The sequence below is a fragment of the Ammospiza nelsoni genome, chromosome 2 (genome assembly GCF_027579445.1).
Source record: "Ammospiza nelsoni isolate bAmmNel1 chromosome 2, bAmmNel1.pri, whole genome shotgun sequence".
Taxonomy (NCBI): Eukaryota; Metazoa; Chordata; class Aves; order Passeriformes; family Passerellidae; genus Ammospiza; species Ammospiza nelsoni.
Window position 1 is genome coordinate 20,419,960 of NC_080634.1, and position 141,549 is coordinate 20,561,508.

The 141,549-nt window shown below is 40.5% G+C and overlaps 3 protein-coding genes across 10 annotated transcripts; all 3 read left to right on the forward strand.

Annotated features, from left to right (window-relative positions):
- Positions 1 to 22,578: 22,578 nt before the first annotated feature.
- Positions 22,579 to 86,443, forward strand: PHLDB2 (pleckstrin homology like domain family B member 2). 7 transcript variants are annotated; one of them, XM_059493036.1, is made up of 19 exons: positions 22,579 to 22,632; positions 32,196 to 32,305; positions 36,340 to 37,688; positions 46,500 to 46,883; positions 49,130 to 49,279; positions 50,136 to 50,273; positions 58,892 to 59,020; positions 62,588 to 62,743; positions 63,496 to 63,606; positions 64,344 to 64,433; positions 67,591 to 67,734; positions 69,312 to 69,452; positions 70,037 to 70,136; positions 76,111 to 76,318; positions 78,085 to 78,175; positions 78,599 to 78,745; positions 81,056 to 81,275; positions 83,723 to 83,808; positions 84,502 to 86,443. In XM_059493036.1, the coding sequence occupies exons 2-19, from the start codon at positions 32,257 to 32,259 to the stop codon at positions 84,640 to 84,642; spliced, it is 3,834 nt and encodes a 1,277-aa protein (XP_059349019.1). In that variant the 5' UTR covers positions 22,579 to 22,632; positions 32,196 to 32,256; the 3' UTR covers positions 84,643 to 86,443. The 7 variants fall into 7 exon arrangements, with proteins under 7 accessions (XP_059349019.1, XP_059349054.1, XP_059349047.1 ...); XM_059493044.1 differs by lacking the exon at positions 22,579 to 22,632 and adding an exon at positions 22,692 to 24,715; XM_059493050.1 differs by lacking the exon at positions 22,579 to 22,632 and adding an exon at positions 23,529 to 23,551.
- A 4,269-nt stretch (positions 86,444 to 90,712) lies between these two features.
- Positions 90,713 to 97,965, forward strand: ABHD10 (abhydrolase domain containing 10, depalmitoylase). Its single transcript, XM_059465895.1, has 4 exons — positions 90,713 to 91,086; positions 91,913 to 92,024; positions 92,961 to 93,098; positions 94,118 to 97,965. Exons 1-4 carry the CDS (start codon positions 91,022 to 91,024, stop codon positions 94,457 to 94,459), a joined length of 657 nt encoding a protein of 218 aa, XP_059321878.1. The 5' UTR covers positions 90,713 to 91,021; the 3' UTR covers positions 94,460 to 97,965.
- Positions 97,966 to 107,223: 9,258 nt separating this feature from the next.
- Positions 107,224 to 118,548, forward strand: TAGLN3 (transgelin 3). Of its 2 annotated transcripts, none has more exons than XM_059467054.1 (6): positions 107,224 to 107,241; positions 108,106 to 108,215; positions 108,632 to 108,813; positions 109,668 to 109,842; positions 114,358 to 114,460; positions 117,982 to 118,548. In XM_059467054.1, the coding sequence occupies exons 3-6, from the start codon at positions 108,634 to 108,636 to the stop codon at positions 118,121 to 118,123; spliced, it is 600 nt and encodes a 199-aa protein (XP_059323037.1). In that variant the 5' UTR covers positions 107,224 to 107,241; positions 108,106 to 108,215; positions 108,632 to 108,633; the 3' UTR covers positions 118,124 to 118,548. The 2 variants fall into 2 exon arrangements, with proteins under 2 accessions (XP_059323037.1, XP_059323036.1); XM_059467053.1 differs by lacking the exon at positions 107,224 to 107,241 and adding an exon at positions 107,909 to 107,948.
- The last annotated feature ends 23,001 nt before the right edge of the window (positions 118,549 to 141,549 follow it).

Genomic DNA, 141,549 nt, shown 5'->3' on the forward strand with positions numbered 1-141,549 from the left:
GCTACCCCCCGCCCCCCTTCTCCTTCTTGGCTCTCTCTCTCTCTCTCCTGTGGGTGGCAGGCCGATGTCTCTCAGTGCTCCTCCATCCTGCAGAGGCCTTCACCTCCCTTCTCTGTCCAAGGCCCGGCCTACCTCACCCGGCCGCATGGCCTCCCCTCCCCAGCCCAGCTGCAGCAGCCAGTCAGGGGAGGCCTGAACCTTTCACTGACCAGAACCCCAGAGAGAGTTTTCCAGGGAGTTCTCTGCGTTTTACCCCTCCATGTTCTCAGAGGTGTATCCATGTCCCCAGTGGCCACACCAGGTGCCAATATTCAAATCTGAGCACCCATTGGTTTGACCACAGCATCCCAAGGAACTCACTTCCTTTTCAAACCAGGACGCATGGTGACTTTTGGCAGTCTTTTTCACAGAATCAGTTAGAGAACCGTTTAGGTGGGAAAAGACCTCTGAGAAAGAGTCCAAGCTTTGGCTGAGCACCACCACATGAACTAGATCCTGGCACTAAATTTTTGTAGATTTTTCTTTTTTTTTTTTCAAATCTAGATTTTCTTGTATATCACAGATCAAAACCTAAGTGAAGTGTAGCAAGACTTCAAAAATATTAGTTTTTCCAGATGTGGCATGTGAGCAAAAGACGTTAAAAGAAAAAGCCTTTGGCTTTTTACCAAAATGTCAATGATATTTACGATGAATTAAAATAAATTTTGTTAGTTGCCAAAAACTAAATAGGAAAAAGAAAGCATTTGCAGCTATTGAAAATTATTCTGACTTCTTTCCATTACACTGGATGACAAGGTCTAAATTCCCTACTCCGACTGATGCAGATCTATAATAATTCTTCCAAAAGCAACGCATAGCTCAAATTTATGTATTTACAGGCCATTGAATGGAATATTGCCCAGGTAACTTCTGCAACTTTGATAAAGATTCCAGTTTTCTCAAATAAATCACCTCAGATTAAACTTTTAAAATGTTTGCATAGGTCTTAAAATGTATATTTATATTTTCATAACTTCAAACTGAAAGTACAGAGCATTCTGATTGTGTAAAATAAAGCCATGTTTTAATTGATACTGATTACATCCTGTTAAAGTATTTTAGAAATGTAATAATAAGTGGAACTATGTACTTAAGGAAAAGCTGCTTATTTAGAGTTATATGGATGTGTAATATACTGTGAATTAAATTTTAAGTCTGGTTGCAGGAATTGAGAATTAGGACTGATAACCAACCTTAAAATGGCAATAGTGAAATTTCATTTTGCATTAATCTCTGAAAGGACGACCTGCTAGTTAAAAACAGAATACTGGATGTCTGTCCCCTTAGAATCCTTACAATGGTTCCTAGAAAATGTGAGTTATTTGCTTCAAATACCCATGTTAATACTTTACCAAGCTTCACAGGCCCAGCAGGATACACCTTGAGCTCACCTGCTGAGATAAAAGCTAACATTTGAAATTCCCCTAAACCTTGTCACTCAGCCAAACTGCAGGTCCTGTGCCCATGTCAGTGTTTCCCTGGGCCTTGGGGCCATCCTTCCTGGCAGAATCCCTGCTGGGTGCCTTGCCTTTTGGCACAGCTGCCTGGGTGCCACATGACAATGTGACAATGCTCTTGTCCAAATGGTTCCTGCTTAGAGATAACAAAAATCACAGAGGTTGGCTGCTAGAGACACTGATGGAGAACTCCATCCTTCTGAAATGCAACAGTAACAGGCTCTGAATGAGCTAGGTAGTAAAAATGATATTAATTTGTCTTCTAAAAAATTTCAATGGTTTGATTTTTTTTCCAACAGAATGCATTTGCTGTCCACCAAGAAGAGCACACAAAGCTAACTTGTTGGTCCTTGTGCTCTTGTCTATTTGGCCTAAAATGGTTTAGCAAATTTGATCTGTATTTGTACATTTGGTTTGAATAAATTTCTCACTATATTGTGCTAATACTTTTCTCTTGCTAATACTGAATAATAAAATAATTTTATTTATGTATCAAATTTCATTAAATAGGAGTGTAGAGCATGCTCTTGGATTAAATTATTAAATATAATGTATAAGTGATAAAATTAGCAGAGTGTATATATATATTTAAATATAGTATTTATTGTATACTAAACAAGAAAAGAACACTTCTGCCATTATTAATACAGAGAATAAAATCAGAAAACAGAAGAAAAAAGGATATAAGGCTAGGTTTTTAAATATTAGTTTAAGTTAATGATTAAACACCCAAATATCTGTAAGATAGGTGGGAGAAGAAACTAAGCGATGACAAATTAGTGGCTGATGTAGTCTTAAGACTTAGAATCTGAGGTCCTGGCTCCCAAAACTCATTTTTGGAAGGAACAAGTTGGGCCCTTCAGTGAAGCTGTGCTGGTTTCACAGGGTCCTACTGGCATGAAGCCTTCTGGAAATGTTTCCTGCTTTGGTGCCATTTGGGTGTCTGTTATTCTTAATTGGGTTTTCACAACACTTTGGTGTTTTGCAGAAATTTGAGAATAAAAAGCAAATACGTCATCTTTTGGTTTTTCTCCACTTGATTTTTTTTTTTAATAGAAACCAAAAGAGCCTGCTTTTCAGTTTTAGCTATGGAAGAAACTGGACTTCTCTAAGGGACAAAACAGGATAGCATGAGAAATGGCATGTTTTAGAACTTGTGTGTTTTACACTAGATGAAGATGACAGATATCACCTGTTTTCATATAGAAGCTTCTTTTAGCTAGCGCTGCCCTTCTTTCAGCATGGGCTTTGCCCTTATGCAGCAATTAACTGAGTAAAATTAATTAATTTAAAAGGCATTGTTTGTATTAAGGCCAGAGGACAGTTTTTCACCTGGATCTTCAAAGAGTCTTTGCTCTGAGCAATCGATCTCTTTCTTCTTCTTTATATTCAATCCAATGTCCATTCCATTTACCTCGCTGTCTCATTCAGATACTGAAACACATAGTGTTCTTGTTTACCTTGGGCTGTAATTATGTATCTCTGTGGGGATTTTTCCCCCCACCCACACAGGAAACAAAAGACACGGTGTGCTTTTAAGGGCAGGAAAGTAGCTTTAAATATCCTGATGGAAGAGCTGCGAGGTTTCTTCCTTCCTTTATTTATTTATTTATTAAAAGGTATAATTTTCTTGAAGACTTTCCAAATTTGTGCCTTTGTGAAACGTTTATTTTAGAGTCCCTTTCTGAGTCTAGAAATGAAGCTTCTTCTAACAACATAAGCAGGACTTCCTTTTCTTGCCTCATCCCCCTACCTTCCTGGGGCCTTAAAACGGGCATTTTTCCTCTAGAATAAATAACCAAAATAGATATATAAACCCACTGTAGAACTCAGTCTGTTTACAGCTGAAACCCAACTGTTATTTTGCAGCTGGTCTCTGTAGTTTATGTTGAAGCACACAAAAAGTTGTCTTCTCTGAGATCTTTGTATTACATGTCAGTTCATTTAAAATGAGAAATCAACCTTCCTCCTGACCTTCTTAATGCAAATTCTACAATCAATAGGTACATAGAGGCTCAGTACTTTGTGAACACTTAAAAGGTATTCACCATGTACACTTTCTTAATTGGAAGTTGCACCAGAGGTAGGAGCTGGTGTCAGGGCTGGATGCAGCTCTAGCAGCCATCAAGGTGATGAAGCAGAGGAAGGTGGCCAATGTGACTGTGTGCTAAAATAAAAAGACAAAGAAAAAGTTCTACGTAATTAACATTATTCTTGCTGTACTAAGATATGCTGATTTGCTTTTTTGCATTTTTGAGGTGGGGGAAGAGAGACAGAGACAAGAGTTACAAATTAATCTGTGCAGGACCTTCTGTGGGTGAGTTCAGGACAGAGCTAGCATCTTCATTTTGTAACAGACTGTAGTTTCTAAGCTAGAGGTCATGGTCATAAAAGGTTCATGATCCTAGAGGTGATGTTATGTGCCTAGAAGCATTAATAAGAAATGTATTTACAGAGCAAAAACTTTTGGAAGCAGCCCTCTCTTTTTGCCAGTGCTCCATTTAGGTTCCTGACCACAAGAAAGCAAAGAATGCAGACAACTGGAAAATTATGTTGCTGTTCCAGTTCAGGTGGTGTTGTCAGAATATACAAGACCTAACAAAATTACAGTAGTTTTACCCTTTAATTTGAACAGATGCAAGTTGAAGTTACTAGTAGATCTACATCATCACTTTGGTTCAACCCTGAGTCATGTGGATTATTTCATTCTGCTATACTCATTTTTGATGAACCACTTTGCTCCCTTGTTTTGCTTTGTTTTGTGAGGGTGGGTTAAACAAATGCTAATTCCTCAGTGAAATATTTCTCCCCTGTTGGAACTTGAATGGGATATTACAGAGTGCAAGATCAGAAACCACCCTTCACACAGTAGCTGTGCCAGAAATGGCTCACCAGGAAAGCAGATTGCCGAGGCATGAGTAATGTGAATGAGAGGGGCAGGGGGTGGCTTTTCAAGAGGGACTTATATTTTGATGTTTCTTGTCTTGTGATATTTATCTAATTTTATTTTTTTTTTGCACTGAATCAAGTTGGATGTCACATCTTTCTTTAATCCAAGCTGGTAAAATTCTCAGCTCTTGCTTGAGCACACTGTCATTTCTGCTTTTCATTAAGGTTATTTAATTATTTCATGCCATGGAAAAAGAGGTTATTCACATCATAGCTTTCCTGGTTGTGAGGAGCAGATGGGACCTCTAGCACTATCTACCTGACTGCCAGAGCAAGTCCAGGACCAGATCATGACTCTGGATTTTCTTAGGAACCCGCGTGCTCAGGTGCCTGCAAGGCCAAACAGGTAGAAGAGCAGAATCACAGCACCCATCTCACCCCGCCGAGGAGGAGGCTCAGGGCACTGTGAAAGTGTGAGTCATCTGTGCAACTACAGAGTGCAGCTGCTACAGCACCATGGAAAAGCACTAAACTGAAGCTTGAAAACTAGAGGAAGGGACAAACTCAGTGTAGAAAGAAACTGTAAGTTAGTTGAAGGGGTGCCAAGAGGATTTAAATACAGATTTCTAAGATTTTCTTGTGACTTCTATCCTTTAATGAAGAGAAGCATTTTTCTCAGGATAGGGAACAAGATGCAGCTATGTGTATAGTCAAAGTAGGCTCGACCATGGTTGTTAATGCAAATGGAGAATGGATTTTTTTTTTCAAGGCACTATATTTAAAACACAGTTTAGAGTATGGAGAAAAATACCATTCTTGCCCAGCGCTGATCTTCCCTTTGAATTTTACCTACATTTAAATCTATTTTGTTTCTCTCCTAGAAATCCAATTCTCCCCAAAGCAGACTATGTATTTATCAGACTGCACTCCTCTTGGAAACATCTGCTTACCTTTGTGCTTACATTCCCCTGCTTTTGCATTTGATCTGAGCCCCTGACAACTGAAAATATTTAAAGAAGAAAAACTAAACCATGATGAATGTGAAAGGCATCTGCACAAAAACACAAGCCTTCTTTCTTCTGTCTCAATTCAAATATATTAAAAGGCTTGTATAGGCTATAAAAGTAAACATGGCTACTCATTCCCTCTATGCTGTTTTGCACCAGTTTTGAAGGTCCTTGAAACTGTTTTGGTGTCCTTATTCTTTACCTAATAAAGATCCCTAAGTAAAATTTCTGTCTGTTTCTAAGCTCAGCAACTACGTGGTCACATCTCTCTGTATCATTTTTCCTGTGAACTTTCTATTCCTTCTCCTTTACTTGGAATAAAATCAAGCATTCTGTTAATGGCCAGAAGCCTGCACTGAGAGGGCCATACCACAGCTCATCTGGGCTTGTGGATGCAATAGGTGAAATACTATCAGTCTTCTGGAACGGTGATGACTATCTGTAAAGTCACTTTCCTATAATAGAACTTAGTTTAAGAGCAGGAAAAGCATTGGTCTCCTTCATGACTTCTCAAGATGTGTTTTTGCCACATAAAGTCAACTGGCTATAAGCCATGGACCCAGCTTGTCTTCAAAGTGTGCCTGGCTCTTCCTTCACAAGCTAAATACTCTAGAGAGCTGCCAAACTGGGGAGATTATTTTGTCTCATTTTCTGGCAAGCTGCGACTGCATGTACCACTTCATTTATATGCTAATTGAGGCCAGGCCTCCAAATAGGCTCCATACAATATCAGTGTGACTTGGCTCTGACTGTATGGTTATTCTGCCTTCAGCGGCCTCCGTGTGTGCTCTGATCTGGACAGGGTTTAATATGTCTTCATCAATGAAGTCCTGGGTCCTGACCCCGGCTTTTGGAGAGTGACAGCCTAACTTGAGGAGTCATTCACACTGAGGATTACCACGTCTCTGTGAAGGTGAGCTCATGCCACTTCTTGACCGCAGCTCTACACTTTTCAGGTCTGAGGAGATGTTGATGTTTCTTGGGTCAGCTGGTGTAATAAGAGGTTGCAGAGGGCACAGCTAATTATGGGGACAACGTGTTGACAAGCCGGCTAAGTTGAACAGCCGGTTTTGTTGTCTCCTCTTAAGCATTGCAAAAGCTCACTCTCTCCCAGACTGCCCATTGTCGAAGCATAGTAAATATCCATGCTCTGTCAGCCATCCCTTGAGGAGCACAGTATTGTTATAGAAAGAGCAGATACAAATATGTGCATTCAAGGCTATTTAAAAATATATACATTCAGGGTTCCATTTGTTAGGATGTTATGAATTCCAAAAGTCAAACATGGACTATTCAGTAAGTGGACATATGGCTTATGCTGAATATTTTAGAATGAATATCACTGAGAGTCTCTCAACTTAGCTTGTGAAATGTACATACCTTTTCAGAGAGGAATATTAGTACTTCATGCTTTAAGGAAGAGATGTGGCACGTACTTTGCCATTAACCCCGGAGATCAAGGATTCACACTAAGTTCTGAAATTTCTATGTGATATAATTTCCACAATTTTTAAAACTTTCTTTTAGAAACATATTGAGGTGTGTTTTTAGAATCTCATTAAAAGAGAACGGAGTGCTTGAAAGTTAGAAAATTCCCAGCTATCAGTCACCTGTGTGATTCCTCTGTGGGTCTTCTCTGCAGCACATGCCATTTTGGAGAACAGCAGAATAGGAACGTGAAATTGCAACATGTCTAACTTTTATAAACGGAGGGCTTGGGCTGCATTTCCAAGTCCTGGTCCAAGTGTCCAAAATGGGGCTACTAGCCATACTGTACTGGAGAGAGCAAACAACCCAGGAAAGGGGCTGTTGACAAGAACAAAAATGTGCCAAAAATTCCTGTGCTCTCCCATGCTCACAACTTTGAAATGAGGGATTATCTGAAATCAAGATTCATGGCCTGGGCTCAGGCGCTTGCATTATCACCTGGGGGATTTGCTGTTCTCTTCAGAGTTGTGTGCCCATCTCTCATCCAGTAAGCAGAAGAATCAGTTCAGCATGAGCTTCCTCCCCTTCCTGAGGCAACTCAAACTTACACCTCCTGTGCAGGACAATTGGCTTTTCCAGTTAAATAATTGACACACAGAGGCTCTTCACCTCACCTGTGGATGTGAACTCATGATTTTGCCAGAAAAAGGAGACTGATCAAGCCACAGAGCAAAAAGCTAGAGGTAGCATGACTGCTCTGCCTAGTGATGAGGCAATTTCCTGGGATGGAGCAGTTATGGGATCGGGTACTTCCCAGAAGTATCTGAAGTGTTTTTGCAATCTGCTTGTAATTCATCAGGTAAAACTTCCATGGGATTTCCAAAGCCTGCCCATGCATTCACTTTTCTTTGTTCCTATGAACAGCTTGTTCACAGCAGCATGTTGCCTCTAGGTTATGACCTGTTGGTTGACAAAATAGGTGCCAGGTGAGGCTCCTGCCAGGGCATGACTCCCAGACTGGAGAATTCCAAGGAGGTGGCTCATTTATTTCCATGACACTGTGCTCCTTTGTGCGGTCCATGGAGCAGGTCCTGGCAAGCAGCATTGAAGCAAGTCTCTGTTTAAAGTGGAAAAGCTCCAAAGCTGATAAATTTCCTCTGTCAAATGGGTCAGAGAAAGGACATCACTGCTCTAGCCCAGGCTGGTGTCATTAGGTATACAAGGGTTCTTCCTTAGCCTTGGAAGTGGTCCAACATAGAGCTGAGCTGTGCTAAAGGGGATGATCACAAAGGGCAGGATCAGGGTGGAGGATCTGCAGCATTGCAGGGAAGAGAGCTTGCTGCAGAGATGCACACAGAGCACCATCCTGTGCTTTGTGAAGCTCTGCAAGGGGCAGCAGTCTTTGTTCCATCAGGTGTCGGCTTTTGCCCAGGAAGCAAAGGCAGTAAAGAAACCCGAAGAAGTTGGGAAGAGAAAAAAGTTGGTACATTTGGCTTCTAGAAGACTTGTATCTGAAGAATCATCGAAAAGTCTGAAACACCCTATGAGCAGTGGAATTTTAAAGGTTTCTGCCCAAACCCCATTGCTACCAGTGCTGCAGTTCTGTTACTGTTGGAGTAAAATGGTTGCTCCTCAGCAGTATTGGAAATTTGGAATTTGTTTATTCAAAGCTGGAGTGAAAAGAGAACAGTCTGAAATGTTCTTTTTTACACATATATTTTTCTTGTTAACTCAGTTGCACTAACGTTTGCTTTTGGATGCTAATGGGATGTTTTAATTCCTGAATATTTGTTTTGTGGTACCAGGCACTGACCTGATACAGGATCCCACTTAAAAGTTCTGCCCAAGTTGGACCAGAAGTTTTTACTCCAGACCCACTAAGATAAACAAAGCAAGAACTTGAATGTGGGTGTCCCAATGTCAAGAGCTTTCCAGAGAATGAAGCCAGCTTCTACTCATTGCCATAAAAGACAGTTTTGACTGAAAGGTAAAAATCTCTTTATTCTGGCTGTGCTGTATCTTACCACATTAAGGCTAGCTGACAATACAGGTTAGTTTTGAAATGTGTAGAGTTGCGTTTCACAAAGTTATGAATCTACAGTTAAGACAAAATCCAGATCTTTCAGCAAAGAGAACAGCCTGTTGGCATACTTAACTGGAAAATAGATTTAGCTGGGGATAGGAAAATGATTTATAAAGCAAGAGGTAGAGTGGAACAGGCCATTTTTTCATAGTACTCAGAGTCTAGTTTTGTAAAAAAAAAGGGAGCCACTGCATTTACATAAGAGGTTTCACTACTGTAGGAATGTAGAGGAAGATTGTCTGTAGCTCTAGAAGTTCCCTGAGAAGAGATCTGTGTATCTGAGCAAACTTGTAATCCGTGGTTAGTGTCCTGCTGAGTATTTCTGAGGGACATAAACACAGTGGCTTGCCTGGGAACTAAAAATGCCTATCTTGTGATGCTGGCACTTGCTGAGGGTAGTGGGTGTAACAACCACCGTTCATTTGAATCAACTGCGGAGTGCAATTAGGCTTTAAAGAATAGATAGCGGAAACACCCCAAAAATAAGGGTATGTACAAAGCTGTTTAAAAAATGTTGTGTAGGTGGAGGGTTTGACAACAGGCTGAATTAACATGCAGGTGCCAGAATGCTGTTCATGTGGAAGACAAACCAGAAAGACAACAGGGCAGCATGCAGAAAAAACTCACAGCCAAATAAATACTTTCTCTCTGACTGAATAAAAGCTGAGTTTTCAGAAGTCAGGCACCCGGAGCTTCAGGAAGGGTAGGTGTTATCTCTTCTGAAGTACTCACTGATATGTGAGAACTTGTGTTTAATGAGTTGCTCGGAAATCAGGAGGCTTTGTATCAGAAAAATGCAGTACCAGATTCCAACTCTTGTCCACCTGCAAGAGATAAGTTATGCAAAAGTATTAGATGGCAATGCTCTGATAGATCTCCTCATTATTGCAGTGGCAAAGAAGTGGGTATCTCAGCTTTTAACTGTAGTTAAGCAAGTGAACCTTTTATTTGGAATGCAACTCAGATTCCAGTGTGGAAAATATAAATTATCATCAATTAGAAGGAAAAGGCCAGGTCAGAACAAAACACAAACCAGACCCACCTAGCCTAAATCAATTCTACTGGAGCTTTCCACATAGCAATATTTACTTGTTACAGTGTTGAACTAGCAAAGTGAGAGCTGCACTTGGAGGTTTGCTTTTTTTTTCTTTACTGTACAGTCAACATGATCACAGTTCAGTTTTACTCTTTGATTACTAGAGTGTCCAGCACGGTCTCTCCCTTGAATGAACTTTTCTTGGTTATTCACCTGCCTCCCTGCCTAGAAGGTTTTTTGCGCAGTGTTTGTTTTGTTGACTAGATGTAGCATGTGAATGGGTTGTCTGCTGTGACAGAAAGGTTGTCCCTTGTGTCTTTATTTGAAAAAACAAGGCTTTTGACAATTCTATTTATATGCCTGATCTCAAGAGATTTCTAATATTATGAGTTTTTGAGACAAAGTTCAAGACTTTCTGAACTGTGCCTTTCACAGATAGTTCCTCTGGTTTGAAAGTGTCTGCAAGCTCCACGCAATTTCCCCTGCAACCCAGTCTGACTTTTATTAAAGCACTGTCTGCATCTGCCTTTCATTAGTCCCACGAATGATCACTAAGTGTAGATTTAGATTCTTCTTATACTGACACTGAAGAAAATGAAAAGCAAATGGTTTCAAGATAGGACTGAAGCAAGGTTGCACATGATCCTGCTGCATTCTTCTGAACTCCAGCTAGCTCTCTGGTGATGTACTGGCAGGAGTACTGGCTTTTTTGAGCTTTCCAGAATGCATTACCCACAGTTCAACATCTAGACATTCTTTCATGTGCATTAAATAAGTTTTTAGTCAATTTTCATAGTGAGAATACAAAGGCAATTATTTATTTCTCTTAAAATAGTGAGCAGTGTGAGGTATGATACACTGTACATGGAATAAGCCACCACGGTTATCCAATCCAATGCCTCACAAGCACAGGGGTCAGACTCAGAAGGCCTACAAATCACCCATTCTGCATACACCACAAGCCACAAAACCCTCCCCAGTGCTCTGTATCAGCTTGAAGTTATACAGCATAACCATTCAAAGACACAGATTGTTGTTTGCCACAGTTGCAATCATGGCAATCCAGCAGCTCTTATCACATACTACAAGAGGATAGCAAAGAAATCTAAGGCATTTTCAACATCCTAAGCACCAAACACCCTGAAGACCTCTAAATGAAAATGCACAAAGCAATATACCCCACTCCTTAAGTCCTACTTTTGCACTCTGTTGGTATGACACATGCTCAGTATAGGACTTGTACCTTGCACTTGAGCATGCATGTAAGTAAACACAATCCACAGGGAGCTTCCAAAAACTACTTTTCTGTCTTCACAGCATGATTGTGGTATGTCTTCTTGCCTCTCCAGAGCCAGAGGAGAGGTGGCACCTCTCTTCCCAAGCACTTCCAAGGCCTGTCAGCAAGTCACCCAAGGCTCAACAGCCTTGGACACAATTCAGCCCAGAGGCTAAAGGCTTTTTGGTCTCTGATCACTGGAAAAAATGAAAAGCTCTGCTCTGTCTTTGAGGGGAAGAAAGTTTTGAGTCTCAACCATCTGAGCAAACATCTTCTGGGACTCAGAAGATTGCTGCTCAAATGCAGAACTTTCTTTCCTTCTCTTGTCCTGCTGGTGACTTTTATTTCCACGAATAATTAGGTGTGAATTGCCAGGAATATTTCTTCTCTTATGCAGAGCCACCTTCTGCAATTTCAGGAACAGCTGTGTGTGTTTAATATCACTATATCTGGATGCTTCTACTAGAGCCACTGCGCCCTGCTCTCTGTATATGTGTGGAAGAAATGCAGAGTACTCCCACTTGCTTTTCTCCCCCTCTCAGAGCAAAACATCAAATACAGTAACCAAAACATATGTGCTACACAGTACCCTACAGAAAGTATGTATGTACATATGTTTTCAAAATTATGTTTGGCTTGAATTTTGAGATTTAATCCAGTTTACATCTTCACTTACCCAAAACAGTTGTATCGACCTTCATTTAAAAAATGGAAACAGCAGCTCCGCTAGGGACCAGAAAATTGATTCTATAAAGCTAGTTCCAAATGAAATGGTTCAGAAAAAAAAATAAAATCTGAGAGCAGTACTCTTCTGGTAGCAGGTAGATGAGAGCTTTGCTTCACATGGAGGCTATGCTTGAACTCTGGGCATCCAAACAGATCAGCAACATGACATTTGTTTCTCACAGGAAAATCCTTTCCCTAGGGTACAGACAGGAAATCCAAAACGAGAGGAGGTAAATACCAAAGGATCACTGAGGAAAGGGGAGGAGAAAGAACAAAAAGCACAGTGTTCACTTGTGTCCACTAAAGAAAGGCTCAGGAAAGAAAACTGCATGAGAAATAAGTGCTTATTTTGATATTAAATGAAGTGCTATGATTGCAGGATGAACCACTTCCATACTCCAAAGCTGTAGTTCAGATCAGTGCACAGCCCAGTGAAATCTTTATTTACTGTGTTGTTTCCTCAAAAATCATTGAATTCCCTTGGGAGGAAAAAATAAATCAAAATTCACCTTATTCAACTAAAGCATGAGAGAGACTCTTAAGTTTGTTCACAGCATTTGTTTTTCTGAATGCTGCCCACCATGAATGAGCAACTTTTGTGAAGATCTTGACCCTTTTGTGTTAGAAATTCTGGTGCAAACTCAAGTGATCCAGTAGTGGGTGACTCGGGGACCTTTTGCTGACCCTACTGTGTCTAGGCTCACACAGCCTGTCAAGCTGCTTCCCTCTGAGTGCAGGGTGCTCTGTTTCAGATGTAATGAGGGCTGGGAGGCACAGGAGCTGGCCCACTGAGCCTTGCAGTCACTTCTTGAACCCAGTGACGGGAGCTTTGTTTTGCTGTCGCATCAGCCTCCCCCAGAGCTCAGCGCACAAACGCCAGGCAGCAGTCGGTGGGGAACTGAGAGCTCAGCGCTGAAACACAAGGAACAGAGCAAGGATAATTCACCTTGGGAGGAAGGGCAATGCAAGGCTCTTCTGTGTGGAGCTGCTGAGGTGCTCCATGACAGGGATCCTGTAAACAGGGGCTCTGAAAAGGACATTTTTCACACTGGAATTGCTGACTTGATGTTTTTGTCAGCTGGATCTTTGGGCTTCTTGCCAGCCCAGAAAAAGCTAACAAAGGCCATTTCTGCTGTTGCATATGATTAAGGAAGAAGAAAAGAAGGAAGAAAATAAATGAGGGACTGTACTACTTTTAAAAGAGAAACATTTTTTTCAAAGAAGTAAAAATATAAAGTTAGGACAGCTTTGAAACTGAGACTACAATCCTACTGTGGTAAAAACTTAGAAAAGATTAAGACTCTGATGGAATTGTTTGAACTGGATTTGTTAATGAAAGGTAAATTTATTTTGAAGTGTTATTTTCACTTACTCAACATTTTTTCATTCATTCATTTTTTCACTCAGTTTCCTATGTTCTTTGGAGAGTTCATACTGTCTTAGTGTTTATCAGGATTGCATGTGCTTTCCAATAAAGAAATAGGATACTCATATATCCCTATTTTTCAAACTTCCATTTCAGTTTCTTAGCCACTGAAATGCTGTCCGACTGTGATCAAGGCTGGTGAGCATATGGTTAAATATGCCATGACTTAGGTTATGAGCACCCTGAAATGGTGCTCATAGCCCCTGGTCATGGCATATTTAACAAAAGTTGAGCTCTCAGATAACCGGTCCCAAACAAATTCCAGTACAGCTACATTTTCTCTTCCTGAGCTTTGACCAGATACAAGTGGCACCATTTCATTGCCAAATTCTATCCAACTTCTACAAAAAAATTGAGAGGTGAAAACAACATTTTAAATAGGGAAGTATAACTAACTGTTCCTGTCCTTTCTCTGTATAAACTATTATCAAGACTTTGAAGTTCTGCCAGCTTGTTTCCATTACAAGGAAAACCTGATACCAGCTGGAATTTTTGGACTACAGAGAGAGCAATGGCAATAGTCCCATTGACTTAAAAACTATGCATAACATCCTGGGGTTTAGGAGCACAAAATAAAAAAAACTGGAAACAATTTTCTTTTTAGAGGTCTCTGCCTTTTCAACACCCTAAGCAGCTTCATCTGTTAAAACGTCTTTCTAATGTGATATCCACAGGAACTTTTCTCATTCCCTCGTTTTCCAGGCCTTCATTCCTCGTCTCTCCTGCCCATCAGTACTTCAGACTATCAAATGTTCCAGCCCTGTGCTTATCTGCCCCTTGAGAAGCCTCACTGCTCACATAGCATAACTTCATATTTCGGTTGTTAGCTTCTGGGGTTTCTCAGGCATCACTGCTCCTGAGAGTCCTCCAGTTTGCCTAATGCAAGCCTGGGACTGATGAAAAGGGTGACTTAACACTTTCAGCCTAACAGCTGGCTGCAGTTAGGAACATAAAAAACAGCTGCCATGTTCTGTTGATTGCATGCATCAGCGGGCAGGTAAAGCTTTATAATCAATATAATCTGTGGTAAAGGTCCTTCCTTGTATACACACACAACATATAGCCCTGCTTCGTCTGCAAAACAGCATTCAGTTTCAGCATGCGTACTGTATGAAGGTTTCTTTGCTTCAATGTAAAAAATCTTCTACAATATGTCATGATTGGAGCCACATGGTGTGTAAGAAACAGGTGAAGCAACAAGCATTGAAAGAAGAAAACAGCCATTATTTTAAAAAGTCAAGATAAAGGATTACGTTTGTGGACATCACTCTCCAAACAATTATTAACAGAATAGTCAAGCCTGAGAGATATGCTGCTAACAGTTCTGTGCTGTATGTTGTCTACAGCCAGGACTGCTACAGGACAGTTTTCTCTCACATATATTTTGAGTGTTCACAATCTACTGGTTTTGTGATGATTTTTTCATCTCCCTCAAAAAGATTTATTTAAATGTCTCTATTGTGTGATTCTCAAATTCACTAATGCCCTTTGCAAAGTGGTGGCTGGAGCACATCCCAAGTAAATATTTGTTGAAATGCTTATTAGGAAGACAATTTTCTTGGATGTTTTCTCTTTCCATGAATATTCATATTAGAAATGTTAATAGAAATAAGAGACAATTTGCAAAATTTGTTGATATTTCTAGAGTAGTGGAAAAGAATGCTTTAACTGGGGCATTTACAAATGCATGCCTCCTTTTCATTTTGCCTTTTGCTTGACATCTGGTTTGTTTTTATAACCAAAAAAACCCTATGCAGTTGTATGTTCCTATGGCAAGTAAAAGCCAAAGCAGTCATCCAGCTGTTAAAATTAGTGTTAGATCCGAATTTTTCTATGGATTTCCCACTGCATGGCAGGAAATCAGCTTTCATTGCAGCTTCCCCTCCTCCTCATCCAGCCCCCTGTTAGATTAATACCAGAAGCATGAAGTAATGTTTAACAGAAAGTTGTTGCTTTTAGCTCTGGGAAAACTTGGCAGCCTCTCTAGAAATGAAGGGGGAGGGGGAACCTGAAGCCTCCGTTAACTATAGAGGAGATTGGAGGCATAAATATACATTTTTCTCCCATTAAAATTCTGAAGTTTAAAAAAATGCAATAATGACAAACTGTTTCTAAGTCTAATGAGGAACTGCTGTCATTCCTCTTCTCTCTTTATGTATTAATCGCCCAGCTCCTATGGGCTACTTTTGGGTCACCATTTCATATTGCTTAGTAATTTATGTCCTGTTGGCAAAGCGTATCACTGACATAGTGCATTTCTCTTTTTGTTTAAAATGGGTTTCTAGTTTACAGGATGGTCTGAGGAGCTTGCAACCTAAAAGAAGGTTGTTGCTCACCAACACTGAAATGCCTCCCCTTGAGTGCTTTAAGGTTTCAGTAGTACAAAGAAATAAAAAAAAAAAGGAACATGTAGACAAGGCATTATGACAAAGAAGCCAGACTACCCCCAGCTTCCTATCTCAGATTTTACAGTGGTCTTTAAACTACAGTATAAAATTAGAATTTATTTAAACAATGTGCTAAATATTGTCATATGTTAATTTCCTATGATACTGTGGGATCAGCAAGCATATTTTATTGCTTCCTGCAGGTCTAATCCTACATCAGTCAGTGGGAATTTCATGGGAAATGTGTGATGTCATGGCCACAGCAGTGCAACCCAGAGCAAAGAGCATATATGGGGCTCTGTGGAAAAGGGGTGCCCGAGCTCCAGGAGCAGCATGGCAGGACAGGGACAGGCGTTCTGTGGGGACCAGTGTAGACAAGGACATGTGCATAAGACAGCAGACTTTTCATGGCTCAGCTCCTGTAAAGCAGCATTTTCAAACTACTCATATTCCCAAAATATCTGTGTTTATTTGCTTTTCAGTTTACCTTGTACCATTAGCTGGTGTGCTGACATTTAAAGCTTTGGCTTCTGGTTAAAGAGCAGAGTTCCCACTGACCACCGGCTGGGCAGATGGAGAGATGCAGAGTTCTGAATCTGAAGTACCCAAGTGCTTTACTTTATTTACACTAAGCTCAGGTACCAAAAGCTCTTCCAGCAGTTTGCAGCCTGCACAAAGAGCCCTCCCACAGTTTCATCCCTTGCCCAGCGTGCCAGAACCCAGTCCTGTTACTGGCCTGTGACAGGCCCTGTGAGGCAGGTGGCACATCCAACAGCAGGCACAGGGAACAGTGTTACCTGTAGGATGGCTGGGCATGGTCCTCCACTATTCCCCAGGGTAACTCAAACTTGGGCTGACACAAGGAGGAAAGGGAAGAACAGAATACAGAATAATCTGGCACAGGGCATATATATCCTGGCCTCAGGAGCCAGGCTTGCACAGCACCCATCTCTTAAAAACCTGCGGGGAAGCGCTGGACAATGTTCCCCTTTCCCTTGCTTATTCTGTTTGGAATATATTGCATTCTGTAACATTCTCCACTATCCCGATATACTTTTAGGGTTGAAGGGGGCGCAAGTGCAGTGGAAAAGCCATGTGGTGGTGGCTTGTCGTTTGACTTCTATTTTGATTTAGGCTGATTTTACTTTGGGTATTAGCACATCTTCAGGATGTTTGTCTTTGGGTTTAGCATATTTTGTCTAAGCATTTCAGGCATACTTAAGTAAGGGCTGTGCAGGGAGAGAATTGTTATAATTTACATTTTTTAGATGCTTTTAATCCTGCTTCTGCTAGGAGAAAAAAATCCAGAAATCTGAGGCTAAAATCTATCTCTGCATCTTATTCTGCCTCTACCAGTGTGAGAAAGTAGTAGCAATACTGTGTCATCCTTTGTGCTGCAAATGGGACATAATTCTACATTTGGGGGCCATCTGCTGAAAAGAAAACCTCTACAACCCTTCTGAATGCACATATAAAAACTTGTCAGCAAAAACAGCTTCATGAATAAGTTGTGGGAATATATTTTATCTAAACTTTATTAGACAAAGCTTTTTCCTTTACAAAAGCCCAAATGTCTCCAAACAGAATGAAAGAAGCTTTGGCAACCATCTTTCTTTTTGGTACAAACACATTGTTTCACCTCTTTTGACTCCATATTAATTAATTTAATTTCACTTGAAGGGAAAGAATACTTTTTTGCAGGAGGAAGAAAACAAATGAGAATTTATTTCAGCCCAAAGAGATCCATCTTTACACAGATTAACTGTGAAATTAAAGTAGTAACTTTGGTTCTTCTGTTCCATACCATGTCCCCACTGAGATTTCTTCTGTAACCTTGGGCAAATAGCTTAAATTGCTTTAGAGTTCATCTCACTTCCTACTAAAGGAAGTACTGTCCTACTGACACGACCCACAGTACTGTTATATATGCATCCAGATTTGATAAAGAGAGCTCAAAGGAGAATAGAAAACTTCCCTGGCTTGGAATCAGAAGGAAATTATAAGGTACCAAACTTCGGTGCATGTAAGGACTTATGAATCAGCTTATTGCTTGCTGGGTAAAAGATAAGACTAGAAGGGGAATGAAGGCAACTATGGAATGAAGGTACCATTGTATCCAACCACTGAGTACAAAACTATTATCTGTCCTAATCTGTGACTATAATTGTAAACCAGTGTAGCTACAGAATTTGCACCATGTCTTGTGCCAACTGCTTTCCTACTGCTTTGGCATCTATGAGGAGCACTGGCCAAGGTTTTGCTAGTGCTTGTAGTTTTCACTGTGTTTTCTCACAGATCGTGTATTCAAAATGTACTTGTGTACAGGAAAAAACACTTTACTAGTACTGCAGAGAGCTTAGCAGAGCTGGCTGATGAAGCCCTAAGCCACCCTCACTGACCAGTGCACACACTGATTCTAGGAAAGGGAAGCAATTAATCAGCTGTGAAGACAGAGAACCATACACAAGCTAATAGGGGAGTGCTCTTGTGATTTGAAGCAATGTCCATACTGTGGTAGCAAAAATTCTTTTGATTACTAAAATACCCTATTTAATGAAGAAAAAGCGTGCTCTTTTATTGCATTAAATGGTCAAGTTGCTTAATAAAAATAGTTACCTCTCCGACAAATCTTGTCTTGTTTATATCTTTAGGCCATTATGGATGCAACACTGCTGCTACTTAAATGAGTCATTATGAGTTGTGCAATTATAGAGAGATTTTTTTAAGGTAACTACTGATTATTTACAGAAAATTAACTGTCTAAATTAGTCTTCCTTTAATGGTAGTTCTGCAACAGAGTTATACTGTGGGCTGGGCAGTCAGCATAAAGGAAAAGCAAACCTCCCAAATGTATTGTAAATCTAGACAAAAACTCACAGGAGTGCAACAAAACCCATGTACCAGACATGTCCCTTAAGCTCTGAATTCAACTGCAAAAGCAGCCAGGGCCTGATGATTCAGAAAACGTAAAAAATATAATCGCTTTTTTTGCCTTGCAATTACAACCTAGTTAATTATGTACAACTGTGCAAAGGAAGAGTGTAAGGAAATTCCTTTCTTGAGACTTCCAGCAATTGACTTGTGCCCTGAAGCATAAGATTTGATTACTCATGTAACTTATTTTCCCCAGGGAGTTTCTTCTTGATAGCTCTTGTGTGATAGTTCAAGAAATTTCCAGGACAAGTCAAAAGAACACTCCACTGGTTGAACCCCAACTTATTTTATTACTGATATACATTTCTATTGAGTGCTAAATTAAGACCTTTTTAGATTTTTAACTAGGATGACCAGTGTAAGTGCAGGTTGTGATTTTTTTTTTCCACCAGAATGGTACTGATGAATGCAGTCATCCTCCACACTGCTTTTTGATTTTGCAGATTCCCAACAAGCCTTAAAAATCAAGATTCTTTCATAACCTAGAATCCAGCCTGCTACACTGCCTCAAAATGTCATTGAGGAAGTTACAGCAGAGGAATGACTGCTTACTTTGAAGTTGCACCCAAAGTTCTGCTTTTCAAGCTATAGACAGGTGGTTTAAAATGCTCTGGTTACATCCTGGAAAACTGAATCCTTATGACTTCAATTGTTGTAACAGGTTTGTTCAAAAAGTGTGCAACTTAATAATCCATTGGTGTGTTGGTGATGCTGGTTTAAGAAACAAAGGTTCAGTCTGAAGCACAGCTGCTCAGATCTAGCTGCTTCTGTTCTCATCAATCACTCTAATACAAGTAATTTCTGGACCTTTTTCAAAAGACATAGACGTGTTGGGAAGGAATAGCTTTCACCTGCATCATTTTCTTGATCTGGTTTTAATAAATAATTGCATCACCCCACCAAAGAATGTAACAAATCATAGACTATGAATCCAGATGAGTAGTTAAGGCACAAAATGGAAGACACCAGGCCAGTTTTGCCACCAAAGAAAAGGCTGGGTATAGCAGCACCCAGTCATCAATGGGAAGCTTTATCTCAAGCAGCTTTGTCTGACTGGGAATGGCCTCTCCTCCTGCAAGTAACAAAAGGCTGAACCAACTCCCAGCTGTGGGCTCTGGCTCATTTGGCAGAAATGCAGTCTTGTCCACACCTGATGTGGGTAAAATCTGTGAAGGTAAGGGACCAGGTAATGCAGAGGTTGTGACTGCGGGTGCCTGCTCAGAGATTACTTCAGTTCTGAAGCAGCTGAAGTGATTTCACCTGTTTTACAGAAGCATGGCATTGAAGGATGGTAACAAAATGGCATTTTATTACCATTTGCAGTGCTCCTGATTAAAGCATGCTTTTTGTAAACATTTCCACATTCAATTTCTACTTATATGGATTACCATGGAAACCAAACTTTTATCGGGCATGCTTGCATACTGAAGGGTGGAGAATTTTAAAAGCCTCTGTGATATGCAGTACCATTGATGTTGAAGTATAATTGCCATGAAAACTGTTAATGCTAGCTAGATAGACTGTTGAACCCATCTATGACTCGTAGCTCTCAAGCAAGTTTCCATATACTTTTTCCTGACTTCTTTTGCTCCAACAAGAGTTTTCAGCTCTTTAGTTTATGGAGGTTCTCTTGTTTCCTAATTTTTAAGTATTTTCTACAAATAAAATGTAAGATGGAGTTTTTGTTGTTGTTTTATATTGCCAGACTCTTGCCTGTTGAACTTTACAACTTACCAAGTTATTTCAGAACCTCAGCTATGGCTGAGTACTTATTATTATTTTGAGTACTTATTATTATTTTAGAAATAAGTCCTATTCTGTATTTGTATTTCTTTTGCTGAAAATAAACAGATCACACTGATTAAGGCAAAGTTTTCACAGCACACAGGTAGCAGGGGAAACATATGGTCTACCTTACCCGGCTTTGCTGCCTCCACACCTACTGGGTAGGAACTAAGTGAAGGAATATTTCAGCTGATATATCACAAGTCCTTCAGAGTAACAGTTTGACCGGAAGCGCAAAGTTGCAGCTTTCCATACTTCTAGGCTTCACGGTTCCTAGGGAGATTTTTGCAGACTATTACTTACAGTTTTTTCCCACTTAAAAGGAAAAGGAAGATCATGTGAGATGACGGGAAGGCTGGCTGCTTTTGGTTCTGTCTGTGGCAGGATTAAAAGCAATTTTCAGTTCTACCAACTGTGAGCATGCCTGTAACTGCATTTATTACACACATATGCCTTTGTTTTTTAAGTGCCTTGCTTGCTCAGCGAACAAAACAGAAGAGCCAGGTTCAATGCTAGTGGAAAATGAAACACTGGGATATTTGTAGAGGCATCACAGAAGAGACCATTTAGGTTCTGGCCTTTTAGAGTAATTAGTCTCAATGCTTGTCTTTTTATAGTAAACCAGAGGGGACACTAGGACAGTCAAGGGCATATTTTTTAAAATATTCTCTAGTATTGTGGGTATCACTATGTAGATTTCAGGTACTAATGAGTTATTACCAAGTTTATATTGTAGTGAAGTTATGGTTCTAGCCAAGTAAAATATCTCCTGGAATACATAAGGCGGGAAGTGTATCACAGCAAGCTCGTGGTACACCGGAACAGGCAGCGGCAGTGGCTTACCCGGCTGAGTGCTGGGTGAGCTTTGACCCATCCTGCCGGACCCCTGCACAGCAGGTAAGTGCTGCTATCCCCGAATTCCCTCTTTGGGAAACAAATGGGGAAAGGTAAAGTGACGAGGTCACACAGCATGAAACAAGATCTCTGTGCAGGATACTCTGGCTCACTGCCCTGAGTCCTCCAGGCTGGCTCGCATCTCTCGCCGCCGGGGTTTCCTTACCAAGCCTGACACTGCACAGGCGCTCGGAAAGCAAAGCTTGGTTATACGCCCTGGGCTGCCAGCACCTAGTGATCCCGGGCGAGGGACGACCCCTCCCCGGAGGCTTTATCCCCTTTTCTTTCCCCTTTGCAACAGCTCCAAGCCCGCAGGATGCTGCCTCTGCCACTGAGCAGTCTCCTGAGCCAGGACTCCTGAAGGTGGGTCCTGGCACCTCCAGCCGCTTGCCAAACACGGGACGGGCCAGACGCGCTGCTCTTGCAAACACCTTTTGCCGAGCTGGTGCTGGTGTGAAAATCCCTCCAGCAAGGACCGGCCAGTCTCACCAGCCCGTTCCCTGCTTTGGAAACAGCAAAGAGCTGGTGGTGGCAGCTACATCCTTCAGTGATGCATGGGGATTGGACAGGGGTCTTTTGGGAGCCCCGTGTGTGTGTATACACACGAGGGTGTCTATGTATTACACACATACTTTCATGGGTGTGTTTTTCTCAGGTAAGAGAAAATCTTCAATTTCAGGACCCCTCAGGCAGAAGCAACAGCAGGGTGTGATCCCGGGCTGGGTGAGTAGCAGGGTCGCCCCAGTCAGGGAACGGAGGCAACCCGGCTCCGCTCCGGGATCGGGAGAGCGGAGGGCAGACCCCTCTGAAACACGGCTTTCCCGGGGATGAGGAGGAGGAAGATGAGGTGGAGGGCAGGCGCAGGTAAAGCGCGCCCCAGGCACGGAAAACGGGGCCCGCGCCCTGCCAGTGCCGCCCTGTTTGCTCAGCTAATCTCGCGGGCAGGAAATTGCCAGGCGACTCATATTTATGGATCGTGAAGAGCTCCACGGTGGCCCCTCCGGGGACATCCCTGTGCCCGTTTCCCGTTCTCGTCCGCCCACCCCCTGCTCCGTCCCTTTCCCCCCCATCGCGGCTGCCCTTTGCCCGCCCCGCTCCCGCGACCCTGGCCTGAGGGGAGGGAACCATTCAGCCCGCGGGGGTGCTCCGGCCCCGCCGGGGGGCGGGCGCTGCGGCAGGGGGCGGCTCCCGGGGGCGGCGGCGCTCCTGCAGCCGGGCGGGCGGCGGAGAGCGGGATGTGTTGGGAGCGGCGGCGGGAGGCGGCGGTGAGTGCGGGGGAAGCGCTGTCCCGCGGGGTGGGTGACGCCCTCTCGGGCCGCCAGGATGGAAGGAGGCGGCGGGGCCCCGCGGGGATGGGGAGAGGGTCCCTCTCGGATACGCAGGAGCCTGGGCTGACGCCGGCTCAGCTGCTTGCAGCCGTCTCCGTTTTTTGGGCTACTTTTAAGGCAGTTTGTGCCACCATCACCCCCATCCACTCCCCCGCCTCCCGTCCCTTCGCACGTCTGACGGGTGAGGGCGGTGGAGTCTCCCCTTGCCGCCCGGCTCTGCAGGGACCCCGCAGCTGATAGAGACGGGGCTCCCTTCCTCCTTAGCCCTTTCGTCGCCAGACGCTTCTCCCTCTTTGTCCGGGTGTTTCCCCCGGTTCTGCCGCGTCCCCGCTGGCGAACAAAGCCTCTGTTCCGGGGGCGCCGGGGACGTCCGTCCGAGGTCCGAGGAAGCAAGGGAGGAACGGCGGGGCTTGGCTTTGCTTGGTTGGGTTTTCCATCGTAAATAATCTACCTGGTGGAGGGGAAGACGTGGGACAAGGCTCTTTGTCCGCGATCCTTTGTTCGGCTGGTGGTCTATAAGGGCTCCTGCGGCTGTGCGAGGGCTGCCGTGCCGGCGGGCATGGGTTCCCGGCGATGAGCCGGCGATGGGTGCCGTCTCGGCGTCGCTGGAGTTTAGCGACAGGAACCCGGCGTTACGGCGGATCGGCTTGCGGACGGAAATCGGGGGTTTGGGCTCCATCTCCCCTGATAGATTCAGAGCTCCTAAGTTCCCCCTCGTGTAGCCCTGTCTGCAGCCAGGTGGGATTCGGCGGCACCCGGAGCCCCGCGCTCGGTGATGAGTTCAGCTTGGAGATCAGTGCTTTTCTTGGGAAGATATCTGCCCACGATCAGAGGGAGCAGCGGGTTGAAAACTACGGTCTCCGCTCCTTCTCCTGCCCCAAAGCTGCTGAGGAATTTTACCCATGTCCAGAAGTGTAAATAGACTATCTGCGCTTACATAAAGACTCAAGAGATGGCTTTCTGCTCCTGCCACTGAGCGCTTTCTTGATCTCACACACATGGCTTTTGTCACCAGTTCCTTTTTCCCCCAAATGCTTATCTTGTCAACCTGTCATCTTGTCTCTGTGCCTTGACTCTGCACGTGCCCGAATCCTCTGTGTCTGCATCTTTAGGGCATCTGGGTGAACATGTTGCCAGTCAGAACATGGAGAATATTTCATTTTTGTGCCACACCTTCACTCTCTTTTGGAGGAAGAGGGACACAACAACAACCTTTTTTGCAGATTTTCGTGTTTAGTGAACTTTCTGGTTTTTGCATTCTCCATATTCTTGTGGATAATGTTCTCAAAAATAAGTTATTAACATGGGAAAGGATCAGAGATGGGAGGAAGTAAGGCATGATAGAATGGAATTGCAAAGGGTGAATGAAGATGGGCTTGCTTTCCCACAGCAGAAGGAAGCAGTGTAGTAAAGAAAGGAGATTAAGTGATGAGAAGATGGGAGAGCTCACTGAGATAAGTTAAAGGAAGAAGGAGGGTTAACTCATCTCAGTTAGCTACCTTTGCTGTCATGGGGAGGGGTAGTCTGAACTAACCGGGTTACAGAAAAAGAGATGCTTTTAGGGCTGTCAAGTAGTGACATCCTACCCTTTCTATATAGTTCATTTTACACAGTTCCTTTAACACACCAGTAATTTATTCTGCTTCCATTTTGACAAATGCTAAATCAGCTCATTAGTGTGTCTGTTTTTACAGAGGAAATGGAAATCTTTGCCATCAGCCAGGGCAGGAAGAGTGGCCATTTTTTTTCCATATCAGTTACTGTCTATGCTTATCAGATACAATTATCAACCATATCCTTGGAAGTAGTCAAAGGCATCATTTGACTATTGTTGAGAAGCAACAAAGCCCATCATGAAAAATTTAAAAGTATTTTGGGTTTAGATAGGAAGTGGAGATTGGGTGAAGTAAAGGTAGCTGATCCATCTTGAGGCTGGAGTTGGATAAGAAGGACGGAAGATATTTAAGATCTTTTTTGTCTTTTGCACTTGAAGATCCAGAGAAAAGCTGAATTAATCAAAGTAGGTATGGGCAAGTGCTGGTGATTGTTAATGAAGAGATTAATGCTGTGTTCACTGTGTATTACTTCTATTTTAATTTGTTAAAATGAATGGTTAAATCTGGTGTGTAATAACTGCCAGCAAGGCAAACAGTGTTTTCCACTGAATTAAACAAGCAGCTATAAAATTATGTTCTGGGTGTTTTGAGCAGGTGCTGTTCATTTAGGATTTGTTTTAGACTGGTAGAGCACATCCAAGATGCCACAGAAATCCAAGGGGATTTTTCCCCTGTAGAAAGAAGGTCCTCCAGAGACTACAGTGTAGAGTGAACTGTGTAAATATGACCAAGATTGAGGTTTTTTTTCTTGCTCGGGTCTTGTGCAGGTGGGGTCAGTTTTTAAGTGAACCACTTCGTTTAACTTCCTTTGTTATATAGTAAATTGTGTAACTGCAGGTGTAGCACCTCTGTGCCTCACCTGAGGGAGCACCGTCCTGGGACCTGCTGATAAATGCTGCCCCGTGTTGGCACAGGCAGACCCATGGCTGGGCAGCACAGCAGCCACAGCGGTGCCATTCAAGCTGTCACTGCCATGGTGGGGTTTGCCAAGCATGTGTGATGAGAAGCATTTAGTCTGGGGGCATGCTTGCTGCCCTGAGACTGCTGGGAAATGAAGAAGCGTTAAAGAGCTAGAGGGGACATTTGGAAATATGGGGCAAACATCCCGGGAAGGAGACAAATTGAGGAGAAAAGGATGAGCAAAACAGGAGAGACAGAAGCTGTCAGAGTAAATGGGCACTAGAGAGAGCTGATTAACGGAAGGAAGTGGCAGTGAAAGAAATCAGCACAGAGGAAAGCAGATCACGGGCAAAGGTTGCCTGAGAGTGGGAAAATGCAATAGATGGGAGAAAAATGGAGAAAAAAGAATAAGGGTGGATGAAGCTGTTTTGATTAGTTTTTCTATCTGCTTAGATTTTCTGGGCCTTACCTACCTGTTCTCATTGTATTTGTCAGGGGTGCCCTAGGGGCAAATTTGTCATGTCAAATAGGGTGGGAACAGAGAAACTTCTCTTTAAGGTCTTTCTGCTCTTGTACAGACAGAAATTCTGCTCCTGCTTGATATTAATTTGGATACATAATTGTTTTGCACTCAGTACCCTTCCTGAAATTTTAGATTAAGAAAATCTGTTTTATTGAGCTTCAGGAATGAGAAATTGGTCTAGAGTTTAAATGTATTTATTTGTACACCAGCTATGTTGTTTGGTTTGGGTTTTCTTAGTCTGCACAGTAAGCAGTCGCAGCCCAACAGCAGAGCTTTCGATTTGCCATCTCTGTGTGAAACTTTAAAGTTTCAGGTTTGCAAATCTTTTAAGCATATTCAACTTTTCAATAGCAAAGGAGTTAATGAAATAGCATCAGAATGATACCAGGGAGCTTGTCACTACTGTCATGACATGATACAGTCATTGGGTCAGATAACTGACTCTGGAACTTAACTACCAGAAAGGTAGTACCAAAATAGAAAAGATGAGTATGGTTGGAGTTTGGCTTGTCCTCTGTCAATCATATCTTTCTGCATGATGAAAGGAGTTCAGTTTTAGCAGAAATTTCTTCTAGTATGTTTCTACCTGTCTGGGGCTTTTGTTCCAGCAGAAAAGGATTAACCCTCCTTCTTCCTTTAATTTATCTCAGTGAGCTACTCCAGATGAAACGGTGGTTAGTGTGACTCTAAGGTAAGGAGGGGCAGTGATGTCTACTAAAGTAATGCTGTTTGAGTAGGTGGTCTAATATCTTGTCTTACCAAATGCATGTGAATTAGTTTAGATTCATTGAAATCAGTGCTTTGACAGTTTCAGTTTCAGGTAAGAGTAGCTATGTTATGGCACAAAAGTTAGAAAGCTTCAGCATTTTCCCCAGCATTTTTATTTGTGTCTCATATGTCAATGGCTCTGCCCTCAGTTTGTAGTCACCTAGCCATAATGTTTACATGGTAATGAATGTTTTAATTTTTGATGCATATTTAAAATTGTCAGCTGTCATGACCTGATTAAAATTATTATGTCCATCAATTGGAAAGAGCAATTGATGGGCAATGCCTGCAACATCAATCTGTTTCAAATAGGAGAGAATCATGTTATAACAATAAGGATAATTAAAAATGTCATATTTAAGTGCAATTTTTGGAGTAGTCATGTGGGTTGTTACAGTAAAACATATGTGGTTTATGAGTGGGATAATGTTACTCAGGTGTTTCCTGTTGCACTATTTTATTTCTTCTTCTTCTCCAGTATCAACATGATAATTTCTCAGAGAAAGAGGTAAGCCATAAGAGCGACTTCCTCTGCCACTCCCTTTTCCACATCGGAAACCTGCAGGGTTGAAAGGGAGTGACTTAGTCAAATATGATTCACAGATATTTGATTTTTAATTCCTTTAGTTTTGCTGAAGGTGCCAAGCTGTGAGTTTTAGGAACTAAAACAATCTGCCTATAAGCAGGCCTTATGGTCACTTGCATGCAAAGACCTATGTGTTGCAGGATTTATATCTTGAAAAGACAGGGACTGAACAGATTTCAGGACTATGCTGGCACGAAGTTAGGTGTAGTTTGGGGTCTAGTGTATTATGTTGTGGGGTAGGAGGAGGAGGAGGAAATTGAGAAGGATGTTTAGGGCAACCTTTAGATCACAGCCTTGCTGAGTTGTCCAGTTTTTGGCAGAGATGACTTTGCTGTCTCATAAAGATGTGTCCATTCATGGGTACAGAGTCTCCACCAAATTATGCAGGTGCCTTTCTGTGAATATATTGTTTTAGTATGACAGTGGGCTTGAGGAAAGGTGAATTTCCACGTAAGTGTTTCAGAGGTAAACAGTAGATTCCAGTGAGTTTTACTTTGCCATTGAGCCTATCAAGACTTTTATTTGTAAATAAGCAGAATAAATCAGGAATAAAACCAAGTTTGATTTAATCAGGAATAAAACCAGGTTTGATTTAATCAGGAGTAAGTACATTGTCCTCAGATTACACAGGGAAGAGGTAAATGAGCTTGGTGATGGAACAGTCTGTTTATGCACGTAGGCGTGCTATACTGTGGGAAAATGAAATCTCCAGATGCTGAAGCCATCAGCACTCATTCACCAAATTTTGTTCAGAGTGTGAAAATTCAAGAGGCCTTCTTGCTTCTAAAACAATGTGTCTTTCATTGGAATAGTTGAAACAGACCCTAATCATTTGAAGATCTTGCGCAGAACAAATGAAACTCTAATGATGTGCAGGCAGTGCCAGTGATGGGCTTTTGTCCCCACCCTGATTCAGTTGGGGTTTCATCTGTTTTCCAAGAGTGGCAATACACTGCTGTAGGAGTTTCTGAATAGAAATGTCAGAGATAGTAGAAGTGCCAAGAGCTGCAGGGAGATGCTGTTAATGTTCAGTGAGAAACTGAAAATGAAAAAACAATGGAGAGCAAAAAAGCCTTAAAAGATAGATGGCCAAGTTTGAGAATTTGCTTTAGAGCTGTTTATTATCAGTCACAGAAGGGCATTGATGATGTCTGTGGCACTGCAGCCCTCTTGATTGGTAACATAAGAGCAAAGGGGTGCCAGAGCAGACTCTGCTAAAGGGAGGTAGGTAGCCCAGGCAGAAGTAAAGAATAGGTGAGAAGCTTATGTGCTGGGAAAACTTCTCCCTAAATCTATGGATGAAATACTGGGAAGTGCTGGGTATACAGGTAGTGTACTTGTGGCTTGGTTGAACTGCAGCTTTTGGCCCCTACAATAAAGTGTCCTCGTTTTGGCTGGGGTACAGTTCATTTCTTCCTGCTAGCTGCTACAGCATTGTGTTTTGGATTTAGTATGAGAATAATGTTGATAACACACTGGTGTTTTCAGTTGTTGCTATGTAGTGTTTCTGTTGAGTCAAGGACTGTTCAACTCATGCCACACCAGTGAGGAGGCTGAGGGGGCATGGGAAGTTCATAGCTGGGACAGCTGGCCCAAGGGATATCCCACATCCTGTGGCATCATAATCAGCATATAAAGCTGGGATGAGAAGGGTTTCCTAGGGGTTCAGTTCCTTATTTTGCTTTGCTTTGTACATGACTTTTGCTTTATATATCAAACTGTCATTATTTTAATACATGTTTTCACTCTTATGATTCTCTCCCCCATCCTGGGTGGGTATAAGCAAGCTGGGCTTAAACCACTGCACAAGGGAAAGGAGTTTTTACTGTAAAGCCACCCAGTGTTATAATATCTTAAAATTGGAATCCTTTGTTTGACTCTCTGCTTGAGTTGTGAATCATTGTTTCTTCTGGTTGTTAGTGAAACAAAACTTAATTTGGCCTGGGCACTGTAGAGATGAAACATGATTGGTAATGCTGTATACATTCACTTCAGATGACTTTATAAATCCCAGATGAAATAATTTTGCTTCATTCCAGACAAGGCAGAGCGTGGCATGTGCTCTGTTACAAGAGTCAGCCTTGCTGGAGGCCCTGCATAACCTTATCTAGAAGAGTATGATTTCATGAGAGTAGATATACTGTGGAGTTTGAGCTATTTGTTACATTAGCTCATTAATTCACTCATTGTTTCTTGGTTTTGCTCACAGTGGAAAGTTTTTAAAAAAGTTCTTTTCTCCTTCAAATCCAATTATTACTAAGTGATGACTTCTCTGATCTCTCATCCTCTAGGGAAGGAGATGTGTTAAAAAATACAGACGTTAGAATGGTAGGTGCTACTGCCTAACTCGTGTCCCCAACAAACTTCTCCTGTCAAAAAGCAGACTGAGTTAACATTCAGGCAATGCAGTCAAACCTCCACTCAACACTCACTGCAACTGGCTCAGCAATAGAGGCAAGAAAGGCTCTTTTGCAAGGTTTTATTCCAGCAGAGTAATACAGTCGCTGAAGGGAAACCCGACGGGAAAGAGAGCGAACCACATGGAGCAGGCAGCTTATCAAGGGGAAGGGGTGGGGGGCAGAGCTAAGGGCTGGGCAGATGGGACTGACCCGCCCCTCCGTCAGGGGAAGTGGGATGGCCCCCAGGGATGCCAGGCCAGTCAGGGGACGGGGGAAGGAGTAACCAGAGGAAGTTGTGACACAAAAGGTCCGGATGCGAGTCAGTTTTTCCCCTGCAGGAGGACTAACTCTTAAGGTGAGTGGTTACTGATGTTTCTAGAGCTGAGGGCTTGGGGTTTGACCAAGGGGAGGGAGTTTGTGGGATGCTATAATGTGTGATGAGTTCTCAAACATGAAATGAAACCATATAAATATTTAACCTTATAAAAGGTTATTAGAAAACCCAAGTATTCACCAAACTGAATAAAAGATTGTATTTTTAATTGCATAGAAAGCCTTCCCTTTGAGATGTGCTCTCCTTAATCAGCATATAAAGCTGGGAGAGTTTGTCACATTGATTAAGTGGTAGCTGTCATCTCACAAGATAGGAAGGATGAGGTTTTTGGTGGTTTTTACCACCATAAATCACAGGACTTTAATCAGAGATATGGGAAATGCAATGAATCTTCCTGGTTTTTTAACCAACCCTTTGTTCTGTCTTCTAATTCCAAGTTTTCCCAGTTTCATTTTTCTCTTCAATGATACGGTGACATCTTTGTTGCAGACATCTGTGAAATGTTGAGTGTCACTAGTTTTCTGTGTTAAGTTGAACATGGCCTGAAAAACTAAATTTTTGGTTCTTTTCTGGGGACCTCTGGGCACAAAGTGCAGTATTTTTGATAGAGATAACACAAGCAATATGCCAAGGTGTCAACATAGTGGCAGTATTAACTGGATTTGTGTCGTGATCCTTCAGACAAGTGGGAGAGCCACTGTCACCTCTTGCTGGGGTCAGCTGCCTGTGGCTGCAGCTGTGCTTGGGGTCCAGGGGCAGTCCCCAGCCCCGCTCCAGCAAAGCTGGGTGCCTGGGATGCTGTGCAGGCTTTGAGTTTGGAGGATCTGTGGCAAGCTGGAAAGAGCTAGCAAAGGGGTCTGTCAATGGATTGGAAGACAAATGAGGTAAAAATGATGGTAAATGTCTCATGTCAATAGAATAACCTTCTGAGGATGAAACTTGGGTTGTAAAGCTCTCTGCTGGCCAGGTTCTTCCCCATCAGCTGCTCTGGAGAATTTCGGTCCTGTTGTGCTGGAAAGCGTGGACATGTGGGTGACTCCCTTCAGGAGCTGCAGTGCTCTGGGGGGCTTCCTGTTCTCTGGTTCCTTGGACAGTAGTGCCATTTTCAGGGAACAGTGGATTATGTGATGTTAAAGGAACCTGCATCTTGCTGTGAGGGGCAGAATATGCACAGTGGGGTTAAAACTTTCCTTAGGACTGAGAAATGACCTCTATAGAGAAAGAAAAAGCACTGCAAAGTGAGGCCAGCACAGGGGGATTCCTGATGAACAGAGGGAAAGGTCAGGCCTCTCTTGGGAGAGCAGCTTGTGGGGAGCAGGAGAGGCAAAAGGCAGAGGTCAGAGAGAAGGAGCCTCCCTCCGCAAGGATCAGCAGCCAGCTCCCTTCTCCCAGGCCTGTCTTCCCAAGAGAATAACATGAAAAAGCATGGCACAGAAAGTCTGTGCACCACAGACCTGCAACCTTGGCGCTGTGATGACTGCAGTTAATTAAATAGGTGGCTTGTCTCTAGACAGCCCAGACATCTGTCTCCATTCTTTACTTGTTTTTCTGACACATTTATATTTGCTTGTCCAGAGCTAAGCCCAGAGGACTTACAGATGGTCATCATTAATTTTGTCACTTGATGCAATTAAATGTTTTTTTTCTCAACCTTTTAAAAACAGATGTGTATAAAAAATAAATAAATCTGTTAATAAGCAACTCACTAGAGGTCTTCTATTTGGATTTAGATTTAATTTTAATTTTTAGTGGCTGGGATTCAATTTTGGCATTTCTTTTAAACCAAATCTCTCTTGTAGCCATATCAATTTTTAAATTTGATCTTAAATAAACTTTTAAGTTTCCCTTTGCATCCCTAGTCTGGCTTCTTTGGAAACTCAAAAATCATTACATACCAACACATTTTCTTTGTTTTGTATGGGTTTATTCATGATTGCAGGATGCTGGTGTTGTGTGGGCTGAACTTGGGCTATGGGCTTTCCAAATAACGTCTTCAGCAGCAAAGTGAAAACTTGTTAGTGATTTCTTAAGGAAGCCACAGTATTACAGACAAAACTCAAGAGGTGTGATTAGTAACTGCCTGTACAGAGTCAGGATCATAGATAATGGCTTGTTATGAAAAGTAATTATATATACTTTTAAAAGCATAAACCAGCTGCAGACAGGTTTTGGCACTTTTTTTTTTCACAGTCACCATATTAAATGTGAACTGTCCTTTCTAAATATCTTTCAACATATTTCTCTTTGAGTTGTCTCTGGAAATTTTACCGTAAGAAAAGCTAATTGTGTTCTATATTATGCACTTGAAAAATGTTCCCAGGATACACTTCTTAACAGAATGCTATTTTTTTTTCCTTTTTTACTTTATTTGCAGGTCAAAATTTATCTGTTTCACTCAAATTAGTGTCATTTTAACCATACAATAGAAGAGAAATATGATGCCAAACAGAAGTAACCTCTCCTCCTTCCAGAATGTTGGATCAGGTAATCAATTAAACTGAAGTTTATTTGTAATGCACTGAGATCTTTCAGAATTTCTAATTTACTTTGGTCCTTTAATTCTCTTGACACATGGATAAGATCAGTGCTCTGTTCTTATTCCATGTCTAACTCCATTTACCAGGCAGAACTAGGCACAGCTGGATATGCTACAGGCAGGCAACCCTCCCCCATCACTTTAATGCCTGTCTGTAATAGATATCAGTGACTCCCTGCTAAACAACTCAGGAAAGGAAGAAAAGGAATGAGAGAGGGAAAATAAAAATTAAAAAAAAAAAAAAAGAAAAAATTTCCTTCTGTAGCTCCAGGCAGCAAATACTTTGCTAAACAGAGGACCCTTGTGCTGAGCATGAAAACTGGGTCTGACCTGGATGCAGGATGGGTTCAGGACACGTCACAAGCTGAAGCTCCCATCCTCAGTCTCTATAGATGCATGCCAAGACAGCATAGCCAGGATGTGTAACACATCCTGGCATATTCATCAAGTTTCTACTCAAACATTACCCTAAAGATAAACAAAACAAACAAGATATGGTTGGTGGGAAGCAGCTATGTTTTACTTGAACGTGTGCTGTTGTCCAGTTGGGATTTAACTGTGTGACTGCGGGTTCTGTGGCACTGGAAGCAAAAAGAACTGGCATAAGGGATAGTAGAGAAAAGCTCAACTGGAGTGGCTACATGAAGGTATTGTGACCTTTTCTTACTGTACTTGCTTGGATTTCAAGTACAATGAACCCTTCACTGCTTCACTGTGGTGAACAGGCATGAAAGTTTCCATGAGCAAACTTGTTTTTTGGCTAAAGCATTCAGTCTTTGAAGGATTAAATGTGTCCTACTGCTGTTGCAAGGGAGTAATGAACAATTATTAATATCCTATTAATATGTCTGCCAAGCTATTTATAGAGGAGCCAGTGAAATTTCTGCAAAAATATTTGAACTTAGCTGTGTTAGTTAAGGTTTGGACAGTAAAATTTTCATATGAAATTAGATTTCAGTTTTAAGAGAGATTTGGAAGAGGCGAGGAGAAAGAGAGACTGAGATGGAAATTAGGGTCCATTCCACAATGAAAGGTTAAGTATAAAAGGCATATAAATTGTGTTTTACATCTGGGCTCTTAAATAAAGTGTACATCTTTTTCCATAAAACACCACTAATACCATGAATACTTGATTTATCCAGATGATGTTTTCTTGTCCTGTGAAGAGTTCTTTTGAATTTGGGTCACATTTATCCTTTTGTTCATTTGAAATTCATCATTGCTGTTATCAAAATTTATGAAAATAGCAAAAAAATGCCAAGTAAAATATTGCAATATAAGAAATGGCAGTTTCTGTGCTCAAGGTGGTGATGGTGTGATGGAGAACTCTGTGAGCTCTCTGGTTCAAAGGCAGCTTCAATAGTTGTATCATCATAATGAGTGTGTTAAAATTATAAATATAGTATAAATCCCATAATTACAGCCAGCATAAAATATTAAATTCTGTGTAGTGGTAGACTTGAGGTTTAGTTTTGAAGATGGAAGTTAATGCTTTTGGCCGCTACGAGAGCTTGTAATTAACAACAGCTTAACCGGGTCCACTGTGGTCAAGAAGGTGTCATATTTTACTTTGAGTTTTGTGTTTGTGTTCCCTAATGCTGGCTCCTTTTATCTTCTGCCTACTCTATTCCATTAGTAGTGATGGTTACCTTTGTTCTCAAACTCATGGCTTTTTTCCTTAATAACCGAGGAGAAGCTGTTGTTGCATGCCTGGTGGTGCAGGGGAGGCCTGGGCAGCAGAGCACTGCTGATGCCCTGGACAGTGGTGAATTCCAAAGCATTGTGTCTCATCAGCAAGGAAGGTCCCAGAAACCCCTGTGAAGAACCCATTGCCACCTTCCACAAGATCTGAACCTAGTGATTCTCAATGAAACCAGGTCATATGAGCTCTGGTGGCGGACAGGAGTCCCAAATTCTTTCTCTTAGTTCATGTAATTGCATGAAGCAGTACTTGGACTAAAGTACTGCCTCTGAGGACGCTAAGGGCACTTTACACATTAGTTTTTCCCTCTGAGGACAAGCTGAAATTCAATTTCTCATGAGGAAGCTGAAGTCATAGCTGAAATGTGACTGAGCCAAGAGTAAATCCCAGATTTGACCCTTATTTTCAGAAACTCTTGCTGGCACTTCAGTAACTGACACTCAGGAGTGCTTTATGAGTTGCAGGTGTAGACTAGCACAAACCAGGAGCTGCTGTGAATATTAATGATGTCATTTCTACATCAGCTGAGGTCTAAGTGCAAATCTGCTGGGGGTCCAGTTTATCTCCTGCAGTAACTGGCACTGTCAGGAGCTGAATTCTTTTCTTTGCTTTTGGCAAAGTGGAGCTCAGAACTATATGCTAGAGCTTGATACATTGTTGAACAATAACATCCAGCAGAGCGAAGGCTTTTTTGGTCTGTGCTCTCTTCCTGAGTATAAATTAGATTTTTGCAAAATCATTAGGATCTGGAACCTTTCCCTCAGCAGTATTTTTAATAGTCATGTGGTTTTGTTGTTTTGAATTAAGTCATGCAACCTAGCATTCTGCTTCCTTAAGGTTGTCTTTTAACCAAAGTGTTCTTTGCAGAGGTAGTTGCAGCCTTATATTTTTAGAGCAATAAGCTGAAACACCTTGAAAAATGTGACTTGATTTTGTACTTTCCCATTAAGCTTTGCAGGACCATCCACTAAGCAAAAAGATAACAAATTCCTACTGAGCTTTAAATTGAGCTCGCTAGTTTGTTTGGGCTCAGATGCTCTAGCTGCCCAGATTAAAGGGAGAGGTGATCCACAGCAGTGTCTTATGTCTTTGGTCCTGGGAGACCTGAATTGGATTATTTACTCTGCTGTCTGCGTTGTATATTTTCCCTGTGCCTCCGTTCCTCAGCTGTAAAACATCGGGGCAATAATTCTTCCTTACTTCATGGGTATCTCAAGAGGCTCAGGAATATAAAGGCTGAGCCACAGGCTCCTGCAAAGGATTGGACAGCGAAGATAGAGTCTAGCCTCTCTCCAATTGTGTTGCTGATTTTTGTATGGTTTTGTGCCTCTACCCCTTCTTTTTCAGTCTCCCATCTTTTGCGGAAACACATGGGAAAACTGTGCATCTCCTCCTTTGCTTAGTGATCTGAGACACATTTACTACGAGCACAGTTGTTGGGGAGGATGAAACAAGAAAGCCTTATAAATATGACTGCCTGGCAAAAGATTTTGAGAATATAGAAACTATAAGTGAGATTGAAATAAAAGAGATCCCTTAGTTGTAGTTGAACAACGGGAAAACAATGATGTGACCAGCTGAATGTAATCCCCCCTGGAGGAAACAATTCCCTCTACAAGCAGGCAGGCCTAAGAGTGAGAGCAGGCCTTGCAGCTTGGCAGATAGGGCCCAAAGAGTAAGATTTAGGCTTTAAAATGTAACACAGTATGGTAATGTAGTGATTCTTATAGGTTGTATAGAAATGTTATAGGATATGCATGCTGTAGTAGATTAGTTAATGAGAATCTGAATATTCAACACTGAACATGACTTATTGTATTGTAATGAGAACTTCGTCTCTTTTCCGCTCTCTTAGCTCTCTTATCTCTCTTCTCTCTTATCTCTCTTTGCTTTGTCTCTGCTCTCGTTCTTCTTCGCGCTCTTTTGTCTCTTTGTCTTCTCCTCTACACTTCTTCACCCCCTCCTTTCTACATGCTCTCCACTCTTAACCCTTTGCCTTTAACTCTCTTACACTTTAAGCCTCTCTTCTCTCGGGCCTGCTCTGAGCTGCGGCTGGCAGCTCCCAGCAGGGCCCTTCACCCACGCCCTTTGCAATAAATTGCAAGTTATACGACTTGGCTTCAAAGAGATCTCGTCTCCGTCCGTCCCAACCATGCGACCCCCCGCAACTTCTACACACAGTAATTATTGCAAAAAATGTTGACATTATTTTGCAGGCATGCGCATGCAAGAGGCTATTTACTTGCTAATTTTTTTTTCCTCGTTTGGTCTTCTTTACAGATTCCAGCAAGATTATGGCAGACTATAGCCACTCACAGAACCAGATGGAATTACAAAATGCTAATTTGGGAAAGGGTTCTGTGGCAAATTCCCCTGAAAGTAGTCTCCAAGATATTACGGAAAACCTCAACACAAGGAAATATTCATCAACTCTTAAATTTAAAACAAATGGGGACTATGCTGGCTCTTATTTAACCCTTTCACAACCTATGCCAATTAAGCCTAATCCTTCCACCAGTGTTAAAAATATGCACTCTATTAACAAAATTCAAGGAGGGAAGCAGTTCCCCTGTGAAAGCCCATATCTTCCAGATAAAAGCATCTCTGCAAAGCATTTGAGTTCTATATCAGGCATGTCTCCATCCCTCAGTGGGTATAGTTCTGGAAGGGCAGATTTTGACATTTATGCCAGCAGAGAAAATGAAAAATCCCTTGGACACATGGAAAAGTTTCACTACTCAAAGTACAGTCAGAGAAATAAATCTTATGACAACATCTACTTCCCAGGAATGCTGGAATCTAAGAAGATCTCAGGCTCTCTGCTGACTATGTGGAATGGAAGCTCGGGGAATGAGCTGATGCTTTCACCTGGTAGCAATTCTGGGGCAGCCAGCATGCCTTCCAGCCCAAAGCAAGGCAGGAGGATGAATGCTGAAAACAGTCTGGCCCTTCACATAAAACCAGTGAAGTACAAGGATGAGCTGATGGAAACTCTGGGTTCACGGCCAAGGAAATACTCTGGTGGATCTCTAAGTCATATGGGAATGTACAGTCGTTCCCTACCCAGACTTTATAAATCAACAGAAAACCAGCTGGTGCCATTAAGTTTGCCCCCCAGAAGCTCTCTGGGTAATAGTAAAAGGAAAAAACTTGGAGAAAAAGATCTACCTCAGAATGCTTTTGATGCTGATAATTACCTGAATTTTTCTTCTTGCAGCTCAGGGGTTTCACCACATGTAAACTCTGTCTCCAGGAGTAATCCTTATGTCAGTTCAACTCTCAGTGTTCCTGCAAGCCCTCGTATTGCTAAAAAAATGCTTTTAGCACCTTCTTCCCCATATCTCCCTGATGATTTTGACAGACTTGGACTCTCAGGAACAAGTCCCTGTAGTTCTTTCTCCCCAGTGGATTTTGACAGGTCATTCTCTGTCCGGAGAAACCTTTCCACCAGTTCCATGGAACTTGATGACCCAGATCTGGAAAGTTACAGACAGATGCCAAATTCTGTGCAAACATCCATGCGTGAGCGGAAGAACAGCATTAGCTCGATTTCAGGAAGGGAAGACCTCATGGACTATCACAGGAGGCAGAGAGAAGAGCGACTTCGGGAGCAGGAGATGGAACGGCTGGTAATTTTTTCTCTTCCTCTTAATTATCTGTGATACTTAACATTTGCAAAACACCCATCCCAGGTCTAGCCATCAGGAAGGTACAGCAAAGAATAAGCTGCTCTGTTTTGAAATTCAAATGCAGCCCGCTCCAGACACCTTGTTTATTATCACAGTCCACGAAGCTGACACTTACAAAGCATGCTGCTTGGATAGACAGTACCATTCAGCCACCCTGGAAAAATGCTGGAACCCATGTAAATTGTGTTCAGTTATCCTGCGGGCTGTGTTAAAATGTCTGTATACATAAAACCCAAAAACTACATTGCAGGGATCCTGCAGGACTTTTTGTTTTAGATGATGGCACTGTTTTGTGATAAGTGGGCAAAGAAGAAGAGATTCTGCTCAGCCTTGTGTGCTGCAGAGTCAGGTGTACATTGGTGTGGGCTAAACGGCCATCAGCAGTTTTCTCTTCTTAGTTTTCATTTTTTTCTTTCTGAACATGTTCATTAAAATAGAGGCCTCCTTGCTTCTCCCCCTCCCAAGATGGAGAGTAGCAGAGGGGAGCAGTTTCTCTCCTTGTCTCAGTCAGTGTAAAGCAGTGCATACTGCCTCAGCTTGGGATTATCTAGATAGTAAAATATAATTTATGTTTACTGAAACAACTTGTGTGTAGGAAAAATAAAAAGGTCTCCAGAACCTACAGAGGTATTTGAAACAGTTTTGTATTGAAACTGTCTCTAGAAGAACACATAACAGTTCCTCCAAAGGGTTTTCGAAGTGGCTTTGGGACTCTCTGACCCTATTAACATGTGTTCATATTTTATCATCCACATAGAAGCAGAGGTCATTAGATGGGCCGCTTGGTATTCCTGAGTCTTAAATTTGAGACCCTAATGTTACATTTGTGTGCCTTAATTCACATCTTATGAATTTGAGCAAAATGGCAATAGGATTCTCTTGAACCTGTCTAGTTTGCATACAGACAGCAAGCCTGCAGGAAAAGTCACTTTCTGGGCAGGGTGGAGGTGAAAAGCCATGGGGAAGATGGATGCAGGGGTAGTGGGAATCTGGGAGAAGGAGATGCCTGTCAATGACACTAGCAATGACCTGGTGCCTATGCAGGGCCACAGTTCCCATCTTGAACCACACGAGGGAGCAGGTTTAGGCTAAAGAACTGTAACCCAGTGAGATGTCTCCCCTTCCCCCATCTCACCTATGTCCTTGATGCAAGCTGGTGAGGAGCCTATTATGCAGACAGAAGTCTGCCTTTTCCTCCCCATTCCACTGATCACTGTAGTTTGTAAGATAACCACTGTTGTTTGCAAGATGTGAAAAAGTCTTTTCCTGCTCAAAGACTGGAGTGTTGAGGCTCAGGTGTGAGAGGCAGGCAGGCACTGCCCCCTCCCCACTCCATGAGTGTCAGAGCAAGTCCACCCGTGCTCTGCTTTGCTCCCCAAAACCTCTGCTGGCTCCCCTTGAAGCTGCAGCTTCTCAGGAGCAGGGACTGAGCTCCCCAGGGCAAGAAGGACTGGCTGTGAGTGAAATGGCTGGGGGGCTTAGGACAAAGGTTTTGGGAAACATGTTTCTCCCTCTTCTTGCTGCCTTTGTGCTGCCAACCCTCTGCTCCTTTCAGTAATCTTCTCCCATCCTGGTGTGTTGTGTGTGCAGTGGTGATTGCTTCTTTGCTTCTTATCAGAAGGTTTTGCAGGCAGTCATGCTGTAAAACCTGAGATAATCAGTCATAAAAGCAACGTATTTGTATTTCAAAGAGAACAGCCCTTCTTTTTTTTTTTGTTTTAATTATTATTTGTGTTGAGGGATGAAAGATACTGGGTTGTTTCAATATTCAGTGATGCTGATAATCATTCTGGTTTTATATTTGGATGAAATGGCTACATTCCCACCCCTCAGTATTTCGTCTTGCTCACCAAGACTTCCTTCAAGTCCCAATTCTTCAAAAAGAGAATTTTCTTACTGTTTTTCCAAAGCTTTTGAAAATAAGATGATGTTCTGTGTGTTGCATATTTGAGCATGAAGGATTTTCCTCCTGCTTGAGGTCATCTTATACTCAAGATCCCATATCTGCTCCATTCTCTATTTACTAGAGCTATCTGATAGAAGAGCGAAATATCAGGACAGTGCATCCTTCCACTGGTTTGAGAGTCTGAAAAATGCCATAAGCAGATTTGTAGATCTCTGAGAAGCAGAAAGATATATATTAAAAAAATCCACACATCAGTTCTTTGTATATTAGAGTCTGTCCTGTTCTGGTGTTATTTTACTTTGTCCTTCTGTATGGATCTCTGTCCAAGGATAGTCAAGGATCTGTCCAAGCAGGGTCTTGATATATCCAGCCAGAGCTTCCAAAGAACAGTTTTGTTTGCCATTGTGTACTGACATGGGCAAAGGATCCATGTCTGCTCAGGTCTCTCTTTTTTTATGGGGTTGGGGAAGGTACGAATAAAAAACCCCAACTAAAGAAGCACTCATGGATATCAAAACTCTGTGCTCTGAGCTTGCAGTACTATGTAAAAGCCCAGGCTGAGTAGCTGGTAGGTAAATGGCAGGGGAAATGTAGTCTCACTGTGCACAAGTGTTAGGATTTTCCCTACTGGGTTTTTGAAGCACAGTAGGGAGAACAAAAATGTAGGAATACTCCAATAAATCCATCAGAAAAAATAACACTCTTTTTTAGAGGACTAGACTGCCCTGTGGCCCACATAAGAAGTGGAGACTGTCTTTCTTTGCACCAGCACTGCCTCTGTAGCTATTCTGCTGGCACAGAGTGGCTTGAAAGTATGCTAATTGATAGCTGATATTCACTTCCGGATTTTTTTTGGTAGTAAAATCCCTGCACTCATTGCAATTTGACCTAGTATCTGCCCTTGAACTCTTCTGTTTACTTTCACTTGTTTACTTTTTCTTTTCCATATAAATTATTCTATTTACTTGTTTTTAGTTTGCTTTTAAGTGTCAGAGGCTCTTCTGGAAGTTTGCATTTAGAGCTGCTGCTGCAGCCTGCATACGAAAACAAATTATCTGCCGTCATTGCCCAAATAAATAACCAGAGATTAAAAAAAAGAAAAAGAAAAAGTAGAAATAGTAAAAATATGCAGGTTGGTTTTTCTTTAATTATTTAAAAGTCCAAGTTTTAATTTGTTTCTGTGCACCAAATATAAAAGACACGTAAGTAGTTGTGTAGGATTTGGTGGTTTTCCATATCTGTTTCTTTAGATCTGCTGTCTGTGGCTGGATTCACATAAATTGGCTGAAGACTGGTGCCCCTTCTGCTTCGCCAGCCTGTTCCTTTGTGGCTTGAAGAGCCGGGGAAGCTGGCATTCCGAGTCCTGCCATCCCCGCTGGTGCTGGTGCTGGGGGCTGATGGGCTGTGGGAGCAGGTGGGGCAGCCACAGCTGCTCCTGGCACGGGCAGCAGGGTCACAACCTGCTTCTGCTTCCTCTGCAGCCCAGCTGACCGGACATTGTGTCCCACCATGGGATGTTTATACGAGCTGTACACAAGTAGAAGTTGGAGTAGCTATTGCTGACACTAGCCCAGGAGCCTTATAAACAAGGAGAAAGTTACTGCTGTGATCTAATAATGTTCCATGTGATTCAGTTAGCTTTTTTTTTTTAAATTATTATTATTACTATTTAAAGAGGAAATCTCACTCTTTTTTTTTTTTCCCTGAGATGAAAGCCCAGTTGTAGCTGCTGGAACTATAAGGGGCTCTTTTTCTTCAGCTGATATGGGGCTTGGGAGTGGAACTGCACAGGCAACATAGTTTAGTAGATATTAAGGGTCATCTGTTTTCTTTGATAGCTACTTGTTTAAATAGCACTAAAGTTTTCAGTACTGGTTTTTAGGCAGTACAGTGTATTTCCTCTAGATGGTGGTAGGTACCTAAAAATTAGATGTGCAGTAGGTTCATGATGCCTTCCATTGCCCAGCTGTCCATAGGAATCTGTGAACATACATAAACATTGTTAATGAAGTTTTAGTAGACCCAGGATTTGTACTGGGAGAGGTTTGAAGTTATCAGTGCTTGAATGAGCAGTAATAAAATTCAAGGGGCTTATTCCATAGTCCACTTTGTCACAGTCAGAAGAGCACTGAATTTCATTAGTGTATTCAGAAGTAGGGAATAATACAGAATATCACTATGCCTGGTTTGCATTGATGCCTTGCAATTTAGTAAGATGTTCTTATGCAAAGGGAAAATGAAACTGTTTTGTGGTTTTTAAGATGGTACTGTTTTAAAATCATGGTTAATGGAGCTTATGTAAATCTTCATATGGTTTGTGGAAAACCTCATATACATGTTTTATAAATCTATATTGGCACTGTGTCTTTCTATAGACCCTTAAAGCATAAAGTACCCAAGCTGTATGTAAAACTGTAAGTGATTAGCTCTTAAAGGAGTCCGAGCCAAGTAGACAAAGGTAGCTTCAAGGTAATTTTTCCCACCACTAGTATTTGACAGTCTCTATAGTTTTACAGAATAGCTACTTAATATGATTTAGTTTTGTAGTTGAATAAGTGCTGTATAATAGGATAAAACCCCCTGCAGAATATAACTAATATTGATGACTCCATAACTTTCCAGGAACATTCAGTTTCAATTGTGTTGTAAAACATTTCTGTGGGGTCTTTAATAAGCCAAAATCTGGATTACATATGCCTAATTTTTGCAGCTATATGTATTATGTAAATTAACACTCAGGTCCAGGAAGAAATCAATTACAGGAGACCTGTTCTCATTTACAGAACGTAAGTACTGCTCTGTAACTCTGGTCTTCAGGCTTCTGCCCTCAGTGTGGTTCGAAAAGGAGCATCTGCATAGGTACTATAGTGACAAAAGGGATGAACAATGCTGTTATTTTGGCAGCCAGTGGCATTCCCTCAGGAGCAGAACACATGCCTTGGGTACAAGAGCTAATTCTTGGAAAGTCATCTGCTCAGCTCTTCCCTGCAGGCTGTCTCTGCTCTGTGCCACTGCTCTCTCCTGCTTTTACCAGTCCGTTTCTCCTGTGCCTGATCTGGGAAGGAAAGGACGAGGCACACCTGCTCCTCTGCTGTGACCTGGGCCTCTCCACACTGCTCTTCTGTGCAGGTGTCTCTGCTGTCACAGCTGCCTCTGAGAGTGGGACATGAAACACACGTCCTGCTTCTGAAAGCTGTGCTACTGCTGGTAACTTTGGAGCTGAAGCACTAGCTATAGCAAAACAAGGACTGGCAGTGAGAAAACAAACTAATCTGGAGTGAGAAAATGGTGCAAACTGCAGGGAAGGGAAAGAACACTTGCAAATTGTTCTCAGTCCCAGTTCAAGTTTATCATTGAAATAAGCTCCTCAGAAATGTGGCACAGAAGGAGAAAAGCTTTCTCCAGCCTCTCCTTCATGAGGTAGTGAATGTACATGTGAGAAAGAAAGTTTGGGGATTTTCTGCAGCTGTCTTCTCCAGTCTTTCTGCCTCTCTCCCCACCATCCTTTTTTACTAGCTCCTGTTCCCAGCTTTTGCTGAGAAAGTGGTGGTCTGTCTGAGCAACTGTAGGAAAATTTTTCTTTGGCAGCTGAAAAGTGCAACAGCTTCTCCCTTTCCCAGGCAAAGGGAACCTGGCTGCATGGACTAGCCATACTTCATGTTAGTCTTTGTCACAAGGGATAGACTACATATGTATTTTTAATGAAATTTGAGGTTATCTAGTTCCTAGTAGCACTTACCTGAAAAGCTTCCTGTTTGCCACAGCCAATTAACAGAGGCTTGCCTTGATATCCAGATATCAGGCACTTCTACACATTTGTAAAATTCATAAATGTGATATGTAGCAGATGAACAAATCTAGGAATCACCACATGGTTGCTGTTAAAAAAGTGGGATATTTATCTTTGCTGTTTTGGAATTTTTTTTACAGGGTACCAGGGATGTCTCTTAATGTCATTGATAATCAATAGCAGAAGAAGTTTATTAGCTCCTTATCCTTGTCCCTCAGCACTTAAATTTGCAGCCAACCATAGGTGATATGTAGCTTTCTCAAAGCCAGGAATAGTGAAGCTGCTCAGGCAGAAACGGCACAAGACTTGTTACCCCTTTTTGTAGTGGGCAAGAGAATTACACAGAAATGTTTAAATGTTAAAAGAAAATAAACAGAGATGTTTAAATCAGTTAGAAAAGACATTTTATAGGGAAACACACTGACCAGCTTACAAGGCTTGATTCAACATTCCCCCCTCCCACCAGAGCCAATTTTAAATCCATTTCCTGCTCTTGACGTACCGATGTTTTTTCCCCTCTGCTGTGTTCAGTGTTGCAAATAACTTGTGTGGTATCTCTTGCAAAATTATTGACTGGATTTTCCATATCCTACTCATTCGGTGTTCTTCATTGCAAGGGTGCTTTCCTAGCTTGCTTCTTCACTGAGAAATTAATTCTGGAAACAGTGACATGCAGGTGTGCTGGAACTGGAACGAGCTGGCTGAGATGAAATGATGAGAATAGGGTGTATAAAATAACCACAGAGCTTCCTGTCCATAAGCCTCTCAGCACATGTCAAAATAGAAGTGAGAAATACCAGTATTTCTGTAATGTGTCTGAAAGCTCATCAGGAATTTTTTGAAGACTGGTTTTCCTGCAATTTTTAAGCTTCTTCTGAGCAACTGAGACTTGACAAGGGGGTGGGGGGGGTGGGGGCGGGGGGAAGAATTCCTTTTTTCCTGACTGCTGGCAAATGGCTGGTTTGCTGCCAGAGCCCCTCACCTGAGCACTTAGGCTGGAATGAGCAGTGGCCTGCTTTGAAATTTGCTGTTTCCTATTATTGCCCAAGGGATGGAAGCTTGGCATGGGGTAACCCGATACAGCCTGTTTTTGCAGGAGGGATGGGACCTCCCTTATATCCTGATGTCCATGGTTCCTGTCTAATAATCATCTATAATCATTACGACAGGCCTGATGCCGTCACAACGGGAGAGCTGCATAATTACTGACTGTCCCAGCCAGCACTTGCACAGGGCTTTAGGAATTGGGTTGCCTGGCCAAACTCTTAGTAAGAGGGAGGATAGTGGTGTTGGAAGGGTAAGAGGCTTATAGGGTCTGGCAGTAGTTGCCTGGAGGGAAGAAGGCTTTGGAGAGTTGTAATTATGTCGACCATTTGGGGTTGAAGGATGTCTGAAAATCTGCTATTAATGGAATAGCAGAGGACCTATTTAATGGAAAACAGAAGTTTTCAGTTGCTGCTCTGCGCTCCGTTATTTCAGCAGCTCATCTCGATACAGGAGGATTCTGAGGAAAGCTGCAGTGGGAATCTGGGAATAAGCCCCCCAAAGGCAAGAGCGCTGTCTTGTTTGGGTAGTGCTTGGAAAGGGGTGGGTTCAGACAGGTTCTCCTGCTCAGAGGTCTGAATTGCAGGTGATGTGGATGTGTGGTGCATACAGCCAGGTGATCTCTCAGTAGCCCTGGGGTTACTTGGGGTGCATGTAACCAGTGTTGCATTTTCATACAACGTAGCGGCTTGCTGCAGGAAAAGTTGAGGCAGTGCGTTGCGTGCCTTGTTTTGCTTGATCCTCGTTATCACTTGCTGTTGGGCATAGGAAGTGTTGGGGCTGGCAGAAGTAGCTGCTGTGCAAATTCTGCTTGCAAATGTAGTGCCAGGTAGAGCTGGGAAAGCAAGTCTGTCTGTGGTGGTTCCTGGGGATGGAGGGTGAGTACGTTGCTTTTTTGGCTATCTTTTTAAATACTACTGTAGAAGGATTTCTTAGAAATCAGAAATTAGATCATTAGTGCAGATACTAATGCCAAGCATAGAACTCTCACAGTGGTCTTTTTTCCAGCAAAATTTTCAATAGACTTATGGTAAGCAATTTTTCTTTTCTTTTTTTCTTTAACAAAAGTAACACGAAATTACATAAATGTTTTACCTCTTAAAAACGAAAAGGTATAAAAAAAATCCGTCTTAAATAGAAGTTACCAGAAGCTATGCATGCAGTAAGATAAAACAAATATAACTTGCTAATAGTTGATAAAAGGTGTCATAAAGATCTATAAATCCTTCAGAAATTAAATGTTTATCAAAACCTGAAGCATATCAAGTTAAAATGGCACAGCTACTCTGAATCTCAAGTTTGAAATGTTGGTATGAATCCATAGAGAATTTGAGTAAACTGGTAAATAAAGATTCCCTCCACTTCTGTGCATTTGATAGATGCTGTATTTTAGATGTGATGCCTCTTTTTTCTGTTAATGCTCCTAAAACTGTGTTTTTCACAATGTGGACTAGTTCTCTCAAAAGGAGGAATCACAGTTAACAAAATGGAAAATCTGAATAAGTCAGGAATGCGTGAGTTCATGGAAAATCTGTGCAATATTTTGCAGCTTGGTAGGAATATAGCGTAAGTGTGAAATGGAACAATTAGTGATTTACGTAGTGAGATCACTGGACGTGTGTACATACAAATGGGATGTAGACACAGACACCTCAATAAAAAATTTAAAAGCACATTTCACAGAAATTAATAGCTAGTTAAATAAGATGTCCTAACATTAATTTATCTTTCCAATGTAGAAAGTTTTAATATTCTTAAAATCTTCTTTCACATTAATTTTGATTCTTCATCTTGCACTGTAATTTATTTCTTACAGTTTATTATCTAGAAGTGGTAGATGTACTTTAATCCTTCACTCTAAAACAAAACAAAAAAAAAAGACCCAAAGCAACAAACAAACAAACAAAACACTAACCCAAACAAAACAAAAAATACAAGCAAACGAATTTTGACTTCATCTTTACTCTAGCTCACAAGTGACACTCAGTGCTATTATCTTTTTCTGAACTAGGAACGACAGCGGCTGGAGACCATCCTCAATCTGTGTGCAGAATATTCCAAATCTGACAGCGATCCTGCTGCAGCCACTACAGTTGCTGATGTTCAGAAAATTAACAAAGAGCTCGAAAAACTTCAACTCTCTGATGAGGATTCCGTGTTTGAAGACTCACAGATGAATCTGGAAATGAGGTTCAGAAGCCACTTGAAATCATCTGCGAGTGACTCTGATTTCTCAGAGCTGAGCAGCCACAGCCGTGGCACTGCTGCTTACCTGCCCTTGCGGGGGCTGAGGCCTGAGGAGCACTTCAGTGAGAGCACCAAGCCTCCACCTTTCGCTGCTCACAGCTTCCTCAAGGACGCCACTGAGTCATCCTACCTAAGCATCACACCAAAGGTAATGCTTTGTAGAAGGAGACAGCGTAATCCAGACTTGAAATCCTCCTCTAGGAGTTATCTGTCCTGGCAAGGGCCACAATTAGGCTGGCTTAGGTATGGGAATTAATCTCAGAACTCGTACAACTTTATAAGCCATCAAATATAGAAGATATAGCCAGCAAAATGTAGCAGCCGACAAATTATTATTCCATATCTTGTGGAAGCTAATGGTACTGGAAGTTGGTTTGTTTGTTTCATGGGATGTACTGTTCAGGAAGAGTTTTAAGACCTTCCAAGGGAGAAAGATTTGCTTGAACAATTATAGCTACTTAAATAAAGGTTTCCAGAACCCTGCTTATCATCCTGCTGAGATGTAGGAGGGAAGAGAACTCTGCTGGTTTTTCCCAACCTGAGGCTCTTGTAAGAGGAGTATGTTTTCTCACACTCACATGGGAAGTGAAGAGGAGTTGCCTGAGCCAAATTTACTTCCTGTCTCTTTTGTGGGGTTGGACCTGAGCCTCTTGCCAGATCAGCTGTTGTCTCTTGGGAATGATGCAGTGGCAGCAAGCCTTCTGCCCCTCCAACCCAACTGCTGCCTTTAATAAGCTGCACCTCCTTTCCTGTGTGCTTCTCACTGCTGTTTCATTGCCAAAAGGAAGTTGTCCTTTAATAAAGGAGCTAACAGCATTCCTAACTATTTCTGTGCTCGTGCAGCAGCAGCCTCCTCCCGGCTGTGCCAGAGCAGCAGTGTAGCAAGTCCAAGTGGCAGGCAGTGTGTTAAATAACTGGACTGAAGAGCTGGAGTCAGGAGTGAAATGAGATCAAGCAAAGCCATAAAAGTAGGTTTCTGTTTAACAAGTTCTCACATTCAAAATACTTTGTCTCTTCTATTTGCTGTTATTTACACACTGTATGATCTTAAGCGTGGTTATATGCGTCAGGTGAATTGTATTTACCCCTGCTGTACTCACAACTTGAGAGTCAGTGGTGTGTGTGTAGAAGATGAGAGAGGTGTGACAGTAACAGATTTTCATTTCCAAAGGGTGATCTCTGTGGAAATCTGTCTGCCAAATCTTCTGGTGTGAAATTGTGTTGAACAGGAACATGCTATTATGGCTTGACTTGCTCTTTCCACATTGAAAAGATGGTAATGCATGCCACTTACAAGTTGTTGTGGTCTTTTATTTCTTTCCCATTTGTTGTTTCGTTCATGCAAGTTCAGAGATCCTATTTAAAATCCTTATTAGGAAGTTGCAATCAAAGATGTTATGTCAGCATTATCCAAACAGGAGACAGAACAAAAAGAGGCTTTGCTGCTGGGACTACTATTGCTAAATCAAGGAATAGTGTTCATTCATTCATTGTAAAGGGAGTTCTGCTAAGCCCTGAGAAAAGCACCAGCAAGCAATTGCATTAATGATGTGCAGCTTGTCTTTAAATACTGAGTTCAGATTTGTTCAGGATAAAATGCCTACTCTCACAGTAGCCATTCATTAGCTGAACTGAACCTCTCTTGAGCAAGGCTGTGTGGCCCAGAGGTGACTGCGAAGACCTGCAGGCAGCCCAACTGTAATCCTGCTTGGGGATAATGAACAAGCAGCCTTCCCAGAGGAAGTGGACTGCAAGCCCCTGGGGTCAGGTGAACATGAAGAATGCATTTCAAACTCAGTACTGTTTGATCTAGTATTGGATGGTGTAAGATCCCATGTATTTTCTTCCTAATCTTGTTTAATTCTTGACACAGGCATCTAATAAGGAAATATCAATGAAAAGTGGAGCATTAAGGGTGCTACTTCCTTAGTGCTACCTGGGGAGATAGGATCAACTTTTGTCCTTATTTTACAGAAGCCACCCACCTTCATGGCTGGTTACAAAAATGTCCTATCCTACTTCCTGGGCTGTATTAAATGAACAGCTGAAATTTACCTAAAAAGTGTCTTCATCTGTCTGTGTTTTTTTAATAAGGAAAAAATTGGATTTTCACAACGTGAATAGCACAGCATGTTAATTATTCTCAAAGGTTAAGTTTTAGAATGAATAGTATTTACTGCTAAGTATAGTATTTACTTCCAATGCCTGGAAGTAAAGTATCATGTTGTTTCTGTTGTACACCTCCTAAATATAGAAATGGCAATGTAGTAGATAGGAAATATGTAATGAGTTCAAACCAACAGTGCCATACTTGTCTAAAGTGAAAACCATATGGAAGGGGGCAAAAAAGGCAGCATTTGCCTCTTTTTCTAATGAACCTCTTATGATGTGCAGTTGCAGATATCAGAATGCGCCAGTGAAGAGCAGAGAAGGCAGGAGCTTGGTCAACTGGAGGAGGAACGCATAGTAATACTGAATAACTTGGAAGAACTTGAGCAGAAGATCAAAGATTTAAATGACCAGATGGATGAATCTTCAAGAGAGGTATGAAAATATGGTTTTGCTTTTCAATGTCTTGGCTGTTAACGTGTGCTTCCATAGCGGAAGTCTGATGGGTTCAGCAAGTACAACATGAGGCAACTCGTGGATGTGTGTAGTCTTCATATTCTGTGCTTTTTCACCAGAATCACAAACCTGGCAGTCTCCTGCTGTAAAGGGTATTTTTTCTCCAGCTGGGGGATGCTTATAATGCTTGGATTAGCTTTTCCCAGCTGTAACCATTACACTCTGAAATGGAATTGGAACAACCTTGCTTATTTAATGGCCACTCAGTTAATCCAAATACCTTGGGTCACTTGGGAGTTTTACGGTGGTATCTCCTGTGACTGTTTAAAGAAAAAGGAAGTGAGACAACTTCCTTTCAATCCTCCTCAGCTTTACAGTGGCAAGGGTAGGCTGGCAGCCTGTTGAGTTCTGGAATCTCACAGTTGCAAACTAAGCTAGCCAGGCATTTGGGTTCTGCCTGCTCCAATTATCAGCAACGGGAAAGAAACAGCTGTTCCAGAAGGGTTTCCTATGGAGCCTGGGCACAGAGACGGTATCATAACAGGAGATAGCACAGAGAAGAGTTAGAAAACAAAAAATTTTGGAAAAAAGAATCTTCAAGCTAAAGTTGGTTTGGACTTTATTTTGCACTATTTTATGTGCAATTTTACTTTTTCTCAAATTTGTGACCTCTTTTTAACTTTTGTGGCAGAAAAACCTATGTTTTTTTTATCCTCTCCTTTTTAAAAAATATTTCTCTCTTGTGAACCAACTCATTCCCCTCCTCCTGAAAATAATGTGTATTGAGATTTCTTCTGAATCTGGACTGCTTCTGAAAGATGTTTTGTGTTCCTAGTTGGATATGGAATGTGCCCTTTTGGATGGGGAGCAGAAATCTGAAACAACAGAGCTGCTGAAAGAAAAGGAAATATTGGATCATCTAAACAGGAAAATAGCTGAACTGGAGAGAAGTGTTATTGGTGAAAAGACAAAGGTAATTCAGTTATTGTAGCCTGCTGTGTTCTCCGTTACCCTCGATTTTCAAAATATTTTTATATGGTTAACATTAATGGAGCTTATTTGATGAAATACTGCCTGTAAGTAAATTTTCTTCATAAATATGGAAGAAAAATTTATTTTCACTGTCATTTCCCTTTCACAGTATTGTTTTCCAAGGTATGATTGACAAGCAAAAGATAGTAAGCTAAAATAGAAAGACCTGACCTACTGTGAAGATACTTTTATTAATAAAAACACCCCATATAGGCTTGTACTTGTGCTACCTGTTGTTTAAAAGAACAGTATTAATTGAACTGTTCCCTCCTTTATATAATTTGGAGGGAAAAAAAAAGAAATTATTTTCTCAGCAAAGGAGCAAAATGAATAAGGGGGCAGTTTTTATCTAATATCAGATAGAATACATAATATAAGACATCCATCAAGTATGTAATTTTAAAGTCATTATATTGTTTTGTTTGCTGACTGAAAATTTAAGTACTGAAGACTATTCCCTCTGTAATAAAGTCTCAGAAATTAATTAGTTTTGATATACAGTCACATACTTAATTGCTCTCAGCTACACAAGAAATAGATAGGCACATATTTCCAAAATAAGATAACAGGGTAAGAAGTCTTAAGTGCAGAAATGGAAAGGGCCTGCAAGATGAAGTTGCATCACTCAAGGCAGGGAGTGCTGGTTCCCTCCAGCAGGCTTTTTGCTGGCCTCTTCAGGCATGCAATTCCCTTCTCCACAGGGGATCTGCCACGGCCAATAATACCTCAAGGTCAGGAAGTTTTTCCAGGGATTTCAGCCAGCGTTGTTTCCTTTTAAAATTTTATCCTCTACCTCATAATTTAGGCCTGTCACTTGTGGAATTGCTCTTGCTAGTCTCTCTTCTTTTCTTAAGCTTTCCAGAAATATCTGTAAGTCTTCTGCATTTTTTGCTTAGAAAAGCTGCATGTTTTTAGCACGTCCACAGTTCCCATTCAATTCACATTTTATAGCTTGCACTGTTTTATTCCGAGCTTTCTGTCCTCAATTTCTGCCTGCCCTGTCAGGAACCTGGCTGCTGTTTTTTGGCTCTGCTTATCATGCTTGTGTCTGAAAAGGAGAATGGTGGTCCCACATCTCCACTCTGTGTGGAGACAGTGCACATCCAGTTTGAACTTCCTGAACTTCCCTGTCTGCACTTTTCTTTGTGCTTGTGTACCCCTCACTGATCCTTCAGCTTTCAGTGTTGCCTCTGGTCACATTTTAAGTTGCCTACGGGACATGTTTCATACTTGATTTTAGCAGAAAGATGAGTTTAAAGTGGGTATCAGCAGACAGGGTGTGCAACCAGATGCCCTTCAAAAGAATGCTGCTGGAAGTTTTGGTTGGTAAGCAGTAATAAATAACACGTTCGGAAATTCAAGAGATCTTTTGTATTGGCTTTCCAGTAGCCTGAAAGTTCAGTTAAACTAATGGAAGTTATTGTAAAATCTGGACAAAATTTAAATTTCCTTGCAGCCATCTGTTAGTGTGTAGGTAGCAAATGACAGGTCTAGATTAAATTTTCAGGTGAAATGAAACATGGAAAGCAGCCTATAAAAAGCACTTTTTGTTTAAAAGGCAAGTTCACTCAAAACATTTTTTTCAGTATGAGGCATGGCACTATTCAGATCAGCTACAAAATTTAGTTGTGTTTTTTTTGTGTTCCTCTTTGTTTTAAACAAACAAAGAAACCCAGTTGTGTGTGCTCTAAATGTCAAGCCATGGCTCAGTATGGCTCAGTTAATACTGAAATTATCTTTGCAGGAATGCACTCACAGTTGATTTTTTTTGTTTTTTTTTTTGTTTTTTTGGGAATATGTCTGGAAGCATTGCATAAAAGTGAAAGTTGAAAATAGAAATGGGAGATGGGCTTCTACGAAGGGAGTAAAGTATAAAGTGACAGCGTAAGTGTTCTGAGGAAAGTAGTGTCAGCCAGAAAAACAGATGGCATTGATCCTGTCAACAAATAAAAGTTCTGGCAGGCTTGAAACAGTAGCATTTTTTAAAGCTTGATTGTTCTATCTATGTTGAAGTTCAAGCAATGCCGATCTGCTGCAAGATAGTCAACATCTTGGCTCTGCAGTAATACAGAATCAGCCCCCACCCACAAAAAGGGGGCTCAGGTGGAGGTAATAGGTAGTCTGTTTTTCTGAAATAATTTGATACTTAGGTCAGAATTAAGGCTTGGGTTTTGACCAGGAGTTTCCACTCTGCTGATGGTACTTTTTGTGTTATGTCTTGCTAAAACAAGTGTCCCAGTGTCCACTGGTTGGTCACAGTTTCTATTAGTTGCCTTAATATTTCACCCCTACTGATAGCTGGGGTCTTGGTTTTTGGTGGGGCTTCAAGGCAAGAAGCTGTTGGGGTCCCATATCTTGAACAGTGGTTACATTTCTGCCAGAGTCAGGGAGTGATATCTGAATACACCACATGGTGTTTGTTATCTGGAGGTGAGAGGGAGAGTTCATTTGATGGCGGGGGCATTAGTGCTGTGTCTCGGTCCCTCAGCGAGCCTCTCAGGAACCCTCGGCCAGTCCCGAGTCGGCAGACACCGGGGGGGCAGCCCCGCCACGGCCGACAGTGGGGAGACACTCTGTGCCCCGAGGGCACCCAGGCTGGTCGCCTTTGCAGCCGAGGGCACCCAGGCTGGTCACCTTTGCAGCTGAGGGCAGAGACACTAGAGGCATCGGTAGAAGATAAAGGGCCCACTCTTAGCAGGGGTAAATCCAAGGTTTTATTAGGAGTCCCAAAGGAGCTCCTCAGGGGGCCTCCTGCCAAGAGCCCCGGGAGATGTGCAAAGGTTACATTTAAAGGGAGGTGGAAACCAAAAGTAGATAACATTTTACTAACCAATAAGTGACCCTAAGAGATGGGTACCGGGGGATAGATATTTAGGACAGCATATGGGGCAAGGCTTGGGGGCCTGATCCCTAGCCTCTGGCTAATCACTCGACGATCTGGACTAAAACTTCTAGATGGAGAGATGGGATGGTGAGTGATTGACAGAGAGCCAGGGTGGGGGTTTGCAGATGATCTCATCCTGAGAGAGGGATAACACAGGTAAAGTGAGGGGAGTACAGTCTGGGATAAACCATTTGGGAAAAATATAGGGATACAAAACAAAACTACTTCAAAGTATTACAAAGTATAAAAATGCAGTACAACAGTGCTGTATATGATGACATTTGTCTCTGGAGCAGCTTGAGCATCTCATGAAATTTGCTACTGATCTTGACACCTATTGACAGGAAACTCCTGCCTTCTTGAGTCTTATCCTTACCCATACACCTGTTTGAAAAACTGTGAAATTCTTAAAAAGAGAGATAATAAACTACAATCTAATTTTTTGGCCATATTATGTACTTGAAATGAACTGTTTGTAGAAGCTCTTATACTACCTTCTACCTAACTATTTAGGATTTTTTTTAAAATGCCTGTGCACGTTTCATTTAGGTGATAACACAAATTTTGACAACTTTTTCAGAGTATTAAAGCCACAATTTTTAGTCCTTGCAAGGCAAAAGAATTGACTGGAAAACATACTGGAAGTCAGAAGGCAGGAGTGAGTTCAGGATTGGGCTGTCGGTGTGCTCTTTGCTGTGGTGCAATCTCTCTGTGTCCCAGCCCCTTGCTTGTAAACCAGGGATGTATTTTGTGACTGGGTTTGTACATTATGTGTTAAGCTGCATGCTGGTCTCATCCGAGTCCCATGCTCAACCCTCTCAGGTCATGAGGCAGGACTAATACGGGAAGAGGACAAATGAACGAGTGGGGAAGATGATGTAGTGCACACCCTCAGGGTAGTTGAAAGCTTTTCCCTTGCCTTTGTGATTCTGCCACCACACACATTAGAAGGAGTGAAGCACCTTGTAATGGTTTTCTTGGGTTTGGAAAATCAGAGCTATGGGTGATTGAGTTTCTAAAAGATGACAAAACCTTTCAGCACCCCTGCTGGACTTGGGACAGTTCTCATGTGGTACCTGGCCCGTCTGCGACCTACCAGTGCTGTCAGGACTCAGTTGTTCTGGCTGGAGTAGCTACTTCCAGAGCTGTTTCACATGGCCTGTGCTTTCAGCTGTGCTGGAAAACATGCTAGCATATGGAGAAAAGTCCAACTTTGCCTCCTTGTCTGGTCTTCTTGAGAACAGCTTCCTTTCTTCTTCCTTTCTTCTCTACAGAAAAAGATGATGACCTACATATGTGAATATCAGCTATTAAGCTATTAATCACAAGTTCCATTTATGTAGAGAGAGCCCTGATAAGTCCTTACTAACACAATTTGACAGATACAGCTTGAAGCTCTCTGAGAAAGAGCTTAGTTATAGATCTTGACAAAATTACTTTGAGCACAGCTTGCTCAAGATGGAGCTGAGCTAGGCAGTATGTAATAAGTTAGTTACCATTCATACAGAAAAAAGAATTATTATGAACCACCTTCTTCTGTCTTATCAACCTGCTTCTTATGCTCATTTTCATATGCCTGGCATACCTGTTATTTTCTTCTCTTAATAGCTTTTGCCGTGAAACTGACTGGAATTTAGTGACAAAGAAAAAAATTGTGGCAAGTTTCATGCATCTGTCCTTAAAGAGATGGAGAAATGCAAGAAAGAGTAGTCAGAAAATACAGAAAAGGAGCATGTACAGTTTGCACAGGAGACACTGTTTTATTTCAGTGGAGTTTTCTGGTCAGTTATATGTAATTACATTTCTCAGAAACCTGTGAGACTTGTGAGACTAGCTGATTCCATAGTAAGAGGGACTGAATGTGCATGTCTGAAGTCTAGTATGGTTTATGACAGGTTGCTACCTTAAAACATGATGATTTATAGGTGAGTTGGACTGAGGAAGATCCTGGAGTATTTCAGACCTAGATCATGGAAAGTATGAAAAATGAATTATTCTGCTTGTTGGGATTTTTATTTCATTTGCCTTGTAGGCTTCTTTACAATTTCTCTCTGAAATTAACACATACCTTGGGGTTTGGAGGGGGATTTTTTTTTGTTTGTTTGGGGGGGTCTTGGGTTTTTTTTTTGTTATTTTGGAGGACAGGGAGATTTGGAACATTGGTAAGTAAGCTCAAATCACCTAGCCATACAATGCATATCACAGTGAGCTGATAAAATGATAGGGTTCTTACTTGTTTAGGGAGGTTTTGCCCAGTTTTTAGCTAGATTTTCAAGAAGTTTTCTCTATTTTGTCCAATTTACTTTAATTTCTTCAGAGTTTCCATGAGTTTATGCAGAAAGGTTGGTTCACAGGGAATATGTCCGTGCAGCCACATGTTGGTCTACAGTTTTAGCCAGCCAGCCTGCATGCAATAGCAGACTGGGATGGAAGACAAATTGAAAAGCAGCAGCTCTCTGCAGAAAGGGTGTGGAAAACCACTAAGGCTTAAAGTAGCAGCATTGATCAGGTATAGGGCATTGTCAACCACTGGAGACAGCACCAGAGCAATTTTTTTTCTCCTTCTTCCTGTTCCCATTCCTGTAGGGGCTGTGATTGCCTTTAATACCATCCTTTTCTCTCCTCTCTGTCATGATCATCTATGAGTTGTATTGTGTATATACAGTTTGGTTTTTTTTCTCTTTCTTTGCCCTTAAATCAATTTTACCAGATCTAAAGATTGGTTTCCTTTTCTGACCTGTGTTGATCACCTATGGTTGGTGTTCATACTGTGTATCCTCTGCTGACATCCCATCGCTGCCTTTGGGGACAGTGTCACACGTCAATTCTTTTTACTGCTATCCTCCACAATTCCCTGAAGTCCTCCAAAACTGATCCAAGCATTGCTCCAAGCATGATCAAATCCCAAGTTTGATCAGTCCTGCTTTGTATTTGGGCTGACCCCACATTTGTTCATAATGTTCATGTAGAGGCAGACCATAGGCCAAGTTGGGCAGTAGGCTAAGACCAGATGTTGCACTTGTTTTCTCCGGAAATAGGATGTTAAGAATTCATCACATCAGCCAGACTACAGCTGATGTGCCTCTGGCATTCACACTGGGGCTTACTGCAGAGAGGTATTAACCAAGTCCCAGCTCCTGCGGTAAAATGAGCATGAGCAGCAGGAGCATGGGTTCTGTTTCAGCTGTGCTGCCAGTTGCTCTGGAGCAAACAGATGTGGAGTCAGCCACAGACCTGTCTCAGCTGCATATTAGATTTGGCTTGCAAGGTCACAAATATTTCCCCTTCTAGAAGAACTTGTCTTGATTCACTTATAGAAAACACTGCATGAAAAATTTCTCATTCACTTCTCTCTTCTCATTCGCATTTAAATGCTTTTTGTAAATCAAATGGACTTTGCACAGCCTGAGACATCAGTGAACTTAACTCCACAGCTGCCAAACATGTAATGCCTCTCATTGCTGAAAGTGATATTTCCTGTTAAGACTGCACATTTTGAAGGGAGCCAGTTTGGTGGAATCTTAGCACTTCCTATGCTATAAATAGACCAGATGAGTATCGCTTTCAATCTCAAAGGAATAAGTTTCTAATTTCTTGAGGCATGTAACAGTATCTCCGGCAGGATTCTCAGGGAGTTTTATCCTTGATGATGTCTCCTCACACTCGAGGTTGGACTTGGTTGTTGATGAATGAGCATGCTTATAGCTGTGCATAGACATTTAGAGAGCTATTTATAGCTTCAGAGGCACTGCAGCTAAGGTCAGAGAAGTCCTTGCTGCTTTGGATGGCTAGGTGGGCAGAAAAGGCAAGTGTGAAACAAGGTGGAAGACTGAGGGCTGAATGTTAAATGGACAATTGAGTTTGTGAGTAGGGGAACTATCAGTTTATTCATAGCTTTCCTTCTGTATTGGAAGTAAGGAGGATTCAGCAAATGGGGCTTCTTGGGAACAGCACTCTGGAGGTGACATCACAGGAGTTGCATGCTTCTCCCTCACTGTGCAGCTCCCTTGTGCTACATCCTCTGTATTTCTGATGCCTGCTGTTGTAAGACAGAGGCTACTACAGGAAGTTCAGGTCATAAAATATGCTGGCTCAGTTGCTATTTTCACAAGCTTAATAAAATCTACTTGTGTTCAGCATAATGTTCATCTGATTGTATGAACTGAGAAGCTGCACATGTAAATGAACATAATTGAGCTGGGACTCTGGTTGATATTGGACTTGTATAAAAATTCTTCCCATTGTTTTTATATACTGGGAGAACTGAATTCCACTCCTGGTCCCACTCAGAGATAAAAACATAAAGAAAGCAGGCAGCTAATAAATGTTTATTTGTATACCTCTGCCATGCATGGGGGTTTGATAAACATGTCAGGCATAGCAAAGAGGAAGTTTTCCCACAGTTTGAAATGGCAAGTGCTGTATACTGAAAGACATTGCTTCTCTATGGCAAAGGGTGGTGCAATGTCCAATCATACAGTACCTGCTGTACCACACATTTGATTTCAAAATTAAATAATAGTTGGGACTGGAAAGAGTGGAAATGAGTATATGCTGTGACAGAACTCAACTGTTCTTGGGGTAATCAGAATACTACTAATTTTTGAGTATTAAGGAGAGCTAGAGACCATCTGGAAGGAGATGCATTACCACCGAACAACAAGTAGGAAAAGAGAGCTCTACAGGTGCGATGCTACAAGATAGCAGAGAGCCTGGCTTCAGAAACTTACTTGATTATTTTTGCCTGGCATATCAGGCATAAATTGTTTTTCCAGTTATTAATTGCTGAATTTGAGAAAATGCATCTGCCATGTCAGCCAGTGAAAGACATTGAAAAAATGCTCTGTGCTCTGATTTATTGGTTCCCAAACTTTGGTCCATAGATAAATAACAGTCTACAGCCAAGCTTTAAGTGATGTGCAGCCAGTCTTTGGAGCTGTGTTGCACAGTAAATAATGTAGTATTTGATTACAAAGATTAAAAGGCCAAAGGCTTTGGAGGGTGAGAAGCAGTGTTCTGAGTACTGTTGCTTGAGTGGAACAAAAGGAAAGTTGAACTAGTTGAAGGAGACCAGGAAAGCTGTCCCCTGTGATCCCCATGGACAGGTTGCAGTTCCTATATCCTGAAGCAAATTTGCTCCATCACTTGATATTTCTGCTGCAACAGGATTTCCTGGCCAAGAGTTATTTCTTTATAATGCTCTGTCTCATTCTGGCTTGTCACTGTTTGCTAAATGTATTTATCTCTACAGAGCCACACAGGCATGAAATTGATTCTCCTAGGAAGCTCCATTTCTCTCTCACTACCAAACTACAGTCATTTTCCATCTACTTTGTTTTCTAAAAGCTGCTCTTTCTCAGCTTCATCAGTTACCTCACTGACATGGCTACAGTTCCCTTATTTTTTTTTTTTTCTTACATTAAGTGAGACAAGTGTTTGGGCAAGGGGCCTTTAACAGCACAGTGATGAGGGAGAGAAATAATCACCCCCACTAAAATTATGAATGTTTTGCTTTGATTCTTTTGCGTCCCACCACTGCATTTCAACTAACAAGGTTTCTGTTTCTGACCTGCATGGTTCAACTGTTTAGTAAGGTTTTGCCACACACTGTCATAATCACTAACAACTGCTTGGGTTTGAAGGTAATTGTTTTTATTTTCTGGTTCATGCTTCAGGAAAAGTTAAAACTTGATGCTGAGAGGGAAAAACTAGAGAGGCTTCAGGAGCTTTACTCCGAGCAGAAGACGCAGCTTGATAATTGCCCTGAATCCATGAGGGAACACTTACAGCAGCAGCTGAAGAGGGTCAGTAGCAAGTTTCAAGATTGCACTATTTTTTTTTAAATTTTGTTGATTTTTAATTTTTTTTTTTTTTTTTTTTAGCTAAGTGTAACATTTTCTCTTTCAAGTATCCAGTGCCTGAACATATTTGCAGCTTAGAATTGTAACAGTCATGAGGGTTATGGCTTGTGGTTTTTTGTGGAATGCTTGTAATAGATTATATGCGTGCAAACAAGTAACATGCAAATGTGTGGATTAGAAATTATTTGGTGTTGAATGTTTCTAAAGCTTTGCATCACTTGCCTGTAATTAGCCCTTTAGGCCTACTGGGTTATTTGGAAACTGTTGTGATGTTTAGATGGATGGTGGAACATCATTCTTTATCTGTGTGAGCAAAGAAAGAAATTGGCCAGTAAATTACCATTTCAGTGAAGCTATGGATAACTTCTTTTTTTTCAATATATAACTTAGCTGTTAGCCTTAACTGTAGTTTGAAAAGTTAATTTTGAAGATTTTACCACTTGCTAAAATAGCTTTATTTTGTTCTGTATTTCCAACAGCTTCACATTGGTATAAATTAACTTTTCATAAAGTCTAATTGCAACTTGATTTTTAGTTTGTATTATTTGTAAGCAAACAAAAATAGAATATTGGCAGTGAAAGCACCCTTAGTTTCGGTGAAAAAGTCTTAATATTCATTAGCCTTAAGTAGGTTATACAGCACATATAGTTAGCTTTAGTAGGTGGGGAAAATAATTTTAGAAGCATCAGTATGGGACGCTCAAGATGCCATCTAAAAGTTAAATCTTTTTTTCTGTCTTGGGAATAAAGGGTGTAATAGCAATAATGAAAAAAGGACTTTTTCTGCTTTATAGGAAATACTCTTTAGATTATTCTATTTTATTCACAGAATTCTATTTTGTTTTTTCAAAAAAAATGCCCAGCTTTGGAAAGAACAATGTTAAATTCTCAGTTGCTACAGAAAGTTTGCTTGTTTTGAGACACTTAAAACTTTTGTGTATTATCTTAAAAATAATTCTTAAAAAAAAAATCTCTTCTTAAAAAAAGGAAGAGTATTATGTAATGTCTCATACATATTAAAAGGAAAGGAAGCTTTTCCTCTGAAGTCGCATGCTTGAATGTACTGATTCATGAGATGCTGCAGTCTTGTTGCTGTGGGATGGTAGTAAATCACTTTTCACTACTGACCACCAAGATGCTTCTAGAAGTCTGTTTGGTTAAATTTTTTAAATTATTTTTTTAATGATTTTTGTTCCTTGCAAGTCGTCTTAATAATGATTTTGGATTTGAAAGTGCGACAAAACTTGAAATGTGGGGGTATGGTTGTGTCCAGTTAGTTCTATTGCATATTGTTGTAGGCCAGTTGCAGTGGGAGTTTGCTGTGGCTGCTGTGGTCAATGCAGTAAAAGTTATCACTGAATTAGTGCCCAGTAGCTTCAAACTGATCTCAAACTGTGAGAGCAGTCGTGAAATGATTGTAAGTATTTTACCCAAAATAGAGAAAATATCTTCCTGAAAAATAACGGGCTCCCAACAAAAGAAGGACATGGACCTTTGTGAGTTCAGAGGAGGCCACAAAGATGACCAGAGGGCTAGAGCCTTGCTCTTGTGAGGAATGGCTGAGAGAGCTGCGTTCAGCCTGGAAAAGGAAGGCTCCAGGGAGTCCTTACAGCTCCTTCCAGTACCTAGAGGGGTCTTCTACAGAATTGGAGAGGCACCTTTTAAAAGAGCAGGTAGTGATAACCCAATCACATTAAACTGAAAGAGGGGAGGCTCATATAAGATGTTAGGCATAAATATTTTACACAGAGGTTGGTAAGGCTCTGGAACAGGTGGCCAGAAAACTTGTAGGCTCATCATCTGTGAAAATGTTAAAAGTTAGGGACTTTGGATGGGACTTTGAGCAACTTAGTCTAATGTAAAGTTCCCTGCCCATGGCAGGGGTTTGGAATGAAGTGATCTTTAAAGTCCCTTCCAACCCAAACCATCATGTGAAATACCTTAGTCTGCATCATGTTCTGTTGTGCTACTTTACTGACAACAAAGAAGGCACGAATGAGACCAATTCCCTGAGGGTTCTCTGGGGCTTCAGTAATTTTTGCCCAGGGAAGTGGGCAGCCAATTTCACTGTAGCAGTTGGCTGCAGGGTGGGGCTGGAGTTGGGGTTGTAGTGGGCAGATAACGAATTCCGAATTCTTGCTTCCTTGTACCTGAAACACATATATACTCTCCCTGTTGGGCAGGAAGTGTATTTTAAAGGCCCCCAGTTGGCTTTTTCATCATCAGTTGCCTTCTCTGAAGTCTGTTCTATTGCCTTAGTAGCAATTACTGTTGTGTACAATAGGCTAAATTTACTGACTCTCGTGGCCCAGGCAAAGCCTTTTGGTATTTTTGGGGATGCTGAAGGTGTCTGGTTAGTTCTGTATTGTAGGTAACTGCTTTCCTGTAAATTTTACCCAACACCTTTGCTTTTGATCTCTTCACCATCTCCTACAAGTGAAGAGCACGTCTTTGGAGAGTAAGGGGAAAATATTTGTATTCCATGTATGAACTTGGATTCTTCAGTTTCTGCATCCTGTGTCTTTCTCTGGTACACTGGAATCTGCTTTTGAATTCCTTTTATAGAGACCTGTCTTAGTAGTAGCTTAGCTTGGCCACTAATCTTTGCCTTAGGTTGAAATAAGAAAAGGAACAAGTTTGCATTCTTCCAGGATGTAGGTTTTCTTGTGTAGCAAGTCATGTGTCTGTTTTAGAGAGCCTTTCCATTTACTAATGCTGCAATTATTGAATACACCCTTTTCTTCAACACTCTGAAACTTGTAAGCAGGAATTCATATTATGAATGCACAGATGTTGCAGGAGGGAAGATTAGCATTCATTTCTTGTGCTGAAAAGCACCATGCGTTTTATCTCATCATCCCTAAGCGGAAAGCAGGTGTGTTCTTATTTCTTGGTTCATTTCTGCAGCATTTGACTTCTTTTTCTGACAACACATGGTATCAGTTCAGGGGAATGCGTAAAAATTTGCTGGTACATTTTCTGAAGTACTGTCTGTACCTATTGGCTAGGGTGGATGACTAGAGTCCCTAATTGCACAGAGAGCAATTTTCAGCAGTTAATTCCATGTGCAGTTCTCTAGGTTACTGGTGCAATACTTTGTCCTTTTTGGTTGGAAAGCAGATCTCCTCTGAGTTTGGCATGTGACAACCTCACCAGGTGGGTTCAGGCTTTGGTGGTGTCCCAGCCAGGCTACAGCAGAGCCCAGCCAGTTCGGGAGGCTGCACTTGCTCTGAGTGCTGCAAAACAGCTCCCTCACAGTGCAGATGCTTCTTAGCAAGAGGCACAGTAGGAGTTGATGGAGAAAGCAATATCAAAACAATAATTAGCCCTGTTTATTCTCTTATTATGCAAGAAGGTCATTAAAAGTATTGAGATCCTGGTGAGACATGTTGTTAGAAATAGATAAATATAATTTTAGGTTGATGTTTGTGTTTGTAAGTACCTCTACTGTGGTGTCAGCAAAAGCATTATTATGTTTTTTTATATTACCTTTTCCTTTTTTTCCTTAAGGATGCTGATATTCTGGACATAGAAAGCAAACACTTTGAAGATTTAGAATTTCAGCAGCTTGAACACGAAAGCAGGTTAGATGAAGAGAAGGAAAATCTGACACAACAGCTCCTGCATGAAGTCGCTGAATATCAGCGCAGCATTGTCAGTAGAAAGGTAACAACATCAACACTCGATTAATTTGTTCTTTGTTGTTGAGCATAAGGGCAAGGAAAGGGATCTACAACCTGCCTATCTGCAAGAAATAATGCAAAACATTCCACTTTGAACGAGTTTTTGAAGCAGAGAATGGCCCAGTGGCATCCCACATAGATCAAATAATATCCTTATCCAAGAAGAAAGAAATAAGTAACATTTCATGCCCTGTTTACATATTTCATATGAAAATCAAAGCCCTTAATTTGCTCAAAAAAAGCACCAAAGCTTTGGTTTTTTTCTTTTTTCCTCTTTAAGAAAGGAGATTTGTACTCTCTGGACAAAACTGCAGTAATTTTAGGCTTGTTAATGATTTTTCTGTTAAATGGTTTTGTTAAAATAATAGTAGAACACCAGATTAAGAAAAGACAGTCATTTTAAAAATCAGTTTGAAAGGTATTATCTCAATCAATTCATACCACTTTTTTCAGAAATCACAGGTTGGATCAATAACCAGTTCTGTTCAGTATATGGATGCTTGTCACTATATTATCAAAGAATACATGCAATTATTCCTTTGTCTCTTGAATAAGTTTTCTCTTTACTGTCTAATTCTTATTTATCTCCTTCAGAGCAGTGAGCTGTCTTGTACAAACTTATTTTCCTGCTGCTTAGCCATGCATATGAAGTGAACTTTCATGAGCAGGATTTTTGCTGCAGGTTGTCTTGAGATTTGAAAATAAATAATGTAAATTGTGATTTTCTTATATTAGGAAAAGGTTTCTGCTCTCAAAAAACAAGCCAATCATATTGTCCAACAAGCACAAAGAGAACAAGATCATTTTGTAAAAGAGAAAAACAACTTAATTATGATGCTGCAAAGGGTAAGTATTTTTTGTCTTTCAAACATTTTTGGCAATAAAAGAGCTTTTCATAGAATAAAAGAATGTAGAGCAGAAGAACATCAGTTGTGCAAAAGACAGCAAGTTGGTAATAATGTGACAGACATTCACCTTCAAAAAAAAAAGGAAATCTTTTGCAGTCAGTCAGCAGGTGTTCTTAAGAGAAACACTGCTGGTATTTGATAATCAAGAGTGTTTTAGAGGTGCCCTCTTTCCCAAGGATTCAAGCAGAGGCACCCGCCCACATGCTAAAGCTGGAAGCCTGTGTTCCCTTTGTGGCTAGTGGGACTCTGCACAGAGTGCTCAGATTTTGGCTTTAATAGCCCCTGTGAGGCCATGAGATGAGCTACTGCTCATCAGCTAATGTCTGGTTAATAAGAAGCTGTCATGAACCCTTCATGTCCATTTTATATTTTGCTTTTAATCATGAGAGAAACTATGTTTAGCTCACTAAGCAGAATCATCATTTTCAAAACGTTGAAGGAGCACTTACCTGGTTTGGCTGTAGTTGTTAAATAAAGCATTTTATTTGTTTGTTGTTCTGTACCTCCAATTTTGTTCAGTTCTGTTCTAAAAGGATGAAGCTGAAGCTCTGCTATGTGCTATGTAGTTTCAGTCTTGTATCCCAGTGTGCTTCTTCACATAGTAAAGGAAATGGCTAACATTTATTTTCACTACTTGGCTTTTGTTATTTAATATAAAATGTCTGGTTTTAACAGGAAAAAGAAAATCTCTGTAATCTGGAAAAGAAATATTCCACACTTTCTGGAGAAAAAGGATTTCCTGTCAGTCCCAATAGTCTGAAAGAGGTAAAGAGCTTCTCTGCTTTTGACGTTACCATAACTAACTTTTAATAATGCCTCATACAAAAGCACTTCAGTATGTAGTATTGAGTGAAGTCCTAGTCATCAAATCTTTGCAAAATAATTTCATACCATTTTTTAAACTTATTCGTAGAAGGCTAGATTCACTAGTGAGCAAAAATAGCTTCTCTTGACATTCTTCCAAATGTAACTGGTATCGTTTTAATCTCTTGCTGTGGAGAAATTATTGGTTTTATGTGTGTGGAGTGTGCGTGTATGTCTAATTTTCTCAAAATAGACAATCAAACCTCATTGAAGTAAAGAAGAATTAGATCTGGGAATAACTGTTCAAGTACAAATACAATTTGGTCTTATTTTTGCACTGTAGATTTTATTATTGCCTCGCTTCCTCATTCTAAGACCCTTTACTAAAGCATGACAAATGTACATTTTGTTCTTTTTAAAAAGCATTGATTTGAAGACTTCAAGCTATTGTGGTTCTAAGATATGTATTGAGCTATTTATTTCACTTTTTTTGAACAGTTAAAGGAAGCAGAAAATTTAGCATTTAAAATACACTGACAGGCATATGTGGCTGCTTCATTAACTTCTTCTTAAGAGTTCTGACTGAACTTGCTGGATCTGCTTGTCTTGAAGCCCTGACCAAGGTCTGCCACATATAAGGATGATGTAGGTGCCACTCTGGGAAGTTGGGCTCTCGAAGTCTAAAGCAACCACAACCTTTCAGTACCTGGGAACTGGGGTCTTGCTTTTATGATCTCCAAGTTCCCAGTGTGCAATTTCACTTGTCAGTGGGATTGAGCACCCTTCCTTTCTTGCTTAGATTTTCAGCGTCCTAGGTTGTGTTCTGACCTGGACATCTGTCCTCCCACCAGAACATCTGGCAAGTCTAAGTTTCATTTTTTTCCTTTTGAGATGGATCTGCCCATTCTCTCACTAGAGAGTGGGTGCTGTCTGGTTGGTTTTTCTCACACACAGTTCTCACACACAGTTTACTCACATACTTCAAACTGCAACTACATTAAGTGAGGCTACACTCTTTTTAAAAAGAAATGGATAATTTAATGGTGTCAGTCTGATCACCGCAGTGAAGTCAGTCAGGACTTACTCCAAGGCAAATAAGAGAAGGAACAGCAAGAGTTATCGGTTTCATTCTCAGTGTTTCCATAGGCTCTGTCCTACAAAAAAACACCTTTGCCAGATGTCATGTTTGTCTTGGTCCAGTTTAATTCTTCTCTGACTGCGCTGGCACTTTGGAAAATCAGGCACCAAAGACAGGCTTACAGAGACTGCTGAAACAGCAGTTCATTTCACCATAGGGTTGCTATGCATCAGTTGAGTCTGTGGTCCAATGTTTGCCAGCCCTCTTCACTAAAGCACACATTTGCCTCTGCCATCCATTGTGAGCTGGCTCACAGCCTGCACAGCAAGAGTAACGCTGCCTTAGGTAAAGAAGCAGGGTGCTTATCCCACTACTTAAATAAGCAAGGAAAATTAATGCTGTTTAAAAGTTCAGCATTGAAAAAATTACTTGGATGACTAATCTGACTTGAAACCATTTATTTAATTAAATGTAGCAGGGGTCTGAGCTAGTGCAAAGTGCAGTCATTTGTTCCTTACTTAGTTTTTTATTCCCCTTCTAAATCCTCACTGGCATTGTGAGTCAGAACTGAATGCTCTTCATATAAAGGTGAAAGTGTTTATATCTTTATAATTAACACAATATTGCATTGCAGAATTGCTGAGTTTTGCTTACTGATAAACTGCCACTACAAGATGGTTAAGCAATTTTTTGTTAATTCATTCTGGATTCTATTTTACTGTACTGTAGTCATATGCTTTGAGAGATAAACTTTAGTATCTTAGCCAGTTTCCTCAATTAAAGGCTCATCAAATAATATGAGAGTTAAGATTTGCCTCCTATTTGTAGAGTGCTTTGTTCACTGTATGATACATAATTTTACAGGATTGTCTTCTATGACTGAACTAACTGATATCATACATTGAAAATTATGCTCATAGATAATCTTGATATTACTTTTCAAGTTGTCTTCTATGATCATTGGTAAATTTAGGCATTTCTAAAAAGAAGTAGTAGTATAGCAGTCTGTGCCTTCTCTTACAGAATTTCCGAAGTATATGTTGGTGCAGTAATAGAAACACAGCCCTTGCCAGACACTATCAGTGTGAAAGCAGCTTTACATCTTGATTTAAAAATAATCATATTTCTAGCTCTCCTTTATGGCATTGCTTCAAGAGTGATTTACTCTTACTTTTGTATAGCCTTGTTTTCTATGGATTAGAAATTAGGACATTTTACTTTTTAAAACCTGGTATCCTATGCACAATGGATTAGAATCCATATTTTACTTTTTAAAAAACATTTGTGCAGTTAACACCGAAATACATGCAATAACCACATTTCGCCCTCATATCTTAAATCTGCTTGCATAAATCTCAGCAGGTAGCAGCACACTGATGTTCATGCCATGCCTCAGTCTATCACTTTCTGTATGACTGCTTAATTAAAAAAAAAAAAAAATAAAAGCAAATAGTGATGGCTGCGGGATAACACTAACAGCATCTTACCTGGTTCTTCTGGTAACAAAAGTTAGAAGTGTCTTCCAGGCAATGCAAATGGAAGATGTGTTAGTGTAATTTCTGAGAACAGCTTGTCCTTATAGAAGTTCTTCTCAATTCTGTTAGTAATTTGATTTACTCAAATTAGCCTAATATTTAGGCAAGAAACAAATCAGGTTATTTAATCAGAAACAAAAAAAATTAAGATCTCAGAATAAGATTTATTCTTCCATTTTACCCAGTCTGCTTTCCTGAGAAAGAGCTATATAATTTCTAAACGGTATTTGCCTTTTAGTAAAATCTTTTGGACACTTAATGTTCATTTGCATTTTGATTAGACAAATGTTTCTGGAATTAAATTAAGAACAATTTTCAGAATCCAAGTATTTAACATTCAAAAATCTTGATGCTAATTTTATTTTATTTATGATTAAGTATTTCAATGATAACAAAGATTTGGCTGAATCACTCTAAACTAACTTTCATTTTACTGGGAACATTAATACTCTTGCATGTCTTTATTGGCTTTTGCTGCTTTTAATTTCTGAATTCCTCCTTTTAGGGCTATATCTGTGTAAGTGAAATTAGTGAGCTGTATGGCAATTCCACGAATATATCCCCTTCCACTCAGACCCCCTCAGATGTTGAAGCAGTTGCCACTGAGCCTTCCACGGCTGTGCTGACGAGCCAGCCACAAAATAAAGAGGTTTGTTTGAGAGACATTTCCCTTTGTTTGCATTGTTCTTTCATGGCTGCCTTTTTTTTTTTTTTTTTTTTTTTGGTAATTCAACATGTAACAAACTGACCCTAAAGCAAACTGCCTCTGCAAGTTACCAAGTTAGATAACAGGTTAATAGTAAAGCTGAATGACTGCTCCAGCTTTAAGGTGTCTTTGATGAGGTAGATGGGACCCTGAAGGCCAAAAAACATGAACTCTTATGACCCAAGCAGCACTAAGCAACAAACTTTGCCTGCCCAACACTACAATGTATTGCACCTTTGGGAAACCATCTGTGGACAAGCTTATGACAACTTGATTAGTGGTGTTCAGGTGTTCATTTTGTTTTGTAGCTTCTTTTTCTTTTCCCCCTGTAAGGTGGTAGAAGACTATCTTGAATAGTTGTGGGAGATTAATAGCTTCTACCCATCTTAGCTATTCCATGGAGTCTGTCCAGTCTGTTTTGTAGCTTACTTTCTCTTCCTCATTCTTTGTGAAATTTTAAACAAATCCCCTTTTAAAGGAATGGAATAACCTTATAATTGTAAACCCACTTACTTTTGCATTGCAAAACGTCAGAAACTGATTTAGAATTTGGCATTTGTTTGCTGCTTCTGGTAGCTCAGTATACCATGACAGGATGCATGCTTGCATCCTTCCTGCTAAACACTCCAACAAACACAGTGCTAAAACTGCAGCTTTTATGTGCCATATCTTTTGAAAAATTCCAAAAAGAAAACTCTGTGTGTAATTTCTCTTTTTTCTATAAAGCTAAGATCACCTCTCTGTTCTGGATTTGTATTTCCTCACTCTCTTTCTCCTCGCTCTATTGCTCAACTTCCATCAGTCCATTGGCCTGAGGTCATGGCTACTCATGTAGATCCTATTCCTTTATCTGATACACCTCCACCTCTGCCAGCTAAGAAACACTGCAGGGAACAACAGGTAACAGATTCAAAGCTGATAAATTGTGATTATTTTGTTTTGTTTGCTTTTGATATGATGGCCACAAATTTGATTTATACATGAGAACTTTAGTGTGATACTCTAAGTTGACGGACTGCTCATTTAAAAATTAACATGATCTATTATAGAATGTGTCTGAAAAAAATTCACCTTATAATGCAGAGGCAAATATTAATATTCAGGACTCATTGTAACTTTCAGAGGACTTGCAGCAATAATGTATGTGTGAAATCCTAAATTAATTTTTCATATACATTTGAACAATGCCTTTCAAAAGTCGTATTGTTTTTAAGCCACCAATTAATTAGAATAACTTCTAAGGAAAAGTTTTCCTTTATAATTGGGTTCCACTTGTACACTAGACTTGAATATTTAACACAAAAGAAAAGGTACAGGGACATGTACATACAATGTGCACATGAATTTAACACATTTTTAAAATCAGTATGATTTTTATGTGATGGAAAGCACTGTGAAGTCGGAGATGCTCTGTATGTTAGATTTTGTTTTTTCCAGACTATCAGTATTGTCCGTATAGAGTATAACTGAGCAAGTGCATCAATTCTTTTTATCAAAACTGTAACAAATTCCCCATTAAGCATTTCAGAAACCTGGAGGAGCGCAAGAAGCAGCACAGGGAGGGCACGTACCTGAGCGATACTCTGCCCCGCAAGAAAACAACCCCATCCATGTCTCCCCACTTCAACAGCGCCACGCTGGGACGCAACATTGCAAACAAAGTACGTGCCTGCTGCTATTTACAGCCTTCCAGCCTCTGCAGGAAATCCTGCATTGGGTTACAGGGAAGGCTGCGTAGCGCCCTAAGCATTATGTAACCCCCCAAAATTCACACCTGAAGTTGACTATGAGATGACTTGAGGATCATTAACAAATGGGGATGTATGTGAAAGCATCTGTACTTTCGGCCATTCTTCTGACTTCTGGAAATGCTGAGCTGTAGAACATTAATCATAAATACACAATTTCTATATCAAGGATTATATTTTTTGACTGGTTTAAATTGATTCTAGAGACACAACTTGTTGTTTTCTTTCCTACTGAAGGCCTCTAAATGGTAAAGATAAAGTTATATATAAAGGAGAAATACTCTTTATTTTTGATGTGGTCAGTCAGCAAACAGCAGGAGGGTGGAGGTACTGCTTTGAAAACATTTTGGCCTAATAGACACTGTACACAGCTGGCTGATTGATATGACATGACACTAATATCCATGAAAAAGCACATTATTTTGCCATTGCTGATTAAAAAAAAAAAATAATCTTGAAATACAATTTTAAGCACATATTTACAAAATTTCCTGCAGGGACATTTACCATTAGGACAGAGCAACAGCTGTGGCAGCGTACTTCCTCACTGCCTGGCAACCATGACCAAAGAGTCGGAGTCAAGAAGGATGCACAAAGGTAAGACCTTTTAATTGTTGCATTTCTTTTTAAAATTAGTGTTTCATTTTTCAAAAATAAGCCTGAAACTAGTGTTGCTATGACCAACAGGTCTGCAAAATAAAAGTTTACTTCTTGGTGACAAAAACAAGCTCCAAATGTAACTCATTTTTTTTATATTGGCATAGTAAGAGGTTAATATTATGATGTAGGTACATGTGTAGTTTTTAAGTGCATGGTCACCAAATATAATCTCGTAAAAAAGAAAACTATATTGAAAATACACATTATGTTAGCTGGGTAATTTCTGCAAGTGATTTTGAAGCACTATATTACATTCTTTCTTATTCTTCCCTTTTTTTTTAATGTTGGGATCTTAAAAATTGTTTTTCACAGGCACATGTTTTTGTCTGGATAAATTCCGCAGAGAGAGATAACTTTGAGAAGCTGTGACTGTGATATTATAAGTGGTCTTAAATATTTAGGCTACAAAACACAAAGGGAGAGAGCTGTTCTGTTGTTGATAGATGGCTGGGTTTGTTAATAGGAACTCAGCAATTCTGGATCCAAAAAAAACTACACCTCTGAAACATGATCTTGTAGGCTATGGGATTCTGTGTCTGCTGTGTGTTGACTTGAGTTGGTACATACATTTTTTTTGCTTTACTGAGACATATCATTCATAAGTATCCCATCTTCAAAAAGAGGCACTCCTTGGTGCCATCTGTCAGTTTATTTTCTTTCCAGCATCTGCATCACCATTGTCGATACCAGTGCAAGAGGTCCTTGTGTAGAGCTACACTAACTGAGCCTGAGCTGAGCTAGATCCATCTCATTGTTACAGGACTTGTCAGAGCTTGCAGCTGTTAAAGGTCGCAGTGACTGAGGTCAGTCATATGCACAAAGATGACTCAACACAGGGATGGAACAAGCAAGCTGGAAAAGGATCATGACATGCTCCTTTCCAGAGCTGATCCTGTTGTGATTTGTTGGTTTTGAGCTTTAGCAATGCAGCAGGCCTTACAGAAACCTGCAGTGTTGTGGCTAACTTATCTTTACATATTTCAGGTGCAATAAAAAAGGAGCTTCATGCTCGGCTTGGAAAGTGTCTTCGATGTAATGTGTGTGTGAAGGTGGAATAGCTGGCAATTATGTTCAAAGTCATCATTGCGATGTTATTTCAGTCTGAAAATCAAGAGGGATGTTTTGGCTAAACTCTAACAAGAGATCAAGTATTTAAAATTGGAAATACTTCTGTAAAATCAAGTCAGACTGCTATGTCAGCAGTCCTGTAGATCAGGTAGATCAGGTTTGCCTTTTCAGGATAACTGAATACTTTTCAGAAGATATGCTGACAAATCAATAGAACTTTGTAAATGTATAGAGACTGATTATAGTGATAAATATGAGCTCTCTAATCTTCCTGCTCCAAAAGTTAGTTGTTCACCTAAAAAAAGGTGATGAATAGATAAAAAGTGTTCTCTACCTGTCATGTGTAGTGAGTTGTGTTTCTTTCCACAATTGACAGGTCTTTCACTCCATCAGTTTTCACTCTGTCAGTTTTCCAAGGTGATCTATTGCAAACAACATGGGTGTCTTGGCTTCCTGATACCTTGGGTATAGAGCTGCATCCAGTGCACTGGAACTGGGTTCAGTGGGAAGACAGGGTCTCACACGACAAATGCCACTTTATCCACTCAGTCTGGAGCCCTGGCTATCAAGCAGTGACCCACACACTGCTATCCAAAGAGGATGATGTGCTCCAGATGTGGTGTTAGTACCTTCCTGTGCTCCTTAGAGCTCAACAGCATCGAGCAAATTTCTAGACCAGATGTTCTGGTGTGTGCATGTAGATCTGAAAACAAGTATATTCAAGGCTGGCTGGAGGCAGTAGCAGCTCAGCTGGTTTAAAGATATTATCCGAGTGTTATCACAAAACTAGTCGTGGTCCAAAGTGAGTTTTCTCCAATATGCTTTCTCTGGTTTTTCTTATTTCAGTCCAAGAAGATAACTGTAAAATTCTGAGCTGAAAAAAAAGGACAGTTAAAAGTGAAATCAGGAAATTAAGAACAGCCTCTTGGGTTTTAACATGGAGTTCATTCTCATTTTCTTTATGCAGGAACAAGCAATATCTATGAATAAATTTTAGGCTGGATGCAGTAATAAATATTTTCATGGATTTCAAAGTAATAAACAGTCCTTATTCTAGGATTACCAAACCATGTTCAGTCATAGGAGTTCAAGAATTGTTACTGAAAGAAACAGTCACAGTCAGTAATCACAGCCTGAGTTAAGGGCAACTTAAATGTTTTACAGGACACATATTTGTTGTAAATCATTAGTGGAAAAGGTATTTCTTAGCAGTCATTCATGAGGTATTTTTGACAGACTGTATTTATAAACTGACCTCCTGTGGACATGTCTTTGTAACCAAACCATATGCAAAAACAGAATGAAGAAACTGCTGTTTGGTACCAACTCGAGACCTCACCCTGCACAGGTGGATGCCTGGAGCTCCCAGGGAGTGCTGCGTGCCAGAAGCTTGCACAAGGAGGGAGGGTTAGCCAGTGCAGTCCCCCTGACTGTAGGATGGACTCCAGAAGGAAAGAAGAAATGGTTAGCTGGGAGTTAAGGTGTAAGACCAGACACAGTGCTGGGAACAAAGCTGTCGGGACAGAGAACTTACGTACCAATAAGATGATTATTTGTGTCCTTTCTAAGCTCTGTATTAAAAAAAAAATATACTGCAAGCAAGGGATATTTGTACAAACAATCTAGAAACTTTTTAAAGGAGTCAGCCTTTTTTGTTTGTTTTTCAGTCTTTTTCTTGTCAAAATCAGGAAAAAACAGAAGAGGTATGAAAATATCCCCTTCCCTGGCTGTATTCTTCATGTGATATTTTTGCAAAAGTACCAGTTGCATCAGCACTATCAAGCAGTTCCTAGACTCTTGAAAAACTTGTAAATAATTGTTAAATAATGACAGCATTTCAAAAATTCTTTTTTCCTGCTGTCAAATAACCTGCCACAACAAAAACTTCTGACTCATGCTAATATCTGCAGAGCTATGGCGCTGCACAGGCCTAATTTTTTGCTTCTTTGCTCATAGCCACACAAGTAGAGCAGAAAATTCAAAAATCTTTGCAGCTCTGTGAGTGACAGTGACAAGGTAGACAGACTTGAGCTTCCTACTTTGGCATGTTTCCAGACAACAAATGTATCTTGACATGTTAATGTCAGTCTTTACAAATGGGAAGAAAAAAAAGAGAAAGAAGAAAGAATACGAATAAAAGAAAAATAAAAGAAAAATGTAATGGGATCATTTTCATAAAATACTAGTGGGTTTTTTACATACTTGACAGTGCAACTTTTAATAACAGCTTTCACTTTTAGTTCTACCCTCACTATAATTTTGTGGTGTATATTTGGAGTTTGTAATTCTGCAGTAACTTCTTTGGAGTATTTTTCTTTGATGACATGGCTTTATGGGTTTTTGCAATATTTTTCTCAACGGTATGGCTGTTAACATTGTTAAGGTTAACACTGTTTACAGGTTTGCTGCAGAGCAGTGGAACTCTGTAGTAAAACCAATGCAACAACAAATATTTTCGCTCTGGTATCAGGTTAGACTTCACTGATAAAATCTTAGCTTGTGGGAAATTTTAGTTAAGTACTGGATCTTACATGGAGTCAAATATTTTTAAGTGCATGTTGAGTGAATAGGCACCTGAGCAGCTATAAATTCCTTAAACAACAGACTGTAGCTGCCTAGTATGTGCATGTGGCTGTAATGGAGGTAGGTCAGTTGTGAAGCCTTGTGGTGCTGGTTCACAGCTGATCCTCGGCTTTGAGGTTCGTGCTGCTTACAGCATGAAGATAAAAGATGAACACTGAATTATGCTTTGTTTCTGTGAATGCATCTCATTTTGCAACCTAAGAAATGTTGATTTCTTCCACTGTTTAGTTATATTTGCATGATTGCATAAATTTGACTAATAAATGTCTTCTTCAAAAATGGGTTCTTTATCTTAAGCGGTAGAGTGTTTGTAGCATTGCTATGCTGCTCTATGTCTTTTAGACGGGTTTATTTTGCAGTGAAATATAAAATACGGAATTAAAATTTCTGAGTAGGCAAGGATTTGTAGAGGGCTCATCAGAAAAACATGCATTTTAATTAAATTTTTCAGTAATTTATTTTTTTCTCTCTTTCATTAATGAATCATTGATAACCATTTCACAGGAGCAATTAGTCATTCCAAAGGTTCACGTATGAAAGGTAATTGCTTATCTGCAATAACAGAAGCATTTGCCAAAATAAGGGGGAAAAAGCAAACCACATATGTGAATCAGTAACACCTGTGTTGTGTGATGTTATTATTTATGACTGCTGAGGTGTATTTGTGTCCCTTTTGTCTCTTTTACTAATCAATGCAACTGAATTTTTGATTTAAATTCAGCGTTCTTTTAAATGGCAAGTGAGTCTTATTAGTTTCCTTAGAAACCAGCTTTAACTATCTCCAAGAAAGCCTTGTATGGTACAGAGGGAAGTGAGGAGAAAACTACCTTGGAAATGCTTGTAGGGCACAGTTTCTTCAATGACATGCTTTAATTATTCAGCTGAAGACACACTTTTCAGATAGCTGCAGTTGTTGGCTCTCTGAACTGGGACTCTCCCAGCTCTGGCTTGGCAAAAAATACCAGAGAGTAACTTGGTATGCACAGATAGGCAATGAGAATGAGGCAGAAGAACACTGCACTTTAAGCATGCCTTCATGATTTCATGCATCAGTGTCTTAATGGTGTCTAGTAAAAATTTGTATCTGGACCTTGCTGCATTTGTACATTTGTCTGCATTTTTCCCATGTCTGTTTATCTTAAATATGTGGAATGTCAGTGGCTGCCTTCCTGTAAGAATGTGAGGTTTTTGTGTAGTCTGTCAATCCTTCTTAATCTCCAGCTCTGCCAGCAGCTCAGAATTTGGGTCAGAAATGTGCAGACAATATTACAAACCTAACGATCACAACTATTAGAAAGTCTCACTACTTGCATTCATTGAAGGAAAAAATGAGCAGTGCAGTTGCATTTGTAATCAATAGATGAAACAATCTTAAAGGGCACTGTAAAATACTTCAGCAGTTAAAATGACAACTCTTCCTCATCAGGCAAGCTCAACAACCTCTCTCAAAGTCTGCATTACTTTAAAGAGCAATGGAGACATGAGATAAAAATAATTGTGAAGAGACATTTTTAAAGGACACATTGCCAAAGTTCCCTGTGTTCAAGGAGGATGACTTTTCAGAAAAAAATGTTTTTGTGGAAAAATAACAAAAGAACCTTTGCATGAACCTTATTTTTCTTCAGAATTATTGAGCTATAAGGATCTGCTTCAATTCCATAGGATGAACTGCAATTTCAAAACTCCAGTAAAGTAACTCTATACTAGTAACTATGATTCTGTAAGAAGCAGCCTGTATTATTTCAGCTGAACTAAAAGTCCTATTGCAGTTACCAGAAGGCAAAGTTTCCCAAAGAGACAAAAAAAAAAAAAAATTAATATTCAATAAAGTCAACCAGACAAGTACTTAAGAATACTGAATACTGAATATCAGGACTTTTTTCTTTTTTTTGTAATTTAGTCAGTGTCAATTTCTTCTAAATTCCTGGATTTAACTACATTACTTTCCAGATTAGGCCTAATTGTTATTTTAAAATGTAAATACCATTTTTTCAAATTAGAGTTTCATAATACCCATAGAAGAACATATATTGAAAAGTCTTGTACTATGTGCATATATTTGAATCCATCATAGATAAAACAGGTATTTAAAGCTTTTATTTCAGTGTGATTAACTTGTAAAATTAACTGTAATCTTGTAGTACCTTGGTCACAGTGCAGTTAATTCTGAGGTGATATTAAAAATGCTTGTGCTGCTAACAAGTTATGCTTCTGTGACATAATTTTTGTGTGAAATCAGTGTTTCTTCTGTACTTTATAGGGTATAACCATCAGCGTATCTGTGAAAACCAAAGGCAGAAGTCTCCGGAATTTTACAGCAGAACAGCATCAGAATCCAATGTGTACTTGAACAGTTTCCGTTACCCAGATCGTAGTTACAAGGACCATGCCTTTGACACGTTAAGCTTAGACAGCTCTGACAGTATGGAGACAAGCATATCAGCATGCTCACCAGATAACATTTCCAGGTAAATCTTCTTTCCTCCTGATCCTGCAATTGTCATAGGGTCATATGAAAAAAGAGAGTATGTACATGTACACTGTGATAGTGTGAATGCTGCTGATTGGTTGAGAAAATGTAAGGTCATTAGGCATCATATTTGTCTAGTTCCTCATAATCGGATTTAACTACATCTCACCTGTTTATTGAAAGATGAAAATAAAAAATAAAACTATGCAAAACTTAAGTGATAATGCTGAAGTTTACTGAAGAGCAATCAGTGCTTCCTCACCTGATCACTGCAGGGAAGGAATTTCCTCTGATAGGAAACTTTTCAGGGACATGTGCCATTGATGACCTACACTGTTCCACAAGTCCAGCATGTTAACCAACTAGGTGCTTAAGCTGAAACACTCAGGCTTCCCCCAAAAGTCTTACTGCCCTTTCCTCTCCCTTTTCTGGGTCAGTAAAAATGAAGAGATGCCACTGAAAGGCTTGCTTTACTCATCTTCAGAGGCTGTCAGCTCAGACACCATTTCTCAGACGAAATGAATTTCCATGATCTGTGTTAAAAATCCAGATGAGTCTCAAAAATGTGTGCAAACATTCTCTCCTGGCAGTCCATTTTTTTATATCTGACATTAGTAGTGCTTCCATTCCTGCTCATAGTCCAGCCCCAGCAGTTTCACAAGCATAACTAGAGGCTGATGATTAAGTACAGATTTGTCACTATGAATACTTTGTGAACACAAGGACAGCTTTTTTGGCTAGCATGTAGTGTTTTATTTAGCATCTTTTTGCTGTGGCAGGGAAGCCCCTGATTTCCCCTTTAATGTCATTATCACTGCAGTGTTAAGTTTTAGAAAATACCACTGGCAGTCATTCTGCCAGCTGGTTTGCTTGAGCTTTTTTGCATTGGTTGACATTGGTTTTGGTTTTCTTAAAGGTTTTGAGGATTTCTGTTTTAAATGGATAATCAACAAGTCTCTGATAGCTGGAGACAGGCTGGGAACTAACTCTGTGCATTGAGCTAATGTGCCAGTGATATGAAACTTTTCTCTCTCTGACTTGCGGCTCTGACCATTTGGAAGGAGGATGGTGTGTCTGATCTTACTATCCTGTAAGTCCAGGCTCCAGCCCAGGACTGGGAAACCCCAACAGCTGTTGAATTTCACTGGTACTGCTTGCTCTTCTGCTTCCCTCTGACTCTTGCAGGCAATGCCAGAAGGAAAACAAAAGAAAGCAAGACAAAGAAAAGAATAGCCCAAATCAATACAAAAACCATAAAAGAATCCTTTACAACAGATCTTTCTGTTTCTCACAAGGCAAACTTTGGTGAAAGAAGAAAAGAGTGTGAGCTGATTTTGTTGATAAATTCTGGATGGTAGCCAGTTAATTTTCCTTGACAAAATTTCCTTTAAGTAAAATTAATTCATACTGTTTTAGGTGGTGTTTGAACATATTTTCAAGCCTTATCAGACTTTAAAGGAAAACAATTTTTGATGCTTTTTTCTGACCAATTTAAAATGTATAAGTTATATTTTACCATGTTTAAGGCAAGAGAAACTTTTTTGTAGAAATGCATAAAATTTGTGGGTGCTCAAAGTACAGAAGAAACAGAACTGCTGTAGTCATTTATCAACTCACCAAAGATACCTCTTTTTTTGTTAGTGGCTACTGCACTGAATTGGATCTGAACACTGTCAACTCCATTCTTAAATTATGTTGGACTGCAAAATATTTCTTTAAATACCAGCTATTATTTTAAATAAGAAATAATGGGGTCTTTTACAGTGCTAGCACTTCAAATGTTGCAAGAATAGAGGAGATGGAGAGACTTCTCAAACAAGCACATGCTGAAAAGACTCGGCTGCTTGAGACCAGAGTAAGTGTAATTTTGAGTAACTAAGAGGAGGCATGTAAGTTTGGATAATATTCTCCTAATGAAACATAGAAACCCACCCCACTTATACCTAATAAACACTTAAAAAACACCTCTTCCTCCTCCATGGCTTCACCTCACACTACAGCCTTGAGCCCATATGCAATATCTGCTGTCTCAAAGGACAAGCTGATGGCAAAATCCCCAGAAATTTGTTCAGCATTGGTTTGACACCTTCTGGGGGACTTGCTTAAGAAGAAACTTCATTTCTATTTGCAATTCTTATTCCAAATTTCAGTCCAGTGTGCTGGATATATATTTCTGCCTAGTTTAGGGACAAAAAGGTATTTAGCGCTAGCTTAGAAATGACATTGCCCACTATAGTTTTGCATATAATGGAAGTTCTCTGTGTGCTGTGGTATTTAGGAACGGGAGATGGAAGCTAAGAAACGAGCTCTGGAAGAAGAAAAACGCCGCAGGGAGCAACTGGAGAAAAGATTGGAGGAAGAAACGAGCCAGAGGCAAAAATTAATTGAAAAAGAAGTCAAAATACGTGAGAAACAAAGAGCACAGGTCAGATATGGGGATGTGAAATGGTTTTGAAGTGCAAGACTTCCCCTTCATATACGGAAAAGGACTTAGTGTATTTCTGCCAATGGTAAACAGCTGAACAGAAAGATTTATTATTTCTGAGGTGCAATTGTTTTGCGAAAAGTATATTAGGGCTCTTGGAGCCAAGTATTCATTTAAAGTTAGATAACAGCATAGGCATCTATTTAGCATTTTTATATAAAAAGTATGAATATTAATCCTATAAAGTTTGTTACTGAATATAGGCAGAGCAGAATTTTTTGGCCAGAACAGAAATTTGTGAATGTGTTAATTTTATAAACCATTGGTGTGGAGTTGGGGAGGGGGGTTCTTTTGTTCTGCTTTTTCTTTTAATACATAAAATGCCTTGAAATGTGAATTATTACTTTCAAACATTTGACAGAAAAGACAAATAAGGAAGATTTTTTCAGCTCCACACCTAAGTACAGAGTAAATATTATTTTTTCTGAAGTTAATGGGATTGTACAACATGAGAAACATTACTTAATTTAACAAGTGTTACCTCCTACATATTTTTGCTTCTTCTTTGTGCTTAGAGGTACCTTGAGTTTTCTTTAGGCTTAGTGTCTTAACTATTTGTTTATTTCTTCAAAACCAGTAGTATCTATAAGGTACAGCAAATGACTAGGCAGTCATTGCTTGTATACCAGAGCAAGACAATGTCTCCATCTTAATAGACGTGTTTGAGTGCAGAAGATTCCATATCATATTGGAATATCTTTCTGATTTTATCTTTGCTGCCTTTGCTGATGTTTCACCAGATGTTTCTAGTTAAATATATTCATTCATTTGTTTTCATATAAAATGTAATCAGGAATGCTAAATTTTACTTGCTTCTCTCCTTTTTTTCTAAGAAATTTGTTGACAACTCAAGTATGGCATAAACAACAATGCAATGCTGATATCTTTAACCCAAACTAGAGCATGCATGTGTTGTAATAGAATGTCCTATCAGTTACTGCTAATTGGCAGAGAGAAGAAGACTGAATTGGCAGGAAGACAAAAACTTATCTGTCAAAAATGACAGACTTTTTTTATTTTTTCTTTCTTTTGTACAGTGAGACCAATATTTTCCCCAGCACCTTTTGACACTTAGAAATGTAAATGAAAAGAAGGCAATCTCTGCATTTGCCAGAGCCGGTGCCAGCTCGTATCATACAGAACATACATAATTTTAGAAGGGTGCTTGTGAGCAACACAGCTCCTATTGAACCAAGGAACGCTTAAGAATGCAATGAGGGAAAATCCCTTTGATTTGAGACTCACAGTGGGATTTAACAGGCTAACTTGAGGAATGGAGCAGGGGTAGATTAGTTTCTTCAGGTCACCGATTTCTCTGGAGTCCAGGGGGAGAGAGAGAGGGAGATGGTCCTTTCACAGATCCTTGAAAGCATCTAAAATTAGCTTCTGTTCCAAAGTAGCCTCTGCCTCAGCTGCAGCAGGAGGCTCCTCTGGGAGACCTGTCTTCTGTGTTTAAAATGATGGGGTAATGATCGTGCATAGACCCTTCAGGCACAGAAAACAGGAATATTCCCTCAGTTGGCAGAGCTTCTAAATCATTATCTCCTCTTGCTTGTTCTCCCAACTGACACTATCCAGGCTTGGTGCAGGGTCTTGAACTGCAATCAAGAAGGAGGCACTGTCTTCTGCACTGCTTTGCTGTCTTTTGCAGAGGGATGTGAACTAGTTATCACAGTTAATTTGTTCAGCAGAAAATAATTCTCTTTTGTTCACTGCAATCTCTGTGAAACTAACTAGCAATTACAGTTCATTTCTATTATTAATGTTTCTTGCAATAGCATGTTCTTATTTATATATTATACTCTGCATAAAAATGCCTGTAGCAGTGACTTAAAGAGTGACATCTGTGCAGTGAGTACTTAGAGAAATAAAGAGTTTGATTAACATCCTACATATGAAGTTCTTGGACTTCATCTAAGGCAGCGACACACCCTTACATTTAACTAATGTCTTAATTCTGTGACAGCTTTTCTGTGCTTTGGCCTCTGTTTTACCGGCTTATCAGCTGTTGATTTCAAGAAACTTCTATACTATATCTGGCTTTTACAAAGTTGTCCAACACTGTAAAGTTAGAAGTTTAATGGATTTTTCTTTTCAAGAAAATTATAGCTGCAATAAAAGCTCTTTATTTTTCTTACATTTATTCTTAAACTTTAATAAGCAGTTTTCAGTTATGTCTTCCCAGCAGAAAGAGTAGGAGATGATAAGGCTTCTCTTAAAAATAATATGATTTTCTTTTCTTTCCTGTAGGCCCGTCCCTTGACTCGCTATTTGCCCATTAGAAAGGAAGACTTCGACCTACGAAGTCACATTGAAACAGCTGGGCACAACATAGAGACCTGTTACCACATTTCTCTCACTGAGAAAACCTGCCGAGGCTTTCTGATTAAAATGGGAGGGAAAATTAAAACATGGAAAAAACGGTGGTTTGTTTTTGACAGAAACAAGAGAACTTTTACTTATTATGCAGGTAAGTTTCAGGATTGCTACGTGGGTACATCTGTTCTTCTATTTTTTTATCAAACTCAGCTGAGTTATGAACACGTAGGGAATCCAGATAAAACTTAGATTTCCATTTCATCCATTCCTTTAGAGGTCATGTGAACCCTTGCCTATAGCATTTCATTCTCATGCCAGGTAAGGCAGAATTGAGCATACAAAACAAAATGAAGGAGGAGATGCATATGGGCAAGAGAAAAAATGGAAGATGGTCAAGTTACAAGTACACAGAATAATGGTTCCACGTATTTTATTTTTAAATAGTATATACTTCCCTCAATGACTGAATGATTTCTTGTACCCTTCATACAAGAATATAATTTATACTTACTGTGAAAATTGAAGTGAATGTTTTCACAGTCCGTGCTTAATGTGAAGAAAAGGTTTTCAGGAAATTAAACATACAAGGGTAGACTTTTTGAGTTTGCCTTATTTTGAAAGTGTAAGGAATTTCAGATTAAGAATGCGCAATAGTCCAAAAGTGTTTCTGTTCATGAAGTTGTGTAACACAATATCTCAAGCCATTATAAGCATTGCATTACTTTCTTATCTTAGGGTAAACCTAGAAAAGGGGAATTTAAGAACATACTTATTTCTCCAAATGCTGTGCAAATATACGCAGTGGTTTGACTTTGAAGTTTCAGTTCTGAGGAAGCTACAAAAATAGCATTGTACTCTGAATATTTATTGTTCAGAGAGGCCAGGAATAGGCATATGCAGGACAGCTTATTGCTAAGATGCAGGAGAAAACACCAAGTACAAAAACCACCCAAACAGTTTCATTTACTTTATTGACATAACTCCTTTCCAGCAACTTCTAAGGAACATAAAATTAAATTCATTACATTCATTCATTACATACCCACTGAATATTTCTTACTAGTTTGCAGTAATACAGTGAGGAATGTGACAAACATTCTTTATTTTGTTCTAAACATCTGGTTTATTGGTTAGGAAGGCTTGTAACATACAGTAGTGTTCCCATTTGGTACTGATCTTTTTTTGTCTTTTTTTAGTAGTTATGTTAACATTTAATGGTTTCACTTTTGAGTTCATCATAGTTGCCATAATGTAATCTCAATTACCAAAGAAAACTTTTGCTAGTGTCTCAAGGACTCCAGCCAACAAGCACAGTTTTATGAGGAGTCTCAGCTGCACTAAAATGCTGCTTATGAGTGAGGATCTTTAGATCTTTAAATACATAGTAGATTTCCAAAATAAATATTGGTCCTGCAAATTCAGAGTAATTGAACTCTGAGTGAATGTCCTGAGATAATGCTTTAGTTCTGCCAGTGCACTGAACCAAGAACTTAGCCTGAAGTCTGACAGCTTAGTGTGGTGACTGAAGCATCTGCACTTTCTGAACTGAAGCATTCAGGGAACTCTACCAAGACACTTTCAATGGGAGCTTCTGGTATTGTGCTGTGTTTATTTCAGTATAATGTGTGCTGTGATCTCATAATACTGTATCTCAGTGCTTCAGCACTGCTTCTCTGTGGGCTGGCAGGAAGATTCCCAAAGCTGCATCGTTTGCTCTCTGGGATTTTATTTTGCCATCATATGAAGCTTTAAGAATTGCTTGCAGCTACACATAGGATGTAAGCTGAGTTCCCCAAGTGTTTGAATGACAGCAGAATCCCTCCTGGGACTGCTGAAGATGTTCTGCATGACTGTTCAGTGTTGAGATGATACTATGACTTGGGGGCAGAAAACATTATATTCCCCTAATACAAAAGTGCTGGGAGCAAAAGGAAGTTGGCCTTTCAGTGTCCACATGCAATTGGGATGCTTCTTAACAATTTCTCTCTCCACTGCAGGAAAATGGAGTGAAAATGGCAGGAAGATGCTGCCCTGCCCCGCTCCTTTTCCTTGTGAAAAATTTTAGTGGTGACTCTTAAATTCACATGCGAAGAAGCATTTTTTTTTTAAGTACGTACACAAACTATGTTCTAATATAAAGATTTTGCTGTCAGATTGTATTGAAAATTCGATTATCATTGCAGTTTTATCTTCAAGGCAAAGTGGAGGTCTTAGCCTGTGAACTGTGTGAACTCTGGCTGGTTTTAATGGAATTGGAAGAGTGGATATATCTGAGAGACATCTGTCCTTCTGTGGGCTAATACCCTGCATAACATTTAGCCAACTCAGTGAAGGGAGTGACTTGCAAATAGATGAGGAAATTACAAAAGCTTTTATCCTTGGAAACTAGGTGAAGAAGAAGACATATTAAAGTCAAAAATGCATCTCTCAATAAAACCAACAAACTAGTAAGAAAATTTGAAGGTATCCATGGGATTTCAGAAGCAGAACTGTTGATTCAGTTACTTATCAGCTGAATATATATGGAAATGCAAATTAAGCTTTTGCTTCTTAGTAGTCATTTCAGTTCTGAGGTAATTTCTCTCTTTTCTGTTTTAGACAAACACGAAACTAAATTAAAAGGTGTAATATATTTTCAAGCTATTGAAGAAGTCTATTATGATCATCTAAAGAATGCATATAAGGTAAACTTTGTTATTGTTGTTTTAACCATTTATCACACAGAGTACCCAAAGTATGTAGCAGCTGTAAAATTAAAGGGAGAACTAACATTATTGGAGGGGAAAAAACCTTAACAAATACTTAAAAAGAAACCCTGGAGTGGAGGAAAAGGAAGAGGAAGCTTATCAGTGATTAGCACTGTTTTAGTGGCTTTTTTTATTCTGATGGAAGCAGACATAAGTGTCTACCTGCAAAGTAGTTTTGCTGCAAGGAGTTCCCTAGTCCAGTGGCAAGACCACTGAAATTGGTGGCTTGGACAAGTCAAGGGCTGGCTGCACACCTCAGTCCCAGGGAGGGAGTTAACTGTGCCAGCAGTTCATGGCACACCCTGCCTCTCATTTTTAATTTAAATGAGCTATGAACAATTTGTGGAAGGCACTGGACAGAGTGGGGGAGTTACTTATTTGGGCATGAAACAACAGCTTGGAGCCCTGTAGTACTGTATAATAGTCTACTGGAAAAATGCTGTAAAAGGTGTTTATGGTAGCTACAAACACTTTCAATGCATCTCTGCTGCAATATAAGATTTAGTGGTACAGCACTTTATCTTTCTTCTTAACCCTATTCATAAATATCCCTGTAAGCAAATCCACTTCTGATACCAATATATGGCTTTGATTTCACTCTTCTGATATCTTCTTTGCATTTTATTCGAGAGTCCCAACCCGCTGCTGACTTTCAGTGTTAAGACCCATGACCGCATCTACTACATGGTTGCTCCTTCTCCAGAAGCCATGAGGATATGGATGGATGTCATTGTTACAGGCGCAGAAGGCTACACCCACTTCCTGTTATAATAAAAGGGAGCAATAGGGCATCCTGCAATAACATAAATAATGAAGTTAGCCATAGCTAGTGACATCTGAAAAGCCAGTGAATACCCTGAAATGTCCTCCTTATGATGTGCACCCTAAAATCTCAGATTGAGAGGGGATTACAAATGCATGGAAAAGGGGGGGTTGTTATCTGTTGTAATTGATCTTTATAGGAATGAATGAACTAAAGCTGTTGAGAGAATCATAGTGCTCCAAAATGGATAATCAGGCAATTTTAATTACAGAATCTTGGTTGAATGAAAAGTTTCTACAAATTCTCGTATACAGAGAATGTCTTCATAAATTTATACAGAACAGTTTACAAGTGTGTGTGTTCCTACTGGTATGCAAAAATTCTAGTAGTGAAACAAAAAGGTGTAATAAGCATATATTTTAATATACAACATTTGACATTTATAGATGATTAGGTGAGTTTTTAAAACCTTTAGTCGAGTATTTTATAGAAATACAAACAAAAAAGAAGCCCTAAGGTACACAGTTCTTGCCTTAGTAGTTAAATGTTACAACAGAGCCAAAGAGTTACATGAGTCCCTTACATTTTCATATTGTTACTTGTACCTAACTTTCTGTGAAGGGACAGTGCCAAAACTCTTAATGACTTTTAATGTAATTAAATTATTATATTCTTTGTGTTCAGACACTTTGTGGCAACAACTCTATGTTTAAAGTTTGCATCTATGGAGCTCAACAAGTGAAAAACAAAAAAAACCATGAGAGGGATAGCTTTATAAAGATGCATTTTTTTCCACAAGGATGAGAAACGGAAACACATGTATTAACTTCCTCATAAAGGGAGATTTTTAAAATCCTCCCTGTTGAACAGAATAAGCTGATTCTGGACTCTACAGCACTTTTATATATAAGGTCCCAGTATCCTTCTAATGTTACTCAGTGCCAAGTGAACGCTCTGTTGAAATCTCTCAAATATTGTCTGCCTTGAAGCCAGCACCAAAATCTCTACCTGTCTGAATTCTTTGGAGCCAAGCTTTCAGTCCCAGAGAATTGTTTTGTTGTTTAATGTACATCTGCACAGAAAAATGCTGTCAAATAGAATAAAAGAGGAGAGGTGAGTTCCAAGAGTTTACACTAAGCAGTGTATGAATAAAAAACTGAAAGTTTGAAGTAGTAGGGATTGAGATTCCTAAAACAGCAAAAATACTGAGGGTGCAGCGGTCTCCCATTTTAAAATCACCTCCAAGTCCTTGAGTAATATTGCAAAAAGATAAAGTATTTAATTGAAATTAACTTCAAGAAAGTGTCATATTATGACTTTAAAGAGGTTCTCTTTGATTATAATTGAAACTTACACACTCTGTGGTTTGTGTACTAGAAGAAAGCACATTCACCTTTTTTTTCTTTGATGAAAAAGTTAATGGCTTTTAATTGAACAAATAAACTGAAACCAGAATAGAAATATGCTGGCAGAATATTTTTGTTATACTTTTTAAACTCTGTAGCTGTAATGAACAGGTTTGTGGTATGTACAGGTGATGTGGTTGTTTTGGCATGACAAACATCAGTTTCTACTTGAATCATAGAAGAGACTGTTGTTGCAAGATAATTGTTTTCATCTGTGCAGATCACAGCTTGTAATCTATAATTTAAAACACTATCAAATAAATTGCTTTTGTTTATACAGTTATTATTTTTTCCTGATGTTTTTTGATTTTATTCCCAAGTATAGTTATAAAGGTTTTCTAATACTGATTTTTGTATCCTGCATGATGCAATGAAGGCATTTCAATAAACATTTTTAAAAATACACTTGTTTCAAATATTTTCTTTCTGCATTATCCTGAGACATTTATTCTTGTCTTTTAAATAGTTGTATACAGTCATGCAAACAACACTGTATTTCTCAGTAACACTTAATTGAACTATTCCATGTATTTTCCAGAAAAGAGCTATGGAACATAATCTTTCGGAGGTCAGTGAAATTAGGAGTGTAGTCTGTTTTCTGCATATACATAATATAATACCTTTTTCATTTTTTATGAACCTGTTTGAAAAATTTATTACCAGCTTTGGATATTGACAATTTTTTTTGTTTAACTGCAAACCAGAAACTGCTTGACTTTAAGGATTTCAGTTTTTCCCATATTTGGCTTAGACATGATCTGAATGGGATTAACTCACGTGGAAATGAAAATAAGTGTGGTTTTATGATTGACTTGTCTTCACTAAGTTTGCCATCATCATCATGATGTGGGGTGGGTTCTTAGGGGTGTATATCAAGACAACGTAAATAGAGCATGGTGGTAGGCACCCCCTTTATGATCAGTCTGCACTGATCATAGAAGTCCTTCAAGCTTATCCGCCTGGGAGTCAAATATCTGTTTACCTTGAAAGTTCTCGGGCAATTGCAAACCGTGGAGTCTGAGTCTTAAAAACCTCCTCAGCTGTGTCCCATGACCTACAGGTGCTGGCCTGGTACTTGAATGAGAAAACACCCTTCCCTTGGCAGGCACTGGCCTTTCCTAGCATTAATTTTCATGTGCCAAGGGAGGTTGGACATCAGGAGGGGTTGTCAAGAATAGGAATGGGCTACCCATGGAGGTTGTGGAGGGGCATCCCTGAAGGCATTCAAGAAATGACTGGGTGTGTCCACAGGTCTAGTTGATGTGGTGGTATTTGTCAACAGTTGGACTCAATGATATTTGAGATCGTTTCCAATCTAAATAAATGATTTGGAGATTCTATGATTATTTTCTTTGTGGCTGCCATGGCCTGTATATGAAAGATGTATGTGCATAAAGATGTCGTTTTGGCTCCTGTGCTCGTATATCTAAAGCTGAGAGAAGATGAGATGTGAACCCATTAATGAAGTCCCTTCTCAGCCGTCTCTTCTCGAGGCCAAACAGGCCCAAGCTTTTCCCTCGGCCTCTCCTCCTAAGAGAGGTGCTTCAATCGCCCTCACAGTCTGCCGCTCAACCCACTCCAGGATCTCCGTGTCCCTCCTGTACTGAGGAGCCAAGACCTGGACACAAGACTGCAGAGCTGCCTCACCAGGGCTGAGCACAGGGGCTGGATCACCTCCCTCGACCTGCTGGCAGTGCTCTTCCCAATGCACACCTTTGGCCTTCTTGGCTACAAGGCACAGCTAGCTCGGGGAAAACACGCACGCTGTGAAATGCACGATCAATGTTGTGGCTCTTTTTATTGATAAAACTTTGCACTTTCCCAGGGAGGTTCCGCCCTGACCGCAGACCCGCTCCCGCCCCGCCCCTGCCGTAGCTTTACTCCCGCGGGAGGCGGGCGGCGCGTGCGCGCGAGGCGGCCATGGCGGGAGTGCTGGTGCGGGCCGGCCGTGCCTCGGCCCTGCGGGGATCGCTGTCACCGCTGAGGGCGGCTCGGGCATTCCTGGGTAAGGGAATGGCCGCGGGGAGCTCGGAGCAGAAGGGTTGCCAGTCGGAGGGGAGAGGATCTGTTTCGGTGGCGACTGTGATGGCCACCGTGCGGCTCTTGGGCAGCTGCGGGTGGCACCCTTTCCTCCCCTTCAGGGCCGTCGCCATCGGGAAGGGCCGTGGCGCGGCTCTCTGGTGGGAATGAGCATCTTAAACTCGATCCCCTTCGCACGGGGTTCCTGACAGGCTTCTCCCCACCTGGCCCGCGGGGGAGCTCGGTAACTGTGCAGAGGGCAGGGCAAGTGCTTTCTTACGTGTGTTTGGTTGGCTCTAAGCCCTTGCCCCGGTGGGTTTTGAGGAGCAGGGAATCGTGCGCCAGCGCTTGATCGGTTGTGAAACGTGCCTGCCTGTAAAGCTCCGTCAGGCACCTGAAAAGCTTTGCTGGCGTCCCCTTCTGAGTGAGCTCGGCCTCTGCCCAAACACGCAGTGTCTCTTCCTTATGTGTCCTTGTCTGAGCTGTTGAGTTTATTCATTGCCTTTAATTGGACAGGTGGATCTCATCTAAGGTTGCTCAATGAGTAAAACTTTATTGCTACTACGGGTGCACATTTTCTAGCTTCATAAAAGCTTGAATACAGTGGGATTTTTTTTCTGTGTTCTTCTCCCTTTCTGCGTGTTTATAACAGTAATATTTTCAGAGTATCTCTTTATTTGAGTGTGTCTTTAGGTGCTCTGGGACCAGGCCAAGCAGCAGTTCCTGCTGGAATGTGGATGGTTGCATGAAACCGAGTGTGGATGGAGTTGAGTCCATTTACCTGTCACATTAACATTAATCTGCTGCTGCTGGGAGTGGGGAGATCTTTGTGCAGGAATATTCGCAGAGTTCAGGGAACTTCTTTGGCTTTGATGCGTAATGTAACACTGGTCTCAGTCACAGTTTCTGATGTTCATAAAAGTTCACAGTGACTCCAATATTAAGAGAATTCCATAGATACCATCAGGCAAGGGTCCTGTGGTCTTACTACAGCTATCACCTTCTGTCTGTAACTTGCTTTTATAAACACTAATACCTGCCTTGCACCCTTCAAAAATGTTTCCCTGCTCTTAATAAGGTCTTTCCTAAAATCAGGAGGAGAAATTACTGGGTAGTTGCTGATGGTTTTGTTTGTCTGAAGAGAAATCTGAGAGGGTGACAGCATTGAGTTTTGCTTTTGGGTTGGCTGCGGTGGTTGCTTTTGGGGTTTGCATTTATTCAGGTTGGAATTGCTGCTGGTGCTTCCATTAACTTGTTAAATGGAAGAATAGTTTGTGAAATCGCTTAGATAGTGTTTGTGTCTTGCAGCTGCAGTTGGAACCCTGCCCAATATCAAAGTAATTTGAGGACACCTCCAGGGTGCTGTAGCATGGAAGACAGTGGCTTCAGAGACGGCTATCAGGGCTTAAGGGGGAGAAAAATATTCCCAGTTATTTTTCTATTAAATTTAGCACTTCTTGGTTCATCTCTTATTGGCACTTGCACTCTACTGGCCCTGAAGAAGTGACTGGCTCAGTGAGAGACACACACAAATCAAAAGCCACAGTGTGGATGCATCTGAATACCTTTACTGTGGAGGTCATTCACCTTTATAAACAACTCATTCCTCAGTAGGATAAAGAACTACCTCATTGTTTGAGGAGCAATTTAATGGTTTAAATCTGTAGTTCAAATGATGCCATTTCTGTTGGACTGTAAGAAAGTTCTGAATGCTAGCTGCGCCCTGTATCTGTTATGTATCCACACTTACTCATGCACATCCAAGTTTAACAACAAGCTAACCCCCCAAAACCCCTTGAATGTAATCTCTCTGATAGTGACAGAACTCAAGGCTGCAAGACAGCTAAGTGGTGTGATACTGTCAGGGCTTGGGTTTTGTACTATTTATCCACACCTGACACTTTATTTTGGGTTGCATCATTTCTGTGCCCTCCTGTTGAAGAGCCTGTGAGGTTCTAATCTAAGAATTAAGAATGTCAAAGTCTTAGAATACTTGACCAAGCTTTCAGTTTAACAAATTGCCTTGCTGTGTTGAATAATAGAGTGGATTAAGTCTCCTTAATAGCTTTCCAGGAATTACTTTTCCTCACCTGCAGTAGAGGTACAATTGACTGCTAAAGTTAGATTAAATCCTGTAGCAGCTGTTGAGATTCAGCAGAATTATTAATTAGTTTGCATTTCCTCTGGTAATATCCTTGTTTGATGTTATTTATTTCATTTGGTTTAAACAATGCTAATGTTTTATGCTCGTCATGATGAAAAAGTTAGGCACAAGATTCTTTCCCATTTCTTGATTATGAACTTGCCCCTATACCCCACATATTGTGTGGATCCAGGGCTTTGATAAAGGTGACATTTTATCCTTCAGTTTTAATTCTAATGAAAAATTTGTCACCTCCTGTACTCTTAAACTTCCATTGCACAGAGTACACTAATCTCAAAATTATGCTTTTTGAAAATAAAAGTTTAAACTAAGCAGATATTAAATGGGAAGATTTTTTGGTGAAACAAGTAAATGTGTTCAAGATGAAACATGAGGACTCATGAAGTCTAGGAAGCCAGAGAGTTTCTTTTCAGTCAGCCACTTTGCTAATTGCTGAGTGAATTCTCTACATGGTTGGCATTTAATGATTTGAGAATGAATCGCAATAAACTTTGTCTTTCAGGTTCATCAATACTTGTCAGTCATTAAAGAACGTAGGAGATGCTTTTTTCATCTCTCTTGAGCCAAAATACGTTATTTTCACATAATGTGTCCATATTTTCCAAACCCTGGTTTCATAAAAACTTGTTTTTCTGCCTAGGTTATCATGATGATTGTATTAAATAGCTCCTCTTACTAGTTTGCAGGCTGAAGTCATCGGTCAGCTTTCTCACTCGACCGGATCGACCAAATATTGCTTATCAGAAACTAAAAGGAAGAAATCCAGGGGTTATTTTCCTTCCAGGCTTCAATTCAAATATGAACGGTCAGAAAGCAACTGCCCTTGAAGATTTCTGCAAATCGTTAGGTCATGCCTTCATCAGGTACATAGAGGAATATCTATGAAAATTAAACTAGTCTCATGAGTTGTGGGAAGGCTTATAGCATAGATACATAAACTTTGGCATTTGGATTGGTGTGCTCCCTGTGCTAAGGGAGCTCATATACAAGACAAGAATTCTTTCTCCTGTTTCCAAATGTAGGATTTCTGTCAGTACAGAGACTGAGATAAATCAGGAGAATGTATTCTGAAAGTAACTCAGAAAATTCTCTAATTTTCTGTAGTATAACCAGTGCTACCTGTTACAATCAGGCTGTAGGCCTAAAAGTTTAAAATTAAGGACCTGGAGTTCTGGTTTTTTAAGTTACCACTATAAGCACTCTCCTTTTGTGCCAAGTCCGATTAAGCTACCCTGTGTCTTCTGTGGGTTTAGAAGAACATGCCCCTGCTTGGTGATGCTGTCCTTTGATAGACGAGGTTGAATGCTGTCTGTCTGAATGTGTCATAAGTCTTCATGTTTGGGTTCAGTGTTTGAAAGAGTTTGTACATTTTAAAAGTACCTTTAAAATTCAAGTGTCTGAGGGGTTTTTTTGTCTGTAAGGGAAATTTTTTGCCTATTCTTGTAAATTATGATGCTCTATCAAATGATAGAGAATGCTGCATTGCATAACTTAATTGTGTTTGTTGTATTTAGACTGGCTTTGTGTGATTTCTGGTCCTAGTGATAAACAGGACAAAGTAAGAAAATACTCACTGTGGTATCTTGTTCCCTGCCAATTTGATTATACAGTAGTATTTATTTAGTGTCTGTATTGCTGGACACAGTCATAGACAGTACTATGACTTTCCTGTTGATGGTTATTTTTCAGATTTGACTATACAGGATGTGGAAGTTCAGATGGTAAATTTGAAGAGTGTACAATTGGGAAGTGGAGAAAAGATGTTCTGTCTATACTGGATGAACTTACAGATGGACCACAGGTTATATTTTATTTTTAAATATAGAATGCTGTTTTTCCCTCAGGGTAGAATCTTCATCAAAAATATGCCATAATAGCTCTGGTCAGCAGTAGCTTTTGCTGAACAGCTGACACCTGCTCACTTCCAAGCTGAATCATTTGAGCAGTCACATTCATAGGAGCTCTTTTGCAGGCAGGTAGGTCATGAAATCATGGAAGCATGCATTGGCAGGACCTCCTGGAGGCTGTTTATTAGAATCTCCTGCTCAGAGTGGGTCTGTTGTCCCAGAGAGTCTGAGAAAGCCTCATGGTGGAGGTGCCACCTGACAGGAGACAAGGAATTGTTTCTGTGCAGTGTGGCCCTGTTAATGAAAAAGTGTGTTACTGTCCCCTGCTGATGCATTCATTAAAGGATTTGCAGGAAGATTACAAGATGCTCCATATGATCAAATAACTTTAAAAAACAGGCAGGAGAAGCAGCATTTGATTTCTTCAGTTACTTTAGAAATTGCTGTGAGAAACTTGGAATCTCCTACAACCTAGAAATACCTAATACTGTGTTTAAAACAATTTTGTATTATGAATTGCTTTTGTTTAGTTCTTTCACTGCACTGAGTCTTTACCATGGTGCATTTATCTTGAGAAGGAAACATAAAAGTATGCATATGATACTGAATTGTTTCAACTCTCATTTTGTTTACAGTGTTTCAGTCTCAGACAGCAATAACCAGCCATGACAAACAGAATAATAAATACCAGATCTTGTGGTGCTTACTCAGGCAAAATTTCCATTGGAGGTGACAGCAGTTCTGCCTGGGTAAGGACAGCAGGATTATGCCCAAGGTTTATATAGTTAAACCAAGTGAAAACAGGTATTTTGTGCAAGAAGAAAAAAATCTATTAGCCATTTCCTGTAAAACACTATATTTTCTTCTCTTTTTTTACTTTTGTTTTCCAGATTCTGGTGGGCTCCAGCATGGGTGGATGGCTGATGCTTCATGCTGCAATAGCACGTCCAGATAAAGTAGCTGCTCTGGTTGGAGTTGCTGTAGCAGCAGATCACGTTGTAACAACTTTTAAGAGGCTTCCTATTGAGGTAAATGTTGATGGTTGACTTTTGTGCAGTCTAAAAATCTTAGCAAGAATTTAAGAAATGATGTTATTTAAACTGTACTTTTCCTGCAAATTTTAGGGTAAGTTTTCTGTGTTTGATCAATCTAAGCTTACAGTATGAGACTAGTGTGAGCACTAACCAGAGTGTACTTATATTACTGTGGTTTAGAGGATGTGAAGTCAGATCCCTACTGTTTGCAGTTCATTAGATTTCAGTTTTGAATATCTTATATTTGCATTGGAATTGGATCCTTGTGCTTGGAAGGATGGAGAAGTAGCCATTAAAGTTGAGGTAGTTGAGGTTTCACTGGATGAGATGCATATGACACAGAGTGTGCATAGAAAGGTAATTCTTCAGATTAGTGTGTTTGTAAAGACTGTGAGATTTAGATAGTAGGAACTGCCCTTTTGAGATTCTTCCTTGATGGTAATAATATCTAGTCTTCAGAAAGTGTGTGCCTTAGAATAAAGAAAATATTTTCCCAATTTATTTGGGTTTTTTCTAAGGTACTTTGTAGTGTCAGTATTACTACTTAGGATTCAGAATCTGAAAATACATAAGAATCTGGAAATGGAGTATTTAGAGACACCTACTGTGGCAAAGACTGAAAAGACTGATCACTGGACAATGTATTTTCCCTAGGATTTCCCCTTGTTTGTGGATCAGTGAACTGATTGAAGCCAAGGGGATTTACTGTTCATGGTGGCAATACATATTTTTCTTTTCTGATAGAGCCTGGCTAAGAAACTTAACTTCATTGGTGAATTTTAACTAGATTAATTTGCAGGACAAGTTTGGAGAGGAGATTTTGTGACATGGTAGGGGATTTGTCCTCTCAGATGCTGTGAGGAGAACAGGAATACACCCATGATAATAAAAATCAACAAGGTGAAATTTTATGCTTGGGGGAGTCTTACTGCTTTTAGAACAGAAATAAGATGAGGTACTCTTAAGCACTCCTAACATGTGTTTTGTCCATTCTTTGCTCTCTTTTTATATAGGCACAAAAAGAAATAGAAGAAAAGGGTGAATGGAAGTATCAAACAAAGCAAAATGAAGAAGGCTATTACTCCTTGACCTATGACTTTATCAGAGAAGCAGAAAATCACTGCGTGCTGAATAGTCCTATTCCTGTGACATGTCCCATACGCCTTATTCACGGCATGAAGGATGGGGATGTCCCTTGGGAGATCTCTATGCAAGTTGCTGACCGTGTTTTGAGCAAGGACGTGGATGTTATCCTCCGCAAAATCGGCCAGCATCGGATGAGTGACAAGGAGGATACAAAGCTCCTTGTGAATACTGTTGATGATCTAATTGACAAGCTGTCAACAGTAGCATAAGCTGAAGAGTAGCATTAGTGCATGAACTCTACACCTGACTCTTTTCCTTGAATAACAGAAGCCTTGTTCTTACCCAGACGGTGGCAAGCTTGTGACTGTCACAGTAGGAACTGAGCTTTATCTGCTGTTTCCTTACCTCTGTTTCATAAATACAGGAATTGTATTATTGCTGCATTTGCACACAGCCCAAAGTGTGAAGGGGTGCTGCTATTGTGTTCAGAACCTCTCCTTCACCATTTTACCCATTTTTTTTCACAAATTTCCTATAATTTTGTACTGACATGTTGATTACTTTTTGTTGCTATTGGCCTGTACAGTAACTTTATTTTCACATCTTTGACACCTCTTACTGTCTTTCCACTGTAACATCATTGTATCTTATGTCTAAACCATCTGTGCAAGGCAAACTACAACTTGAGTGTTTACTGAAGTTAGTTATTAGAATAGTTAGTACCGTGAAACACAATAAACAGATTTCAGATAAATAGTTATTTTGTTCTGAAATGCTGTTAAAAAGTGGAAAGCACACCCTGATGGTGTACTTGTGGTACTGCATAGGGAAGAATTTGACTTCGAAGAAAGCAGGGCCTCAAAGCCTTAAGAGCTCTTTATCTGTGCTTGTCAGGAGGGTGTCTGTGATCTTCTCCAGGCTGCCATTTGTCGTTCATTTGTGGGCCTACTGTTAAGGAAACAATAAATAATCTTGATGTAAACTGAAACTGGATCAATAAGATGACTTTAATAGTAACTTCATAGTAGGGAGTACAGTGCCACAGAGCACCATTGCCTCTTTCCCACGACTTGAGAGAGGATTGCTGGGCACAGTGTCTTCTTCAGCTGCATGAGTCCAACCCTGAGAAGCTGTAAATGGAACTTGATAGTTGAATAAGTCTTAAAATGTAAATCCATAGAATTTATTAGGAAATTGATTTAATTGCAAATATGACTGTTACCTGGGTTTTGTACAGAAATACAGTACCATTCGTACACTTGAGAGAGAGGCTGGAAATAGTTCAGGCTGGCCTTAATGTGTAACATCAGTCAAAAGCATATAATTCTTTCTGGGTTTATTATTTGAAGTAGTAAATGGCATCACTATTATTACCTTAAAAGACTAGAGCTGCTAGGGGTAAGGTATTTCTAGAGAGTTTGTCATTTCCAGTTTTAGCTATGTCAGTAGAAGTATGCTGAACAGGGCTTTGCTGAGGCAATGGGTTTTAATTTAAAAAAACCACCACAAACAAATACTAAAGCTAAAAAGAAACCAAAAACACAGCAACAACAAAACCAAAATTTTGGATGAGTTCCTGTGAACTACAGTTCTGTTTAGGCTTGCAAAAACAAGCAGTGATGGAAAAAATCTGAATTTGGTATAAGAGTAAAAAAAAGATGGCTCTTGTTTAGATACAAATTTTCTACTTCAAATGTACCAATTCCCTAACTTAGTGAATGATTTGGTTTGGAAGGGACCTTAAACATCATCTGGTTCCAACCACCATCCCATGGGCAGGGATATATTCCACTAGACCAGGTTGCTCAGAGCCCCATCCAACCTGGCCTTGAACACTTCCAGAGACTGGGCATCCACAACTCCTACGAACAACTTGTTCCAGTGCCTCACAGTAAAGAATTTTTCCCTAATTATCTGATCTAAACCTAGTCTCTAAGTTTGAACCCATTCTTCCCCTTGTTCTGTCACAACATGCTCTTATAAATAGTCTCTATCCAGCTCAGGATGATCTAGATTGGGATAATTGCTTGAGGAAATTAGAACATTTCATGAAATCTTGTTCCCAAATATTTCTGGCATAGACTGTTCCTCTGTTTGTATCACTATGCAATTCACTTTAGCTTTGAAACCTCTGAAATATGTTTGTAACTTTTGAGAAAGTTAATGCAAATGGCATTCCTGGAGTTGGAGCTGTGTTCATGTTTATATACTGTTAAGCAGTTGTCATCTTTGTATGTGTTTGTATGACTTGCATCTGATAATACCTAAAAAACAGATTTTGCGGGTTTTAAAGATGCAGTCAAATCAAAATTATTTTAAAACTTTGTGCCCTAAGCCATGATACGTTTTTAAATCCAGTTTTTTCGCATCTTGGATTAGTTTGGCTCATAATGGAAGAAGAGGCTGAAACAAGTGGACTGCAATAATTCCAAAGTAATTAATTTTAATTAATGCCAAGAGTTACCAGTTGTAATAGATATGCTTTTTCTTCACATATATTAAAGTTAATTCAGTGACTGAAAAGTTTTGAGCTTTTTTTTTAATAGGGAATTATACCTGTAAATACTCAATTTAATACTTCAGACAAGGTAAAGGCTTTGTGTGCCTGCACAAACTGTAGCTGTGTATTTGTCTTGAAAGAGTTGCATTGTATTCATGTTTCAGCCTTTATTATATAATTGATATTTTACAGGTAAGATGTCTGTGGCAATGCCTTAGAGCAAGATAGGTGAAAGCAAATGTGAAGTGGAGCAGTTGTATAAAGAGTTTTCAGGAGGGCTTTTTTCCTTGTCTGCTGTTGGTGTTTTGTGTTGTTGCCCCCTCCATTATTTTCCTGTAATAACATGAGGTGGGAGAATTCAGTGTAACAGTGGTTGCTGAAACCACAGCATTACTGAAAAGTCCCGTTTTCCTTCTCTGCTGGCTAAATGGAGATCAGTGGTAGCATTTACAGTACAGGTACACCCAAAGTTTGTTACATATAGTCTAAATGCAAAGGCAGAGATTGTACTTTTTTCATAAAGACAATATTCCAGGTAGTGTTTTGAAATTCAGGGAATGCTAGTGTCCTTCTCTCTGTGCTCACTTTTTGTTTTTTAAATGAGGTTTGCTTAAATATGAAGAGGTAGACCTTATGCAGACAGACCTTTTTCTCTGACTTTGGTGTAGTAATTCCTTTGATATTTATCTTTGCAAACATAAGCATTTTCCCTGTGTTCATGCTGGGAATTACCATAGTTTTGACTGTTGGTAACTTTGCATGTTCAGGTGCCTGAAAGAAGGGATAATGATAACTAGGGAGATTTACATCCTACCTCTGAGCAGCTGTTCACCTACCAGAAGTTTTGACAATCTCAAATAATGTGGCATTCACATATTACTGTGTCATTCCAGATTGGTACTGTTTTGTCTTCTGCATTAATGCCTGGGGCATGGCTTTTTTCTTTGTTAGATGCCTACATAGTAATTATTTTCAGTATTAATCATGCTTTAAAAACTAGTATTTCATTCCTCTGTAGAGATACTGTATTAAAATAGGATGTTACACACTTGGAAAGCTCTGCATGATGCAGATTTTAAAAATAATTTGTAATTAATTATGTTCTGTTTTGGGATTTTTTTTTTAACAGACTGCTTATTTGTTGACAAATGCAAAGCATTTTGTGAACATACAATGTACAATAAGTTTTATTCACATGAAATATTCCGTTTCTAAAGCTAACTCAACTTGTTTCCTAATAAACAAGTGCTCTTATTTTGCTTAGATTGAGCTGTACTTCCACGGTTTTAGATACATGTATTTTTTATCTTGTTAAATATTCTACTTGTTTTGTCTCTCCTCTTGTTTGGTTTTGTATTACACACCATCTGATTTGAGCTTTTTGGTTTTGGGGGGTTTTTTAACTTAATTGGTGTTAAGTGTTTCATGTAGTTTCAGTTTAGCTAAGCTGTTTTCTCTTGCTTCAACCCTAAATTTAAAAAAGACAGTGTTCACAACAAAAGCCTGGCTGGATAGGCCTTAGAAGAACCACCTCCTGCTGTTTTATTTTTATGTTAATTTTGGTTATGTGCTCTCTTGGACATGCTGTTACTCAATGGGGCTAAAAGATTTATGGTACCATACTTTTCATACCAAATTAAAATGTGCTTAGAGAGGAACATTGAACTGGTAACTTGTCTGCAGCTGCTCAACTATCTTCAGTGTTCCAGTCATGATGCAATACAGAGTTGTAACATTTTCTGAACTGGTGCTGTGGTCAGAGTTTCTACATTAGGTTTGTGCTTGTAATTTCTTCTCTGGCAGGAAAAAAACCCAAACAAATGGGAGGGAAAATCATGTCCTGGGGAATAATGAGATTTGAACTTGTTTTCTAAGCTACTCAGTTGTGCTGTTACAAAGAGACCTACCTTACCCTTTCACATTTTTTTGGTTTTCTTAAATGCTGAACAGTTACATTATAATTAAGGCTTCTGAGGAGATAGAAGAGGGCTCTGTGTTTGACCTGTCTTTGAGATGAGCAACCTCTCTGCTTTGTGTTGATGACCAAATTCATTAAGATGTGTACGAATGTAAAATTTCACCAATGCTTGGTGGAAATTCATCAGCTGTGTAAGGAATGCAGACAGAAATACCAAATATCAGTGTGCACTCTCACGCTTCTAAGTTTGTTCTCAAGCCCAGCAGGGAACTCAGCCATTACATTAAATAGCAGCCAGCTTGCTGAGCATGAGGTTTTAATGCCCCTGTCAATGGCACTTTGCTTCTGGCAGGTATTTTCTAAGGGAAGATTTTACTGTTGGGAAAGAGAGACAGAAATTAAGAGAGTTCAGAAATGCACTGCTCATAGATTTACTGCATGTTGGTCAGTTTTTATAGCTCACATTTGCTTTGTGACCTCATCTCTCTTCAGTATATATTTGCCTAAAACAGAAAAACGTTACAGCTTTGGTCATGTAATACATTAATCTAAACTTTTTTACTGGACTTACTGCAGTCTGGTTGTAGGCTTGACCTTGTATTTCTCTTTCAAGTCCTACATATGTATGTTGTGTGGTCCAGTGCTTCTTTTCTATTAAAGAGAAATGGGCATCCTCCTTATGATGCAGTAATTACAGCTCACAGGTAGACACATTTTCAACTTGCTACAATCTCTTGATTTGTGTCTGGCAAGGAGCTTCAACTAGCTCTGCATTTATGTTTGGAAGGAAAAGCAAATGACAATTCCTAAAACTTCAAGTCATTTGGTTCTGAAATTAAAATACATATTTGAAATCTTTCTAGGCTAGCACATGAAAGGTTGTGTTCTTTTTGGGCCTTCTGATCTGCACCATGCTGTCTACTTGCCTCCCACTTGGCAACATGAGAAGGTCACTACTGCCTGCTGGGATGGAAGCAGGTGCTCATGTCAGTGGCAAAGATCTGCTGAACAGTAGTATACTTAGAGGTTGGAGTGATGCAAGTCAGCTGCCCAGACTGTAGCCTGGGAAATGCATTCCCTGAAGCCTTCCTAGGATCAAATCTCAACTGTACAAGAATCCTTGGGTTTGGGGCTTAATTGGTTATGGCTTGCTAGCAGAAAGTGTGCCAGAATGTGCTAGTCCTTGGGACAGTATCTCTTGAAAAAGTTCCTTAGAGTAAAGCTAAATCCTTAACCATAGGAAGCAGCATTTATGTAGTTAGAGGATTTGATCTTTTAGGGGGTTTTTGTTTGTAAATTCTGCTGTCTGTTTTCACCTGTATTTCAGTGAAGATGCTACTTCCTTTCTGTTCTACTGTGAATGTACATTGCAATGTATCATTTTCAAACCAAAGTAGTTCTCATGAGGTAGTGTTTTAGTTGGGGAGGGATAAGCAATTGATATGAAACCTGGGTTTCTTTCAAAGGAGAATCCAGCACAAAACTTAAGAGGTCCTGAGAATTCAAATGTACAGTTTACCTCCAAGATCATCTTGAGTACTGGGAATGTTGACAATTATATCCATAGGAATTGGTTTCCAGTGCTAAGTGGTAACTGTTTCTGCTGGCGAGCTGCTTGGAAGGTGGTCAGTTGTAGCCACAGCTCTCTTCATAGAGAGCAGATGGCATGATTTTTCCAGGCATTTTCCTGGGGAAGGCTGTGAGAAGATCAGAGAAAAGAATGAGAAACAGTTATTATGTCCACTTGCTGCACCTGTTGTTGTACATATGTGGAATGTGTTATGGAGATTTGTTTACCAGAGGGTGGTTTCTTAATTGGACACTCATGATGGTGTTTGTATTGATTGACCAATTGGATCAGTCTGTATCAGACTGTCTGTAAGGGTGACAAGTTTCTTAATAAGAAGTATAGTATAATATAGTAGAATAAAGCGATTGATCAGCCTTTGCAATCATGGAGTCAATGCTAATTATTACCCATCTGGGGGCCTGCAACAACAGTCAGTGACTTACAAATTCCAGAAACACTTCTGTTCATGGCAGCCTTAGGAACTGCCTTGTTCTGCAGGCCAGAGTATTGGTGCATTCTCTTTTGTCACACAAATAGAAATGTCCATCTTTACTGAATTACTTTTCTTTTAAACCCAAATTTGAGGTATTCCAAGTATGCTCTTGCTTGAAGCGTAACATCTTCAGAGCTGGCAAAGAAACCTTTTTGTGGGTGGAAGGGAAGATACTTGCTTAAGTTAGCATGTTTTGTCTTCAAGGACATCTAGACTGTAGGTTTCAAAGTAAAGAGGAAGTTAGTATTTCTAAAATTAATGTTGTCCCCTGGTTCTGATAACTGCCACCTGTTTTTGCACAGTTAAAAGGAGGGCAATATTCCAATATTACCTTTTATCCCCTAGTCTGACTAGTTCTTTTGTGTAGAACATCTACAGCTATCTTATGACAAAGCAAGGCCATGCATAAAACCAAGGCTCTGCAGAACACTTTCCTGCCTTGAAGCTCCCAGAAAAAGGCCCTGTACTTAAACTTAGCTTGTACTGGGCCTGAGCATGCCCTCTGCAACTCTAGAAAACCTGACATCACACATGGACATTCATGCAGGGAGGGTCTTTAAAAGCTCTTTGGGGGTTTCCTTTTGAAGGGAGGTTTGGAAAAGTTTAGTTTTGGAAAACTCCCTCTTTTTGTTTTGGTTGTTTTTATTTTTTTTTAACTTAATAGTGAGAGGTCCATTACTGTACAGTGGCATGCCAGGGAAATGGAGCCTGGGCTTCACAGTTATTCTTATTGCTGGACAGCTTTATGTGATGGGGATTCAACCCACCATACTTTGTAAGATTGTGCTTGGGGTAGCTGAAATACCAGGCTCTTTCTAAGGAATTAATTGCCAAACAGTGAATCTGACAAAGGTTAATGATTGCTCTGTGGTAGGATAGGTTTTACATTTTCTTATGTATTCTAGTTGGAACACATTGAAAGCTACTGAGTTACCCTGGATCTACATGTGAGTAGTGAGCTAGTTAATGTCAGTTGTTGGTTTTGGCAGCATTTATTTATAGGCACACAAAGATTTTTTTCAATTTATAGCATAATATTGTGATTATCTGGGAGCATAAGGGGGGAGTCATGGTGCTTACAGGCATGAAATGCTTCTTCAATTATTCAAGCTTCAGCCCTAGGTTTTAGTCATAAATTCTAGTGTTGTGTTGCCAAGAAAAGTAAGAGGACAAATCCATTAGAAGCAGTCGGTGAAGTGTTCTAATGGTACTACCTTCATGTTGTAAACCTGCCTCTTTTTTCCACATCACATTTCTAACCATCAGGCTTTAATCTGCCTGTGTCTGACATAAGGAACTTGAGCTTCTTCATTTGTTCTTTACCTTGTGTTAAACGTGTTTGCCATTTCTTAACTTCTGGTTTTGGTGAGATAAACTAATTTTCAGTCCTCCAGTTACTGAAATCACTATTTAAATTTACTTTACTCTTCCACTCCTTTTTATGAAAAGTAATTGTCAGAACTTGATATGATATTCCCATTGTTGTTGGTGCACCTCCCATGTTTTATTCAGCCTAGCCCTTCAATCATAGGGTCTTACCCAACATCTTCATCATCCTCTGCATTTTTTTTACATCTGTTTTGTCATAGGACAGAGTGCTGCATTCTTAAAAGTACTTCTTCAATGATGGCTGGACTTCGGCTGCAATAAAACACTTTTTGTCTGCTTTCACATAGACTGCTTTCAAAGAAGTTTATCTTTTTTGCTTACTCACATGAGCTGGGATCTTCTTAGAAGCCCGGGGTGGGGGGGAGGGGGAGGTTATTGACTTCTAATAACATTAACTAATTCAGGCCTGGGAACATATTCTTGTACAAACTGAATAAAATTTCCACCATCATCAATGATTTTTCAGTTACAGTCATATTACAGGATCTACTAGTTAGCCAGCTTTAATCTCTCTAATGTGTCATGTTGCTTCAGAATTGGTTTAGTTCCCTAATCAACATGTCATGGAGTAGCCAACTCTAATATATTACTAGAGCATCTATTACTATATTATTAATATATTACTAGAGCATCTAGTAAATTGCATCAACATTATCACTTAAAAAAAAATCTATTGTTTTCCCCAGGATTGATGGCACAGAAAGCAGGCTTATTTGCAAAATATTGGTGGGGAGCTGGCATTTTTCCAATCCTCTGCTGTTTCCGAGTTTTTCAAAGGCTTATTAAAAATTTATATTGATGGGCAAGCTTTTCAAGCTTTCCCAGTGTGGAATGGTCCTTCGAGAACAGATTGCACAGCCAACATCTGTGAAGGGTGAGACCTCTGCTCTGTATCTTCAGGGAGTTAAATTACTCGTCCCTACCCCGAAGTTAGGAAACAGAGGCTGATGCCAAAGTAGGTGACTTTCACGACATCTTGTTGCCAAGGAGCACTGAGGCCCCTGGTGTGACCAAATGACCAGAAACTGCCAGGCACCCTAAGTAGCTCCCTTCTAAACAGACGAACACAAAAAGAAATGAAAGTGCAAAATAAATGTTATTGGTTGTGCCACTGGCCAAAGGGTGTGAAGCCCAGCCCTTAACAGCTGCTTGAAAGGAAAGGATGTCAAATTAATATACTACTGTGGGATCTCAGCACCTCAGGACTGATGTGCAGAGTGACCAAGACCACCCTTGGGGGCTCGGGAGTCCTGGAATGTTGCCAGAAGTGTCTGGTGGCTGGACTTTGATCCTACACGGGAGACGACACCTGTATGAGGATAGGAGAATTTCACTGGGGTAAATGGTGAAGGGATAAGTTAATTAGAGTGTAAGACACAGGGTTTAGGATTTCTGTACAGGGGGGTCTAAAGTAAGATGGAGGAATTGGGGCGTGTCCTGTTCTTCTTCTTCTTCTTCTTGGCCTCCATCTTCTGTGGTAATGTTGGCACTTTGGGATTGGTTATTACTAAAAGTGCACTGGTTAATAAGGGTAAAAGGCATTGGGGAAAAATGATAAATATTGTATACGTAATTTTGAGTATAAAGATAGGTGACCGCCCTGGGGGCTCGTAGTGTGCTCATGGCTGGCTGCTGTGCAGACCTCTGTTGGGCTGAGAGAAAATCTTTTAGATAAACAATTAATAAACACCGAGACCGAGAAAAGACCTGAAGCCTCTTCTCGTCCTTTGAAGCGCGGGCTGTCCAAGGCCACCCCGGGCCTTTCCAGGTCACCTAAACAGCCGAGAAACCGACAAGTGGCGTTCGCTGCATGGGCTACCCCCCACCAACCTTTTGGGGGGGATCAGCCCTGAAGAGCCAAGAGGGCAGCTCCGGCCTAGGACGAGTTCCCAGGAGAGCACTGATAGCTCCTGAGGAGAGAAGCCTGAAGAAAGAAGAAAAATAAAAAACAACGGCCAGGAGAGTCTGCAAAAAACAGCAGTCACTGAGAATTCCATCTCTCAGCTTCTGCCAAAGAAAGATCGTAGCAGAGCAGCCCAGATCGGAACCAGAAAGGCGCCTCTGGATCCTTCCCTCGTGACCTGCTGGACGGAGATCAGGAGCCTTCGGACAGCTCTGACGACAGATTCGGTGAGAAGGTCAAAAATAGGAACATGGGGGGCACACTCTCCCAGGAACAGCGGGAAATTTTGTCCGCCTTACAAGGCGTGGCTGAATCATACACAGAAGGGATCCCAAAGAAGGAATTAAAACAACTTTTATTGTGGGTGAGGCTAAATTATCCACTTGCAGAGACATGCCTGCTATTCGAAGTGGGGTTTTGGCAGGAAATTAACAGACATTTATATCTCTTAGCAACGAATAAAGATGAGACAGCGTTAAAGCTGCTCTCGCCAGCAAGAATAATGCTAGAAGGCATTTCGGTGCAGTCGAAAAGACTGGAAAAGCAACGAAAAGTTGCGGCACCCTCAGAAGGAGGGAGGGAAGCAAAGCTCCGGGAAAAAATTAGCTCTGGCCTCAAGAAGCCAGGGGGAAAGGGCTCTCGAGGAAAGAGAGCAGGAAATAATATTAAAAGCTCCAGTCCCAAAACCCAGAAACCCCAGGAAACTCCTAAAGCGTCCTGAAACCCTGGAGAGTACAGGGGAGTCAGGATCGGAAGGGGGGATGCAGGGGGGAGGAAAGGGATCGGGAGGGGCACTTTCTCGCGGCGGCGCGGCAGCAGAGCAGGGTGGCCAGGCTGCGGCGGTGCAGGAGGGATGCGCGAGTAAAGAGATAACGGGAGACACGAGTTCTGGTGCGGCTTTGGTCAGCGCAATGCCGGGGGTGGCAGCCGCCCCGGCCGGCAGGGCAGCAGAGACACACGCGAAAGGCAGGACTCGCAAAGACCCGGGGGGGGGAGTCACAAACCAGCGCGGAGGTGTTAGGCACGGGCAGCGAATTGGGGGAAACTGCGCAGCCCCAAAGGTCCACCGTAGAGAGACGCAGGAGGTGCGCGGTTGTGACGTCAGACCCGGTGTGGAGGTCGGCCCGAATCGCGGAGCGGGCCCGGGGGCCGGCGGGAGGCGGGCTGTACACACCGGCGGGAGGAGTGGACACAGCGTCAGAGGAGGAGGAGACAGAGTCAGGGACAGACCGAGGGGAAGAGACTTCGGAGGTGGAACGAGGGGGAGAGAGTTACGTCAGCTTGGGAGAGACAGGGAGCGGCTTGGAGAGCACCCATGCGCAGAGAGCAGAACGCGGGCGGGGGCGGGCCAGGTCCCCTGTGACGTCTCGGGCGAGGAGGGGCCATGCTCGGGATTCTAAGTCCCGGGGCTCCACACCCTCTCCAGACTTGGTACCTTTAGTTGAAACCCTCGGGGTCCAAGGCTCATCCCTTCAAGGGAGACGTTCTGGTGTTCGAGCTCCATTTTCAGCTGAATTAAAAGCCAGGCAGAAGACACGGCAGTCGACCGGAAGAGCAGTCAAGCTCATTCCGTCATCCGAGCTGGGGAGGCCGGTGACAGCGCCACCTAGTCGGGGGCAAGGGTTTCGCTTGTATTTCCACAGACCGAGGTCTGAAGTGGGTGTCGGCACGACACGTGAAGCCATTTCAAACGCAAGAACACGAGAACGCTGATCCGAGAAACAAAGAGACGAGTACTCAGACAGAAGTCGAGACTCAGACTGGAAAGAGCGATTCAGAAGAGAAATAAAAAGAAACTAAGGACTTTGGGGATTTTCACATAAAAGCGAAGTAATGAGTTTCATGATGCTTATGTGCATCATTCTTTCATTCATTGCAATAAGCAACGGTAGAATTCTTTGACATCTCTCCCATTTGGAGAGGAATTTTAAGGGTAGGGTTCTATGTCTTAATAGTTCTCCTAGTCCTCATACTTGTCGTCCCATGCATCTTTGCATGTTTAAAACGTGCCATGAATCAGATAGCAAAAGAGGTCTTCTTGGTGCAAACAGAAGGGGGAGATGTGGGATCTCAGCACCTCAGGACTGATGTGCAGAGTGACCAAGACCACCCTTGGGGGGCTCGGGAGTCCTGGAATGTTGCCAGAAGTGTCTGGTGGCTGGACTTTGATCCTGCATGGGAGACGACACCTGTATGAGGATGGGAGAATTTCACTGGGGTAAATGGTGAAGGGATAAGTTAATTAGAGTGTAAGACACAGGGTTTAGGATTTCTGTACAGGGGGGTCTAAAGAAGTAAGATGGAGGAATTGGGGCATGTCCTGTTCTTCTTCTTCTTCTTCTTGGCCTCCATCTTCTGTGGTGATGTTGGCACTTTGGGATTGGTTATTACTAAAAGTGCACTGGTTAATAAGGGTAAAAGGCATTGGGGAAAAATGATAAATATTGTATACGTAATTTTGAGTATAAAGATAGGTGACCGCCCCGGGGGCTCGTAGTGTGCTCATGGCTGGCTGCTGTGCAGACCTCTGTTGGGCTGAGAGAAAATCTTTTAGATAAACAATTAATAAACACCGAGACCGAGAAAAGACCTGAAGCCTCTTCTCGTCCTTTGAAGCGCGGGCTGTCCAAGGCCACCCCGGGCCTTTCCAGGTCACCTAAACAGCTGAGAAACCGACATACTACCTATTCCTGTTACAGCTGCAGCCTGTTCCTTCTCTGATCTCCAGGCTGGGCTTGCAGTCTTAATTCCTGCACATCCGCTGTGCCTTCAGCCCCATGTTCACTGAGACAGAAAGTGCCCAAGCGGTGGCCCTGTCACGTAGCATGCTCTGAGTTATGTAATCAAGTGCTTCATAGGGCTTTAGAGCTACCAGTGCACAGAAGAGAAAGCACTAAATGAAATGCCTGTGGAAGACAACAATGAATTAGATCATCTATTAAATTTTTCATCTTTTGAGTCTGTTCAAGCCCAGCAGCATCAGAAGCAGTATGTCTGAGAATTCAGAATCTTAAAATGAGAAAGTAATGGATGAAGAGCCCATTATGAAACAGATATACATGGAGCTGTATTGCTTTTCTCCCTTTTTTTTTCCTTTCTGAATACAGCAGCAGGACTTTTGTTTGCCAAACTGACTATGTGTCCATCTTGGGTTTATCAACTTCCTTGCATATCAATCTGAACATTAATCATTTGCTAAAAGGAAACTATTTCCTACTACGGTGGATAATGCAGCATGAATGAAAGATATTTGACAGTCTTGCAGAGCTCGGAAAGAGGTAAAGTAATTTTATTTAATATAGGATTAAATCAGACCACAAGAAAAGTCTCATCTTAACTCTTCTCTCCCCTTCTACATTGTATGAGTGATATCATCAAAATTTAAACGACTGTACATGGGCATAGCTGCTTTTCTATCGCTGCAGGTTAGCTGACTCATAGCAGCAGAAAGTAAAATCCTTGTGCTTTATAGTAGGTTTGCTACTTTTCCGTGATTTCCCCTTGGTTTCAGTGGTTTGAGTTGTTTTTCAGGACACCATTCCACTATTTGATAGCCTTCTAATATATACTGATGAGAGGGCGATAATAATATTCTACTACCTGCCTTCTCTTCCTTCACTTTTCATCCTATTATCCCCTTGTTCAAACTTTTTATCAGCATTTGAACTGGGAATAGGAAAAATTATTTGTCACACTCTCAGCCTGTTATTGAGGTGCAGAACAGGGAGAAAAAAGGTTTGTTTCTGGCTTATGGCTAAAAAAAAACTAGATGTGTGGTAATTTCTGTCACATGCATTTAACAGAGTGCCTATATTTGTGTTTCTGCCTATCTGTTACTGGGATGCTTGATGCAATTTGGGTTGATGCAGACAAGGTGGAGTAAATCTGAGCCAGTGGGGTGAGCAGTGCACAGCTGAGGAGAGATGCATGAAAACAGACCACAGATGGGCGAGATAAACAGGCTCCCTGGGCTGTGACTGAGGAGGCAGGTCTCTTTAATGGCTCTTAGCAACGCCCCTGCTCTGACCCTCCCTATATGTGAGGAAAATCAAATCAATATACTGTTCTTCAAACCACAATGCTGCAGCAGCAGCAGGGCATTGTGACAGCCTGCATCTCTTAAATTCGTCTTCGCTTTTCAGTGTGCTGATCTCTGGATATCCATCCTTGCATCTCTGCTGAGGAAGACTGCATCTTTAATCGGATTGCTTGAGCTCCCATGCACAACCTTCTTCTTATTAGCAAGTATTAGGTAGGCAATTTTAAAGCGCTTTTGGATTTGCAGGCAGCTGTAATGTTGATCTGACAAACCTATTGTATTCTCTATAAACATAGTAGAAGCTTCTCTTTAAAACCTACTGTGTTTTAAATCTTGTTTTTTCTGTTTTTGTGTTTGGGTAGGGGGGACTGCTGTTTTCTCCTTCCTTTTAAAAAAGATGTAGCTAATTTGTGCTTTTGGAAAAGGACATTCCCTTGTTGATCCCTCCCCTGTTCTGTGGAGCTATAACCCGGTGCATATACAGTTACTTGCAGTGCTGATGAACATCTGTTCAACTGTCTAACATTTAGGGCAGGCTGCTTAATCTTTTATTCTTTAATTTTCCTGTGCATACTTCAAAGATGTGGACTGTGACTCTGCCCACTGAGTAAGTTCTCCCTTGTTTCCAGAGATGGCTAACAGAGGACCAAGCTATGGCTTAAGCCGAGAAGTTCAGGAAAAGATTGAACAGAAATACGACGCGGAATTAGAGTCTAGACTGGTGAACTGGATTATTGTACAGTGTGGAGAACAGATAGAGCACCCTCCTCCTGGAAGGCAACATTTTCAGACCTGGTTGATGGATGGAACAGTGAGTGTTTTGTCCAATTGCCCACTTTAATGTTTTTATCTGCACAGTGCTCCTGTGTTCTGTCTTCATTTAGATAAATTGATCAGAGCTCATGGTCAGTGCAGAAATATACATCTTAGGATCTGATTTATTTCCTTTTGACCAAGAGTCTTAATCTCAGAATATAAATTATCCTACTAGTACACTGAGATCAGTACAATATTTATGATTCTTATGAGTCATGCATGTTTTATATATAAGTATGACTCATTCCTTCAGCTTTTTCTCTCATGCAGTTAAATGAGATCTTTTTTTAAAACAAGATGTATACTTTTATCTTAAAGAAATAATCAGTGTTGACAAGGAAAGGCAAAGAGATATAGCAAATTTGAAGGACAGGATTGTGTAATAACTGTCTTCTTGGGAATAATTCTGTAGCTAAAACATTGTATTCCATTGGTTTATTGAACAACAGGCAGATGCTGCTGTTTGCAGCAGCTGTAAGACTATGCTAATCATTGAATCTCTGCCAAAGTGACTTTAACAACATTTCAATTGATATTGCTTATTTTTTGGCTTGGACATTTGGCTTCTTCTCTGTCAGTTGTTATATAACCTCTACCAGTGATTGCTTTGCTGTTTCTAGCAGATTAGGATTTATATGGTTATGCTTTTGCCTCATTTAATGAAAGCTTTAATGCTTTTCTAATACACTTTGATTATTATCAATTCACTTTTTGTTTTTAACTGAAGAAATTATGTCCCTAACAGAAACTGGCCAGGCCAAAAGCATTTTGCAACATCACTTAATAAGCACAAATTGCCTTCTAGTTTGGTGCCTGCTTTCTAATTTTGTTTCTGTCTTTATCTCTCAGCTGTTATGCAAGTTAATAAACAGTTTGCATCCAAAGGGAAATGAGCCTATTGCAAAGATCTCTGAATCAAAAATGGCTTTCAAGCAGATGGAACAAATATCTCAGTTCTTAAAAGCTGCTGAAATCTACGGAGTAAGAACAACAGATATTTTCCAGACAGTGGATTTATGGGAAGGTAAAAATAATAAACTGAAAGTCAGTTTACAGTCTTCATTTTACTTTGCTTTGATGTGCATTTTGTCTTGGCATATTCTCTAATGTAATTATCTTTTTTTTCTGTTTGCCTTACCTCATTCCCATGTTCTTCCAGTGCTGCATTATTTCTTCTGAGGGATTTATATTGCCCTGAGGGCATAACAGAACCCTTCCAAACTCACGTGTTATCCAAAACCCCATCATTCTGATAGAAATTCACAGGCCTAATAAAAGATCTGTTCTCTCTGCTAATTATTTTAAAGTAAATAAGTCCTAATAAGAATATCGAAAACCCTGATTTTCTGATGACAAAATTTTATTGCAGTCTTCAAATTATAAGCAAAGCTTAAATTGGAGCTAAGAAATGCATTCCCAGGTGCCTCTGTGAAGCTTATGAGGGTTCATTTATGACTCGTGAGAAACAAAACTCACTGCTTAATGCCATGTTAGCTGACCTTCTCTCTCTAAGGAGACTTTTAGGAGAGGTCACTGGCAAGAGCAAAAAACCTCGGGGTGCTTCTGTGGTTTTACAATAAGGCAGGTGAAGTCTCCCTCCCAGGCTGGAAATGGAAACTGCTTGTTCTAGTTGCTGAAGAGCTGAGTCATTTGTGCATTCATGGAGCTGGTTTTGCTCACTTTTATGGTGGTACATCCCATCCTGGTGCTCAAACCAAACACACTGTATATCCTGCATCTCCCTGAACAGGGTGATGCAATGCTTTGGCTAAGCACTCAGAGCAAAGACAGCGGCAGAGCAGTGAAAGGCACATATGAAAGGGTCAAAAATCTTCCATGAGAACCAAACAGTGGAAAGAGGAAAACAATCCACTGAGAAAGCTGGCCAGCATAGTTTGTGTAGGAGTACATATCAAGAGAAATAAGTGGGGTGTGTTTTCACAGGCAGTTGGAATACATGTGGAAGAGGTCATTCCTCTGAAGGACAGCTGGAGAAATGAAAGACTAGGGAGCTCTTCATGAATGGGTTAGAGGGAAAGGACATACTGACAGATGGTGTTACTGGGATCTGTAAATGTCTCAGAGTGCCAGATTTGCTTGGCAAATCCATACCCTTGGCACAAGGGCAGGATTGTTTCTTCCAATTTAGTCTTTAGTGTTTTATGCAATCTATCTTTACATGTCTTAAATGAAGGGATTTTCACTTCTCTGAAGTAGCACCTTCCCACCCCTCAGCCTAGCAGACTGTTGAGAGAGAAGCTCCTAACTTGTAAGGGATGATAATTGCTCATTTCAGATGTTCTTTACAGTCTTTTGCAACTCATAATGGCTTCCCACCATGCATATGAAAATATAGTACATTGATCCTTATGAGGAAAAGAACTTGTTTTGAAGACATAATGCTCTTACTGCTAGTGGCTGTCTCCTAATTTCCTTTCACTCATCACCTTTTCTCAACAGACATAAGGTGAAAAGATAGTAACTTTTAGAGGACAGGAAGTCAAAATAGAACTTGCATCCTAGGAGGAAGACATACAAGGTTTTTCTTCACTGTTATTGTAAGACTTCCCAGACCTAATCTGTAACTCCTCACTTTTCCACTCCCTTTTCATCCTTCCTGCTGCTCATTTCAGTGCTGGGATGACATAGTATGCCTGTCCAGTAGGGAGAGTTCTTTGTGTCTCACTGTAACTCTGACCTCTGGCATCTGTGCTGCTTCAGGGCTGAATTGTCTGGACAGGGATGCCTTAGCTGGGCAGAAAGAACAATCTCTATTTCACTGTTTCATAATTGCAGCACTCCTACACTTCACACCATAATCTCTTTAGAAAGAGAAATGTCAATGTAGGTTTATAGGGAAAGAAAAGTGGGTGACTGAGAAACAGCTTTCCCCTGGCACTAATTGTTTCCCATGAGCTTTTGCTTTGAAATTCTTAGCAATGATTAATGAAAATATTTTAGGATATGATCTACTGTTGGCTGTTTCAAGCTCACTCAGTCCATCTGTTGCACTTTTCTTCATCTCTTTGGCTTCTTGATCCAGGGGAAGTATCACCTCTTTTTTGGCCCCATCTTGCATAAATGTACTGTGCTGAGCAGCTTTCCCTGATCCACACCCAAGACATGTTTGCTGCCTTTTACAGATCCCTCCTTGATATACTTCCAGGCAGGAAACAGGCAGGTGAATCACTGGGTATTTTTTCAACATTTACAAAAAAAGCATTTCAGGAGTACTCTGCAGAGCGGTTCTCCATCTTTGTTTGAACTTTCTCCTTTCTGGACCTGGAGAGGAGGTCCTTCCAGATAGGTTTCGCCTAAAGAGAAAGGCTTGGAGCAAGAACTGAGCAGAGACCCCTTCCTCCTTGTTTTAAAAACAGTGCCAAATTCCTATACAACGCTGTGCTATTCAAAGCACACTGCAGAGGACACTGAGATGCAGGAGTGTCATCAGTGTGGGTCCCTGAAGAGAGGCTGAAGCTGTGGGCTAGGTGGGCGGCCCACATGGCTGTCAATAAACAAGTACCGGAGCTGAGGGAAGGCACTGACTACAATTTGCTGCAATATCAGAGTCGAACCTGGCTTCAGGGAAGGTGTATGATCCCTTCTGTCAGGTAACTGCACTGAAAATTTAAAATTTTTCCCTGCTTTTTTTTTTTTTTTTTTTTATGCTGACCATCAAGCCCTTTGTATCCTTTGCTGGAGGAGGGCAAGTAACACAAGACCACTTGGATTCAGGTCTTCCCTCACCCACAGCACTCCTCTTATGTAGCAAGGAGTCTCTGAAGAGCAGAGCTGTGGCTTTGTTTTGTCACATGTCATTCAGCTCCCATTTACCCAGTTTTCCCCCTGCAGCATCTCCCACTTTTCAAATGTGACAAATAAAGCAGAGCTGAGCACAGAGCATGGAGGGGGCTGCCAGATGGCTCTGCAAGGCTGATCATCATATGTCACTGCCTGTCTTTTGTTCCTTTTGCTTTTTTCCTTAGCTTGCCATCATTATTCAGCTGATTCACTTTTAAATCCTTCTCCACATCTCTTTTTATCCCAGGCAGTCACTGCTCTCCTGCTATACAGGAGGCATCCCAAGGACATTGTATGTGGCATCTGTTACAGCATATGGTACATCTGCTGCTGTGGGAGCTCTCGGGGTTCCTGCCTCATGCTCCTCTGGGTGCGCCTGCAGATGTGCATGTGGGGAATGTCGGCTCTGTGGCTGCCCTCCCCAGCAAGGACCCTTCTGATGCAGTTTGCCTTAAATACAGTAAAATAAATAAGTTCTGGAGGGCTGACAACTTATTTTATGAACAAATGGTCCCCTGCAGATAGGATTTTTATAAACTTTAGTTGTCTGTATGACAGCCACAGTTGGAAGCTGATAGATGTTTTCAGCTTTAGTGTGCTGTCCTTACTTCAGCCACTGTGTTACAGAGCCCTGGACTACATCTGCCTGTAATAAGGGTGATGCACCACAGAAACACAGAATGTGCACTGCTCCCTTCCCTCTACACTCCAACTCATCTACAGTGATGCCCATTAATATTGTTCCACTGGAGGTATTTCTGAATTCTGTTATCATCGTGTCTCTGGTGTCTCTTTTTTTCTGAATTGCTTGTTTTCACATGTGAAGAGCCAGAATCAGATCTGTTAACTAGACACATTACTTTAGGAAAGAGAAAGAACTGGAATGAAAGAGGCAAGGGGAGTAAAAAAAATGCTTATGGAAGAATTTCATAAGGGAGAGGCAAAAGGCAGATTTCCAATAACTTACTACCTCACACAAATTGGAAATACCTGCTGCAACTTATTTTCACTAGAAAGTATTCCAAAAGGTAGCATGTCTGGATTGGGTAATGAGTTATGTAACTTCTATTTGGCTAAAGCTGAGACAAGCCCTGACTTTGTGAACTGAGAAATGACGTAAGATAGCATAGGGAGAACATGGGAAAATAGTGGACCAAATGGGAAAAATTAAAGGTATGAAACTGAATAGCATCAGAGTAAGCAGGAAGGTTTAGGAAGGTGCTTTGATGGTTAATTTGGGAAGGACTGATAGAATTTATCTGCACAGGATCTCTGCTGTGAGCTTTGTTACCACAGGGATTAAACTGACTCTGAATAAACTGAGACACACCACACACTATTTAACACACTATTCTCCTTCAGCCACATTTTACTGACTATATTACCATTATTTGCATACCAGAATAATCTCTCCTTAGGAGAAAATTTTGTCGAAGTGATTCTATAGACTTAAAATGGTATGGAGGAAGGCATTAAAATAATCAAAGGCTTGGAAATCTAGAAATGCCTGAAAAAGTACGTTTTGCTTTAACTTCATCCCTTTGTTGACTTTAATAAGCTCTTGCATGTCAGTATTTTCATTTCAGCAATGGTAAAATAGCATTTATAATTCTATTAATGCACATCTTCAGGAACCTGTGAGAGTTAGTTAATACATCAGATAAAACTGGTTTTCAATGTGCCAAGCTATTTGTTGAGCAAAGATTTCCTACATTAATTTCACTGTCTGGCTTTCTAGGGAAGGACATGGCAGCAGTGCAGAGAACCTTAATGGCTTTGGGCAGTTTGGCAGTCACCAAGGATGATGGCTGCTACAAAGGAGATCCGTCCTGGTTCCACAGGTAAAATCCAGAGCTCAGCTGCCCACAGCTGTCTTCCCTGGGAAGCTAGTAATATCATCTGCCTTTAGGCTTTCAGGAAATTTATTCAGAAAGGAAGGGAAGAATATTTCCCAAGTTTCCTTGTAATAGTGAGGTTTTTCTCTCTGGAGGTTACAGACGGGAGGCAGGAAAAGTGTACATTTGTCATCAGGTTTGCTCTCTCACATCAGATAGCAGACCAAAGGACTAAGGAAGACAAGGCTGTTGAGGATGTCTGTAAACCCTCAAGGAGCAACCCTCTCACTTAGCAAAGATAAGCATGAAGTCTCTTTACTTTTTTCATCCAGACAAAAATGATTTAATTTCCTAGGCTTCTTAATTCTTGGGGAGCACTGCTTATCTGTGAAGAAGTCTCTGTCTTGGCAAAGCTGTTTATTTGTTCTGAAGTTCTATTTATTTTGGCTAGGGAGGCTGTAAAGCAGGGACAGGAAGAAAAGGAAATCCTCCCACAGGCATATTATTGACATAAGTTTCTGCCATCCAAGAGTATCTCTTACACAGAAATGTCGAAGGCAGGTTAGCAAAAAGACTTCTGACTGCTTGTCTTTTCTTTGCTTGAATTTTCTGATGTCTAGGTGAGGCTCAGCAAAAATAAAGCAAACTTCACTTTGTCTTAAACACCAAGCTGGTTAAACTCTGTTTAAATCTGAGATTTGAATTTCAGGTGAATAAATGCAAACTCCTATGTAAGTTTTGCTTTAACCTGATTTTATGAAATCAGGTTACATTAACTTAATACACTGCACAAATCGATTTATATTTATGGAATATAATTAGGTTTAAAATTTATATACTTCAAATCCAGTTACATTCTTTAATATAAACCAGACATGAAATCACTATGACCCAGACAGGCTTATTTGTTTTATGTAACTAAAACGAAGTCCCACATAGAAAAAATAATTTTCATCTGGACTCTTAATTGTGGGTGGGAACAGCTTTTTTTTGGCATGGATGAAGATGTGATCACCTCCCTTCTCTTCTAGCTGTCTGTCCAACCCATGCTACTTGGATAGCCAATCCATATCCATTGCAGTCCCTGTGAAGCTCCATGTTATAGCTGCTGCCTTAAGGAAAACCAGTGTTACGGCATGTTGCCAGTCAGGAGCTGTTTCCTGAGTAGTTTCCCTATCCCTTCAAGCAGACCAAACCCTCTCACTGCCACCCAGTGTTACTCATAATTCAGGGCTTTCAGGATGATTCTTAATTGCCTTAACTTCAATTGAGAGACCAGTATCAAACAGAGTAAGAATATCCATGCAGGGATCTACAGTGATTAGGATAATACCGCACTTGAGGTAAGCCATTTAACTTTCCATTGCCAGTGTCTCACATTCCCAGTGCCATCAGACTGATGTCCCCGTCCTTGCATAGCAAGATTCCTGGATCCACAGCTGTTTGTTATTCTGTGGCTTGGCAAACACAAGCACTAGTGTAAAGTTGGCACAAAAATTTGACTGATCTGGTGGGTTCAGTTTTAGGTAAGAGTGATGCCAGACAGGCAAAACAGAACTTGACATAGTGTGAGACATGGCAGGTGAGTAGACTTGCCTTCGACTCTTTTCTTAGTCTCAGTTTGGGCCATTTCCACTCATCTAAAAACAGATCTCATACATGTTATCTGTAAGACCATCATATACTAAAGGTGGGGCTTGTGATGGTAAAAATAACACTATATGATCCAAGCCATATATGTAATCAACTTTTATTATTCTAGCCAGGCTATCCTTTAGTCTCTCCTTTTATTTCTTCTTTGCAGTTCTTATTTTTTTCTCTGTTTAATTACTTTTTGACTTTCTGTGGAAGTACTCATCAACATAGCAAAAAATTCTAGGAGGAAGGAGAAAAGAACAGTAGAATACTTTCCTGTTCTTTTAATTAAAATAGAGGCAGACACAGTGAACCTGAGATTCACTTAGGTAATAGGAGTTGTTCTAAAAACATCCTCTCATGAAGATCCTGGCAGTAGTTTGCTGCCTGTGTAAGTATTCTGGAAAAAAAAATTAAGTAGCAGTGAGAGGGATCTGCTTTCTGAGGCACCACAGTTCTGTGTGCCTCCCCCAAAACAGTGAGTTTTCTGGCAAGAGCTGTGGGATCTGTGGTGGGCCTCTATAAGCTCTCTTATTAGCCTATACTTCACCACTTGAGGGCTCATTCTGGAAAATGACTGGTCAGCCCTGGTGTTCTGTGGATCTTTCTCCCCCTTCCACTTTGATGGGCTTTCACGTGGTCGTGAGTTCGTCTCCTGCAATTTCCTGAACACCCTGAGCCTAACAGAGGGTTTAAGTGCTTTTTCAGACTTGAGCCAGGGTTGTCAGCACAGTGCAGGATCTCACCCTCATAGAGAGGATCATATTGACGGTTTTCAACCACAGCAGGTACCTAACCTAGTATTCTCATCTAGTGGAGGGATAGGAAAGAAAAGCGGAACTGTAACTGGATGCCATACTGCTGCGTAACCTGAAACCTAATCACAGGACATACAGACACAGCAGGAAAATAGATTCTACACATGTGGGAGTAGAGTCTGGTAGTCCCTCAGTCTGGGACTCTGCTGATTCATATGGCTCATTTGATAACAACAGCCTGGTCCTTCTCCATCCTAAATTGCTTGTTTTCCTCACCTAGTAGAAATGAAAGATGAATCCAAGACGAACATTTTCTTGTGAGGCAGCAGAGTGCAAACTTTGCTCCTTCTGCTTAGCTGCCACTTTGGCCTTCAGTGCTATTTTCAGAGAGAAAAAGGCTCCTTTTATGCTCCAACAAAGGTTCATTGATCCAAACGGCTTTTGAGACCAGGGACACTGAACAAAGTGGTCAGTAGGTTTTGGCAGAAGATAAAGAACTGCCATACAGTTAAGACACAGGTTCAAGGGGCAAAGCCTATTGCTTAGGAGGTGAGAGGTCTGGAAATGGCAACAAGGCAAACATTCTGTCCTGCTGACAACCAATGTCCCCTCTGCAAAAATTATTAAGTCCCTTCTCCGACCCACGGCTGTTCTGGGTACACTCAGCTTTTATTTAATCCACTGAGTTAAATTACACCAGTTTTTACTGTTGCTCTAGATGGGTATCAACTTGTAGTACAGCACAGGTAAGTGTCTTATGGATCAGATCCCATGGACTACAGCTGTTAAGAGCTATAGTGCTCAACATAAATTAACCCTATTTTGTGTTTTATATACAGAACTGTATACATATTTTACCTATGACAGCTTCTGGGGAAGTCCCTTGGGGTTCTGCAATAACAGGGACAGTAAAAGTCTAAAGTACTGTAGCTTTGAGTAGAGCATTACTTCTGCAGGAAAGCAATTAGCTCAGCCGGTACAGTCCAGCACATGGGATGGGGCAAATGACTTAATGCATTACAAGGGATAAGAGCCAATTCCAGATTGATTTTCATGATCACAATCTCTGTGATTTCATGATCCTACACAGAATGATATGTATGTATGCTGGTTTTTTTGTGTGTATCTGGACAGGAAAGCACAGCAGAATCGACGAGGATTTTCAGAAGAGCAACTTCGGCAGGGACAGAATGTAATAGGCCTTCAGATGGGGAGCAACAAAGGAGCATCACAGTCGGGTATGACAGGCTATGGGATGCCAAGGCAGATTATCTAAAAGCATCTCTCGCTGTGGAGAAAACACTCTTTCTGCAACATGGTCCATTAGGGAAAAAAAAAAAAAGAAAAAGAAAAAAATGCTTATTAGTTCCTTTTCTGCCTGGTTTTTAAAAGTTAGGCTCTCTAAGGTTTGGGGTATTTTTGGTTTGGTTTGTTTTCTTTGCAGCTGCAAGAGCTCACCTAGGAACTTGGGTTTTTGTGGTGGTATGTGTCAGTTCACAGCACGTGCGCACTGCTGCCTCCTACTTTTCACTTCTGAACTATGCAAAGGCAATTATTCTGTATTAATTTATTTGCAAAGTGTTATCTTCCATATTTGTCTCACACTGCACTTGTATTTCAACCAATAACCTCATTCTTCGATTAGTGATGATATTGTTTGACTGAAGAATAAAGACAAAATAAAGATACCTCAAAGACTCATTATTTGAAGGAGGTAAAAGCTGAAACCAACAACCACATGGTACAGTGCAGATGAGTTAAATATTTTCAATGGTCAATCTCTCTTATCTCTAACCCAGAGCGCTCTCTGAGTGACTCCCTGCCATAGTGTTTACAGTCTGTGTTACATGTTCAATTTAGTGTTTGTCTAAAGGCACACCCAAAGTATTTTCCTGAAAAGAAGATTTATTGTCCACTGAGTCTGATTCATGTAGTCACAGCCAATTTAGCTCAGATTTTTCTTGACATAGTATGCTGGGTCATCTGCAGCCCATAAACTTGTGGAGCAAGTTAAAATCAGTTTTATAGGGAAAGCAAAGGCCATGTGAAAACAAAGCAAAGCAAGCATTAATTCAGTATTTCCCATTGGCAGGTAGACATTTATCCGCTTCCTGGAAAGCATGGCCTCAGCATGCATGATGGTTACTTGTCACCACAGTTATTCTCTTTTTCCTTTTCCCTGAGCTTTTGCTGCTGACCGTGACACAATACGTATGGGATATCCTTTGGGCAGGCGCTGTCAGCTGTTCCAGCTGTGCATCTCCCAGCTTCTTGCCCACCCACAGTTGTGGGGACAGAATGAGAAAGAGAAAAGACCTTGGCACTGTGCAGGCAGTTTAGCAGTAGCCACTACTGGTGAGTTATCAACTTCTTCAGTCCCCAGTCCAAAGCACAGCACTCAGCCAAACTCGGTACACCCACCAGCAGGTGGGTCTCCAAACTCAGGGAATTCTCCACTGTGAATGAACAGTCTGTCAGAGAGAGGTGAGAACAGGCTTCATCTTGTGATAGTTGCTACTATACCAAGCAAAGCACAAAACAAATCGTGTTTTAAATGCAAAGCAAGAAATAGAACAAAAGTACCAGAATGCTTCTGACCTGCAAAACATCCACAGTTCAAATTCAAATAATCTGTTATGCTCACTGAAGGGCTGTAAATGTGGCTAGTGGTTCATTTGGAGACAGTTTTCTGCAGTGTCAATAGATGAAGTGGCTGACACAGTCACCTGGCCACCAAAGGCTACCAGAGCATTCTCTGAATACTTGACTTGCCAGTCAGTACAACTGCCTTGGGGCTGTGCCCCACACAAACTTGAGGGGTGCACACTATTTTCTATCCAGGTTTCCTTGCTATTGACTGTCTCTGGGCTTTCACCCACAAAGCCCATTCACCTCTTGCCCACAAGCAAGAGGGAAAGGAAACATGATAATTAAACCCTATGGGTCCTTTGGATTTTTTCTTTTTAATTCATTAAAATCTTGCAAGAAGGCCTGAAAACATAATATGTAGGCAGGTAACAAATGAAGATTAATCTGTTCTGACAGCTCTCTAAGTGCCTACGTGTATAGATGGGGTGATTTCTGTCTGGCTTTGAACCCAGTGACACGCGCTAACACAGCTAGGTGTTTACTAAGTAGCCCTAGGGCCAGCCACACACAGGTTCATGTGGCTTCAAAAATTTCTACCACCGAGTAAACTGAAAAGATGGTTCCTTCAGCCTGTGGGAAGCTCTATCTTTCCTGTCAAGAGAAGAGAATAACATCTCCCTGCTTCAGCCAAACACTGCATAGAAAGTGATAAGAAGGTCATGCTATATCGTTGGGGCTGAGTGGATCTGCAGTATCTGCCACTGAAAAGGTCCTGTCCCCACTTGTACCTCCTCTTGCAGCTGCCAGAGCATCTTGGCTCCTCCACTGTCCTACTGTCACACTGGTTTGTATTTACTACGTGTTCAGGGCTATTCTTCTGTTACTTAGGGGAATTAGCTCAGCAGAGGAGCAGATGACAGCTCCAAAGGGTGCATCTCAGTCAGAGGAACTCACACTTCAGCCGTAGTAGGGCAGGAGCTCAGTGCAAAGTATAGTACATAACTTCCCCCTAGATATGACATTACTTGTAGCATGAAGAAACCAGCAGGTTTTCTTACTAAAAGCAAATAAGCTGATTTCTGATAAAGAAATCCAGGCTGATGGCAAGACAAATGCCTGCCACCAGAAATTTCACCTTGGTGAATGTGAACAGCAGCCACCATCCTCTAACAGAAACTACAAAGTCATACCCACAGTGGGTGAAATGGCTGGATGGGAGGAGCTGGAAAAACTGCCTTCAGACAGGTAAGAAGTCTGAGAGGTCCTAACCTGATCCTCTGCCCCACACCACCCTCACAGGGGACACAGCCTGCAGGATCAATCCCAAATTTGGTGACCTTGGCCTCCCTTCTCTGGCCGCAGAATTTTCATTCCATTTTCCATTTATATGTCCTCCCTGAAAACACCATTTTTAAGAGCTACATGACAATTAAATTCCCAAGATATATTGCTTTCCCTATTTCCGATGCTAACCTCATTGAAGTTATAGGAAACATTGTGTGCTTGCATATTAAAAAAAAAAAGCAACCAACTTTATTAGGAAAAAACAGCTAAATGCTCCAGGAAAGAAAATCTATTCCATGTAGCTCCAGACACAGGGTAACGTAACATATAACATAACATAACATAACATAACATATAAAGTAACGTAACATAACATAACATAACATAACATAACATAACATAACATAACATAACATAACATAACATAACATAACATAATATATTCTTTCATTACCTTAATCCATCAAACTAATCTAGCTGTTAGTACCTGGCAGTCAATGCTGCAAAGTATACTTTATTCTTGGAGTTAGCTTTATCCTTTAATATTCCCATACAGCAGATATAGAAATAATAATGTTACTGTTAATTAAATGCTAATATGCTCTGGCCTACTAATGTTCTTCCATTAAAATATCCTTACTACTAAGTTTACAAACATACTAAGCTAAGACGTAAATCAATACAGTTAAAACCATGTTAGTTGCCACCAAGTTAACAGAAAACATCATCACTTCTCTTATATTAGCAATAAGCCATTGTAAATTTGGTTCTACTGCATCAAAAGCACCCATGCAGAGCTCCCAGAAGGCTATTTAATTTATGTGGCAACCTTGTGTATTGTTACTAGTTAAAAGCCTTGATATACATTAGAATATAGACATACAGGAGCTTTGAACACTGAGGGGCAGAGTGTGTGTTTGGGAGGAGGGGTTTTTGTGTTTCCTCTCCTAGCTCTCTAATGCTTAGAGGGACTTTCCCCTGCAGATGATGAACAGCATCTCACTGAAGACTTTGGACTCAGTTTGACAGCAAGGACAAACTAAAACAAGACTCCCCACACACTGCCTATAATCCCGTTTAAAGCCTGGTTGTAACTTGATGAGCCATCCCAGGAACAGAACAGAATAGAATAGAATAGAATAGAATAGAATAGAATATTTTTGTGATTAAAAATAAAAAACATTGTAATGTCATGCCCTTCAATGGCTAGAGAAAGCCTCATCAGAGCAGGCTGGGCCAGAAACATCTTAAATACTGTCACCCTTGAGCTTCATACTTTGCCATACTTCTAGACAAGTAAATGACATTTATCTGCCTTTATAGAGGTTTTGAGACCATGATCTCATTATGAACAATTCCTAAATAACTTCTTTTTAACATTAAGTTGGCGTCTAATGGCCCTATGAAAGGATGCTCAACAGCTTTGTGGGGGAGGAAGAACTGCATATATGAGTATGGGATCCAGGTTTATCTCCATGTATAAGAAGAGCAGAAAGAAAATACAGTGAACAGAAAGTCAGCACGAAGTTCAGCCAGTTCAATTAAGCTGGAGTTTGAGGGCTGTCAGGCTAACATAAAAATATCTGTTCAAAATAAAAACTAATGAGGGTGAACACCATGACGATGCTTTGCTCTCCAGTAAATGAGCCCACAACATCACTTTCTAAGATGCCTGTGCTAAACAGCATCTCCCACACTCAGCAAGGATGAGAGTAGAAGGAAGGTGCTCCTTGCAGCAATAGGCAGCAGCAGCCCTGTCCCTTTCACCTGGGAGCTGTCTGTGTGTGCTGTTCACAGGCCACAATGCATTCAGACCAAGCTTTCTTGTTTTACTGACTTCTTAGGTCCAAACAGAGCCCCCAAGGAGCAAGGATAAGAATTCAGGACATAAAAGTTTCACTTATATGTCTGCAATTGATTGCATTTGGCTCTGGCTGCATTGTTGGGATTGGTTACTTCCATTGCTCTAATGGGAAATACTAACACTAGTGGTTGTTTGAACAGCTCAGATATTAACAGCATCCCTGTTATGGTAATGTCTCCTAACTAGAAATAAGCTTTAAATATGTTGAGAAGAGAAGTGAGCACGTTTAGAGGAAAGAAATTCAGTCATTTACTCTAAGCCTGTGATTCTATGATTGCCACAGTAGGTCCTGAGCAATAGAGCAAGGCGTTACCAAGGCTGCAGATAAGCCTGTGTACACAGACCTTCCAGCTATTTTGTCTTCTATAAACAGCTATTTTGTCTTCTAGAAACTTTAGGAGAAACATAAAAGCTGATCATTTTAATGCATGCTACCAAAGGAAACAATATGCAACACCATAAATTTAAGGCTGTCACCAAACAGAGTAACAGACAATTTTGTCAACATGAGTTTTGCACACAGTATGCTCATGACAGGAAACAAACTATTTTCCTTTTCTTTGGGGCTTGCCATCTTGCAAAAAGGCCAGGCAAGAAGACAGCACAAGCCACTAGCAGGAAAACATTCAGAAGCAGCCACTACTCCACACCCTAAAAAATCAATGTATCTATTTTAACTTTGCTGAGGTTGCTCTGCCCACATGAATCTCCAAAATAAAACCACCACAGTTCTACAACTAAGGCTGAGCAGTACAAAACAATGAGATAAAATGGCAGAGGGGGACAAAAAATATTAACTGTTACCACAGAGGTAAAATCACTGCCTTGGATTGAAGGAAATTCTGCTTTCACTTGCATTGTTTGCACTACCACACAGTGTGTGTTGCTGTGACATTCAAGTGAAGTTATAATGCCATTCCTCAGATGTAGAAATAGATTTGTCTGTGATACTATTGGGTTTATAGGGGATATTAGAAAGGTGACCTTTCTCACTAATGAAATTTCTGTTAAAGGACTCACTTAGGTCGAAGTGTTACTCTGTTACTGGGCAGCAGTAAATCTTATGCTCCAGTGAGCCAGTGCTCTGCAGACCATGTGGCAGCTTCAATGTTTATGTCTAGGTTCAGAAGAAGTGATGTCCAGAAACTCAGGAGAGCGTTCTGCTTTCCTGAGATCTGCAGGGCCCAGCTTCCTGGTGAGGGCACAGGCAGTGCTAGAGGGAAGGAGGAGGCAGCCTCAGGCTTTTGGGGACTGGCAGCAGCCCATGTCTGGTGACTGCTGTTGCCTAAAATCAAAGACAAAAATTTCCAAACAATATTAAGAGTGCCTATATTAACAGGAGATCTTTAATGAAAGCTTTCAGATGCACAAATACGGCTCTGCACACAAGCACAATTGTATTACTACAAATTTTATAAGGTTAATTAATTAGTATATCTAGCAGATACATCCAATAAGATACCAGTTGCCCCAGTAACCCACCCTTGGGGTCTGCACCTTGGAGTTGTCCAGGGACATCTTTGCCCTTTTTCTTGTTACGTCTTCTAAGTTCTAATGCAAACCATGTCCTTGTTAGAATTCCTCTTATTGAAAATAAGACTAAACAGAATTTTAGGAATGAGTTAGACAGGGTTAGCTTATTTTCTAAAATGTGGGAGAAAGGGCAGGAAAAGTACTAGAAGCTGTATGACTATGTATTAACAGTCTACAAAACTACAAGTATGTGAAAAACATATGAAAAGCAAAAATCTTCAGGCATCACTGCTGGGTACTTTCAAACTGAATTTTAAGAAAGAGCATGCATTGTTATCTTGTCAGCAAAGATGTGAGGTGGAGGAAAGCTTTTCTGTTTGCACAAGAATCAATGAAATCCTCTGTTTCTCTAATTTCTTGTCAAGACACAGAAAGGCCAGCAAAAATGAACAGGGTTTGTTTCTAGGAGCAGGTTTTGCATTCGTGTCATGAGTCAACACTTCATTCTAAGTGTCTTTGTATTACCTCCTACACATAATGTAAATACAAGGGTAACTGCTTCTTTCCAGCACTCAGCCCAAGCACTGTTTACCAGATTCTCAAATGTGCTGGCGGAATGCTTGCACCCATGTAAAATTAATCCATGAATGATTAAACAGTTTTTTTGCCGCTTGCTTTTTAACTGGGAGTTGTGAAATAAAGCAAATAGTACTGCCATGTCACTGAAGCAGGCTTCATGAGTGTACCTCACTCTGACAGAGCATGTTCTCTATTTAAAATGCCTGTCTCTGAGTAATATGATTACTCCCTTAAGAACTACCTTCTGCAGTTGCTCTGTGAATTGCACTCCTACTGGAGTCAAGTACATCCAGGCAAATTGGATTATTAGCTGGAGATAAAGGGGCCCAGGGAGCACTTAACTGCAGGAACAGTGATGCTCTTGCCTTCAGCTCAGTGTAAATGCTGGCTCTTACAAAAGCAAGAGGGATAAAGGAAGGATGTTTTAGTTCTGAACATTGTTTTCTTCCTTTAAGAGGCTCTGTACTAGCTATAATGGGATGAATCATAAACCTTAATCTACATCTAGAATGAATCTTTAGTTTTAAACACAATGAATTTCAGAAACGGTTACATTCTTCATAGTGATTTTGAAATGAAAGGGGCATTTTAGCTTTGTATTTGAGAGAACAACTGTAAAATGATAGTTAGTTAAATGGTATTGTAGGTATAACACGTGATCAAGGCCAGCAGAGACAGTTATCATGCTTTAAACTTCAAAACATTTCAGTGATATTTTTAGAATATGAGAAGATGTGGAATGGAAACAGCTGGATTTATTTGTTTGCTTGCTGTGTCATGGTGGTGAGATGGGAGCCCTTACAGAGTGCTGTGTGGTCAGCAAAGCTTGCAGGGAACTGAACTGCAGTGGTCATGGCTGGCCTAGCTGGGGCTGAGGAATATAACACCTTCTAAAGGGCAGAGCAAACAAGAGAGGGTTTTTTGTTGCTATTGGTTTTCTTCCCACTTCTGGGTACCTTGCTTAACTCTGAAAAGGGGAGCAGATGAAGTCTGATAGCAAATAAACCTACCTGCTGCTAACTTGCCTGTTTTGTATATGTGGTAGGTCTTTAAGGAAAAAAATGCAAATTAGAAAGAAAAAATTGGAAGAATAAATGGGTTTAAAGCTGTCTTTCCTGTGAGCAGACTTGAAATAAGCAATAAAATAAAGAAAAATATCACTCACAAAACCCAGAAAAATATAGACAGAATAAAATTCTTGGGAACAAAAGACTACAGTGGAGGGTAACCAGCTATTCCTATAGAAAAAGGAGTATCTCCCTCATTTGGGAGAAGACGGAGAGGAATGACCTCTACAAATGGAAACATAAACCACTCATATGTCATCAATACCACCCCTTCTGTCATCAAAGGTCACCAGGGGCCTTGAATTTTAGTTGTTCCTTTGGTCAATGTTTGTATAAGCTCAGTTAATATTTCTAATTTAAATCTATATAGAGCAAGTGAAGGTGCAAGTCCTGTCACCTTGGCTGGGAACGAGGGAAGGCAGATCTTTATTCACATTAGTGGGAAGTTGCTCATAGCAGACACTGGTAATGTACATTGCTTAAAGAGAACTGGAATTTGCTTGTTTACTTGGCTGTGTTAAAATAAGACTGAATGCACAGCAAAATGCACATGCTCTCCAGATCCTCTCCTCTGTGCAGGCAGAGCTGCTGCGCTGGGGAAAACTGTTCCAGTGTCCAGCAGGAGCTACTCAAAGAACAAAGAAATAAAAGACAATGTTCTGACTAAAGTGTTTTTATTCCAATATAGATGAGTGTCTATCCATCAAAAAGCAACCAGGACCTCAATAAGAACATTTTATTTAAAATTTGATTTTTACGAACACTGTTTTACTCCTTGGAATAACTCCAAAAATAATTCTGTAAAGAATATCACTTATGAGCTGGGTGCTTCTAACTATGCCTTGTCCTTTGGGATCAAGCATATGGCTATTGCCATGTGTTCAGTGTTTTACAGAATGAATCATGTTTCCTCCCTTAGGATTCATTACAAATGCAAAGCACTTCTTAGTGCTTCTCTTATGATTGTGTCTGGGAGTTCTTTGTAATCATCATGAGGTGGGCTGCACTGAAAATGCAGGGTAGTATGAAGACCCATTGAAAAATGCAATATCTCTAACTAATTTGAAATCATATACATACAGTTATGTGTCATGTCCTCACCTCCTCACATCCACCCCCAAAGAGAAATTGGATTATATATTCTTTAAACTATTATGAGAAAGAAATTTGAGAAATTATGAGGCTGAGGCAAGCTCCAAGATTTGATGTCTTGAACAGGATCCCAACCATGTGATGGGTTCAGTGTGTAATGAATACTCTGGAGGAGAAATATTGACAGAAATGTTACATGCAAAACTACAAGCGGAGACAACATGAGTGTGCACAAAATTCTGAGCTGTGTGAGGAGGGGTCCAGGTTGTCCTTCTAGAAGCGTAGGTGGTTTTTGTCTTGTTTATATTGTTTTGTGGCCCTGGCAGTAAAAAAGGTGGCCAGCATCTCAGATGATCCTAAGTTAGGTCCCTGCTGCTTTTGACTCATTAAAACACCATAAGGAATCTATCTGGCCTGTTCAAATAAATCCACTACAAGTCTGGACAGGCAAAAGCTAGGTTGGTAGCCAACATGGAGGTGAATCTAGGGAGCTCCCTGTGTCTGAAGGTCAAGAGACACAGACATTCGGCACTACTGCGTTACACGCAGGAAGTGCAGTCTGTGCAGGTTCTGACATTACTGTACACAAAGTGTGGGGATCTTATCCCATGCTTTCCAGGCAAAAAAAGCTACTGAAATTTTGCTGCAGTAGGCTGGTGCAGCTTATGTGACCAGCTGTGCTTACTAGGCACTGTGCTTGTATGTGTGATCAGCTTGTGTGCTGTGATATCCACCTGAGCCTTAAACAAATCTCAGGTGGCTTGCCTGATTTGGCAAATTGCTGATAAGACTGATTTCCCCCAATGATCTTGATTAGCTTCATTTTACCTTTCACAAGGTGATTGGCTCTAACATTGGGAGAGTTGAAGCTTCTTAAAGAATATGGGATAGGACCTGCCAATGGGATAATGCAGTATTTAAATCCCAGGTAAAGCTTTTGTCCAAAAAGCTGGCTCAAGTGGGGTTACTGTGAGATTTTGACTGATGGAGCTGGATAACGTGATGATGCTGAAGAAAGGCTCAAAAGCTCTTTGTGTTGAGGTTGTGTGAAGACACAGCAGCTGGAAATGGTATTTCTCTCTGCTGACCTTCCCCATGGCAGACACAAAACATAAAAACAAAACCAAATCCCTTCAGCTCTAGTTCAAACTACACTAAGATTTTAAATTTTTTATAAGTGATTTCACTGTAAAAGAAGCAGACAGGGCTGTAGCTCCCTCCTGTTTATAGTTCCTTAGTTCTTACAATTTCTTCACAGGGCAGTGAATGTGTAAGGACATTGCCATATGCAGAATATGCCCACATCCAACCCTTGAAGTCCTGCTTCTCTAACCAACATACCAACAGCAATCCCTGTAATGCAGAACCTAGAAGCAGGCAAGGGGGAAAAAGCAGCTTGTGTAGATCACAGTAACAAGTTTTATATTTAGACTTTCATTTGTTTCCATCAGTCCAAATCCTCTTAACTTCTGTCTGTTATTTCCTGACACTCAGCCTAAGGGCATGAGCAGGTATTCAGCTGGTGATCAACCTCTAATGAAGATTAGAATCCCTGCAGCTGAGATAAAGAAATTGCCTGCTAGTACCCAAAGATGGCAAGGTCAGAGAAGTGGTCAGTGACCTAGGTAGAACAGCAAGAGCATCTCTGGAAAAAAATAGTAAAATTTCAACAGGGCAGTTTGGTCAATTTGACCCAATGCAAATCTTGGTCAATCATATTCATGGTTAACAGCCCTCACGAGCTGTTCATCTTGACAGGCTTGTCCGTGCTTCCGTGTGTTTTTTATTCTGAAAACCAGATTTTCCTTGTAAATTATCTGGGAATATCAGAACTATGTTATTCAAATACTAAGAATACTTTTGTGTAAACTTTTCTTTGTCAAATTATGTGGATTAACTTCCTGGTTCCCCTCCCTGTCAAGTAGGTTTTTCAGTTCTTGAATTAATCTCTTTAATCTCAGGGCTTCTGGGTACTTTGCTAATCAAAATCTTTAGTGGGTGAGGGATGACAACAGCAGTGTCAGTCACTTGTAGGGATAAAATGTTTAGCTGCTCCATAACTCCTGAACAAAAACTGACTCCGTGAAATAGTTTGTTTAATAGTTGAAAGTGCAAATGATCTAACTGTTTATTAGTAGATTAGTTTGAGTTATTTGCTTTGAAAAGAAAGAAAAAATCTGTATTGCTCCTTGACAGTTTGAAGTTGTATATGCTTGACATATTCTCCCTGCCTGGATCATAACATGGAAGGACTGATAGAGTAGAAATAAAAGTATCACAGGTGGCATCCGTGCCTTCCTGAAGTCTTTTAGGTAAAAGTAATAAAGCATAAAAAACTCTAGGTATTGGGTTTTGGTTGGATTTGTTGGGATTTTTCCCCCCAGGCTTTTTTGGTCTATCCTCCTACTTAGAAAGTGCTCAGAGTAATAGAAATAATCAAAACATGAAAGGAAATGGCATGGGTAGGTTTTTGAAAGAAAGAGGAGGGAAGACAAGGAGTTAAACTTCCGGTGCTGGTCTTCTATCAGGGTATCCCAGATCTTCTCTGCCTAATTGCAAAGAAAATGCAACGGTGGAAAGGCAGAACAAGTAGATTACATTACCATTTTGTAGGGGCATTTGTTTGTGGCAAACACTGAGGCTAGGCTGGCATGGGGCTTTGGGTTTCCTGGGGAGATAAGCATGAGTAAGATATTTGTGGTTTGCTTGCACTAAACATTAGACTCACATCAGCTGGCATCTCTTGTGTCAACAAATATGACTGCTAAGAAAGTGAGAGAAGGGCTGTTTTCCTCTTTGCTTTCCATGTGGCACACAGGGTTTGGTGATAGAGAACAGGGTATCCATTAACCATAAAAATTTCTGGAGGTCTTAGCCTCATGGACCAGTGCTTTTGTGCAGCACTGCCTACAAGCTGAAGCCATGACCTTATAAATCTTTGTTCACTTTTAACCAATTAAGGGCCAGGTCACCAACTGAAGTGTGATTTGCAGGGACAGGCACAGAGGCTTTCACCAGTAAAAGTGCTTTGACTTGGCTTGTCAGACTCTGCTCAGGCCTGACCTATCCGAGCACACGTCACTGAGCATTATGAACGATGGGAGTTTGCACATCAGGAAATCACCTGAAAAGCTACAAATGGGGCTTTTGCTTGACTGAAGAGCTGCCCTAACTTGGCCTCTGTAGAGGCTATTACCATTGGTTTCAGTGCTACTTCAGCTGGGTCAACCTCATTTATTGCAGAAACTTTTTTTTTTATAGTATTTATTTTATTTGAAACACAGCAGGTTTCATACCACTGTGATTGTCCTAATAAGTCACATTTAATCCAGCAGTATTTCTGCATGTATGCTGTGTCAGTATTGCTTGACTTCTTACTTGCCCTGCTACACATAATTTCACATAAGCAAGACAGAAATGGAGAGTAAAATTAGCTAGTGGCACCAATGAGCATTGAATAGTGCAAGACCATTAACTGATGAAATAGCAGGGCTTGCTGTCCTTAAAATGGCACAGACTGATGAATCGATGTTGTGTCTGAAAGATGTGCTCACTTAGCATTTTAAATTTAATTTAAATTGATGTGATGCAAATTACTAAGCTATTCTCAGTCCGTTGCTGAGATGAAATAGCTCTATTAGTGCTCCTATGCAAGATGGTCAGCTGCTTCATTTCAGGTGATGTGCTCTGCCAATGGCAATTATGTATGTATGTATTGTTTCAGGATCCTTGATGGCAGCTCAACTGCCTGTAATTTCCAAAGTGATTTTGTCTGTTGGAAAATGTTTTGTTACATCAGAGACCTCTAGTGCATAGTCAAGCATTGTCAGCAATCAGAAATTGAGTAAGAGGTCAAGTAGAGGAAAAATAAGTACAAGCACTGTGATTCCAAGTTGCATTTCTAGACGACAAAGACCTGGAGAGCAAGCAACATGGTACTCATTCAGTGGAGGAGGGGAAAAGAGGTTCAAAGTTGATACTGAAATATGTGTTACTAGACAGTTATCAATAATTTAGTATTTAGTAATCAGTTGTCACCCACTTTCATACTTTGATAAAAGCATCACTTCATCTTGCTCACAACTTCAGCTTTCAAAAAATTGAAATAGCATCTATTGTGCTGGTTCTGTCTTCAAGGGTGGAAAGGATGTAGTCAAAATGTTAATGACTGAACTGTGTGTATGCAGATCTTTGCAGACTACTAATACCACAGTAGTTATTAGTACATGCTTATGAAGGTATAGGTATTTTACTTTCTCTGTGTTCATAATGAAGCTGAATAACAAATTCAGCTGGCTTATTAGGAAGGACAGCCAAAACCTCTCCTTCCTCTGTTGGAAGTAATCTCGGCTGTAATTTGAAGAAATTATTGGAGTGACAGAGTATGGAATCAGACAGTGTGATTTTGTACCAATGAAAATTGATTGATTTAAAGATGTTCATGAATGCCTCCTGAAAGGTTGCTATAAATTGCCTCTTAAACTCTTGTTTAGTTTTCACAGACATGTTAAAATCTGTGCTTTACCTGAGTTTTGATTAAAGAAAAACAGATACGAGCAGCATGCAAGAGAATTCTTATAGGTAATAAAACCAGGTTGTAGTAGAATTAACTTTGCTTTGTGCAGGGACTTTCCTCCATGATTTCATGTAGCTTGTTAGACATTTCTGATAAGCAATGGAAGATCCTGCAATACAAGCAAATTCTGTCACTTCAGATGTATAGTTTGGAAAAAATGTCATGCTGAGGTTAGTAGCTCTGTGGAGCTCCCTGCTGTGTTAGTGGGCTGATGCTGTCAGGCTGGTTCTGGGCTTCCATCAGTTAAAGGAGCAAGAAGGCCTCTGAGCTGAGCATGAAGGCAGCTTTGGTCAGAAGGGAAACATTTCTATTACACAGAGATGATTTTGTAGAAGATAGGTTTGGTAAGATAATTGCCTCTTTTCTATCTGTACTCAGTAGTGAAAGTGTGATTCATCTTCTCTGTCAACCATCATGTATAGATTCAGTCTAAAAAATGAATTTGGATTTACATGCCTAACTTGTAGACAGTCTAAGACAGGTGAGATGAACCTTACCTCTCCTCAGTGCAGCATGCTGCATAAGACAAGATTTTTGTCCTAGAAGGCCAAATTGCTGGGATACCAGCAATTGAGCATGCAGGTAGGACATGCTCTTATTATCCCTCCTGTGTATCTGTGTAATACAGACAGACATCTCTGCTGTGGCTTGAGGCTGTTGTGTGGATCCTCTGTAACCTTTCCCTTAATCAGGGACTCAGTGGGCTGAGGAGTACAGCAGAGAAGTGGAGGGAATGTTCTCAGCCAGGTATGAGAAACAGGACACAATCAATGTATGCATGATCATGATTAGGTTCAGTGCTAGTATAGTATATAAATATTGCCAATGCAGCATATAAATAAAATTTTTATGATCTATTACAATATCTAAAGGGTTATAAATATAAGAAGGTTTGTCCAGAAATGTGTAAGTTTACAGTTTTTGGGCCTGCAGAATTCTCAATTATAAAGCTAGAAAGCACCTATGTAGCTAATTCAAGATTGTATCTCTGTATTTATCAGGATATTAGCACTTTTAGTCACTCATCCAAAAGTGAGTGTTCCCTGTCTTCCCTATTACAGGAATCCACCCTGAAGTGCTCTCAGCTTCAGGAGAGCTTGTCCTCAGAACAACTGTCCTCTTGGGTTGGTAGATGGTGTCAGGGAGCAGAATGGTCCTCCTGTTATCTAGGAGGGGACAGTCAGAGAACTGCTGAGTTGTTTGGATATTCATAAATCTATGGGACCAGACAGGATCCATCCCAGGGTGATGAGGGAGCTGGCAGAAGAGCTTGTGAGCCATCACCACTCCCCATCATTTGCCAACAGTCCTGGCTCACTGGTGAGGTTCCAGATGACTGGAAGCTGGCCAATCTGATGTCCATTCACAAAAAGGGTGGGAAGGAGGATCCCGGTGATTGTAGACCAGTCAGCCTGACCTCAGTACTTGGTAAGGTTATGGAACAGTTTGTACTGAGTGTCATCATGCAGGATGGCCAGGATATCAGACCCAGCCAGCATGGGTTTCGGAGGGCTAGGTCGAGTTTGACCAACCTGGTCTCCTTTTATGACCAGGTCACCTGCCTGGTGGATGCAGGAAAGGCTGTGGATGCTGTGTACCTGGACTTCAGCAAGGCCTTTGACACTGTCTCCCACAGCACACCCCTGGACAAGCTGGCAGCCCATGGCTTGGACAGGAGCACTCTGTGCTGGGTTAGGAACTGGCTGGGTGGCCGGGCCCAGAGAGTGGTGGTGAATGGTGCTGCATGCAGCTGGGGGCAGCCACCAGGGGTGTCCCCCAGGGGTCTGGGCTGGGGCCAGTTCTGTTCAATGTATTTATTGACAACATGGATGAAGGTGTTGAGCTTTTCATTAGTAGATTTGCAGATGACACTAAGCTGGGAGTGTGTGTCAATCTGTAGGAAGTAGGAGATTTGGAATGGTTGGATGGAGGGGAAGAGTCCAATAAGATGAAGTTTAGTAAGTCCAAGTGGCGAGTCCTGCATTTTGACCACAATAACCTCCTGCAATGTTATAGGCTGGGGATGGTGTGGTTGGACAGTGCCCAGGCAGAAAGGGACCTGGGCGTATTGGCTGATAGCTGACTGAACATGAGCCAGCAGCGTGCCCTGGTGGCCCAGAAGGCCAATGGCATCCTGGCCTGTATCAAGGACAGTGTGGCCAGCAGGAGCAGGGAGGTCATCCTTCCCCTGGACTTGGCACTGGTGGGTCTACACCTTGAGTGCTGTGTTCAGTTCTGGCCCCTCAGTTTGGGAAGAACGCTTGAGCGTATCCAGAGGAGTATGGAGGGGCTTGACAGCTGGCCTGCAAGCAAAGCTGAACTAATAGAAGAAATAACAATTGATGATTTTCGAGTGTATCCATAGCAAAGAAGAAGACAAGGCCCTCAGCATGGAAACAGATTAGAAAAGTGACGGCGGCAAGAGAAGACATGCAATCAATCAATATGATTGGTAAAGCAAGCTTCAGTTTATTTTGAGTACAGTGATACTTTTATATGTTTTCAGTAATTATTCATACTCATCAATAATTATTCATACTCGTCGTTAGTTCATTGGTTTAAAGCAAAAGGTTATTTTTACACACTCCTCCTACTTTATGGTTTCTAACACAGGGTTCTTCCTCATTCTCTTCGCTTTTACTTCTCTATTTTTACATTGCAAAACCTCTTTTCTTCCTTTTTTTCGCTGCTGTCCTTGCTCTTTCAACCTTGTCAGCATGATGCAGCATAATTTGCAATCTCGTTATCATGGCATAAGGCCTAGTTATGTCAAGTGAGGCCTACTCATGCTAAGCTAACATGGGGTTTGCTTGTACAACACTTCCAGGGACCCATGGCCCTGTTCATCCAGCCATTCTTCCACAAAAAAGATACGTGAAAATTTTTGTAAGCTAGACTATGTGCATAAGAAGATGTGTATACATGCCTTATTAAATTTCTGTAAAACTTTCACCAATCATATTGATGCTAATTGCTTTGCACCAATGAATATAAGAAGTTATTGTGATGTAGTTCATGGCTTAAGATCACACTTTGTTAAGAGTATATAAGCTGGAGAACACGCAGAATAAAAAAGATTTTTCTTCTTGGACCCTAATCACGTGTGTGTATCACATCCGACCTAAGGATGACAGAGGAGGGCAACAAGGCTGGTGAGGGGCTTGGAACACAAGCCCTGTGAGGAGCAACTGAGCGAGCTGGGGTTGTTTAGCCTGGAGATAAGGAGACTCAGAGGTGACCTTATCACTCTCTACAACTTCCTGAAAGGTGGGTGAAGTCAACTGGAGGTTGGTCTCTCTCTCCAGACAACAACTGACAGAATGAGAGGACACAGTCCCCAGCTTTGTCAAGGGTAATATATGTTGGATATCAGGAAAAAGTTTTTTACAGAAAGAGTGAAAGTACTGCAATGGTCTGCTCAGGGAGGTAGTGGAGTCACCATCCCTGGATGTGTTTAAAAAAAGAGTGGATGCAGCACTCAGTGCCATGGTTTAGTTGAGGCGTTGGGGCATGGGCTGGACTCAATGGTCTTGAAGGTCTCCTCCAATCTAGTGATTCTCTGTCTGTGTGTGACATCAGTTTGCCCAGATCGCCTGGTCTCCAGTGGTATTTTATGTACCCTTTTGCAAGCCAGCGTGCACCAATGTCAATCCAAACATCACAGCTTCCCCAACTCTGGAATGCATTCATTACATGAACATCCAGACTGTTCCTCCTTCAAAACTGTCTGGTGTTCTCGTCTTAGCCCAAACCACACTGCCCATCAGAGTGGAAAGGGAGAGAGGTGTCTGTGTGTGTAAGGGAGAATGCATCAAAGATCCAGTTATCTTTTCTTCACTATCTTTTTTTTTTTTTCCCCATCATGGGAGGTCAAAAATTAGAATGTGAAACTGCCTTGGTTGTGAGAGGGTCTTGAGACGGGAAAAAGAAAGGCTGCCAAACAGATGTGCATGAGGAAGTTACTCCCCTAAGTGAGAATGATGTGAGTGAAAACAAGTGTTTGGTCAGTGTGTGAATGATCTGAGAAGTCTATTGAAGTTTAATTTTTTTTTAATCTTCAGACTTCTTTTTTTATATAGGGAATATGCAATTAATTAAACAGGAGCAAACAACAGTGCTCCCTTTTGTAAGATGGTTTTATTTCTAATGTGTCTCATGTTTCATTTCAGTTTGTCAGTCTCTTTATATTGAGTGCATTCTGTTTCAAAGTAAAGATATCATGAACAAAACTCAAACCCGAGAGTGAGGAGAAAAGGTGAAAGTATGTACTAGGTAATGCAACAATGTCGTGGTTTAGCCATGGCTACCAGCCAAACTCCCATCCAGCTGCTCAGCCCCTACCTCCTTTCCTCAGGAGGATCAGGGGAGAAAATGGGAGGAACAGGAAAGGAGGGATAATGTCTTCTGATGAAGACAGGGAGATTATTTGCCAAATATTGTCACAGGCAAAATAAACTCAGTTTGGGGAAAATTTACTTAATTTATTGGATATTCAAATAGAAATTGAAGTATTAATGTGGATAGTGAAAATCTACAAGACAAACATTAAAACAACATTGTGCCTCCCTGCTTTCCCAGGTCCACTTCTTTGCTTGCTACTCTTCTGCTTACCCACAGCCTTTCATCTCCCAAACCACAAGTAGTGCAGGGGGATGGGGACTTACTTGTCAATGCTCTTTCAATCCATGGACTAGCTTCTGAAATAGCACTTACAGCATAGTAACTCCCTGTGCATGGGGGAGTGGGAAACTTTGGGGAGTTACATGAACACCTTGAGACCAGAGTAGCCCCTAAAACTTAAGCATAATTAAATAAAAACAAAAGCAAACAAACAAAAAAGAAAAAATAGGAACTTTGAAGCAATTAAACATAGTAATATGGAATACATGGATACACTTTCCTATGCTGCTAAGCTTTAATACAGCCCAGAGCTTAATAAGTATATCTTTTCTATTGTAGTGCTTTTTAAAAATATATCTTCAAAGATAAATTAAAAGAAGGGTTATTTTTAAAATAATAATTGTATATCCCCTGTACAATTTCTGCAGTTGACTTAAGGAAGACATTGAGATTGTTAATCACTTAAAAGGAAAGACGGCTCTATACTTAGCATCCACTGAGGAAAGTACTGGGTTACATCCTCTATAAATATTTAATTAACAAAGACAATAGGATGGAACTGTTATAATACAAGTGACTTCCTGCATCTGATTACAAAAAGTATTCTCACTTTGAAGCCTGATCTATTTTAATACTATGAAGTAAGTTGCCTGGAGCAGTTTATTTTTCAGTTACAATAAAATAAGCAAATTTGAGTGTTCAACAGTGTACATTACAAAATTTTAGAAGATAGTCCAAATGCTCAACTTGATTTGCTGCTGTTATCTGCAATTTTCAACACTATTACTTAGGGTGCTTACATTTATTTTCCTTATTTTAGCATGTTTTTGCTCTCACTTTTACATTTTGGGTGTTGCTTTTCTTGTTCATGTAAGTAATATTTTGACATTTTCACAGAATCATAGAAGATATTGAATTGGGAAGGACCCATGAGGATCAGTAATGTATGGATTTTAGCACTGCAGTTTTGTATTTTATTTTTTCAGCTTTATAAAGACCATGAAAAGCCTGAAGTTACATGATAGCAGTCTTCTAACATTTGCAAAGGTGCGGTAGGGCAGATGAGATTACAATTGGATACTCATTGAAGTAAATTGATGCCTCTTTTGGTCCTGGACCTTGCAATTAGCTGTCTTCAGCTTCACAAGCAGAAAGGGTGCCTGAGGAAAGGTGTAAGGCTCTTTCTCAGCTTGGACAAGTCATAAAATTAATTCTGTTGAAATGGATGAAAAAAATGATCCCCAAACAACTAAGCCTGAAGATGAAGTAAATGAAGTAGGTGACTTAAACATTCTTGATTTTCTATGCTTCTTGACATTATTAGATGTCTTGTGATATAATTCTCAAGTATTAAATTTAATATGATGGTTAGATTTGGTATAATTTTCTGGTTTATAGCTCAGTCTGAAAATGTCAACATGTGTTTATCCCTGGATTGCTAATATTATATATTTTCAGACAAATGAAATAATGGGCATGTCAGTGTGACAACATAAAAGCTTATATTGGTGTCATGCAGCATGTTTTTCAAAAAAAGTTAACTTCTAGGCAAGAAAGGCAGCATTAAAGGAGGCAAAGTGTTTTGCTTTTCCCAGATAAGATAGAGAAGGGGATTGTTTTATAAGTGCTAACTCATGAAAAGGATGTAATTATATAATTTTGTGTATGTTGATAGTCAAATTGCAATGTTAGCTGGAAAGCAGTTCTAGAATACAAGAACTAAGTTGCAGTAGAGGAAAGCTGGATTGAGAATTATGGTCCTTACTGAGGGAAGGGAGCAGCTTAACTTTGCTGTTTCTTTCCTTACTGCAAAAGGTTTATGGTAAATTAATAAAAACTATGAAAATATTGATAATGTAGCACACAGCTTTCAATATTCCTATGAATCCCATGTAACAGAGAACTTTGTCATGGAAAGCTTGATACATGAATTGCTTTTTTAAAAAAACATAAGATGAGGATTAGAGTAGAGAAATGAGGACATCAGTTGTTTCAAGTGCCCACTTATATATCCAGTGATGTCAGTTTTGAGTAGTTTTTAACAATACTTGACAAGATTTAATTTTTAATAATAAATCTGTCTGTTTAGGTCTAAAGCCACAAAAAGGAGTTACATGGGAAAACATTAATATAAAATATTATTGTGAGAATCTTGATGAAAATGAAAGAAATGAAATTTCATTTCTTGATGAAATTTCAGATGTCAGAACTCATCTTTCATTGAACTGCCTCCAGCTGGCCTACTGAACACCTAAGAGTATAAAGGAACTTTGTGACAATCCAGAGCTTTAAACAAATATTCATTTTCATCCTTAAACAGACTCAATAGAGTTTGTAAAAAATAAAGAAGATGGGTAAATCAAGTGGAGAGCCCACAAAACAACAACAGTTAATTACCTAGATAGAAGACATGAATTTGAAATGTTCCAATTCTGTGTTAAAGATTTTGTTTGAGGAAACTGTAGAGGGTCATACTTAGTCTTTTACTTCTACTTGTTATTAATCATTGCCATGTTTTCTTCTCCTTTTAGAACATCCTCCACTCTGAGATCAAAGATTGCTATCTGTTGCATTTGACTATGGGACCAGCAGGATAGTTGTGGGGATGTTTCTTAGGCTTCCTCTGAGAATATACAGAGGTCTCTTCTTGATAGTATTACTAGTGCATAATATCAGAGAAATGTGTCAAAAATACGTTGGTGAAGACTTCTACAAGTTTTTAATGTTTTTTAAGAACAGGGCTAACATCAAAACAAAGACAGATTTCTTGGAACATTGATCCTCTGAGGTTTGAATAACTCCAGGCGTGGGGGTTCCCTGACCTCTCTGGGCATGGCCCAGGTGCATGGCCTTTGTGGTGAAAGACATTCTTCCCCCTCCCACAGTGCAGCTAGAATGTCCCCTGCTGCTGTGTGTGGCTGTTGTGGCTCGCTCTTCATTGTGCACCTGTGAGGAAAGTGTGGCTCTGCCTTCTCCATAGCCCACTTCAGAAATGGATATCTAGAATTAGATTTACTCACGCTGTCTTTGCCTTTTTGTCTCCCGCTGAGCAACCCTAAGGCTCTCAGCTTTTTGCTGTACATCATATCCTCTAGCTCCCTACCTCTGTGATCTTCCCCTGGAATCACTCTGGATAATCAACATCTCCCATATCCTGATTGGCCCAAAATACAGATGGGCATCTCCTACTGTTGAACAAAAGGAAAGAAGCATTTATTGTAGATTATTTCACAACCCCTTTTGCAAATTGCTGGCAGTTGTGCTTGTCATTTCCTGTGTGTCAAGCTGCATCAGCACAGAGTTTTTGTAGCCACTGTATTAAATTTGGCATCCCACACTGAAAACTGAAGAGTGAAATTCTCAGCTGGTTGTTTCCTGACTTTCATGGTCTTCTTTCTCATCAAGTGTAATATAATTTGTATGGATGAAAAATTGCAGTTGTGTCCACACATTTTAGTCAACAACAGATCACTCACTCTTTGCAGGGTACTTTCTGAGAGGCTTCAAACAATGCAATGCTGGTAAATAGGTGAGCACCTTGTTGCACACTTTCTCCTCATCGTCTACCTGCTGTAGCTCTGCAGAGGCCTATTGAGCACAGGGAACAGGTAGATCTCCCCAAGACAGGGGCAGTGTGTGTCTTCTAGAGTGAGTGTGAATTCCTTGGTGTGTTTTTGTGTGAGCACAGAAGGAGATAGGTGATTGGACAGCAATTTGTCCCTCAGAGTGAGGCTGTCAGCATCTTGAGCAAATCATAGACCAGTTATGGTCATAGACCAGGACATTGTCAGAGCTTTTTGATTTGCACTGCTTAAAAATGATGTACCACTTAGAGAGGCCTCTGAGTGGCATAAATCAGCTGTGATACAAGGGAGACAAGCTTTGAAGATGCCGTTTAAATGAATCTTGCTGTTCCAAAACCAAGGGAAAAAACCTATTTGTTTTGGTCTTCATCTTGATGAAGTTCAGTTTAATCTTCATATTAAATATGAAGATTATCTTCATATGAGCTCCTGAGCCACGTCATTTTGTCTAAGACTGTTTTGTGCTTTATAAAAACTGTGCACAGAAACCCTTGCTGCTGATTGCTGACTGATATCTGTCAACACCTCCAGTCATGGACAAGCCACAGCTACCTAAAGGCACTCCTTCAGAGCTTCCCTCTCACTGGCATCAACATGTTTTTAGAGTATTTTTTGTGAATGCTTCTTGTTTATGTAGCAATATTATTTAACTTATACTATAATTTTTATGTAAGGAGGAAATGCATGGTGGGTTTTGGTGTGTTGGGGTTTTGTTGTGGGAGTTTTGGTTTTTATTTTTCTTGTAATTTTATTCTGGTGCAGCTGGGTGTAACAGCTAAAACAGCATTCATATCTAGTACACATGGTCAGTAATGCTCTGAGTGGTCCAGGAATTTGCCAGCTAAACTCTGAAGAGATAAGACAATGAATTGACTTGAGAAATGTGATTGAACCTCTAGCTGATCTCACAACAAACCATTTGATTGTGACAGGAGATACCTTAAAGACAGACTTCTATGAAGTGCAAGAGACTTTTCAGGCAGCTCTTGCTGTGCCTACAGCAACTGAGAAACATTTTTTATCTGCTTAAATGTGTTGATTTGCACAGGAAAATGCCTGAGGCATGGTGGTGGTGTCTGATACAAATGGGCTTTCCAGAACAGACAAGATGTAGATACCTTATAGGAAGTGGAAACTACTCTTGCAAATATAGAAATGGTCATGTAATCTTTTGTATCTAGATGAGATGATCAGGACATATTTTGGATCCAGCTTAGAAAATTTGAGACTGTAGTTCAAAATAAACTGTCAAGCATTTGGATATCCAGGTGATGATTTTGTGCAGGTCCCATCTCAGCAAGACTGTGCTGTGTTCTCCTGTTCACTGGAGTTAACTTCTCAGAGGGAGCCAGATATGCAGGAAGAGCCTCTCCATAGCCACTGCTCCACAGCCTGAAGGAAGTAGAGACTTTTCTCTGAGGAACAAATTGGTTGAGACTTGTTGATCAGTAAATTCCTGCTAGAAACATTCCACGATTTCTGTTGTCTTTCACCTTATTTTAGGCAGCCAACATTTCAGTCCAAATGGTATCTGCAGAAGACAAGTTGGCAAAGAGGATTCTGGCAAGGAAAAAGCATGACAAATTGAAGAAAAAAGATAAGTTGCTATGGAATTTTCAAAACAAAATAATTCTATTTACCCTCATTCTATTCGTTTTAGGAGTTGTAACATGGACATTACTGTGGCTCTTTATTGGTGAGTTGCTGAAAGTTCATGCAACTCCATATATCATTATCACCAATAGTACTTTCAGATGACTTTAGGATCTCAGTTGTCCTGAGGGCTGTTTCTAAAGTAAACATGGAAATTTTAAAATGGGGTCTGAAAAACTTTTTTCTTTGCTAAGACTTAACAAGTAATAATAAAAACTGGCTTTAGGGAACGTGATTTTATTTCAGGGGTATGAAAAACATTTTAATGTGCAAGCTGATTTGCACAGACATGACAGGTTTTTATGAGCTTGATTCCTCAGA

What these genes read in the sequence shown, in the direction of transcription:
- PHLDB2 (XM_059493036.1), top strand. Translation starts at nt 32,257, where the DNA reads ATGATGCCAAACAGAAGTAACCTCTCCTCCTTCCAGAATGTTGGATCA. An exon ending in GTCAAGAAGGATGCACAAAG is followed by an intron (nt 70,137 to 76,110) that starts GTAAGACCTTTT and finishes TGTACTTTATAG; the next exon opens with GGTATAACCATCAGCGTATC. An exon ending in TCACCAGATAACATTTCCAG is followed by an intron (nt 76,319 to 78,084) that starts GTAAATCTTCTT and finishes GGTCTTTTACAG; the next exon opens with TGCTAGCACTTCAAATGTTG.
- TAGLN3 (XM_059467054.1), top strand. Translation starts at nt 108,634, where the DNA reads ATGGCTAACAGAGGACCAAGCTATGGCTTAAGCCGAGAAGTTCAGGAA. An exon ending in GACAGTGGATTTATGGGAAG is followed by an intron (nt 109,843 to 114,357) that starts GTAAAAATAATA and finishes CTGGCTTTCTAG; the next exon opens with GGAAGGACATGGCAGCAGTG. An exon ending in GATCCGTCCTGGTTCCACAG is followed by an intron (nt 114,461 to 117,981) that starts GTAAAATCCAGA and finishes GTATCTGGACAG; the next exon opens with GAAAGCACAGCAGAATCGAC.
- ABHD10 (XM_059465895.1), top strand. Translation starts at nt 91,022, where the DNA reads ATGAACGGTCAGAAAGCAACTGCCCTTGAAGATTTCTGCAAATCGTTA. An exon ending in TTAGGTCATGCCTTCATCAG is followed by an intron (nt 91,087 to 91,912) that starts GTACATAGAGGA and finishes GTTATTTTTCAG; the next exon opens with ATTTGACTATACAGGATGTG. An exon ending in AACTTACAGATGGACCACAG is followed by an intron (nt 92,025 to 92,960) that starts GTTATATTTTAT and finishes TTTGTTTTCCAG; the next exon opens with ATTCTGGTGGGCTCCAGCAT.